The sequence below is a fragment of the Protopterus annectens genome, chromosome 12.part0 (assembly GCF_019279795.1).
Source record: "Protopterus annectens isolate FY-2018-M chromosome 12.part0, PAN1.0, whole genome shotgun sequence".
NCBI classification, from domain to species: domain Eukaryota; kingdom Metazoa; phylum Chordata; order Ceratodontiformes; family Protopteridae; genus Protopterus; species Protopterus annectens.
This window is the reverse complement of record NC_056746.1, coordinates 752,695,625-752,839,803: the sequence shown is the minus strand read 5'-3', so window position 1 is coordinate 752,839,803 and position 144,179 is coordinate 752,695,625.

Below are 144,179 nucleotides of genomic sequence, written 5' to 3'. Positions count from 1 at the left end.
TGTTGATTAATGATGTTTGTGAAACTCATTAGGGCGGAAGTAGTGCTGTAGTAGGTCCGAAATCCATGTTGGGCTTTGGACATCAGGTTGTTACCAAGGAGAAACTGCATAATTTGTGAGTGGATGCATCTTTCTAGAACTTTACACAGGGTGACAATATAACTATTGGCCTGTTATTGGACAGTTCTAATGACTTTCCCCCTTTGTGTAGAGGAATTATGTGTGATGTTTTCCGGATTGCTGGTACCTTTTGTTAAGAGATGGATCAGTTTATTGAGATGCTATTCCCAGCCAGACTGAGATATTCGGCTGATAGGTTATCAGCTGCTAGGGTTGGTGGTTTGAGGTTTTTTCAGTGTTTTTTTTTTTTTAATTGTGTCTGTTTGTACATGTTGGAAATCAAAAGTGCTGCTATCTGGGTTTTCTGTGGGAATTTCTGTGAAAGTGATGGAACAGTTATTATTTGTGAGGGCTTGTAAGGACTCTGGGGGGAATTCAGTAAAGCTTACATGGAGCTAATCTCCATGTAAGCATAGTGCCACAGCCCGAACACAGAGTTCGGATGATGTGCAATCCAGTAAACAAGGCTGGGGGTGTGCACGAGCTTCCCAGCACTATTCTGGCATGGACACGATGTAATAATGTGGTTGTGTAAGCAGAAGAAACAGCTGACATGAAAAGGGGGTGTGTCATGCTTGGTGTAAGCACATTGGCGCTCCGAGGATCCTATTGGCACTCAGCTAAGCACAGCTAAGTAAGGGGGTGTGTCTGAGGCTGCTTAGCAGTGCTTAGCTGGTTCAAGAAATGATGAGTGTCTTTGTGTCCAGGGAAGGGCCTATTCTGCTCAGCAATGTTTACACTAGCTAAAACAGTTTGTGTGCAGCACCATGGCACTTAAACACAGCAGAAATATGAAAAAAAAAGAAATAGAATAAAGGAAATGAACTACAAATCACTAATACAGACTCTGCCACTGGCAGTGGCCCATTCAAACCCTCAGTAATATAGCTGGCAGGTGGAATGTATCATAGTCAGTGAATCACACAGGCACCATCTGCAGCGCACCAGTATAAAGTATGCAAACACCTTTCAGTCTGATTTTTCCCACAAACTCTGCATCATTGGTGTACACACTTAGGAATTTTAACTGACAAAAATAATAGGGGCTGCTGCTGCTTTGCAACATCTGTATATGCTACAGACTGAGGGCACTGATGAGGATAATGCTGATAACTGGCCCAGACTGAGGAGGATAAGAGTGTTCAGACCCAGGATAACCTACCAGGGGCAACATGAGTTGGAGATACTAGAGTGCTACAGGGTGGATAGGGACATATTTCAGCAACTCACCGAGCTCTGCCGGCTTCACCTCAGACCCAGAGCCAACAGAGGAGAACCCATCCCAGTTGAAACCAAGGTATGTGTAGCCTTAACAATACTAGCTACAGGCACTTTCCTAAGACCTACTGGGGATATCATGGGGGTCTCACAGGCATCTGCATCCAGGGTACTCCACCAGTTCCTGGATGCCATGATACCACTTGCCAGTGAGCACATTTATTTCCCCAGCAACCCTGAATAGAGGACCAGCAATATGCGTCTCTTCCACCATGTGGCAGACTACTCAGAGGTAAAGGGTGCCATAGACTGCACTCACATCCACATCAAAGCACCACCCGGTGAAGATGGTAGAGTGTATGTCAACCGTAAGGTCTGTCACTCCATCAACTGCCAGGTCATGTGCAATGCCTAGGGCATTATCATGAATGTGTGTGCTGGCAAACCTGGCAGCTATCACAACTCCCACATCTGGCATGCCTTATAGCTGTACTAGGCATTTGCCAGGGGGACATCCTGTAAGGCCATCTTGTGGGGGATGCTGGCTATGCACTGGAACCATGGATGATGACACCCATCAGAAATACACACACACCCACTAAAGAATGCCATAATGAGGCACATGCACAAAGTAGGAGCATTATAGCGCATGTGTTTGGGATGCTCCAGTCATGGTCCGCTGCCTTGACATATCTGGTGGAGCCTTGCAGTACTCTCTAGGCACATGTGCACACACGTTCATAGTATGTGCCATGCTACACAATATTATCCTGTGGAAACAGCTATGGCAGGAACATCACAGGGATGGGGCACACAGCCTCTCACCATTGCCAAGATCTCCATAGGCACAGGGGGACTTGGAGGAGGAACCCCCTGAGCCTGCCCCTGTAGGCAGACGTAGGTGTGCCCAGTATGTCCTGGCCTTGGCAAAGAGACAATGCATAGCACATACACTGACACCCTAAGGACCCAGGGACTGACACTTCTCTCCGACTCGCACACACAGTAAAATGGATGCCACACACATCACACTACCTGTACCTTACCATGTATAGGCTGTGTACTGCATGCATCTGACAGAGTCAGCCCTCAAGCAGCATCCTCACAACTACCGCAGGCACAAGGTAAGTTACTTTTCTTAGCAATAGATGAATAGAGTAGTACATTTTGGTAGCATATCTCAGGTATTGCTGCATGTATGCAAGGGAATGGGGTGGTCTACCGGGATAGCAGCAGACAACTGACAGCTATGTGGGACAATGAGAATGTCTGCCCAATACTGGCTTCCACAGAGTATGCAGTAGCCCCCTAGGTGACAAAACTCACTGCAGTGTATGTGGGGGACAAATAAACTGGGGGGATCATAGGTCACATGCATTGATGTCAATGTTGGGGTCCCATACTCACCCCTCAGCATCTCCCAGCAAGTCAGCTGTAGAAAACCATAAAGAAATGTCTGGCAAAGGCCCACAAATAGGGACAATGATGAAATAGTCCTCTTACAGACTTACACAGTGATATCACAGCAGGGCTTGCAGTTGCATGAAGTCTCTGAAGGATAGGAAGTCGGAAACAAAAATGTCTGCCATTACATTCTAACCATTGGTCTTTAGTGGTATGCCAGTATTCTCCAAGACAGGCACAACACTATGCTAAATGGAATCAAAAAGTAAAGCCAACATCTGCACAGTCTGTCCAAATGTGTACAGTTGACAGGTATGCCCCCCCAACACACCCGTTTTCCAATAGAAATTCATGACATGTATGTTTGTAGGATGATAGCAGCAGAGCACACATTCTCAGGACTGTCCCAATCAACTTAATAACCTGTTGCATGTCCACAATATGCAGCAGTCAATGAGCAATGTATATGTGTGGTTCATACTGCCAGGAGGTGGGCAGCACTTACTCTTGGCTGTTGTGGCTAGGTACAGTACTGTGGTTGGCAGGGTCCATGTTCCAAGACCTGACTAACTAACTAACTAACTATGTGCTAACTATTTTGCATGCAGCTAGACCTATGGTAGGAGTTGTACACCCTGTCCAGAAGTCAATATCTGTCACTGCAGGAAAGCTGGGCAAGTCAGAGGCAGAGGGACACAATTATGGACAATACACGGCTTGGAGTTACTTACACAGTGCTAGTAGGACAGCAGGTACCTGAAAGTCAGTGTACTGCCAGGTGATGAATGGCTGCCACCTTACTGTGTCAGCACTGAAAACAAGTCACTGGCCACCATCCATACCCCTGGAATGACAGGGTATCACAGAAAGATTACAAGTATGCCTCATGTATCTCTTCTGCTTGTCCTAACATTGCATTTGCCTGCCAAAATATGTGCCAAACAAGAAAGGTTCATGTCAAAACATCAATGGCAGACAGTGGAGAAGCAGACGTCATATACATAAGAAAAACAAGCTTACACCAAACCAGTCTGCCAGCTGTCTATGTTTGGCAGAGCATTATTAACACCCTGTCCCCATGTGTGGGCCTGTGTCTGACTGTCATATATGGGCCTGTACAGATGTCAGTCTGTGACAGGTTGATAACTAGGGCCAACATGTAGTCTCATAATAACATAGCAACACAAACCATCTGAGGTATTATCATTATGGATCATCATGGATTATCATGGACCTCATTAACAGGGACATTGGCAAACTCCAAATACTTGACCACACACAGTCTGCCTTTCTCAAGGGGAGGTATGTCAGTGAACTCTGGACGACTTCCCTTAGACAACCAACAAAGTCATGGATGATGGAAAGATAGTGCACTCTGTCCACCTTGACTCAGCCAAAGCCTTACACACTATTCCCCATTTGGCCATAGTACATGAATTCTGTTAACAAGGCAGCAATCCATTTGTTACTAGATGGGTAGCAAACTGGTTCATTGATAGAACCCATATAGTCATAATAGGTGTAGCTAAGTCAAGCAGTACACCCCTAATGAGTGGCATACCCCAGGGATTGGTCTGGGGGCCTCTGGTATATGAGATATACTTCCCTGAGGTGCAGGCCAAAAACACTGGCCTATGGCTGAGCAATTTGGCAGATGACTGCAGGCTGGGAACAGTCATCAATACCCAAAGTGATGTGGACATTCTACAACAGGGTCTCACCAAAACAAATGACTGATGCTAGAATCATGGCCTCAAGTTGAATGCCTGCAGATACATCATCATGCCCTTCAGGGAGACTGACATCCCCACATATTATCACATGAACAGCAATGTCCTACATACACAATCAGTAGTGAGGCATTTGGCCATCCAGGTTGAAAGTCAACTATAGCACTGTGTCCGAGCACCATGTTGCTTCCATTGTACAGAAAGCTTCATAGATGGGCCAACACAAAAGTAAGTGTATCTCATCCAGGGACAAAGAGGCCATAAGATCCATGTATTCTAACCTTATAAGGCCAATTAATTTGTACAACACCCCCTTCGGCATGTACCTCACAAAGCACATGCAGCAGCTGGAGAGACCACAGAGGTTCCTCACTGGGAGAATCCAGGACCCCAAACATCTACCCTACACAGATAGGCTAACAACACTGTTCCTGTACTCAGTTCCATACAGACTCCCCAGAGGTGACCTCTGTCTGGCATACAAAGCAATCCAGACCCTGCATTGATGGGACTGTTGCACATCTGGAAGTCAAGGCTCACTCAATCAACCTGTAGGTGCAGCATGAACCTGGTCTGTGATATCAATAGGGTTTGTTGGTGTGACAGATACATGTCCCACAGACTGCCCCATCTGTGGAATACACTCCCTGTCCACATCAAGCCGAGTGATTCAATACCCCTTGTGAAGTGCTCCTGTATAAGTGTATGGGAAACAGAAAATACAGTCCTGTGATTTCACCTGTGTCCTTGCTATACAAGGGTTCTGGGTGCTGACATGCCTTAACATGGGCTACACCCTCATCTGTGAGAGTTATAAGGGCTTCACAGCCAATAGCCTAGTAACCTCATATCAACCTATCAACCTGCAAACAAATGTCTGTCACTGGTTCACCACATTACCCTATATTGTTCTGCCACTGACATATCTGGAAATCACAGTGCTATGTGGAATATAACACACATATAATGGACATCTCTGCTCAGTAGAATTCACTCTGTAACCATATCCTTACCTCTCAACCTCTTAGAGCAAGAAATCTGGACAAGGTCATTAATAAAAGTGAGACAAAGGCCTGTAAATAATGACAATATTTAAATATTGCTTTCACAAACGTAGAAAGTTGATGGAATAACAGGGTTTGCATTAGCATGAATTTTCTTAAGGTTATGAAGTCTGAAACTCAAATGTTCTGTCATTATTTTCTAACTTCAGTCTTTAATTATTTGCCACTAACTTGCCAGAAAACAACAATTTTATGAAAAACAGACCAAAATAATGAGACAAACATTTGGACATTCTGCAAAAAGCTGTACAGTTGAGAGATATGAGTCACACCAAGATATGACTTTTCAGTTTAGACGACTAACACACAAGCAGTATATCACTGAGGTGCTGGACTGTTTACACAGCTTCATCAGACAATCGGTTGTAGCCACATCTTTCAACTGGCTGGATTGGGCAAGAATGTCTATAGTTTGACTCATAATTTCAGTCTGTGCATCATACATCTCGTATTTCTCAGGTAAATCACTGTGATGATCTGAGGATTTCTGTCAGTAAGTAATGGCACAATACATTTCAGTGTCAAACATCATATATGTCAGAAAATATCTGCTAAAACAAACCCTGCTACACTAGCAACTTTCCACATTAATAAGAGCAATAGTTACAGTATCTCCCTATGTTTGGGCCATTGTCCCCCCCATTTTGGCAGGCTATCTCCAGATACCTTGCACTAACAGGTTGAAAGGTATGGTTGTAGCACATAAAACCCCAGACTGGAGTACATCTATCTCTGGAATGGAGCCCCACTCTTACTATAGAAGGTCATACTGAGCATGCTTCTACACTTAGAGAATTACAGCCCATGTCTAAACCCACATCAGACTATATAACTGTATTGTACATAGATGTCTTTGCATACAGACAGCTATGCACACCTTAACTGACTCTACCCACTCCCATCAGACAGAATTACTCTTATCTATCTGTAGGTGGCCCATATGTGATATATCTGCATCTGTTGCATGTGATAGACATATATATGGGCAACATATAACAATATTTCAAGCATACACACACACACACACACACACACACACACACACACACACACACAGACATGGGGAAGAGACAGACAGACAGTGACAGAGAGAGGCAGAGGGAGACACACACAGAGAGTGAGTCATAGACAGGGATACCCTGAAAGGCATAGAGTGATGGCCTGCTGTGGACAGTAGCATACCAGTTGTAAACAGTTGCATGTGCCAGCATGAAGGTGAGCTCCATTGTGTAATAGTACTGAGGTAGGGGTTGTAATATCACATCACCTGTGTGTGTGTGTGTGTGTGTGTGTGTGTGTGTGTGTGTGTGTGTGTGTGTGTGTGTGTGTGTGTGTGTAGGTTAAAGTATTATGAGGCCTTTCCCACTCAGTACACTTCCCATTGTCCTACTTTACAAGATCTGCTGATGTCAGTCACCTTAGAAGTACCTTTGGATAGCCATCAGCCCTATAAGGTCCATGATGCATGCAATAACTATGTAACACTATAGTACAAATAACTAGGTAGGCAGGGGTTCTAATCTCCATTCTGGCAAATGTGTGTGTGTGTGTGTGTGTGTGTGTGTGTGTGTGTGTGTGTGTGTGTGTGTGTGTGTGTGTGTGTGTGTGTGTGTAAGTGTTTGTAGGTTAAAGCATTTTGAGACATTTCCCACCCAGTACACTTCTCATTGCCATACTTTACAAGGGCTGCTGCTGTTATTCACCCTTAAAGTACCTTAGGACAGCCGTTAGCCCTATAAGCCCTGTGGCATGTGCAATAACTATGTAACACTGTAGTAGAAATAACCAGATAGGCAGGGATTCTAATCTCTGTTCTGACAAATGTTTGTGTGCACATTTGTAGGTCTTTCCCACCCAGTACATTTCCCATTGCCATACTTTACAAGGGCTGCTGCTGCTATTCACCCTTGAAATACCATTGGACAGCCATCAGCCCTATAAGATCTGTGGGGCATGCAATAACTATGTAATAGTATAGTACAAATAACTACATAGGCAGTGGTTCTAATCTCAGGTCTGGCAAATGTGTGTGTGTTTGTAAGTGTGTATGCTTCTAGGTTAAAGTATTTTAAGGTCTTTCTGTCCCAGTTAGCTTTCCATTGCCATACTTTATAAGGGCTGCTGATGTTATACACTCTTCAAACTTATAAGCTCCATGGCATGTGCGATAACTGCGTAGCACTGTATTACATAAAACTAGATTGGTGGGGGATCTAAACTCAATACTGGCAACTGTGATAGCATGTGTGTGTGTGTGTGTGTGTGTGTGTGTGTGTGTGTGTGTGTGTGTGTGTGTGTGTGTGTGTGTGTGTGTGTGTGTGTGTGAACCATATCCTCTGTGTGTGGTTTGGGTAAGAAACATATCCTCTGGAGGTATGGGTTACATTTTGAGGTGTGTTCCACCCAGTACGCTTCCCATTGCCCTACTTTACAACGCCCACTGATGTCATTCACCTTAGAAGCACCTGTATACACGGCTCAGCTCTGTAAGCTCTGTGGCACATGCAATAACTGTGTAATACTATAATACAAATAATTAGATAGGTAGGGGGCTCTAATCCCAATACTGACAACTATAGCAATGTGTGTTTGTGTGTGAAGCATATCCCCTGTGGCTGTTGTGTGTGCTGGTTATACTATTTTAAGGCCTGTTGACACCCTCCCCACGGCATTACTTTAAGGAGGCAGTTAATGGCATCTACCTTACATGCAATATGTTAAACTACACAGGCCATACCAGTCATCTGTACAGATGTACATGGAATATCCAGATGTTTGCAACCTATATGTAGTCTGTGTCCCCTAAGAATGGCCATTTATGAGTAATCATTGCAAAATATGTCACAGTTACCATATTGACAGACATGTCAGCATCAGACTTTGTACCTGTCTAAAACATCATGCTGATACAAAGTCTGTTACTCTATCACTTGTCCAGGTATGTAAGAGCAATATATGAGACCAGTTGCTATTTTGGGTGTTTTATCCCAACATCCATGAAGGCATTCCCAAGATTACTTGTTGTAATAGGTAGTAAGGTTTGTCCCCAGCATATAATTTCTGTGGTGTATGTAATGTGTACATAGCATTATAGTACATACAAGTGGATATGTAGGGTTAGTAATCTATTGGCAACTGTGTATGTGTTTCTGTATGTATATCCCCTGTGGCTGTCTTTACTGTGTGTATGTGATGGTTATACCATTTTCTATGCCTCTTCCACCCTTTAACTCCTCCATTGCCAACCTAGTTGCAGCTCATACACATGTCATCCACCTTACAAACACAGTTACACAGTTTCTAACACAAAGGCACTGTGATACATGCAATCATCATACCACTGTGTATTGTACATAAATAGATAGGCGAGTCATCTAATATTATAAGTGTCAACTCTGTGTGCATGTGTGTTTCAATGCATATCCCCATGCAGCAGTGTGTGTGTGTGTGTGTGTGTGTGTGTTTCAGGTGGCTCTACTATATTAAGCGTATCTGAACTCACCACTGGCAATCCTAACAGTCCCTGCAATTGTCACCCACTTGAACAGTAGTGGCAGACACTGCAACACTACATTACCTCTGTAGTATATCTGTTATGTGTCTTGCAATATCATTTGTAAAACTGGGCAGGTAGAGGTTTGGCTATCAGCAGGGGGCAGGTCATGAATGTGTGTGTGTGTGTGTGTGTGTGTGTGTGTGTGTGTGTGTGTGTGTGTGTGTGTGTGTGTGTGTGTGTGTGTGTGTGTGTATGTATGTATGTCATACCTCTCAACCACTCACAGAAAAACATCTGGTTAAAGCCATATGGGAAGCTGGGGCAAACAGCAAGCACTGAGAACACCCTTCACATATTGCTGTGCCATACATAGGAAATAGATAGCAGAACAGGTCATGCCTCTGAATGCACCTTCCAAAGTGTATGTGTTGTTACATAATAATATCCGTCATTAATCTACAATATCAGTCTTCATGATTTTCCAAAACATTGGCCAGAAAACCACAAATTTATGAAAGATGGAAATAAATTATGTTTCAGAAATCAGGACAATCTGCAGGCATATGCAGAGGTTAGAGGTATGGCCACCATCTGTACCCATACCTCCCCAAGCTCTTAGAGCGAGAAATGTTTACAAAGCCACAAATAATGGGGTGACAAAGGCCACATAATAGGGACACTTGTCAAATATTGCTCCTACAAACTTATAAAGGTTATAAAATAACAGGTTTTGCATTAGCATAACTAGCCTGAAAGGTTTGAAATCTGCAAATCATAATGTCTGCCATTATTTTTTTACATCAATCTGCAATGCTTTGACAATGATTTGCCAGAAAAACACAGGTTTATGAGAAAATGGACCAAGAATATGAGGCAAGAATATGGACATTCTGTGGAAATTTGTACAGTGGAGAGGTATGTCTGTACCACCCTGCAGGTTGCAGTCCATGTTTGGCAAGGTATAACCTGTGACAACAACTGAAACAGGGAAAAGAGATTCCCAAGACTGTAGGACAAGAAACATGTCATACAGTTCTGTATTGATTGCATAGAGCAGTTATTGCACATCAGAAGCACCTTAATGTTATGAGAAATACTGTATGCTAAGGTAATGTCACACAAATAAAGTGTCATAGTAGCAAACCAGAGGAAGTCCTGTGTGTTGCACTTGATGTGGGTATGTTACAAGTTGTGTCCCACACTCCACATTTGATAATGTCACACACACATTGTGTGTATGTATATATATATATATATATATATATATATATATATATATATATATATATATATATATATATATATATATATATATATATATATGCAATATGTAGACATGTGAAGGCCCTGTGACTACCTGGTACCCACAATACAGGTGAATCTGTTGGGGTTGAAGTAAAGGGTAGGCTTGTGAGAGACCTAGTGCCAGTACTGAATTACTTCACCATAATACACCTCCTCTGTATGTATGAGCCTGTGATACTACAGAACACTCAGGTGACATGTATGAAGGCTAGCTGGCTGTGTCAAGGGGTATGTATGCAAGGTCACACTGTCTGCCCCCAGTGTCCCTCATACACTGTTACATGCATACACACCTGGTAAACATGTACATATACAGATTTACCTTGGCTATTAAAAGGTCACTGTGTTTCCACTCTGCCATACTCTTCATTGGTAATGTCAGCAGGCCCACAGCCTGCAGACGCACAGACACCTGGAACACAAACAGAATACAGTATGTGAGACTACAGTCAGTCAGCAGTGCTAACAGTAATAATGCAACATGGTTAAAATGTGCATGCACTTTGATGTGTACCCATAACTTCTGCCAGCAGACAGCACCTTACACAGTATTACATTACTACACTGTACTATATTCACCCTGTGCATCAGACCCATATTAGGTGCCCCTGCATCAATGGTATGGATAACAGGGATGTGGCACAGGTATCATCACATGCACAGGGTGTGGTGTGGGTTTGCCAGAGGCTTAGTCTGTGCCATACAGTTGACATCATGTATGTGAGTGTCTGGAGGGGTGTTGTTCAACTGAGCTGTGCAGAGGAGCTGTGTGTGTCTGGTGGTGACCTGCCTGTGCTAGAGATGTGTGAGTGTTTGTATGCACACAGTCAAACCATGTGGTTGCCCTACACAGGGGTATGTTGGACAGCCATGGACCATACATGGCAGGATGTACAGTTCACCATCTCTGGCCATGGACATGGGAACTGGTTCTGCCAGGAGTCTCACTGGCACCACCAGGCCCAAGGCCAGATGCAGTACTACTCCTCAATGGTGACTGCTGTCTGCTGGATCTATGTCCCTGATGGGACCAGCCAGGACCACGTGCCCATGGCCTGCTCTGTTGTGGTATGGATAGCACCTTCCCTTCGGTAGTGCCAGTGGTACTGCCACTACAGGAGTGTGAATGTGCATGGCCACATGGACTCACAGCTGATCTTGTTGCTGACCTACATCCATGTGTGTGACATCCTACTCCCACCACATGCTCAAGCACAGACATTGTATGATTGAGCAATGACAATGTCCCACCCCACCATCTATCCACGACATCAGCATAATAACGTGTGGCATCACCAATGCTGTGGAAATCACCATGCATGGCAGGAAGTATTGCATTCATGGCCCTGAACACTTGTCTCATGTTGCATTCAGAACGTGCCCATGTTTCCATGATGGACCAAAACATGCATCTGGTGACACCTGCTGTGACACTTGCAACAGGGGCTTGATGGGCAGCCATCCTCCTTCAAGCACCCCTGTCATCTGTCTGTGTGAGACCTCACCTGCTCGCTGGCTATGGCTAGTGTCTACACTCACACTTGCCATAGTTACCACACTAGCATGTTCCATACCACCACCCTCTAACTGTCCATTATCTGTGGCTGCTGGGGACTGAGTGTGTGTGGGCATACTGACTTTGTGCAAGGACATTGTGGGTGAAAGTGGGATACCAACCAATGGCACAGATTCTGCCCATGATAATCCCACGTGTGCCTCACTATGACATCATCATCACTATCAGAGTCCACAAAGACACTGAAATCAGGTTGTGAGGGGAGAGACACCAACCCCCATGTTCACCTGTGAGGGGAAGACAACATATCTAAATTAATACCTGCAAAACATATCTAAATTAATACCTGCACTATAATGTTTGCTGATGCACACACACACACGCACACACACACGCACACACACGCACACACACGCACACACGCACACACACAGATATATAAAGCTGAGGTGGCACAAAGGCATTATACAGACAACACAGTATCTGAATGATGACATGCATGACACACAATCAGACCACAACGGACACACTCTAGACAGGCCCTCAACAACATGCAGTGCAGCTATGCCCACTTAATGTTGTTACTAATATACACCTCTGAGATACGTGAGGATTGGTAGTAGGTGACGAATCTTCACCTAACACACACTGCACCCGTGTACACAATATTGATGTACCCCTGTATAGCACAGTGGCAACACCTACAGAAATGCTACAGCTCCTGTGAATAGGCTCCTGTGATGACCACTGTGATGCACTGCAGTTAACCCCACCACAAGTAAACATGCACATATTGCAATATGGCACCCAAAGAAGGGAAATCCAGCCACAAAACGAATAAAAACACCAGCACCTGGTACTCAGTATAAACATCAGTTTAAATGCCCTGCAGGAAGCTGGAGTAATCAGACTAATTAGGCATCTGCAGAAAAGTGCTTACCCTGTCCTGAGGGCTGGTACTGCATAGTTGGAGCAAGCATCCCCTCTGGGAGGTGCAGTTCTGGTCACTATTGCCCACCAGTCTGCATCTGATGAAGTACTTTAAATGAAAATGTATTTGTGGAGTTTGTTAAGAAATGTTAATGTGGTTTAATTCATTGGAATAAAGCTGTTTTTATTCATTTTGTGGCTGGATTTCCCTTCTTTGGGTACCTTGGACTTTTTACTGGTGATTTTCTGGTACCTTGGTGTGCTATTTTACAGATATTGCAATATGGCTAAGAGTAATAGTTGTGTGCATGGAAAAATCCATGCCCTTAACATGCCTAGAGTACTGGTGTGCCACAACAAGACATTTCCATACTCAACGGCTTCAGGCTGCTGTTCCCCAAACAGACCAGAGGGACCTATGTAGTTGTGGGGGAGTGGTATTGTCAGCACACTCACATGTGGCATTGGTACAGGATAAATGATGCATTTCTGAACATGTACAGTACAAGCTCTGATACCACACAATTTGCTGTCATTCACTATAGATGAGCACTTGTGTGCATTACAACACCCCACCCACAAATGCAGCTTGACCTGACATATGCATCCGGATAATCCAAGGATGCTAGTATGAATGATACAGTATTGAAGTGATGTCTACTGGGGCCTTAACTGGACACTCCTTGCTTGTTGTCTGGGTACCACCCACATCCATGACATAGGTGTGTACAGTTTCCTGGAGTGCTGTGGCTGCCCCAAGATTGGTGAGGAACAGCTCTGTTGGTGTCAGTGGGTCCTGCAAAGTAGGACCCCCACCTGAGGTTGTAAGGTCCCTGCCCACAGCTGCAGCCCTTTGCCAGGCATGGTGAATAAGGTCAGTTGCCCTGTGCCTGATCTGTTCATAGGTTCGTCCATGCTGACCCAGATTGTTAACAGTAGATACTAGTTTGGTCCACAGGGTGGTCCGTTCTTGTAGTTGCTGTCTGCTTCTACCAAACAGGACTGTGTGATGCAGTCTTATGGCATTGAGTATTGCTGCAGTCTCAGCGTCAGAAAAAGCTGGTTGCCACTGTCAAGACATTCCGCCTGAAAGACATGAACAAGGAAACACATCACAGGACCTCATACATTGAACACCATTATGTACAGATTCTGCACATCCACATTTGCTAGTACTTTCCACCACTAACACCCACATCATACTCCTGCTATCTATCAGCACAGAATGTGTGTGGGTAGTTTCACCATACCGGTATTACAGCATGCATTGCATTCCTGATCCTGATGTTTCCTGTTCCCCCCAATGAGGACCATTAATGTTCAAAATCCTCCATTCATCATTTAAATAAGATGTCACATGCAGCAGCTGGGGACATCACAGAAGTTCCCTGCCAGGGCATACCAGCCCATAAGACATCTACCATACACCTACAGGCTATGACGCCAAGCCTCTACCCGGTGTCATACATAGCCCCTAAAGAGTTACCTCACTTTGGCATGCCAGGCAATCACACACTCCACATTTCTTGGACTGCTGCATGGGTGCAGGTCATGCTCCACTCTGTTAACAAACACACACACACACACACACACACACACACACACACACACACACACACACACACACACACACACACACACACACACACACACACACACACACACACACACACACATACACACAAACACACAGACAAACAATCTTCACCTGGTGAGTGACCTAGACTGATCTTGTTGGCAGCTTGGATGTGTGTCACACACAATCACCCTGCGAGGTAATGGGCACCCTGTCCTCATCAGGCAGAGTAGCTACCTACACCTTTGCAAGTGTAACATGGTCAACTGGATGACTAATGGCACATACACCCTTAGGATACCATCTGTGTCCCTTCTGGATGGGGACATCAGTTGCTGCCTTGCATACACATGGGCTAACATGTGGCCTAGGGTTATGCCTGCTCAGGGCCCACAGCCTATTAACCTGATATGATACATGGAATATCATAACTGGCTTGTCTGCTGTGATGGACTGTGTTGTATGTGTCCACACAAATCAGAGCCATCGACGACTGGATGTCCCCTATGGGCAGCGTTACAATACCATGTCTTCAAGCCTACATCCCACAAATAGGTGAGTGCTCATACAGGTGCATGTGGACATTCCTGGAACATCTGAGCTACACAATAACTGAGATCAGTGCATATATGTTGTAGGACGACCTCCTCATAGGTGTCTGACATCTTCAGCAACCAGATGTTTGTGGAATGCGTACATGTGCCTGAAAGATGTAGAACCCCTGCCAGACAAATATGTATTTCTGTACACCAGTTAAACAATACATGATGTTTATCCACGTAGTTTGTGGAATGTGTCTGTGGCATGCCAGACCCCTGGGGCATAGTGATGATACCTGGATATCTGGTACTGTATCCATCCCCATACATTGTATGCTCTGCATGTACGTACTGCTGCTGACCCAGCGCCAGAATCTACCCCCTACTACCTACTATAACTTGCTGTCCTGCTGCAGGGGTCATCAGGTATGCTAGCTATAAGTGTGAGGCAATCAGAAACAGTTGAGGAGTACACACTCACCTGGGCAGAATATCTCAGAAATGGTCTAGGAGACCTGGGCAATCTGTGAAATAACCCTGTATGACATTGTCAGACTGAGAGGGGCTCAATGACAGTACATGATGTGATATGCCATCTGCATCCACTACTACGTACTGACAGTGTGTCACCCGTGCACTGGCCCAATCATCAGGGAGCATAAATACTTGTCACTACCACCACTGAAGGATGTACACAATGGCAGTATGACAAGTGCATGCACATTAAAGTACAATTACCCTTCAAATCACACTGAGGTCACAGTCAGTGTGGGGATCATTTCTCCCTTTTTCTCTGCATCACCAATAACACTCCACACTGCCACACCTCTGAGGTTAACATTTCAGCAGAGCAGTCAATCCAAAACATCTGTCAGCATCTCTGTCCAACCAGTAAATTGGGTCCCTGGCCAAGTAGCTGACGCACAGATTTTGCTTTTTGAGTTTTGAATCACAGACACACACACACACATGCACACACGCACACACGCACACACGCACACATGCACACACACACACACACACACACACACACACACACACACACACACACACACACACACACACACACACTCCTGTTAAAGTCTGGCACAACCTTGCTACCTATGGACCCTTCAGCCCAGACTTTAAGGTAGTTCTGACTGCCACAATCCATCTCCTTAACAGGTACTGTAAGGCCCTCAACAAAGGGTGACAAATCCTACTGTGTGATGAGCCTATTAGCAAAATGGTTAGTGTGACCAAGACCAAGGCTATTGGAGTGAGATATACAGTGTCACTACATGCATATGCAAGTACCCTAAGAGCTGACTTAGTGCTATACAGACCAGACACAATGACAAGGTGTAACAATATGTGATAATAACTAATAAAGGAACAAGGGAATACTCTATCAATGTAGTAACTATATAGTTCTGCAGCAGGACTCACAGGGATTCATTTATGACAAATTTGCAGAACAGTCTGCAATACATACAAGAAACATGTAAAGTACTAGGTGCATAGGTTCATAGGCTGATACTAGGCTATTGGCCCAGATGTCCTCATAAGCCTAGCCCAGATTTTTTCCCATGTCCCTTCAAAGGCAGCACCTGCTTCCCCCTGTCCAGCTGGGACACAGGTGAGATCCTAGGGGTGTCATTTGTGTTTCCCATGCAGTCATCCAGCTTCTTCTTAATGAAGGCTTGAGCGGTACTCTGCTAGACATGGGGAGAGAGTGTATTTTACAGACAGGGTATTGTTTGTGACACAAATCTATCCCACCAACAAGTACTATTCATGTCACAGACCAGGTGAGGGCCTTGTGTGTGGGTTGTGTGAGTGGGGTTGGCTTATGGATATGCAGAAACTCCATCAAAGCTGGTTTGGGAATGGCCTTGTATGCCAGACACACATCACCTATGATCACTCTGTATGAGACTGAGTAGAGTGACAGGGCTTTCAGCCTATCTGCATAGGATAGGTGTTGCAGACCCTGGATTTTCCTGGTCAGGAATCTCTGTGGTCTCTGCAACTGCTGCATGTGGTTGGCAAGGTACATGCCAAATGAGCCATTGTACTCAGTAATCGGCCTGATAAGGGAGGCTTACAGGGATGCTATGACCTCCTGGTTCCTGGATGACATACCCTTATTTGTGAAGTGGGCCATGTAGACAGCCTTCTGTACAATGGTGCCAACGCAGTGGGAAACTGTCAGATTGCTATCAACCTTGGTGCGCAAGTCACCTCATGCCTGAGTGCATGCTCAGTACATTGTTATTACTGTCATAACTAGTGTGGATGGCATTTACCACAACAGGAATAATGATGTATTCCCTGGTGTTCAGTTTGAGGCAATGTTTCTGGCACCAATCATTAATCTGGGTAAGGGCCTCTTGGAGGATGCTTACATCACTAAGGGGATGTAAGACAGTAGCCAGCTTGCAGTCATCTGTAAACCTGGTCAGCCACAGACCACTGGCTTTGTCTTGCACCTCAGAAAAGTATATCTGTAACAGTAGAGGCCCACAGACAGATCCTTGGAGTACACCGCTCTTTAAGGGTCTACTACTAGAGGTGGCTTCCACTTCTTTGACTGAGTGGGTACTATCATTGAGCCAGTTAGCTACCCATCTGGAAACATATAGGTTGATGCCTAGCTGTGTAGGCTTATGTATTATGGCCAACTGGGGATTATTGTCAGAGGCTTTGGCTAGGTGAAGGTAGGCAGTGTGCACCATCTTCCCCTCGTCCTGCTTCAAAGAAGTTGACCAAGTTTAACAGGCCTGATCTCCCTTTGACAATAGCAAACTGTGTGTGGGCTCAAGCATTTTGAGGTTGCTGATGTCCCTGTTTATTAGGTCCTTGATTATGCCTTCCATGGTCTTGCAGATCAGGCTAGTTAGGCTGATGTGCATATAATTGGCTGGGTCAGTGAATGCCCCACCTTTGTGTAGAGGTATGACAGTGGCTGTCCTCCATGCAGATGGGATAACAATGGTGCTCAGGCTTTGGTTGACTACAGTATGTAATGAAGCTGAGAGCGCATGCCTGAGTTCATGTAGGCTGCAGCCAGAGATGTTATCAGGTCCCATGGAGACCTTCAGTTTGTTGCCTTTGAGAGGGCATTATGGACCTGCTTCCTGATGATGAAGGGAGGGGTAGATGCTGTGCATGTCCTCCTTTACTGACAGGAGGACAGGGGGTGAGGTTTCCACTTAACCTGTCTGTAGCAGGTTGGCTATATCTATGGCATATGTGTATGTGGTGTTCTTGACCACCAGTACAGAGCAGATTTGGGTGTTGCCTCTAAGACTGTAGATGTATGTGAAGAAGGCCTTGTGATTGGCCTTGGTGGATATTTCCAATTTGCACTCAATGTTAGTCTTAGAGTAATTCACCTGTGACCTTATTTGCTTGCTCAGACAAAGGTGAGATTGCTTCCAATTTGGCACCTGCTCCTTCTTGGCTGTGTACAGCCAATATTTCCACCTAGTGTGGAGTTTGTGTATTGCTTCTGTCCACCACAGAGGTTTACTGTACCTTGGAGGAGATTATTTTGTTCAGTCAGGTATTGCTGAGTCCATACAGCTATGTAGGTGCTCATATAGATGCTTGGTGTAGGCTTGAACACAAAGTCATGACACAGTTAAACACTTTTCCAATTTCAACCTAGGATATTTAATGTGCACATACCCTGTATAGTTCTCTTACATTTGTAAGGCAAGCATATGTATCATAGTAGCATTCACAAGTGACATATGAATATTTACAACATCCCAGGTAGCTGGCCTGGCAGTGTCACAGTCATCATTGTACAACAGACACTTCAGCAGTAGTCATATGTGAGCTGACCTTTGCTGGGGTGACTCAAGGGCCAGAGCTGTGATCTATGTAACTGCAGACAGAGACAGCATGGATGGCCATAGTTTCTGGACAGCAATATGTCAGTCCAGCAAGTCTTGTTGAGACCTATTGCTTAATTTCCTTTTTCCCATTACTGCATCCCCTTTCTGCATTCCATTACATGCTTAATTGTTTGACATACCTGTTATACTGCTGTAGTGTTTTCTCAGAGTAATCCAGAAGTCTTGCTTCTAGTATTTGCAGTCTGTCTTTGCATAGAAAGTCTCAAACCTGTTTTGCATAGGCAGCAGCCTCCCTTTTGTAGGTAATGCTCAAGAGCAGGTGATGGCCTGTGAATCAATTGGTGTCTCCCACTTGCTAATTGCATCCAGAACAGCTGTGTTGTCTTTCCATTAACCAGTTGGCATGGCAACACAGTGCTATAATTAAGTCCTTCATGTGGGCCTTGCCCCTTTTCCTTGCCTGTGAGGAGGACATTATGGAGGTGCGAGAGCTACAGCATCACAGAGGGCAGGTGGAATTACTGTCCACTGTTTGGATTGATGTGCTATGTCTACAGTTTTGCATGCTGTGTCTGCATATCTGTCAACCTCTTAGCACAAGAAATGTGAAGAAATACCAACAAAATGGGGGACACAGTTCCAGAATTAGGGACAGATTGTAAGTATTACTGTTATACGGTTTAAACTTTCTATATTAACAGGGTTTGTCTGGACACGCATTTTCTGTGTGATTTGACATCTGACACTGATATGCATATGATATATCTCTCAACTGTCCAGATTTTCGCAGAATGTCCAGAGGTTTTCCTCTTATGTTTAAGCTATTCTTCATACAATTGCTCTTTTTGGCTAATCACTAGGATGATGTGAGGATTGAAGTCACTAAATAATGATAAATAAAACAATGAAAACTAAAAATACCGTACCAGGAAGGATGAATGTGTGACTGCTGACACAGTAGAAACAAGTCACAATAAGTAAAAATATAAGTGCAGTCCACAAACTTGGCAAGAAATAAATAATGACTGTCATAAAATGTAAAAAAAAACACGTTTAATTAGATACGGTAAGCGCTTTCACTAAATAGCTTCATCAGACCATGAAACAAATTGGTAACAAAACATTTAAAAGTATCCACAAAGATGGACAAAATACACAAAGATGGCCGGAATCCACCCATGAGGCCTCTTGTGGCTAGTATGGGATGAGTCACACAGCCTTTTTTCTTTATATGTAGAGAAACAACTTAGACCTATATTTGATAGGAACGTTTTCATTCTTAGGGACACCAAACATTTCGTAATAGATTTGTATCAGTATAGTAATTCTGAGACATTTGATTTTGATTCTTACTTTGTCACACTGGATGTACAGTCCCTGTTTACTATAATACCCACTGATGTAGGGGTAACATCATTACAGAAATATCTGCATACACATAGTGAATTGAGCAATGAAGAAATTGACCTCATTAGCTTGTTCCTGGAAACCATCCTAGAGAATAATGGCTTTACTTTCGATAGTGATATCTTCTTATAGCGTGATGGCATAGCTATGGGCACCTCATGTGCCAATAGCTACACCAACACGTTCATGGCCCTATGGGAAGAGGATGTACTATTCAAAATGGATCTATTTGTTAGATTCATAAAGTTTTATCGATGCTTTGTCGATGACATTTTTCTGACTTGGAAAGGCCTAGGCAAATACCTCTATGATTTTCTATCAGTACTAAATGAGAGATTTAGCTATGTGAAGTTCACTATTAACTATTTGCAGCTGTGGATAGAGTACCTAGATGTGTTTGTGGAGAGGCTTGGTAATGGAATGATTAATACGGGTGAATATAGGAAGAAATGCTATAGGAATATCTTGCTACATAGAAGTAGTATGCACTCAGGGTACATCTTTAAGAATATTATCAGAGGGCAAGGTATGAGAGTGTCCAGATTAAATGCTTCAGATGATGGCTTTCAAAATGAAATATCTAATTTGAGGACATGCTGTCCAATAGAGGTTACACTCAATTTGAGCTAGACAGCAGCTTAGCAGGTCTTAATGAGTTAAGAATAGATAGGGCTAAACCCTATTTTTCACCATGTACAGTTACAGGTAGATTGTACACAGAAACAACACAACTGAATCAGCTGAAAATACCCATGCATTTTACCACTGATGTTAAACCCATCTCAGACATCATTAGGAAAAATTGGAGGGTTCTTATGACAGACCCACATGTTAGGAGCATTATTGGGGATGAACCGGTCTTTAAGTTCAAGAATAAGTGTAATCTTAAGAGGATACTCTGTCACAGCAATGGAACTATGAGATGTTTAGATGGTGAGTTGTGTACACATCCTTGTGGTAGCTGCAATTTCTGCGAATATATAAACACTACTGGTGTTTTTGTACATCCAGAGTCTGGTTGGAGGTTTGAATTTAGGATCCGTGCCAACTGTCAGACATCCTATGTAGTTTATTTAGCATTGTGTATGGCTTGCCAACGTTCTATATAGGAAAGACTAATCGGACACTCTGGGAAAGAATGAGGGAACATCTTTATACATTAGAATCAAATACAACAAAAATGCCTTATGCATTATGCATGTGAACACTGCAGGAAATGAACATCATTTTAAGTTCATGGTTGTAGAGGAGGCAACTCCAACAGTACGTGATCAGGACATTAGGAATGTCACAAATAGTAAGGAAGTTAGGTGGATCCTAAGTCTGAGAGCTGATAGAGGGAATGGCCTTAATGAGAGGGCCTCTATAAAACCTGTTTTGAAACAAAGGAAGTTATCTGTAGCCATATAATAACAGGTGCTATAGCTTTCCATTAGCTTATGAATACTTTTTTAGTGTATGTCTACTGGTTGTGTTTGATCATTTGTTTAGTTTAGGGTATGTTTGTTTAGTACATTAGATATTATTCATATGTATATGGTTCTCCATACGTGTACACAGATTTATTCATATTTTCAACTTGTCTACTGGAATGTACTATCCTATTTACTGTATATTGAGTATTGGATATGTTGCCCCTTCCAGTCTCATAGAGCCCGTCTGCTGCTATTTGCAATATGGTTCTATGGTTATATGAATACCAATGTTACTGTTACACTCTAGGTTATGTGACCAATTATCCTGTATTATATGGATAGAATGGAATGTTGAATAGTTACTTGGTTGTTATCTTATACACCTTATATATAGGTCTGCTGTGTTGTCTTGTACTCTGAATATATATTTTTTATTTTTTTTGTTTACTGTATGTGTTGGAAATGGTATACAGGAATGCCCATGGAGCATAGGGGCATAAGTTTTACATCATAATGTTAGCTCGTGACTGTTTTATTATTTTGAATATCTCAAATGAGCGTTGTGGGCTGAAGCATTATTTAGAGTTATTTTAACTCAGTTTTATATTTTCCCATCATTTATCTCCAGAATTAGATTTACACAGATGTGCTTTTGCACACTATGCCCTTTTTTTTTGCTAATGATGCATATATACATGGATTTAAAGGAAAATTTATTATTTTTTATAGTGTCTGTTAAGATGCTTTAAGATCTGTATACACTGTACAGTGTTTAATGGGGCCAAGAGGTTGAGCCTTGGGTTTAGCTTGCAGTATCGTGTTATCACGGGACTGTCATATTATTTTGAATGTTTCAAATAAGCATGATGGGTTGAGACAATAATAAGTATTGTTTTAACTCAGGGATATATATATATATATATATATATATATATATATATATATATATATATATATATATTAATTTAGGTGAAGTATTAATAACATATAGATGCTTTTTTTGCACTTTATGGTTTACTTATTTGCTATAGATGCATACATACATGAATCCTAAGGAAGATTGATGCTCCTTTAAAGTGCTCAGTAGGATGCACTAGGCTCTGGGGCCATGGGGTTGAAGCATTTATGCTTCCATTAGGTCAGAATGGTATATATTTTTTATCAGAATGTGAGATATATATTATTAGATAATGCCAATTACTCAGTATTTACCTCGATTGTACTAACAGAGTTGAATAAACTTTCCCTAGAAGTGACATATGTACTGAATACCACATTTACTGTCTATTTTTAATTGCCTGTATTTGAAGGAGGTATCAACAGATATAAGGCTTGTGCTTTAGATGCGAGTAGGACATGTTTTTAACTTATTTTAAGTATTAGTAATACATAGATGCATTATTGCACCTTAGGGTTTTTTTCCTTGCAGAGTGTGAGGTATATATCAAGCACTGCGCATGGTCCACTCTAGCTAGTTGTATTTTTGTATCAGATAATAACATTTACCCAGTACGTAGCTTGATTGTACTAAAGAGTAGAATAAGCTCTGCTTGAAAGTGACATACATACTGTATACTATATTTATTGTTCACTTTTAATTGCCCGCATTTGAAGCATATGCGTGGCTCGTGCTTTAGATGTGAACAGGATATGTATCCTTGTTTTTGAATGAGCTCTGATTCTTCTGTTATACGTGAATTCATGACAGAATATTTATAATGTTTAATTGGAAAGAAAACCAGTGTTTATTTTGCTGTTGGACTTACATTTTTATATTATGGGCCCTTATTGTTTGTGCCTGATACAAGATGTTTATTGTGTTTATCCACTAGGTGTTTTGAAACATTGTATCATGCTCAGATAGGATGTGATGTTAGAATTTGGAGCAATCTGATTGGCTGCTTCATACTTTTAAATGTTTTGTTACCAGTTTGTTTCATGGTCTGATGAAGCTATTTAGTGAAAGCGCTTACCATATCTAATTAAATGTTATTTTTTACATTTTATGACAGTTGTTGTTTATTTCTTGCCAAGCTTGTGAACTGCACTTATATTTTTACTTATTGTGACTTGTCACTAAATAATGACATGGATTTGTATTTCAGACTTCATATCCTTCAGAAAATTTATGTTTTAAACAAACCATCACTCTAGCTACTTTTTCACTTTATAACACCAATATTTAAAACATGTCCCAATTTTTGTGCCTTTGTCCCCCAAGTATGTCAGGTTTTGTCCAGATTTCTTGCACTAAGAGGTTGAGAGGTATGGTATATCATTATTTAGTGACGTCACTCTTGAGATCATCCCAGTGATTTAGCAGAATCCCAGGAATGTTATGAGGAAGAGGCCATAAATATGGGCCCAAACCCTGGACATTCTGTGGAAATCTGTACAGTTGAGAGTTATGTATGTCTAGCCATTGTTAACAGACTTTCAAGTTTGTGTAGCAGTGTAGTGTGTAAATATTTGTTGGGCTGAGTAGGGAGAGGGGCAGATGTGAGTGTCATAGATGCTTTTCTGTCTGACTGTGCATTCTGCTACAGTTGCTGGTGGTTTATCTAGCTGTATATGTTTGTAGCGGCAGACTGAAACATGGCCCTTAAAACCTCAGGATTCAAAATACACTGTGATGTGGGACAGTATATATATATATATATATATATATATATATATATATATATATATATATAGGAGTAGTGTGTGACTGGCAATCAAGATATGCTTGTTAAAACAGTTGTTATACTGTTGAGATCAGTTGGCTTACTGGTATGTTGCTTTGACTGTAGTGCAAATGGTTCTGGGAAGCCACATTCTCACATATGTCTGTTTTGACCTACAGTTACATCCCTGTAGTACATGATATATCTGCAAATGCATCAGCAATTCCCCAGAGCTGATTAGGTGTAGTGTTGTGATCCTCTGACTGTAGTTCAGAAGGTGCTGGATGAAATGCTTGGCAGCTCAGTGTTTTTTCTCTAATGTTACATGACTACACTCATACCTCTCAACTATCCAGATTTTCATAGAATGTCCAGATGTTTGACTCATATCTTTGGTTTGTTCCCCATAACTGTTGTGGATGCCTGACAAATCACTAGGAATGGTGTGAGGACTGAAGTCATTAAATAATGAGAAGCATTTGGGTGTCAGACTTGACATATTTCAGAAGATATCTGTTAAAACAAACCGTGTTACTGTAGCAACTTTCTAAGCTTATAAAATCAATAATTAAAATATGTCCCTATTTCTGGGCATTTGTCCCCCCAATTTGTCAGGCTTTGTCCAGATCTCTTGCACTAAGAGGTATATATATATATATATATATATATATATATATATATATATATATATATATATATATAATGCTAATTAGTAACAGAAAATGTCTCTTACCTTTCCTATGCCTGTAGAACTCAGTCTCTCTACATAACTGATTGCCTCTCAGCTTCTCTCAGCTCTGACCCACTCCGTTCGCCTTACGGGCTCACTCTGCTCCCCTACCCTACCCTACCCCCAATTCCCACACACCCCCAGGGGTCCTAAACTTATACTTCCCTAACCACACCCTCTCTCTCCTTCAACCAATCCCATACTTCACCTTATCCCACACACTATAGCCACACCCCTACCGTCTAACAATCACTCACAATAAACCACTCCTCAGAGTACCTTGCCATATCCTCCTACTCTTATCCAATACATATTAGTGCTCTCCTCTCTTCACTTCCTTTATCTCTTTATCTTCTTTTCCTCTACTTTCCACTCCCTAACTTATCACTCCCCCTTTTTTTATAATCCTTTTAAGATGCCTCTGACTAATCTAAACAATCTAACACTCGCAGTTATACTCTCAACTGTCCTCACTTCAACCTACCTTCTTACCTCCATTGAAAAACTGCACTATTTTCATCACAACCACTCTCTAAAACAAACAGCAATTTACACACATATACCCTCTAATAGACATACTAACATAACTTCCATTCCCAGTTACCTACTACCTAAATACCATAGACTCTCCCACATTAAATACAATTTACCCTCAATAAATAAAGTGAAAATTCAAACTAACCTTAGGTATAATTCAGTAACAAAACTAAATAATCCCTCCTTAAAAGAAGGTGACATCCACCCCAGTGTTGGCCCAAACCAACCCCACTATCCAAACAACCCACCCTAATCTCAATAACTCTATCCTAATAGGACATCTTAATATCCAAAGCACTAATAATAAAGTAGCCCACCTCCATGCCCTCCTAGATACTCACTCTTTTGATATCCTCTGCCTTACTGAAACTTGGTTGAAACCAGAAACTAAAGACAATGAAATCATTCCCCAAGACTACAATATAGTCAGACAAGACTGAACAAAACGCAAAGGTGGTGGAGTAGCACTTTTATTTAAAGATGGACTTCATATCTCCACCCTACCATCTAATCCAACCCAGAATAATAATGCAGAAGTCCTTATTACCAAACTTCAAATCAACACAAAAAAATCTTTATACATTATCTGCATCTACATACCACCCGGAAATAATATCACTACAATAGTGGCTATTCTAAGCTGGGTGTCTTCCGCATACCCCCAAGAAACAATAATACTAAGCGACTTTAATATTGATTGGAAAGGTGTTAGTGCTGAAAATCCTATCTCTCATATTAACCTCCATGGCTTTAGCCAAACCATAACCTCTACAACCAGAATTAACAAACCTAATAAGAAAGAGAGCACCTTAGACTGGATACTCATAAATAAACAGAAACAATCTTATAAGGTAGGAACTCTGCCAGATGATGTTAGTGATAATTTTTTGACCTACATCATAAGAGAAAAAAAGGATCTTCCCAACCTCCCCACCTCTAGGAAAGCATGCTCTACCAAACACTTTAACTCAGAATTATTTCAAGCTGAGCTTAAAGCCTGCAACTGGAACTCTTTAAAAACCCTTCCACTTGAAGAGGCTGTAAAGTATCTTAACTCCAAATTCTTATCTATACTGGATAAGCATGCTCCTAAACGGTCCATTAGAATGAAGTCTAACCCAGCCCCATGGCTTACTAATGAAACTAGACATCAAATTTTGCTTAGGAACAAAGTGTGGGCTAAGTGGAGAGCTAACAGAAATATCTCTGATCATCTACATTTCAGGCAGCTCAGAAACAGTACAAAAAAGGCAATACTTAAAGATAAAAAAACTACTACTGTAAACTCCAACAAACTCACCAAAATAATCCTCAGACGTTCTGGTCTAGCATTAATAAGCTCCTTTCCCCAGGTAACTCCCGAACACCCACCCCACTTGATGCAGATCCAAATACCCCTATCAAACTGCAAATACCTTTAACTCTTTCTTCACTCAGACCATACAATCTCTAGCTAGTCAACTTATTCCAGATAACTCAAGCCTTCCCACCATCTCACCAGACTCTCTACCTAAATTCAAACTGCAACCCATCTCTACTACTCTCATCTATAAATTTATTAAAAAACTCAAGCCTTGCGCTCCTTCTGCTGACCAGCTACCTTCCCAATATCTCCAAAAAGCAGCCAAAGTAATTGCCTATCCTATATCCATCCTTATAAATAGGACAATCTAAGAAGGAACCATTCCAGATATTTGGAAAATCTCCCACATTATCCCCTTACATAAAGGTGGGAACTCAAATGACTACTCTAACTATTGGCCAGTTGCTCTCTTATCACCCTTAGCAAAAATTATGGAAAAAAGCATTCACCAACTTCTACATCATCTTTCTCAACATAACATAATAGCAAACTGTCAACATGGCTTTAGGCCAACACATAGTAGTGACTGCACTTCTATCCTTTACATATACCATCAATAGAAACCATAATAAAAACATCCTCTCATCTGAACTCTTTATTGACCTCTCTAAAGCTTTCGACATGATAAACCACACCCTCTTAATCAATATTCTTGAATCTCTTTCCTTTGACTTTCAGGCTGTTAAATGGTTCAGATCCTACCTCAGCAACAGGCAACAAGCAGTTCTCTGGGAAAATCAAATTTCATCCTTTTTGACAGCCACCATAGGAGTCCCTCAGGACTCCATTCTTGGACCACTTCTTTTCTCATTATTTATCAATGATCTCCATGTAGCAATTCCTCAAGCTACCTGCATTCAATATGCAGATGATTCCACACTAATATGCTCAGCAACCTCTCCATCTGAACTATATTCTCTCACTCAAAATGTTTTCAACACTGTAGAAACATGGTTTACAAAATGCTGCCACCTTCTTAATGCCAAAAAAACAAAACGTCTTCTCTTTACCCCCACTACCAAGTCCTCCCGCATAGATTTCTCAATCTCTTCAAATAATGGCACTATTATTTTCCCAGACTCTATCACTAAACTGTTAGTAATAACCATTGACAATAACCTCACATTTGATTACCATATAAATAACACCATTAAAACAGTCAACAGAAAAACAGGCTCCTTATATAGAATAAAACCTTTCCTAACCCCAGCAGCTAGAACCAAGATTGCTCACTCCCATCTAATCCCGACTCTTCTGTACGCTTCACCTATTTTTACCAAGCTAAAGAAAACTAACCTTAACAAACTAGCAACTTCCTATAATAACATTGCCAGATTCACTACTGGCAATCCTTTTAGAACCCACCACTGTTTTAATCTTAGGCAACTAGACTGGTTGGAATTCCAAAACCATCTGATAATACCCCAACTCACGATTGCCCACAAGATATTTTACCAACCCAATAACACCCCTATACTCTCCAAGCTCTTAATCCCCTATAAAAATCTGAATTCCTTACGTTCTTTTAGCAAACTCTTCACTAGCATAACGAAGTCTAATAATATGACTGGTGACTCTCTGTTTAATAACACAGCAGGAAAAAACTGGAACCCGCTACCCAATGAACTAACTCTGATCACATCTTTGCTACTCTTTAAACAAAAACTTAAAAAACACCTCCAAATGCACTGGTTATGCCCTTGTAGTAACCCTGACTAACCACCGTCTTCACCTCTGTTTCTTCCTCTTCCAACCAAACTTCCAAACATTTTAATGCTTAGTCATGTAAGTAAGACTGACACTGTTTAAACTCTAATTAACTTACTGCCAAATCTTTCCACCTGATGTGAATACTTGCACATGATTCTTACTGTGCTACATTTGTTTTTGCTTACTTAAGTGTAAATATTTTTAATGTTGCTTTTCTCAAGTGTTAATATCTTTAGTATGTAATAATTACTTGTTGTATGTTTCTCTATTTTTTTATTAATCCTTTATTTACCATGTAACAATATTTCATACTTTTTATATCTGTTTGGAGCTTTTCTCCCCTGGCCTCTACTGAAAATGGAAATATATCCAGCTAGACTAGCCCGGTTAACAAATGTTAAATAAAATAAATAAATATATATATATATATATATATATATATATATAGTTATGGTTTCACTTCAGAATCCTGAAATATCACAATCCTGAACTTCATAATCCGGAACCCAAAATCCTGAAAATGCAAAATCCTGAATCACAGAATACTGAAAATATACAGGACACAAAGAATGACAATATTCCAGTACAAGAACACAGAGAAACGCATATAAGACAAAGGATAGCACTTTTCACCAAGTATGGGCAGGGGGCCAAACCCCATGCACTCCCCCCATGTGGGGGGCTGTGCCCCCCACACCCCCTGCTAATTAAATATATCAACTCCAAGATTGCAATCCACAGAAAAAATGGCAAACATACCATCACATGTGTTAATAACTGCCTGTTGTAACCTTAGTAACATTCCCTTTTAACTTGCTATACTACAACATAACTCACGATAGTGTAGTGAAGTGCAGTCTTGGAGTTGATATATTGAAGTAGCAGGGGAAGTGGGGAGCCCAAATTATATTTGGTGGAATGTAATCTGGTTTAAGTTCTCTATAGTCAGTATATGTATCCTGTGTGTTTTCAGTCTTTTGGGATTCAGGATTTTGAGTTTTCAGGATTTTGGGCTTCCAGATTATGAAGTTTTCTGAAATTCAGGATTGTGATATTTCAGGATTCTGAAGTGAAACCATGGTTTATATATATATATATATATATATATATATATATATATATATATATATATATATATATATATATATAGTTTATCATCATATGGTCGAGCACACAGTGCTTGAACCTGTATACGTGCAAATTATTTTAGTGAATCATGGCATGCCGAACAGTCGGAATGTCACAAAAACACCGAAATCGACATTTCCGACTGCTCTACATCCAAAAATGAGTGTTAACATAGGTCAAAAAGGGGACGGGATTTTGAGATTCGAAACAACTGCATTCTCAATTGTGGGATGTTGCCGCACTCCTTTCAGTCATATGCGCTTGACCGTCCACCGGTCAACCATATGATGGTAAACCTATATATATATATATATATATATATATATATATATATATATATATATATATATATATATATATATATATATATATATATATATATATATATATCAATGTGTGTGTGTGCGTGTATATAACATTACTAATTCCACAAGTTTTTTCCCTAATGTTGGATGACCATCCCAAATGATATATTTATGAAGCATTACTAATTCTCACAGCTCATGTGGAGTAGTGGTATCGGCTGTGACTGTAATGCATGATATGTTTGTAAAAGCACTGCAAATTCTCACAGCTCATATGGTGTAGCAGTATGTTGCTCGGACTATAATGCACAAGGTCCTGGGTTTGAGATCTGCCAGCACTGGTTATTTTGTTGCTGAACAGAACAGAGGCTGATTGAGATAGTGATTAAAGCAGTTGTAAGCATTTTTAAGTGGGTTTTGTGACGCAAAGTGATGCCAATGGTGCTTAGTCCTGCTTGGCTTTGCTTAGCACTGCTTATCCCCGCTTAAACCCGTGGTAATTTCAAAAAATGAAAAGAAAAAAGGTGATAGGAAAGTGGTGAAATGGGGGCAAGCAGGGAGTAAAAAATTAGGAAAAGCAGCTAAGGATGTGCAGGATGGGTGTAGGAAAAGATCAAAATTCTACATTTCTTCTGCAACAACAGCTGTGAATGATGTGGGAAATTTGGAATTTACAGTCTCACACCCCACAGGAAGGGGTGTTGGCAACATACATTTGTAGAGTAATTTGAGGGTAGATTGAGTTACATCACTGTACATGGGGGTGAAATGTAGAGCTATGTATGGGGCAATGATTTTTTTGCAAGACAGATGCCCTTTTTTTAAGGGGAGAGTGGGATGTTGGAAAAGGGCTGTAGGTATAATTGGGAAGGTAGGATGGGGACAATAGGTTGCATTTCCAGACACACAAGACAGCAGACAGGGTTGGTATATGACACATGAGGGGAGTAAACACCTTGGATGGGGAGGGTGGTTGGGAATCAGAGGCCCATGAGCCCCCAAATGGATACAGTGGGACTGAGCTCCCCACCCATGGGCAGTCACCACTGCACCTTTATGGCCACAAAGGTGGCTGTGCTGGGGGCTGGACAACAGGAGCAGGCTGTCCCTTGAGGTGTGACAATCTGCGCTCGATCTGGCTCAGCCATCCATCCAGCTCTGAGTGGATGACACTGTGCACCATACCCCGGAACGTCTTGCGAGTGAATGGTTCCTCTCCGTGCCTGCACTCGGGGGAGATGGGCCCCTTCCCCTGAGCGATTCCACCCTAGGGTGGTGCAAGACCAGCAGAGGGTGCAGTTCTGGGTTAGGTTCCAGATGTGCTGGGGCCCAGTGCCATGGCCAGATGAGGCATGACAGGTGGATCTGCCGGGATTGGCCTTCGCAAACGTGCTATATTGTTGAGGTTTTACAAAATGTATCAGTTAGTCATGAGCAAAACATTTCAAAATTAGTTATAACAGCATGCATGGGTGTTCCAATTAATGCAGAACAGTGGAATTTACACAATTGCATAGCAAACAAAACACATGCATATAAGGAATAACAGTCAGAATTTTAACAGCATGCCAGTTAAATGTGTGGCAACAGGCCACCAACAATGGTAATTAAACAAGGTTTGTTAATATGTAAACAATTAAATATATGAACAATAATAAAACACAAGTCCTGACATTAGATTTTTAGAACAACATAGCTGTAGTATTTGGGTAATTATTGATGCATGCAGATAATGGGTGGGGGTAAAGAAAAAAAGTCCAGTAACAACTGCATAGGCTTCTATTTTTCACAACAGTACTGCTCAATACTCTACAGGTCTGCCCTCACTTTACATCTGCCTGTGGCCCATAGCTTCTGTAGCACATACATAACTGTTAGACTGTCAAGCTGATATGGTATGGGGCAAAGTGTGAGTACTCTGGGTACATGACTGGAGGGGACTCATACATGTCAGAGTTACATATATGACTAGCAAGGTGTAGCCTGCACTGATATGTTAGTGTGCTACAGGCATTCTTCAACTAGATTCATTTCTGTGTCCAAAGTTATTGGTAACAGTGATCAGTAGCTGTGACAAAGTGGCACTTGAGACACATGTATCGGGAAGACTGCATGGTGTATGTACCTATCCTGCTGTCTTTTGCAGGCATGGGGTTGGACACTGGAACATCTGGACACAATGTTTATTAGAATACCCATCATACAGCTACTACAATAATTTCTTTACCTGTAAAACCTATGGAGAAAATATCTGTTAACACTACCTGACTATTAGTACACATATTCAGTATTACTTGTCTGTAAATATTCACACATCTTAGTACCACTCCCTGGATTCAAACCATGGTCTGAGTGTGCAAAAATGAACAGATCTAGTTCTCAAAACACTGAGTTACTGGGGAACTGCTGTCAATTGCTTGACTGATTTCTACCTAATACTCACTTGGTTAGACAGTCTGACCTTGTAATCTAAATGGAGTGTCACCAAAGACTGTAGTGACAGTTGAACATACTTGCCTGGCAGATACTTATTGTACTGTGTATTAATCCTTTGAAAGCAGGTGTACACATTTAACCCCTAGTAGATGTGAATATGTGTGATCTGTACAGAGTATAGCAGGATGCTGGGTTGCATACCCGACCCGTATACATTTGGACATCATATATTTGCTGTCTCCACCTATTACACTCTCATACTTGCCTGCATCAGCATACCCACATTCAGGACTACATCAATCTGAAATGCAATGGTTAACACAAGGCAATGATGCAGAGGACACACTGTAATCCATTACACATTACTAATCAAGTTTCAGATGTTAGTGCAGGACATATTTCGTATTTCATTTATATTGTGTTTTACACATTCTACTTCTTCAACAGCAAACCACATTAAACACAACAGTTTGTGTTGTAAATCTTTGAGTAGCATGACATTTACAGCTGATATTCTACATTCAGTATTGAGTACTACTGCATATCCTGTAGATCATTATTGGTCTGACAACCTTTTTATTTATTCAGTACACTCAGAACACACTATACCTACTGGCAGTAAACAATGTACTCCTTATTTAGTACACTATATACTGCAAGATAAATCTGTACTCACCAGACTCTCATCACAACCTCACCAATCTGTCAGCATGGGCCTCAAGATTGCTAGCTCTCTCTCCTCTGCAGCTGTAGGGAAAAAATATTAAGCATAGATGTCTATCACATACTCAGGATACATTTTGGTACTGATATGAGTGAGATACTTACTCACTACTGGGGCATCCCAATCTCATGCTTCTTGGATCCATTGGGCCAACAGCACCCCCCCTTCCTGTGCTTTAGGTCTGAATAATGATGCCATACCTGCTCACCAGTTAAGGGGATTCTAGTAGCACTGGTGAGATCACATGTCAGACAGTCCCAGGCCTCCACTTTGTACTGTGAGCCCTGATACTGGCCCTGCAACAGTTTATGGTCATGGTTTTTAACAAGGAGCCCAGCCATGAACCTAGACTCCAAGATGCCCCAGCACTGTGCCTGAAAGCGCATTCCCTCTCCAAAACCAGACATAGTTCTTGCAGAGATCAAACTACAACAGGTTTTGACTGTATTCCTGCATGTGCAGTTTAAATAAGGCAATATTCCCTCCCTTTACCATCATTGGACCATTTTTGAAAATGCTGAGCACAGCTCAGTGGTGTGCAAACCCACTAAGAATGGTTGAGCATTGCTTAAAGGGTAAAATGCTGAGCAGTGTTTAGTGGTGTGCAAATCCACTCAGCTGGGCTGAATACTACTTAGAATGAGACTTCTAAGCAAAGCTCATACTGGCTAAGCAGAGCTAAGCACTGCTAGGCATTGATCAGTTTTTATTTTAAAAATATTTCAGAATTGCAAATTAATTAATCATTATTGACATATTATCATGTGTATATACTTTACATGACGTCCCCCTATGTGCTTTCATTACATTACCTTGGGTTGTGACTATACTGTATGGGACACTTGTGTTTACATGGGTGATTTCACGTTATATCCACTGACACTTCAATTTTGGGCCAGCTACACTACCAAGGTTAACAAATATCAATTACTACATCATTTAAAAAAAAATAACAATGCTTTCCCATGTAAAAAGATGGGCCTGTCTTGGTACTCGAACCGTGAACTGCTGTATGCAAAGCCAGAACTCTAACCACTAGACTATCTTGCTGTTAAGGATTTTAGGTATACATTTGTATTTAGCTCCTATGAGATGTTTACGTAATGCTGTGCAAAGCGCCATGACACGCAAACGTGCTCAGCTACTCTTAAACTTCACTTATCATGGGAAAAAAATTTACTGCAAACACTTTAATTGCATATATTAATACTAATGTTGATTCGTATGTGGTAGTGCATTACCTGTCATTCTATCAAGTTTTTAAGTCTGTATGTGCAATATGATTTAGATTTGCCCTATTTTGGGACCTTTGTTCCATGTTTATTTCATGGCTTTATCCAGATTTTTTGGTGGAAGAGGTTGAGGTATGTGTTGAGGTATGTGCATACCTCTCAACTGTCCAGATTTTCACAGACTGTCCAGATGTTTGGCTCTATTTTTATCTGTTCCTCATAACATTTGTGGTTTTCTGCAAATCAATGGGATGATCTCAGGACTGAAGTCACTAAATAATGGCATACATTTGAGTTTCAGACTTCTAATCCTTCAGAAAATGTATGTTAAACCAAACCCTGTTACTCTATCAACTTTCTAAGTTTATAAGAGCTGTACTTAAAATATGTCCCTATTTTTGGACCTTTGTCCCCCCATTATGTTGTCCTTTGTCTGTGTATCTGAGGACACACTTGTACTGTAAAGTGCTGTATGGCCCTTTGTCAATGCAGGGGGTGAGTTACAGTTCCTGTCACACACTTCCTGCATTGCTTCCCATTGACAATCCTGCTTCCAGTGTCCATGGACACTGAAAGCATTGTAAAGTGCCATACAACACTTTGAGAGTGCAGGGGGCATGCTACAGATCTTCAAGCACTAATGCGACATGCCCCCTGCACTCATTCAGTGTTCATGTCCACCGATCCGTCTCAGTAGCACACCTTAATTAATATGAGAGGCCCACTACTGAGAAGGGTATGCGGATATGAACATCATTCACTCCATGTAGGAATAACACTATTCCTACACAGAGTTAATTAAATCCTGGGGTGAGTGAAATACTTATTAAACTGCATAGCTATAGAGCCTGAGTTGTTAGTGGTTATAGGGGTGGGGTATTGGTGTTTCCAGATTGTGGGATTTTATTAATAGGGAACCAAAACTTCTAAGAGTTGTTTTGATGTTTAGTTTCAATGTGTTGGTAGTGATTAATCTTGTTCTGTTTGATTGTTTTTTTAGCTAAGTTCTTGGTATGCCTGTTTAGTCACTTGTGGTTTGCTTTTTTGCCACATATTATAGGTTCATAGGTTGGTACTTGGCTATCTGTCCGAAGGCATATATTAGCCCAGCCACGTTGTACGGTATTCATCACCCCTTTAGTAGTTCAAAAGACCCTTGTACTAGCAGCTAGTATCATTGGCCCCTATCTAGTAGTGCTGTTAGTGTTATCCCTGGTGTGAACTTTCTGTTACCCATCCACTCATCAAGGTTCCTCTTGAAGAGTGATAGTAAGGGGCTCTGTCTTATGTAGATCGGGACCCTGTTCCATAGTAAGGGATGTCTCTGCGAAGGGAATCTATCCCTTCAGCATGTTCTATTCATTGCTGTGTTGAGGTTTATATCCCTAGAGTGTGTAGCTCGAGTAGATTTGGTTTTGCTAAGATGGAGCATGATTCTGGGTTGGACATGGCTCTGTACGTTAGACAGAGATTGCCTCTGAGAAAGCGGTATACAACAGAGAACAGTCTTAGCTTTTTCAATCGTGCTGCATAGGGCAACTGTTTGAGGCCAGTAATCCTCTTGGTTAGGTACCTCTGTGGTCTCTTCAGCTGTTGGAGATGTGCATTGTACTCAATAATGGGTCTGATGAGGGAAGAGTAGAGGGGCACTATTACATCCTTAGATCTTGATGCAAACCCTTTCGTGATCAGATGGGTCACATGGAAGGATTTTCTAACCACTTTGGCAACATGGTTATCAAAGGAAAGCTGACTATCTACTTGGGTCCCTAGATCCCTTATTTCTTCTTCAGATTTCAGGGGATTACCTCCTATGTTGTAGTTTGTGGGTGCTCTGTTTTTTCCAAAGGGGATTACTATGCATTTTTTTGCATTTAGCTTGAGACCATGGCTTTGACACCATGTATCAGTTTCATTTAGGCCCTTCTGGAGGATCTCCATGTCGGCCGGAGACTCTATTATAGCACCCAGTTTGCAGTCATCCGCAAACTTAGTCAGCCACAGCCCTTCCGTGCTTGCCTATACTTCTGAGAAGTATATGCCAAACAGGAGGGGCCCCAGGACAGAGCCCTGAGGCACACCACTTGTTACTGGTCTGGATACGGACATAGATCCCGCTACTCTTACTTTATGGAATCTGTCTGAGAGCCAGTTTGCGATCCAAGCGTTATCTCTTGTTCTCTCTTTTAATACTGATCTGGTTTGTATTGCTAACCATGGGGAATAGTTGGCTTTTATTCTTATTGTTCTTAGGAAAGCTAGTCTATTCAGAATGTTCAGGAACGTTAAGTTGAAGTATTCTTTAGTTTCCTCTGGGGGGATGTTTCAGTGGTACACAATTAGAGTTTAAGGGTGGATATGAATTTCTGAGAGTTAAGTTTTTTTTTCTCCTAATTTCATGATAGCTGGTGAGTTTTCCAGGATTTATTCATTGCCTAAGTAAAAAAGTTGGAAGATGATCACTGAGACTATCTAGAAGACATCAGCATGTAAAGACAGAGGAGGTCTGTCTGTTAATATCCAATCAAGGATGGATTTCCTATTTGGTGTTTTATCAATTCTAGTGGGGGCTTGTATGATTTGCGTGAAGCCATGGAGGTTTATATGATTTGAAGGGTTTTGTGAGTTGCAGGTATTCCAATCTATGCTGAAGTCCCCCCTAATAATTGTTTCCTGTGGAAGAGAGTTTGAGGAGCAGTAGAGGCTGTGTTCTAGGATGGAGATGTTGTTACTTTGAGGTATATAGGTTCCAACTGTGTTTATGTATTTTTTGGAGCTGATTTTAAGTTTTGTAAAGATTACTTCTGCATTATTGATTCAGGAGTATTCTGTTGTAGGATCTCTAGAATAGGGTTACTTTTAAATAGAATGCTATTTCCCCTCCTTTTTTGCCCTTTCTATCTACCCTGTACATATTGTAACCTGGAAGTAGAATTTCATTATTACTAATTTCTGATTTTAACCAGGTTTCATTAATCAGAGTGATATCAGGAGAGTAGTGGGTGAGAATGGTGTGAAGTTGTATTTTGTTAATGATCCTTCTAATATTCAAATTTAATAATAGGAGGTCATATCCTTTGTGAGAGAGGGATAGTAAACTATGGTTGCCATATTGGGGTGTTTGTTGGAATGGGTTGGTGTTGGGGCCATGATTTTGATGGATTTCTCTGCAAAGGGTTAGCTGTGAGGTGATGTGTGATATGGTCTTGAGGAGTTTTACTATGATTGTGTTATATTTCAGTGAGACATTGGGATTGTTTTGTTGTGGTATTATAGTATAGCTAATCTGATCAATATAAGTCATTCTGCAGATTGAGGGTGATATTTTAATATTTAAAGGTTTTTGTCTGTGGTAGATAGGGAAATTGTGTATTATAGGTGTTGATGACCCATTGAGACTGAATAGGTTAAAGGTTCATAGCTTCATAGGTGTGTACTAGGCTAATGGCCCTGGAGCCTTTACAAGCCTAGCCCATAGAAGTGCCCTGGCATTGTGCCACCCAACATTAGTTCCCAGTGATTCTATCAAGTAGAGCCACTTGAGGGATCCCCATGGTGAACTTTCTATTTCCCATCCACTCAGCAAGATTTCTCATGAAGAGGGCCAGTGAGGTGCTCTGCTTGACCTGTATGGGAAGTCTATTCCAGCATGGGCAGTCTCTGGGTTATGAACCTGTCCCTCCAGCATGTTCTATTCATTGTGGTAATGGGGTTGAGGTTTCCTGAGCGTGTGGTGTGGTGGGATTAGGATTTCTTTTGATGAAGCATTTCTAACAGAGCTGAGTCAGACATGGCTTTGTAAGTCAAGCAGAGATCATGGCTTAGTAGATAATATGAGATAGAGAATAGCTGGGTTTTTTTGAGTCTGCCCATGTAGGACATGCATTTAAGGCCTAGGATCCTCTTTGTGAGGTACTTTTCTGGCCTTTCCAGCTGTTGCATGTGTCTAGTGAGGTACATGCCAAATGGGGCCTCATACGTGATGACTGGCCTAATGAGGGAAGACTAGAGAGAAGTGATGACCTCTTTCTTCCTGGATGCAAAACCCTTAGTAATGAGATGTGCCACATAGAAGGACTTTCTGACCATAGTGGCAATGCGGTGGTCGAAAGAGAGGTTGCTGTCAACCTGTGTCTCCAGATCTCTTATAATGCCTTCAGTGTCCAGTGGGCTCCCATCGATGTGGTAATTAGTGGGAACTGAGTTTTTCCCAAAGAGAATGATGATACATTTTTTGGCATTAAGCTTAAGGTGCGATTTAATACTATTGTTAGAAGTATTATTGCAGTAACATGGATGGGTATCATATTGATTTATTTTAATGTTAGTGAATGTAATGATTTTTTTGTAAATGTATTACTATATTGTAATAATTTGGAGAGTTATATTTGTTATACGTATTGCTATCTTGTTATAAGGGGAGACTAGTATTATGTAAAAGTGATGTAATTTTGTTTTTTAGCTGGGTTGGTTAATAGGGTTTTTGGGTGTGGCTAGTTTAAAATAAATTTAGGCATAGTGGTGGAGGGTGGGAAATGGGGGTAGTGTAGGAGAGTGGAGTGAGCCCTATCACAGTGAGGACAAACAGAGCTGGCAGAGCCAGACAGTGGCATGCACTAAAAGAAAAATTATCAGCTATCCAGGTTTCTTTTAACCCAGTTAACTCGTTTTTCAATTCAGAAGCACTTTATTTAAAAAATAAAGATTATTTCACTTGCTGGTGATTTGAGCCTTTTATTAACAAAAAGTTAAAGTAATTACTGCTTAGCCAGAGTTTATTAGAGTATACACAGCTACTATATCCTTTTACAGCAGGTGGATTACATGAGTGTGATATTTCATATGTGCTACTTGTATTTAGGGCTAACTATAGGTTTATTAGGTTAGATAGAGGTCAGGAAAACTTGTTTGAGTTGCTGACCAAGGCAATGTGCTCACCAGATGCACTTTAAGCCTTTTAGAGATTTCTCTAGTTTAGTTAAAATAAAAATAATTAGCAGCTGACCTACACAATTTTCAGGTGGTTCTCCTTCTTGCCCGAGTACCTGTGAGGTCACAGGTGCTTGTTTGGAGTATCTGGCCAGAATTAATGTGTTTCAGGGTAGGTTAAGTGATTCACAGGTGATTGAAATAAAAATGATGAAAGTAACAACAGCATTAGAGAGATACCAAGGTTCTTTCCAGTACACAGCACACATCATGCAGTTCTTGACTATATTCACATTCCTTTCATTTTTTGGCGCAATTGAATATTATTTAAGAGATCTTTGACAGATAGTTCACATTTTCCATGGGTAAGATAATGTTTTGACTTGTTTGAACCTTCTATCCATTGTTTTAGTGTCTAATGGCAGAATACCCATGTGTGATTGATTAACAGAAAATTTAAAGGTTACACTAAGGATAAGTAACTGCAGTTAGGCAGGTGTTTGATGTGTTAATTTTGTGGCTTAATGTTTTGGTGCTGGGTCATTGTACACATTAACTATATTCTGATATTTTTTGAGTTTTGACCTGCTATTTTTTATAGCTGATATTCCTGCCTTCCTGAATTTCCACCTGTAGGGTTAGAGACTTTTTTTTCCGTTTTTGATCTCAGTAAGCAGGCAATGAAAAGCATCCAGTTTGCCACCTATAAAGAACATTAAGTATGGCTTAGATTAAATACACTGCTATAGAACAAGACTGTCTCACTATTAAATGGGCAGAAACATCCCTACACTATTATTTACTGGGCTGTAGCTTTACTTTAGTAACTATGTCAATCTGCAGTGGTTGACAAGCAACAGGATATAAACACCATAGTGTGTAAATGTTTTGATGTGCTGTACATACATCATATATTATTATAAAAAACATGGTGGTGGTGCAGATAACATACTATACTTTGGTAGTAAAAAACATAGTAACATAGTATAATATAAATCACCAGGAAAAATGCTGCCTCTTTACAAAGAGAGACTTCGAGGCCAGGAGTGGAAACTTTTGGTGGACTGTGGCCAGAACTTGTAACAATATCAGGAGACTCAGTGAAAGTGTAGTGGATCTTCTGAAGGAGAACCAGGAGCCCAACTATGGATTGATTCAAGGAGGACAAACGGGATAACTATATTTATACAATTCTTCCTCTAAAACATGCACGCTGATTGGCCAGCCCAACCAGTGTGTCCGTTGTAAATCCCTCAATATACTAACGGAAAAAGGTCCGGTCGCCCGGACTTTTTCCATTAGTATAAAACACTGTCTCGCTATGTTAAAAGAGTTTAACATAGCGACACAGGTTTAAAAAAAGCAACGTAAATCTCCGTTGCTTTTTTTAAAGCTGTCTCACTATGTTAAACTCCGTTAACATAGCGACACAGTGTGTAAAAAGCAACTTTTTTTAAACATGTCTCGCTATGTTAAATGGGTTTAACATAGCGAGACAGCTTTAAAATAAGTAACGGAGATCTCCGTTGCTTATTTTAAAGCTGTCTCGCTATGTTAAACCCATTTAACATAGCGAAACAGTAAAAAGCAACGGAGATCTTGCGTTCTCCATTGCTTTTGCCCACAGCTCTGATGTACTGCATAGGCATGCGCAGTACATCAGAACTGATGCGGAATACCAGACAGCTGCGGAAGGGCAGCAAAGAGGCATTATACAATGCCATTATTTAAGAAAAGTAATTATTTCTTTTCTTAAATAATGTCATTATATAGCAATAACCCACTTCTGGGTGTGGGTAATGCGAGATTTAACCACGGTTGTCTTTGTTTGGTCTGACCAAACCACGCCAACCATGGTTAAGTCCCGCATTACCCACACCCAGGCGTGGGTTATTGCTATAGTATTTGAGGACTACATGATAACATGACCACAGCTGCAAGACAAAACTTGTAAATTGCAAGGAATCTTGTGTTTCATTGAGAGACTTTAAAGTGTACTAATAAACACAGAACAGAGTTGTAATCAACCAGAATTAAGTTAAGCAAAAGTCTGCTTCTTTGCTTTTGAGTTGACAATGAAATTTACTTTAATTCTTTCTCTGTAAAAATGCTCTTGAACTTAAGTAGCTGTTTTCAGTTTATTACACTTGCTGCATAATATACTCATATAACTCTAGATTTATGCTTAATAGCTGTGTCATGCTTACAAATATATTGAAATTTAACCAATAAAATCATACCCTCTCAGCCAGCACCATGACATTGAAGAATAAAGCCCTGACTATGGCCAAGGAGGCCTGGGTTTGATTAGTGGCTTTTGCATCAGAGCCACTGGTAGGAGAAAATGGGCTTGCAAATCCCAGGGGATGGGATGGGACAGATGTGTACCCAGGGGGGGCACACAAGTGGTATGTTTTCTGTGGTTGAGACCAGGGAAACTACTGCATAGTGCTTTTGCTGAAGGGCAGTGTGGGGTGCTACTATCATCTCTTTGTAGAAGTGAGGGGCACTTCAGCATAGGCAACTTATTGCATGTCCCATCCAGAAGAATTGCTGTGCTGGGCATATGCAAGGGATGGAGTTAAAAATAGAAAAACTCATGGCAACAATATGGCACTATCCCAGAAAGGCACAATCTCCTCACTGGCCTCAATCCATATTGAAGAAAGTCTGAGGGCATAAGAAGTCATAAGTAGACTCAGCGAATGAGTTCAGGCACTGAAGTAACTGAAGTTCAGCTGCATGGAGAAAAATTAGGGCAAAAAAAATGCTCCCTGAATCCAGCAATTTGAGGATATATTTTATAAACCATAGTATTACAATTAAAGGAAAACTCCACCCTCTCCTACAGTTTAACTCAATCCTTTGCTTTCTTTTCTCCCTAGAGTATGATTCTAGTATTGTATAGATACCAGAAACCTTCTTGTATTTTTTAAAACTTTTATTTCCTTGCATTGGAATCAAAGGAGGGGAACGCGCACCTACTTTTTTTTAAAGCTTAACTTCTCACATACTTTGCAGAGGAATTCATCTCCCCTTGCATGACATATCATAGACACAGTTAAATCTGTAGTTTACCTTGTCAGGTGCTGCTGTCAATCCTGCTAATGTCAGGAACACAGCAGTTAATAAAAAATAAATAAAAATAAAAGACAGAAAGCTGTGTAACTGTTTTTCCATTGTTTTTATTACAGACAGGAGGATAACTCAATGCTCCCCTTTCATATCAAAACAAAGCAATTAGATCAGTCAGGGTTTTAAAGGCAGTTGTCACCTCTTCTGACAAATTTACGTAAGCAGCAACACAGTATTGAAATGCTAAGCTTTAAATGGTGGTTATTTATAATAGTTTATATGTTAAGATAACTTAAATATAGTATCAAAGACTTATGTAACATTTAGAGAAAAGTCAGAAAATATTTTTTATAGTAAACTATCAGCACATTTACCCATTTACCATTTTAAGACCCCCCCCCCCAACACACATACACAGGACTGAACTACAGAAAGAGAGACAAGTGGCAACCCTATCAACTAGGTGCACTGATACTGTTCATAAAAGGATATTTTATGCTTTTTGTGACATTCTTCCAGAGGGGGATGCATATCTGGTGCAGGCAGATTCCCACTGAGCATTTTGTAGTCCACAAAGGAAATATGACGACTGATGGCAACCATAGTATACAGCTGAATTTATTTTAACTTATATTAACTATGTGCTGTTGCATTAAAAACATTAAAAACACTAAGAAAAGGAAATCAGAAGTACTTAACTGTGTTTAAATGCAGACACACACACACACACACACACACACACACACACACACACACACACACACACACACACATAGTATTCTACATGCTACATATATTTCACGCAGGTATATATATATATATACATATATATATATATATATATATATATATATATATATATATATATATATATATATATATATATATATATATATATATATATATATATATATATATATATACACACACACACATATATATATATATATATATATATATATATATATATATATATATATATGTGCACACCACACAACGGGATCTACAGGAAGATAAAGGAAGTGAACCCAGGAAATAGCAGCAGTGTGCACATTGGAGTACACCATTTGCATGGCGCGCCCCCGGGATGAATCAGAAGGGCAATGGGAAGGGAAAGCAGCAGTAGGAAGTTAATTAAGGGGTACTAGGTTCACTGCCAGGTGAAACATATCGGAACCAGCCAATTACACAGGCAGCAGACCAGCCCAGCCCAGAATGCCACTATAAACTATGCAAATACCTACCCCTTCAGTTTTTCTCACCCCCTACACCACCGGTGTAAACAAGCTTGGAACTTTTAACACTCACAACAGCAAAATGTTAGGAGCTGCAATAGCTATCATACAACTTGTGGAAGAGGCTGAGGGTGGTGAGGATGGGAATGCTGCTGACCAACCCACAGTAAGGAGATGGAGAAGAGTATACAGACCCAGGATAACCTACCAAGGGCTACATGAGCTGGAGATAGTGGAGCACTATAGGGTGGAAAGGGACCTTCTACAGCAGATTGTTGAGCTGTGCTGGCCACGCCTGACACACAGAACTAACAGAGAGGAATCCATCCCAGTGGAAATGAAGGTATGTGTAGGCCTAAGAATGCTAGCTACAGGTACCTTCTAAAGGTCAACTGGGGATATGATGGGGATCTCACAGGCATCAGCATCCAGGGTACTCCATCAGTTCCTGGATGCCATGGCAGCACATGTCGGTGAGCATGTATATTTCCCCCTCACCCATGAGTCATTGGCCAGCAGTATGCATCCCTTCCAGCAAATGGGGGAATACCCTGAGGTAGTGGGTGCAATAGACTGCATGCACATATGCTTCAAAGCACCATCCGGTGAGCAGGGTAGGGTCTACATCAACCACAAGGGCTTCCACTCCATCAACTGTCAGTTCATGTGTGATGCCCGGGGCATAATACTGAAAGTGTGTGCTGGCTGCCCTGGAAGTTATCACGATTCCGACATCTGGCATCTGACGCAGCTGTACCAGAAATTTGCCAATGGGGACATCCCTCACGGTCACCTAGTGGGGGATGCTGGATACACACTGGAGCCGTGACTGATGACACCCATTAGAAGCACACACACACCCAAGCAAGAACTTCATAATGAGGCACACGCACAAACAAAAATCATAATAGAGCATGTGTTTGGGATGCTCACGTCATGGTTCCGGTGCCTGGACACATCCAGTGGAGCCTTGCAGTACTCACCAACTATGTGTACCCAAATCATCCTTGTATGTGCCATGCTACACAATATAATCCTGCAGAAACAGCTGCAGCAGGAGCAGTAAAAGGCAGAGCCACATAGCCCCCCACCAGTGCCAAAGCCTGCACAGGCATGGAGAAGGAACAACTTCAGCCTGCCCCAGTAGGTAGAAGGAGGCATGCGCAGTATGTCCTGGCCCTGGCAAAGAGGCAATGCATAGCACATACACTGCATGGGAGGGACCCAGGGAATAGCACCTCTCTCTGACTCTTACATACAGTAAAAGGGTCTCACACATGCCAGTAAGGAGGGGGGGGGTCATATATCCAACAACAGTCAGAACCAGCAGGACAGGTGTAGACAAACACAAACAAATGCCGTACTATGGCCTCTGAATGAGGGGTATGGGTAACCCTCACCCAGGCCTATATAGACAGACTACAGCAGGCCAGGTAGTGGCATGTCAGTTGTGACAGCTAGGAAGTCAGAAACTAATATGTATGAAATCAAAAGATAAGAATGGTAGTACACTGGTATGGTGTAGCCAGCATGACAGTTAAGACTACTGACTGAAATGGACTACAGGACATACCAGTACAGTCCTAGCAAATGTGCACAACTGTCAGGTGTGCCCCTCCACCCCACATAGAAATATAGTAACAGTCAGGTGCACCCTCCCACTCCTATGTAGAAACATAGAAATAGTCAGGTGTACCCCCCGCTATGCAGACATGTTGCAACAGTCAATGCCAAATGATCGGTGGATACCCTGCAGACACAGCATGCTACCTGTCAGTGTACAACACAAAGATCAGCTGTGCAGTACAAACCATCGGACATGCTCCACACATGCAAAACAGATGGCCTTACTGGGTATGCTCACACACACAGAGAAATTAAGGCAATGTCAGCCATCAACATACTGAAAGGTCATACTGGGCATGCTCACACAAACACATGAAGGCCATGTATGCAAACACCACCAGTGGACCAGACACATCTAGCAGTCACAATTGTTACTGCAGACACATGCCAGTATGCACCACTCATGCCTTGCACACACAGTGGATGGGAATACAGACATATATGTAAGGACAGCACACCATAATAATCCAAAGGTATATGGATATAGATGTGTGGAAGAGGGTGACTGTGACAAGGAGCCATCCACACCTGTCCCACTGAGCACACAGTCAAAGGACCCCAAACACATCAGGTGCAGATGTTACACACTGCAGTTACAAGCGACCAGTACCTGTCAGCACCACAGACTATGTGGTCCACGTGCCAGCTGCGCAACATGGCTGTACAAGGACATAGTCAGCTAGTTGCCCTATACATGCACCTGTGACATATGACCCTGTGTGTGGCTGCCTGTGGTGTGTCACCCCTACATGAATAGTGTATGGGCCATGCACACACTGGCCACCCCATAGAGGTACCTTGACAAGCCTGCTGAGGTTATCCAATGTGAAATACACCTTTGCAAGTGTTGTAGGCCAGTAATCTCTGTGACGCATCCCATGATTGTGTACTGCTGTAGTGTGATAGACTAGTTAGGTAGGAGTTCTAACCCCAGACATGGCAACTGTGTGTGTGAGTGTGTGTCACTGTTCATGTGTGTGTCGGTCTCTCACTGACTGTGTGGAGAACAATGCCTTTTAGGCTACTCACACCCCTTACTATTCACTTACCCAACTTTGGCAAGGCTGCTGATGTCACCCACCTAGAAATACACCCCTGGGAAAGCTGTAGCCCAGTAATCTCTGTAGCACATGCTCTAACTGCATACTGCTGTAGTGTAATAATGTAGTTAGATAGGTGGTCAAACTCCAGACGTGGCAACTGTGCATGTGTGAGTCTGTGTGTGCGTATGTGTGCATGTCTGTCTGACACTGACTGTGTAGAGAGCAATGCTTTTTAGGCTACTCACACCCCTTACAAGTCAAATACCCACCTTTTGCAAGGCTGCTGATGTCACACAACTTGAAATACACCTCTTGGATGATTGTAGCCCAGTAATCTCCATAGCACATCCCGTAACATCATATGGCCAAAGTGTCATTAAGACATTAGTTGGAAGTTATAGCTGCTGACTGTGTGTGTATGCATGCATGTCTGACTGTGTAGAGAGCAATGCTTTTAGACTGTTCACACCCCTAACATTTCACATACCCAACTTTGGCAAGGGTGCTGATGTCACCCGCCTAGAAATACTCCCCTGGCAAAGCTGTAGCCCAGTAATCTCTGTAGCATATGCTGTAATCGCATACTGCTGTAATGTGTTAATGTAGTTAGGTAGGCGGTCAAACCCCAGAAGTGGCAACTGTGTGTGTATGAGTCTGTGTGTGCGTGTCTATCTGACACTGACTTTGTAGAGAGCAATGCCTTTTGAGCTACTCACACCCCTTACAAATCAAATATCCACCTTTGGCAAGGCTGCTTATGTCATGCAACTTGAAATACTCCTCTGGGATGATTGTAGCCCAGTAATCTCCATAGCATGTCCCAAAACATCGTATGGTCATAGTGTCAATAAGGAGTTAGTTGGGAGTTTTAGCCCCCGACCTGCCGACTGTGTGTGTATGTGTGCATGTCTGACTGTGTAGAGAGCAATGCTTTTAGGTTACTCACACCTCTTACATTTCACATACCCAACTTTGGCAAGGCTGCTGATGTCACCCACCTAAAAATACACCCCTGGGGAGGCTGTAGCCCAGTAAACTCTGTAGCGCATCCTGTAACTGCGTACTGCTGTAGTGTGATAAACTAGTTAGGTAGGAGTTCCAACCCCAAACCTGGTAACTACATGTGTGAGTGTGTACCTGTGTTTGCATGTCTGACTGTGTAGAAACAATTCTTTTTAGGATACTCACACCCCTTACATGTCAAATACTCACCTTATCAAGCTGCCGATGTCATTCACCTAGAAATACACCTCTGGGAAGGTTGTAGACCAGTAATCACCGGAGTACATCCTGTAACTGCATACTGCTGTATTGTGAATTAGAAGCATGGTTAGGTTCCATCCCCACACATGGCAGTTCCGGATGAATTGTGTGTATCACTGTCTGTGTAGGAAGCAATGCATTTTAGGCTAGTCTCTCGCAGTCATTTCAGATGCCCTACTTTGGCAATCCTGCTGATGTCAGTCAGTGTGAAATATACTTTTGAGCAAGGACTACTCCAGTAATATTTGTGGCATGTACTATAACTGTGTAGTGCTGTAGTGTAATACACCAGTTAGGTAGGGGTTCTACTCCCAAACATGACAGGTGTGCATGTGGGTGTGAGTGTGTGTTGTAACCAGCATCCTGTGTAGAGGTGGTTGTGATTGTGTGAAACCTGTGGCCAATGTGGAGCAGGTTTTGCATATTTCTTATATGGTGGCCATACTATATATCACAATTTCCACTGTACAGGGATAACACATGTGATATGGTTGAGAGGCCAGTGTGCAGAACCATACATGGACATGTGACATCAAGGCCAGGCAATCACAGTTAGCAACCCCAGTATTACCCAGAGCACACTCTCACCCAATTTGTCATACACACACACATGCCTAGGTAACAGCCAATATGTGGGTAGTACACTGCATATTGGCCACTGATAGTAACTATGGAGTGACAGCAGTGAGCCACAGAGGGCATAACACCCAGTCCAACAGCCCACTATGCACATATGTGCAGACTGTGCACCTCCCCCATGTTGCCCAGTGGACACCTGCACCACCTGTCGTGCCATCACATGTGACCCACAATGGACATACCATGCCTGACAACATGCCCACATGGACAGATGCCACTGACACCAAGGAATGTTGATAGCATGCACTCCATGTAGGTGCAGGGTAAAGCTGCTGGCCATTACCAGCTCCCACCACAGGCAGGCAGGACTGGCACATTTGATGATAATCTGTGTTCACAACATGGGCTGGATATCCCAGGTACAGTTCCACATGTCACTGTACATGCATGTGGGAGGTGTGCACATCCCAGATGCCGTCCATGTCATGGATGAAGGAACACAGATATGGCAAGTGATGCACAGCATTGCCCACACATAGTAGTCACTCAGGTGACCAGATGGGGGACACAATACCTGCATGTGTGCGCAAATGCAGACACTACATCCCTGAGCCACAATGCAAACCATCGTCATGTGGCCTGATGCCAAGGTACACCCCCTTGGACAGCCATCTGGTGCAGTCGAACACCACACACCTGTGCAGACATGCACCCATGTATGTCAATATTGGCACCCTGTGTGTTTGTGTGTTGAATGCTGCAGATGTTCACATCCACACTCCCTACAACCCCCATAGGCATACTGCAGCATGCTATATAACAACACTGACCACAAACCACCGACTGTAATAAAGTGACAATCAGGAAAAACAAATGTTTTTATTCTCTAGCGCTTCGGTGTTTCCACCTTCAAGGAATATCAAACAGTAAAATTACAAACCAAACTTGCCTATATAATACATTCAATTAACAACACATGCCTACTAATTACACTTTAAAGCAAACACTTCCAATTTAATTCATTGTTAAGACCATTAGGTATCATTGTTTTATATTTTAAAATAAAGATGCTTTCTTTATATAATAATTTTTGTTTTAATACATTTTCATCCATACTTAAACATTTTACACTTTCTAAAACAGTACCCTGTAACAGGGACCCATTACTATTATGAAACATCCTAAAATGAGCAGCAATTATTTTATCCTCTCTAATATTTTTAACATCTCTCATATGCTCCATGAATCTAACACGAAATTCTCTTTTAGTGTCCCCTGTGTAATAAAGTTCACATGGACATTTCAATGCATATATTACCCCTCTACTTCTACATGTGTATGTATCTCTAGGCTCGAATTTAACCCCATTTATATTTTTAAATGTGTTGACTATATTGTTACAAATACTGCATCTATTGCACCATATTGTACCTCGACTCAAGATAGTTCTTGGTATAGCTATTCTTGGCATGGAAAATTTACCATGTACCACCATATCCTTTAAATTTCTACCCCTTTTGTAGGAGAAGAATGGTTTTCAAGGAAGAATATTCACCAAAACTTTATCTCCCAACAAGTATTTCCAATAATACTCTATTAAAGTTTTAATTTCATCACTTTTTATATTATATACTGTTACATAATAAATGGCATCTCCCATCTCCTTATTCTCCTCAAAAAAACTACTGTCCTGGTATTTATTCCTTCTTTTATTTATATATACATCCCCTTCCATATTTAACTTTCTCATTATTTTAATATAAGCCTTTTCTAAATTATCTGGGTCATAGCCCCTATACAAATACATTTGGCTGGTTCTTTCCATCTCTTTCAATAATTCATTCTTATCACTACATAACCTTGAAACACGTATTAATTCACCATATGATAAAGCTTCTAACACATGGGGAGGGTGACAACTGACAACTAGTGGCATGTAGATATTGGTTGCCATCCACAAATTTCCTATGGATATTGGACGAAATACTCCCATCTTCCATGCCCTCCAAAACAAGGTCAAGATACACAACTTTGTTCCCTTTTTGTGGCCCATCAAAAGCAAGACCAAAGGGATTCCTATGCATATCTGTTATAAAGTTCTCTACCTCTTCTTCACCCCCCTCACATATAAAAATCAAATCATCAATAAACCGAAAATAAAAATCCACATGTTTTTTCATAAAATCCAAATTAAATAAAAACTTTTTCTCAAAAAAAGACATAAACAAGTTCGCATACATGGGGGCAAAGGCTGCCCCCATCACTGTACCTTGTTTCTGTCTATATATTGTATTATCAAAATAAAAATAATTATTTTTTAAACAGAACTCAACCATATTGATGACAAAATGAGATAAAGGACCATCACCCATAGAGAATTTGTGGTTTATACTGCAGCATGCTGTCTGATGTCAGACAACTTCCCATACCCTTCCCCCGTACAGCCCCATATGAGCTGTGTGGTGCATGGGATACCTGCACAGTGATGTGATGTGACAATCCCACAATCGATGAGTTGTACACCTGGCCCTGCCACATGTGTCAGTATGTGTGTTTGTCCTTGTGAGAGTGTGACTGTGTTGACGCTGGCACCTATTCATGCCGACAGGTGCGTGCATGTCACCTACCATACAGCTACTGTATCCCTGTTGCAGATGTCATTCACCATCACATATATGTTCTCAGTGCTCCACAACAGGTAACCCATGTGGCACATCCAATAATTGCAGTGAACTGTGCTAGCACTACATAGTTGTCAGGGGTTTGATACCCTGTGCTGCTAGGTGTGTGACACAAACATGCTTCAGTTTTACCCTCCCACTCCTCCCTGACAAGTATTTGCCTCTGTCTCTGCCCCCCACCCCCTCTCAGGTGGATGTGGAGACCTACACCTGCTTTGCTTAGACAGCAGCATGTGTAATGTAAGTAATGCTCATGATCAGCTGATGGCCTCTGCATGAATTGCAGCCCTCCCCTAGCTGATTGCATGTGAAACAGCTGTGGTAACATTCCCATAGCCAATTGTATGGAAACACACTACAATACCTAGGAACATCATGGTAGTGTTGGCTCTTTCCACCCACTGTGAGCAGGAACTCGATCTGTCGTGTGACAAACAGAATCTCAGATGGATTGTGGTGTACCTATAACAACATACACTGTGGAAACAGAGCAACAAACAGGAGGTGGATGTGCCTGACCTGACTACAGACTGTAAGTGCCGCTATACTGCATTTGGAGTAATGTTGCTTTCACAGTGTTTGTGTGGATGTGGCTGTTGTACATGTCTCAATACCTGCCATGTCAGTTCCATGTTTATGCGGAAATCACCATCTGCAGGGTCATCTGCAACCTGGGCAGTGTTGTGACCATGGTTGCATGTGTCACCCACAGAGCACCTAGCTGTCAACTGCTGAAGGTAGTGTGAGGATTGCAGTCAGTAGATGGAGAAAGCTGTGGTAGTCACAGACATCATATCCCTCAAAGGACATATGTTGCAACAACCCTGTAACAACAGTAAATTAATGTGGTTATCACAGCAACATGTCAATATTGGCCTTGTGTATGTGCTCACAGCCACACCTCTGTCAACCTTTTTACATATGTCATGCATGAAGTGGTGCATTTGTGCTGTACACCATACTTTGTGGCATCATATCTGAGAACAAGCCACTGATATATCTGACTGCTACACATGTTATGTACAGTAGGGGTTACATTAGATGACATTACCTGCACATTCTGTGGATGTTCATACAGTACTGAGGTCTGTGTACCTATGGTGAATGTTGACAGTGTGTATAGTGCTGATATGTACCTTAGCCTGTGTACAGACTGTGGTAGATGACATTGTTCTAGTTCCCCTACTATCAGGTGTTGCATGCTGCCCAAATGTATGGTACTGTAGTGGCGTACATGTTTCTAGGGCCATAAACACACATGTCCCATGCCACAGACAGCCACCAGACCAAACTGTGTAGCAGGCCGGTATATGTAGGGTCGGTCTGTGAGTGGCATATATGAGGATGATGTCGAACACATAGTCCATATACTGTAATACCATGCTAGCTAACTATATGTGGATGTGGCTGTGTTCACATATGTTATGGATATGCATTGTCACACAGGTGTATCTTACCCTGTGCTGTGACATGCCTGTTGAGCCTGCTTTATATGCAGGTACATGTGCATTCCCCCTTGGGAAGTGTAGGCCAGTGTTGAGCCAGTCTGCCTGCAACCTGCACAGTGCATTGTGACATGCCTATCAGCTGAGTGCACCTACCCAGTGGGATGTCATGTGCAGATACTAGCCAGATGTCCCACTGCTGGACCTCTCCTAACAGTCATGTATGTCAGACAGGGCAGTGGGATGCAGTGCAGATGTATGTCAATACCTATTGTGTAGTTTGTGGCCATGGCACCCCTGTACCAGCAGTCATACCATTACAGGCCAAGCAGGAGTGTGTGAATGCATGACCTATGGTGAGCATCATATACTGGTCGTTATGTGTCATACCCATCTATGTGGTCATCCACATCCATATTGTCAGGCGTGGTACACATGTGTAGCACTAAGGGCTTATGTGTATACCTCTGGACTGTACAGACTGTGTCAGACCCTCCACACATATTGGCCAATATCTCTGCTGCAGTCCACAACAGCATTACGTGCTAGCAGTGGTGCTGTACATTGATGTCCTTTGGATGTTGTTCAGTAACCAATGGCACACATGTTATAAGCAGATGTGACCTCCCACACACACCATGTCTGTGAAGACAATCCCAATGGTAGTACCAACAGTCTACTAGTATACATACCTGAAATCCCCTGCAACTACGACATTGGTAACATATGGGCTGGGGTTGACCTACACTTCATGTCCAGGACACATGGTGGGAATATATGTACATATACATACCCAGATAGCCAAATATATGATTACACATGTGTACTACACCCGATTAACACTGTCATGGCAAACACCCACTATAGATTCCCACATCATGTGTGCATGGTCCCATTACATCTCCTTTGTGATGGGCATCCATTCTGTGTGTGGGCAGCAGTGCTACTGACAGCATATAGCAATACCCCATACAGGATAACCAGCACACTCAGGGCAGCCAAATATTTGTAGGAGGATCAGGAAGTACAGACAGACTGCGAGTGAAGTTTTGTTATGCTTTGTACAGTACTGGTGTTACAGGGTGTGGGTGTACACACTAGTTTGCCATGGAATGCAGTCTATCTGCATAGCACACAATTGTAGGTCTACTCTCATGCCGGCTGGAGCTGTGCCAATCATGTCTTGTCTGTCCACCACACAGGTCTTTTGTCAGATAATACACTGGCAGTATGTGTGTTGCATGTTACTGGTACATGGCTACATCCATGACCATCTCTACCATCACTTCCCTGACTAAAGGTATGTTACAGACTATTCCGTAACACCTGCACCTTGCATAGTGTATGTCAATAGTTGTCATCATATGTGCCTGTATTCCAGCTGCTGTCCATCACCTACATACCAAGCTTTGCACATATGTCATGATGTCGGTGGTTGATCCATAGTTTGCTGGGAGTATAACACACTGCCATGTCTGCCATCAATCCACTGCCATTGTAACCCCCATACATATGGTGGGGCTGGGGCCATATATGTGTGGGTGTCACCTACACAATACATGTGTGCCGTCATGCACTGCAGAACCCAGTGCATGTAACAGTGGTATATGGCCTGTATTATTGAGTCTGGCGGGAGCACCAGAAATGACCTAGTCTGCTACAAAATGTGGGGGTATCAGGGCTGAGCTGCCTTAAGGTATCAGGCTGTACAGTACCATATACTTCACCTATATACACATTACTGACATGGCTCTGGGTACTGCAGGACTACTGCCCCCGCCATACAAACTGTTCTGTGTGTTGGTGTGCTCGTGATGGTGTCAGTTATGCCATGTTATGTAGCAGTTACAATCCATGTGGTCATATGACGTCTATGCCACCTACTGTGTTTGTACAGTGTGTAGATAGAGGATGCTGAACTACACACCTGGAGTACATATTGTTGATTATTAGGTATCCTGTGGCCCAGTGTGTCTTTCCTATTGTACAATGTGAATGGCTTGGCCTGGACGGCAACGGCTGTGAATCTTTCCAGCCTACTGTATGACTGTAACTGGTCCACTGTAGCATCACTCTGTTGATATAGTTGTCAGTGTCTGAACAGCTATATGGCATGGCATGTAGAACTGTAATAGTACACAATGAAAGGTTCCCATGTCTGGAAACCTGTGGGTGTTGTTTTACCTATGACTACTCTGTGGGTGTATGTTACAGGCAACGATTGTCATTTTTATGGGTGGCACATACAGTGTCCAGTCATTCAGGGGTCAACTGTAGGCATAGTGGCTGTTCCATATTGTCTGCACCTACCACTTATGTATCATACTGTACATATGGCGGAGTGTATATGTGTAGTCACATGTATATGTACACATATATAGATATATGCAGTGACAGAGACCTGGTTCAAAGCTCCAGAGAGCACCCCTGCATTACCAGGCTATAATTCATACCACACCTTTTGGCCACCTAACCCAGAACGAAGTACTAAAGGTGGAGGCGTGTCCATATTCATTAAGGATATCCACACCACCAGGCTAGTTGCACAGCATAATGCATCCGAGATTATCCAAGTGCAACTAACTCTGGGCAAGACCGCAGTCCAAATTGTAGCTTGCTACAGACCCCCACCATGCCCCAGGATTCCAACTCCTTATTTCTTGATACACTGGAAAGTATTAGGGTACAACCTAACACCCTAATAATGGGCAATTTCAACTACCCCACCATTAACTGGGAAAACTATTCATGTATCAACTCTTTTGCTCAATGTTTTCTGGAATTCATAAATTCCAATGCCTTGGATCAACTTCTTCACACCCCCACCAGGGGCTGCAATATCCTAGACCTGATCATTACCAACATGGGCAACCGGTGTTCCACACCAGAGGTCAATTCCTCATTAGTCAGATCCGACTACAAGCTAATCACCCTAGACATCCACATCCCAGCCCCCACCCCCAATTAGGGAAACCACCGTAAAAAACTTCTCCAAAGCCAACTTCACACTTCTTAAGACAAATCTGGCAAACTTCATGACACCCATGCAGAAGGACAATATAGGTACGACTGCTGAATACTACACAAATGCACTTTATAAGCACTTACATGAGTGCATGGATCATGCTATCCCTAATAGAACCAAGATGCTATCCTCCAAAAAAAAGGAAGCCAATCTGGTGGTCCTCTGCCTTAAACAAACTCTACAACAGAAGAAAGAAACTGTTGCAAAAAAGAGTAAAAATCCCACGACTGGAGGAATTCCCTGGTCAACCTCAGTAAGAAGCTGAGATCCCTCATAAAAACCTCCTAAGCTAGTTACGAAAACAAAATTGCCACTGACTCTAAAGACAACCACAAAGCATTCTATAGCTATGTCAAGAATCTCAATGGCAACACTCAGATCTGCTCTGAGTTACAGCAGAATGGCACTAAATATACAGAACCAACTGATTTATTATTTATTTGTTTTACATTTGTTGACCGGGTAGTCCAGCTGGATATATGTCCATTTTCAGTGAAGGCCCGGGGAGAAAAGCTCCACAAAATACAGCAACATAGAAGGTCATGACAAATACATTAACAGTAGAATTTGGTACATAAGAAGTTTTTTTTTTTAAATATTACAAGCCTAAGATTATATATTTTATATTTCAGTAGGGAAATAAATATTTTTCTAAGAAACAGATGAACATGACTAAGACAATTGCATTAGAAATGGTGTATTACAAATCTTTATAACATATTACAAGCCTAGGATTTTATATTATGTATTCTATTAGGGAAAGAAAACTTAATATAAGACTTAACTAGATATAACTATTAGTTTATATTAAATAGGTACTAAGGTCACATATAAACTTAAGAAAGAAAAACACTAGAGATAAATGGATAGAGTATAGAAGATCAACATACAAGGATGCATTTATAGTGTTCTTTATCACCGAAGTGGTGATCATATATGAAGGTGGTTGACCATTCCACAATATATACATATTTACATGTGAAAAAAATCTTAAGAAAGGTTAAGCTCACTAGTAATTAGTGAGTAAACACAAGACCATGATCTTGAGAGGCTAGGAATCGTGGGAGTCTAGTTAATGGTCTGGTGCTTAGTCTGGGTTGATACAGGGGCATAGCCAGTGTGATTTAAGGTAGGGTTTGAGCTTGCTTTTGAATAAGCTGGCAGAGGATATTGAGGTTAGCTGGCTTGGGAGGATGTTCCAGGCTTTACTTACTGTATTGGAGAACAAGGTGTCATCAGCTGAATTGTTGGATTTTGATATTTGTACAAGTAGTTTATTAGATGAGCGTAAGGTATTGAGATTGTTATAGGGGATGACTAGGGAAGTAAGTACGGGTGTATTTTGAGGTAAATGCAGGATCATATGGGCTACTATTAGTTGATTAAAAAGTATTAGATTTGGCAACTCTAACCATCCTAGCTGATTCAGGTTGATACAGTGATGAATTCTATAGGAGGACCCAGCTGCAAATCTGGCAGTATTGTTGTAGGAGGATGAAAGTTTACTCAGATTACTTCTACACATTTTGGTATAGACAGGGGATATTGCCAACATCCTGGCAGATAGGTTCAGTGCTAACTTTACCCCCCTCTCACCCTCTCCTAACGATGTGGACATACTACAAAAGGGCCTCACTGAGACAGATGCCTGGTGTCAAAGCCATGGCCTGAAGCTCAATGCCACAAAGTTTATTGTGATCCAATTTGGTAAAAACTCTGTACCCATGAACTACCACATAGCTGGTAGTCTACTTAATGCCAAAAATGTGATAAAAGACTTTGGGACACAGGTGGACAGTAGTCTCTCCTTTGATAATCACATCGCCACAGTGGTCAGGAAATCCTTCTTCATGGCTCACCTCATCAGAAAAGGTTTCTCATCCAGAAAAAAAGAGGTCATTGTTCCCCTCTACTCATCACTCATTAGACCCATTATAGAGTACAATGCACCTTTTGGTATGTACCTCACAAGACATCTACAACAACTGGAAAGGGCACAGAAATACCTCACACAGTGGATTACTGGCCTCAAACAGATGTCCTATGCAGAACATCTCAAAAAACTCCAGCTTTACTCCATCGCATATCGCTTACTCAGAGGTGATCTCTGCCTAACATACAAAGCTATGTCAAACCCAGAGCTGTTGAACATGCTCCACTTAAAGAAATCCCAATCCCTCTGAGCTACACACTCTAGGGACCTAAACCTTGTCACCATAATAAACAGAACATGCTGGAGGGATTCCTGTCCCAGAGACTTCCCATACTCTGGAACAGGCTTCCTATCTATGTCAAACAGAGCTCCTCATTAGCATTCTTCAAGAAATATCTTGATGATTGGATGGGAGATAGGAAATTCACCCCGGGATCACTTCTGTGGCTCTGCTCGACAGGGGCACAGGAAAATAATTTTCTTGGGTGGCAAAAGCCAGGGTACATTTTTGGCTATGCTTATATAGGCCCTAGGGTCAATAGCCTAGTACCTGCCTATGAACCTATATATATATATGTATATATATATATATATATATATATATATATATATATATATATATATATATATAAATATGTATACCTGTATCTGCATATCTGTGTCTATGCATCTGAAGCCAGGTAATGTTGATGACCCATGGGACCCAGACTGTACTGCATGTTATGTTACCAATACCAGCCTGACATCATACAGGTGGGATGTAGTACAAGTAACATCATGTCCCCATGTTGCCACTGGCCCTGGTTATGGGATCTCCAACATTTGGTAGTGTATTGCAGGGTGGACATGTTTGACTGTGGGATGCCTATTTGTACAACTCGTATAGTGTGTGGTGCCTCTCAACCCCAGTAACGTAACATGTAGTCTGTTACACTCCTCTCCCTAACAGCTTCATGTGCCTTGCAGTACCAGCACAACAGTGTTGTACCAGTGGGTCGGTAGGCATGGGAATCCCATTGAGGTCTGCCACATGTGTGTATGTGTGCATATCTGTAGGGTACACCATTCCAAGTCCACATACTCCTATTACGATACACATTTCCCCACAGTAGTAGGAATATTGTTGTTGTTGCCCATAGGTGTGGCAATGCAATGCAACACCCTACTATGCCCGTGGCATGTGCATCACATGTATATCCCTGTGGTACCACTATTGTAATATGCAATGGGTTGTTTTTGCATCATGGCCAATGTATAATAGTGGGTATGTCAGAGTATCAAGATGGGTTCTAGAGTGTACAATATCCAGTGGGAGATGTGGGTGCTGTGTACTCTGTTTTTACACCATGGTACACCTGATATATGGCTCGCATATCGCTCTCAGGTGGCCAATGTCACAGACATCCATACAGGTAACAGATAACAGGATACAGCCCAGTTACACATGTGCTGTGTGCTGCCTACCTGTAACACATTGGACACATGGACTAGTTAGTTAGCAACTATACAACCAGGACTCTAAGATGTGTGTCTACCTATTATGTGTCAGTCAATGTGTATATGATGGTATGACACACTATGTATTCTCCATATACAAACATTACACCCCCCATTACCCTATTGTACATGTCTGTGGATGGTCTGCATGTAGCACATCACCTTGTACACACCTCACCCTACAGATGGTGTCATCTGTGCAATGACAGCCACACAGTTCAGTAGCACTACATACCTGGGTTGGGATCTAGACACAGTGCCGCCAAGTAAGGATATGTGTGTATGTGGATGGGTTGACATAAGGGTGCAGATTATACCTGCACTAGCAGGCCACCATTCAAGTTTGCACGGTCAATAACTGTTATACATACCTGTGACATGTGTGCAACTGTACACCACATATGTCATGGCCATGGTGTCACCACACTGACATACCCTTGTGGAATATGACTATGGACCATCCTCTTGCTGACACATGTATGCTTACAGCACAAACAGATGACAGTATGGGGATATCAATTGGTGTTAACGGCTGAGATGTGTCATAGCTGCATGGCTACACTACCTGATATGTATGTAGTACACATTATCCCTGACTACATTCTACACTGCAGTACATTGCAGCACTCCATTACAGTCACCATGTGCATCAGAACCATTTTAGCCTGTCCCTACATCGATGCTATGGCTGTCAGGGATGTGGCACAGGTATCATCATTACCCCTGACTACATTCTACACTGCAGTACATTGTGGCACTCTATCACAGTCACTGTGTGCATCAGAATCATGTTAGCCTGTCCCTGCATTAATGTTACGGATGACAGGGATATGGCACAAGTATCATCATATGTACAGGGTGTGTGAAAGTCATCTTAGCTGCATGGCTACACTACCTGAAATGTATGCAGTATACATTATCCCTGACTGCATTCTACACTGCAGTACATTGCAGCACTCTGTCACAGTCATTGTGTACATCAGAACCATGTTAGCCTGTCCCTGCATCGATGTTATAGATGACAGGATTGTGGCACAGGTATCATCATATGCACAGGGTGTGTGAAAGTCATCTTAGCTGCATGGCTACACTACCTGACATGTATGCAGTACACATTACCCCTAACTACATTCTACACTTCAGTACATTGTGGCCCTCCATTACAGTCACTGTGTGCATCAGAATCATGTTAGCCTGTCCCTGCATCGATGTTATGGATGACAGGGATGTGGCACAGGTATCACCATATGCACAGGGTGTGTTGCAGGTGTGCCAGAGGCCAAGGGTGGTCCAAACATGTGTCCCCATGTGTGTGAGTGAGGGGTGTGGTTCCTTGATTGGGGCATGGTGATGTGGTATATGTTGGTATGGGGTCACCATGTGGCTGCCCTGTACAGATGATGTTGGACAGCTGCAGACCATACCTGGCAGGGTGTGAAGTTCACTGGCTCCGGCCACAGACATGCTGACTGTTCCTGCCAGGGGATCCATGGGCACATGCAGGTACAGACCTTGAGGTGCTACTCTCCCCTGATGATGACATATGTCCACTGGAACCATGTCCCCACCCGGGACTGGCCAGGGCCACATGCACAAGGCCTGCTGTGGTGCGGTGTGGTGTGGACAGCAGCCCATGTGGTGTTCTGGGGGTGGTACTGCCACTACAGGAGCGGCTGTGCATCTTGGCACATCCATGGTGACCACCAGCTGCTGGTGTCTCTGACCTATGTCCACATCATCGGTGTCGGTAGGGACACCTACCTCAGTTTGCATGCAGGAGAGGTCATGACCCACCTTGCCACCTGTGGGGGAAACAAATACACACATTAAGACTTGTACATCATTGCATAACAGTACACACACTCACACACACACACACACACACACACACACACACACACACACTAATACTGACAGCCACCTTACTACCTCACTTTCCCTGAGTTTACAGACAGTCCCACAGTCAGTTACATATGTTCCCCATCCTGCATTGCACTTGCTAATATACACGCATCACTACAGCCCATTAACATATCATTCCTCTCCATGCCTACACATGTGGTTACAACACCTGACCTGTTACTACATCATCTTCCTGACTTGGGTGTAGTAGGTTGTGCATGGCCTCACTGCTGTCACCATGTATTACCCTGAGTATGGGCAGTAATGGTGTATGAGGCCCTTATATGGTTGGAGCTGTTACATTCACTACATATGTCACACACCAGAGCTTCATACTACAGTCTTGCTCAGTCCATGCCACATCTGCTACACAAGCGACCCATCGTGTGGACAGCAATACTACCTGGATACACTCACTGATGTGCTGTGGTAATTCCCCATTGCATTTGTAGTGCTGTATATGTGGGTAGCTGGTTACCTATCTGCTGATGGACATATGATGTGTATACCTGCTATGTACTGCACCTCCCAATGCATGCTCCATGCTACAGACCTTGTTATGCTATCAGCTGTCCTGTGTTCAAATACCTGACAAGTTGTCCTGGTGTCCCATGTGTCATTGCATTTACAGCACAATCCCAAGGGGAAGTACCACCATGTGGTTAATCCCACTATCACCTGTGCATACATGGACACACAATCACACACACACACACACACACACACACACACACACACACACACACACCACACTCCTACATGTGGATTTGCACATTTGTACACACAGTCCTCCCATTACCCTTCTGTCAACATGTATTACATATGGAGCTCAACAGCATGCAGCGCAACTATAGTGACATCAGGCTAGCAGCAGTATACATGTGTGTGTGAGGCATGGGCTTTGCTGCTAGGGGATGGCCCTTCCTCATGTTAACAATGCACCCATGTACAAAGTGTTACTGTGGACCTGTTCCGCAACCTGCCTTGTACTGTGCACCATACCTCGCAGGTGTAGAAACCATTGATGCATCTGTAGTACTGTGTCGGTTATGTCAGCTCCAATGCTCACAGCCCCTATGTGTTGTAGCAACACATACCTGAGATGATATTTGAACAGCTATCAGTTGTGGATGCCTGATGTCTGTGTTACAGATCACAACATCAGCAGTGCATGTATTACCAGTACATGACTATTACACTGACAACTATGGCTGTGAGGGTTGCCCTACACATGTCCCTGACCTCTGCATGGTTGCAAGGTCTACTCATTTGCACATCCCTTGGAGTGCACACACTGCTGTCATGAGTGCTGTGGGGTCAGGGTTGCATCTGCAACATTTACTTCACTTGATTGTGTGCAGCTGCAGCCATGGTGATATTGAGTCACACATGTCCCTACTGTAGGCCATGTGTCCTGCCACACTTCACATCCCTGTGGACACATTGCACATTGTCAGGATGTTAGTTAATTTGCATGTGTCTGTTGTACTCTTCCTATACCCCAGCATGGTCTCTACTGTGATGCAGTGCATTTCACAGCAACAAAACATGAATGTGTACAGCATGCAGTATGGGTAAGTGTGTTAGACTTGTGCATGGGACATCCCATAGCTATTACATGCCCAGTTTATCATCATGCATGAACATGAACCATACTCACTGGCAATGGGCTGTTGTCATGGTGATATCCTGGAGGGACCTACATAGGAGTGTGATGTCAGTGGCCACAGCTATGGCATTCATAAAAGGTGAGTTCAGCATTACGTTACATCAACAATAGAATTACACAATATTGCAGCTTATGTACAACTGTTTATTACTACTACACAGCAGCAGACTATGTATATGACATCACACTTTTGCATGATGTACCTGTACAGATGCAGATGCATACACAGAAGTGGGGTACTGATGTGCCCTGGGGCCTTACCTGCATGCTCCTCTGCTGGTGTGTCATTGGCACCCACCTCCAAGATGTGCCCTGCTAGGTGTTTGATACTGCAGGTGGACAGGTGCCACAAGGCTGCTGAGAAGATCCTCCACACAGGTGAGGGGTGGATGGGTGGGTTGCTCCCCCCTGTTGTGAGGTGGTCCCCCCTTATGGCAGCTACACGCTGACATACATGGCGAAGCAGGTCAGTGCAATGATGCCGGACCTGCTCATAGTTGCGGTTATGCAGTCCCACATCATTGACCCTGTGGACTAGCTCGTTCCAGACAAACAGCAGTACATAGTGCTGTACCAGGTGGTTGATAATGATCGCTGTTTCAGCAGCACTGTATGCGGGAAGACGATTATGCGACATGTTTCCTGGAAGACATAAGGATGGAAACAGGTCTGAGCCACCCATACAGCAGGGTTACCATAGCTCTTAATACACATATTTGTCTCCCCCCACCATATCAGCTACAACAAACCATTCACAGACTGCAATTGCTATGTCAGCTGCTTACCTGCCATTGGGACATATGTTGTATTGTACCAATCTTTGTGCTATGTGTATGTGCCACACTTTGCACTATATGTTTGTAGACATGCTCCCTCTGGGGACATTTATCTTTGCTGGCCTGTTACAGACTATTTCACCTACATGCCATTGTCAGTGCCACTATATATATGTGCATAAATATACATCTATGTACATATATGTGTAGATACATGTTGTACATTGCTGATATACCTAGGTCTATATGAGTGTATGTGTATCTGTACACATACACATCACATTCTGTATTACACATATATGTGGAGTGCAAACAGACATCTGGTCCGCATTCTGTAATTATCTTTCATTCACAGCTGCACTGTTCTTCCTTGCTGCAACACAGACAGGTGCCACATGTGAACACAGACTAACATTACGGTGGTAAATATGGTGTGAGAATGCTGGTACTCCTATTACACACCTATGGCATTTGTGCATGCTACATTACACATTAACATGACTGTCCTGCAAGTGGTGTGCTCTGACACCCATGTGTCTATCATGACGGCAGTACATCCACCACCAGCTATTGTCCACACTAACATAACATATACAGATATTATGGCTGACATCTGTGTCATTCATTGCTGATCTGCACAGTTGGCAGGTATGTCCCACTGCTTACAGGGAGAGACAGTATTGTCCAGAGTTGTTCAGCGAGACATCATTACAGAGACAACTACAGATGGCACATATCAAACATTCTACATCATATATCCTATTAATCTATACCACATACTACATTAAATTACATACAGTTATGTTTTACATACCTTTTATTGTTTGAACGGGAGTGACGTCTTCCCGGTTGTGGCTTGTAGGTATTTGTTTCTCACTGTGTGAGTTTCATTTTATAAATCTTTTTTTTTTCTCTCTCTCTCTCTCTCTCTCACTCTATCTCTCGCTCCCTCTCCAGTAGAGCGAATGAGCTGGTTTGAATAGATTTCAGCATGGTTTTTGTAGGTGATGCACATGCTCAGGTGATGGGCTCTGCACCAATCAGTGTGCAACAGTTGCTGACAGTGTGCAGCCTGCTGTGTAGTGATTCAGTTAACCATTGTCATGGCAACCCAGTACTATAAACGGCTTACTCATGTGAGTGTTGACCCTTCAGCTTTCCATTATGGAGAACATCCTTCCTGTATGTGGGCAGCAGTGTTACAGAAGGCAGGTTGCAGTACCTATTACAGTGGGGTTTGCAGACACAGGACAACTACACAATCTTAAGAAGTTCCAGACCTACAGACAGAGTGAGTAGTGTTGTTATGTGAATTGTATATTGCTGGTCTTGCAGTGTTTGCATGTACATAGTAGTTTAGAATGGAATGCAGTCTGTCTGCATAGCTCTCAACAGTGGGCCTATCCGCATGATGGCCAGTGGATTGTATGTTTGCTTTTGCCTGTGCACCACACAGGTCTTGTCCTAGATATATCCCAGGCAATCTGTCTGTTGCCTACTATCAGTATATGGCTACTTTCAGTTGTGTTCCTGATGTGTTATTCCTGCATAAGGGTATGTTGCGATGAATCCTGTAACGCCAGCAATTTGCAGGCTGTGTAACACAATATTAGGAGTATGGCCCTGTGTTCCTACCTCTGTCCTCCACATATATGGCTGGCTTTGTCCTGCTGTGATACGGTTAGGGGTTGTTCGGTATTGGCCTATCATTATTTACTGCTAGCATTCCTGCTATCATCCCAGTCATATCATGGACTCCCATGAAATTTGTTGATCAGGGTCCATACACGTGACAGATACATAGACATTATCATAGGTTATAAATATCCCCCTAGGCCTTGACTACAGGGTGTAACTGGCGGCTGCTGAACTACATCTGTTATTGTTTCTTGTTACCTAGCTTGACGGCAAATCCTTTGTCTACAGTTGTACGAACTGACGGGCTTGGCCTGGACAGCATAGTATGCTATATATCCACACTGTCTGCATCTACTTTTCTGTGTGGGCCTTGCATTCCTCACTGATTAAATAAGTCCAGATCTATGTGCTACAGGTACTGGCATACATTATTGTAAAATACACCATTAAAGGTTGTCTGTGTATACACACCTGTGCATCTCATGTCCTTTGAATAGTGAGTGGGTCTATGTGTAATGCAGTACTCCTGTTCAAGTGTAAATGTCATTTAGTAGGTTATACAGCAAAACAATGTTGATATATCGATTTCACATGGAAAATAGAATGTGCTGCAGTGCAACTCGAACCGGGAATGCATGCGCATTAGGCAGATGCTCTGCCCACTACACTATTGCAGTTCTGCTTAATTTGCATAGTTCTACTTTAATGTCATACCCATGTTTCCTTTCCCTGACCCCTGAGCTCCACATACACACCATTCATCCATTCTCCATTTGCTAGCCCTGCCATACCACACCTCCACACATTTCCTTCTCTGCATGTCCCGGTACTCCTCCATTTTACTGTCTCGATGCAACCTTCTGCAGGCTCTTCATCCGTTTAGTCCACATACATTTGAGCCTTCCCTTGATCCTCCTCTGATACTGGTGGAAACATCATTGTGACCCACAAACTCTGGTGTGTACCACCAGGGACAGACCTGTTGTTGTGTCACAAGTAGACTTTGCTGGTCTACACTGTTTCTCCCACTGGTAGCATCCTGACAGGGTTTTCTGATGCAGCAGCTTGCTCACACACCAGACCAGCCTCATCTCCCACTTCTGCAGATGAAACACTACCCAATGGCATGCCCCGTTTTCCATTCCTCTCTTCAGTATTATACAAGACTACTGTTCTCACAGTATGCGTGGACAGGCACTATTCATTGATACTCATAGACTGCTCGGAATACTGTGACTGAGCACTGTGCACATGTTTGCAGGTATTAATGTACATACTTACATACATTTCCTATACTGTTACTGAATGTGCCGGATTATATGTGTGTGATAACAGCGGCTGATTGTATATCTGTCATGCATTTGTGGTAACTCACTTGGACTATAGTGTGCAGGGGGGGGCCTGGGAGTGCTGATCATGTTGCTAATGACCACAATGAGGGCTGTGGGCTACAGCATGCCTAAGGCACTGCGGGGGAAGTGTAGGCAGGTATGTGCTGGTGTGCGTGAGGCTCAGACTTGCTGACCTCCAGTTACGGTGTCTTACACTGGGTTGGCCTCCAAATTGCTTAACCGGTGTGGGCATTGCATACTGCTGCCCAAACAGACATACTCCCACTTGCTGCTGCATACCCCCATGCTACTTCATGTACATGTCGGTATTATACATGCTTAAGTCAGGTGTACATGTCAGGTATGACTGTTCACGAAGGTCAGTGTAAGGTGAAGTGGGATTCCAATTTAACAATTCTGGATAGGTTACACTCAGGTATTCAGGTTAGGTTTAGTTATGCCATACCTGTGTTGTAGAGTAGATGTGAATAGTGAAGGTGTAGGCGGTTAGGTGGAGCGGGGGACATTTTAGCTGTATAGTAGGCTGTTCGACTGATTGGTGGGGGAGCAGTAGTGCAGGCTTGCAGGGTGTTGGGATATGTATGTGAGGCAGGTCAGGAGGTGTCAGTATCAGTAGTTGGTGTAGGGGTATGGAGTGTGAGTTGGGGGGTGGTGGACTTCGCCAGGTGGTGAGCAGGTGGTGATCCAAATGTGCTTGGGTTTTCCCTTCATGTGTTATTTACATGTGTAGTCTGGGATAGCTGCAGTAATACAACTGGGTTGGGGGTTCCAGATTCTGCCAATATAGTTGTGTGGATGGTGTCACCTACTTGTGACTATGAACATTACTATGAATGAAACAGGAATCAATAAGTAAGTGGTGTTACTGGGCCACACAGAGGGGCTGATAATAGGGGACATGTCCAAGGATGTGCAGGACAGCTGATGGGAAGGTCCACAGCTGGCCATTTCTTCTACAGTGCCAGCTGTGTGTATTCCCTGCATTTGGGGGTAGGTCTGGACACTCACACCCTTGGGTTCGGGTGAGGACAGCAATAATACCTTGTGATGCCAATTAGTTTGGCTTACATGCCTTGCCTACAGTGGAGTGTTGTGACCATGTGTTCTTTGGTGTCATTTATTCAGTTTGCAACAACACATCTGGTGATTCCACCCTTTGCCCTGTGAACTAGACATTGCTGCTTTGGGACTCATACCGTGAGTGGCTGCTCGTTAGGTGTTGGGTCTGCCCGATGCACACTACTGCTTACATCCCTGGGGCGGTCCACATAGAACCGCTCCAGCCAACACCCGCACACCTAGGCCCATAATTACATACCCATAGTTCCCCACCCGCACCTCCTCTTTGGCACTCTTCCTTACTCCAGGTGCAGGTTGGGTCTGGCCACACCAGTATTCACTGCCCACTCCAAACTTCTTGGGACCCATCATGTATGTTGTTTTGCCCCGTGGATCATCAGGATTCACCAACCTTGTAGTCCAAGAACATGCGTACCCTGCCATTGGGCATCCGTGTAATGCCTGGAAACCCAAATATCCACAGAATTTTTGGGTTGTCCCACAAGGGTCATTCTTGTCTTTGTTTCAAGATTAGACTTGGCGGGTCTCTCCCACTGGTAATATCCTGCCTGTAGTCTGGGAAGCAGTGGTTTGTTTGCTTTTATTGTGTGTTTGTATGTTTCACCTGTCTAGCTGGAGGGGGGGGGGGGTTGATGCTACATGTTACACGTTTGTTGATTGGGCCCCTCACCCCCATTGGCATGGCCTGTGAACATATGTAATTCTTAACTGCTGTATCATATCCTAGCTATATATATGTGTGTATATTTACACAAACACACACACACACACACACACACACACACACACACACACACACACACACACATATAAACATATACACACACACACACACATATATATATATATATATATATATATATATATATATATATATATATATATATATATATATATATATATATATATATATATATATATATATATATGTCTGTCTATGTATGTATACATTTGTACTACAGAGAGGGGGAGGTATATCTCCATGTAGTTATGGGTATATATATATATATATATATATATATATATATATATGCACACACACACACATACCTCTACATATTTAGCTACATATCCTGTAATGTTGCCTGTTATTGCTGGGTACCGTGTTTTGTGTGCATACTGGCCTACCTTGTGTGCCACGTATGCTTTGCAATACCTACAACTAAATCTGTTAGTGTACACAGAGTCACACGTGAAATCTATTGTTAGTACCAGGAATACATAGGGCTGCCACCTTTTCAAATGCCCAAAGTGGGACACTTTTTGTACAAACATCAGATTTTGCAAGGCAAAACATACCCACGACCAGTACAAAGGACAGAACTTCACTTTTTTGCCTAAATAAATGCTTATTCTTGTAGCATTTTAGTTGCTTATTCTGTTTCTTATAACATTTAGGTGTTTCAGAAACAGAATAACTGTTTTATGCAACTATTACATAAAATATAGGAAATATGTTTGTCTTAATATCTCAGGACATTTACTATTTTTTCAATTTTTATGCAGGACACAACTGCCCAAAGAGGGACTGTCCTTTGCAAAGTGGGACAGGTGGTAACCCTACATTCATCCCATGTGGGACAACCCAAACATTGGGTATTCAACCTTCGCCTACACCCAGGGTTACATAGGTACCCCTGGCTATGTGCATGGACTACGGCGTTTGCCACACCTAGGATACTTGGGTCGGGACATCATATGGGATGGGTACTGAGGGGGGTGGGGGATGGGGGCAATGTGTGGTGGTGTGATAGCTCCGGGATGGTAACCAGGGTAGGGATGGTGGCTGCATGTGTGCTGCAGGTGGGGGGAAGCAGAACTGTGGGTTATGCATGCATGTGTTGTGGATGGCCTGGTTTGGATGGGCCTGTACTGCTCGGCCCGCTTAGTGGGTGGAGGAGAGGGGTATGTGATGTCGACATGTGAAACATAACAGAGGGCTAATTTAATTCCCTAATTCAATGACAGATGTACAATACAATGAGCTTGGTAGTGTATTGCAGGGTGGATGTGTTTTGCCTGGGCAGGAGGTATGCAAATTCATACATGACGTATATTGCTTGGGGCCTCTCAGGCCCATTGATGGTGCATGTCGACATAGATGTTTCTGTTCATCTACCATTGGTATCTACAGATGTCTGGCCATATATACCTCTGTGGGTATATATATTTGCTTACATATTTCTAACTACATCCGTATATACCTACGGAGACATATATCTGTGTACATATATGTCACTTGTGTATATGTGGACATATAGATGTTGACATATATATGTGTTATTGTCGGCATTTGCATGTATATCTGTTCATATATTTGTATATATATGTATATATCTCTGGATATTTATATATATATATATATATATATAAGTTCATTTGATCGACAAGCATTGCCCCTTCCCCAATGTTGGTTGATATATATAGGGGGGGGGCCACAGCCTCCCCACATTGTGGGGGGTGAAGCCCCCCACCTAAAATGCTTGTCGATCAAATGAACTGTCGACCAAATAAACTGTCGATTATATGAACTGTCGACCAAGTCAGGTAGATCCATATATGTATATAATATATATATATATATATATATATATATATATATATATAAATATCCAGAGATATATACATATATACATATATATATATATGTGACTACATCTATAGATATGTTGTTTCCATTTAGATAGTGATATATTTGCCCACACACACCCATCTAGCTATATGTATACATTCTCTGTACTGTTGCATGACTGGGCTGGGGTTATGTTTCTGACAACATACGATTTCTGCTTATCTGGCATGGCTTAGTGGTAAATCATTTTGTGTATGGTGTGCATGGTCCTGGGTTCAGAACTTGCAGAAGCTGTTTGTTTTGTTGCTGGGCAGAACACCAGCCGTTGGATACAGTGTGCTTATGGCATTTTCAAGCAGTTGTAAGTGGGTTTGCGCACAGTTTAGTACTGCTGATGTCCAGTCACAGTGTCTTACACCCAGTTAGCTTCTCCTTTGCTTAATCTGTGTCAGCAGTGCTTAACCCCATGCAAACGCACTTGCACATGCTTACTAGTGCTTACATATGCTTACTACTGCTTATCTGTGCTTACGCCTGCTTACTGCTGGTTTATTCATTATGATACTGACTATTCACATGTGCATTTCCTGTAGTATTCCTGTTCATAAAAGTTATGTTATTTAGTGAGTTTTACATTAAAGATATTGCTTATACCATTCTTTGCCATTTAAAATAAACTGTGCTGTGCTGGTACTTGAACTGGGAATGCCTGCTCGTTAGGTGAACGCTCTGCCCACTACACTATTAATGACATGCTTCATTTGCATATATCATCCTTTTTATCCTCTTCAGCCTTTTGGGCTGCTTTCACTGTGGCTGAGCAATGGGCACTCCCACGCACCTACGGTTAGCTGTACTCGGAGCTTTAGACAATAATATGGAGGTTTCTTCTTTTCATCTTTATGTCTTGTTGCTGTTGTATGCACGGAGGACTGTTGGTGGGGACAGGTGGACACCTATGAGTGGCCCCGCTCATTTATTTCCACTTTCTGCTGTTCTAATTTGCAGGGGCATGTTTATTCTGAGTGGTCTGCTCTCAGACATGCCCCCTGCATTTGTACATGCTCCGTGTATGCCTAGAAGATTGGGCAGCGTGCCTACATTAATATACATGGCATGCTGGCGTCCTGCTCCTAAGCAGTCGCTTCTGTGCAGGACTACACTAGTCCTGCATGGAAGGTTAGTGAATCCTGGGGGATGTCTGCATCACTTCCAGTATATAATTTGTATATTGTCAGGAGTCATTACTGGACTATAATTTTTAAGGGTGGTTTGCAGGTTGACTGTAAAGGATGAGTATCATTTTGACTATTGCTAACTAGTTTGGTGCATGTTTGGGATGCACAAATAAATAATTCTTACTCTAGGCTAAATCTTTGTATAAAGATGTTAATATTTTTAGCCAAACTTTAGGTACTGTGTTATACCTTCAGCTCGAAGTTAGGTGTTGTGTCTGAGTCTGGGATTTTCACTTTGGAGCTTTTTTTAATTTTGCCTCAATTTCTCTGGCCATTACTGCATTTCATATCCTCTACATTAGAACACCTTACTCTTTCTTTTAATTCTTCTATCCATTCTGTGTTTTAGTTATGTCCAACAAGGTCTTCATAATACTTTCTCCAAAATGTGTCTATTCTTCTGTTATTGGTGGCATTTCTATTCCTTTTAATTTGTTTCCCAGTTCCCCACAAAACTTTTCAGGGTCATCAATGAATTGTTTATTATGTACTTTTCTTTTATATTTATCTACATATCTTCCAAGTTTTTCTGCTTGTGCTGATATTTTAGTCTATTATTGGCAAAAGTGTATGATAAATCTTGGTCTGTTTTAATATTGTGCATTGCTTGTACCACATCTAGCTTTCTAGGTATTTTTTGATGATCTGCTTCCTTTTTTTATATTCTTCTAATAATCATACTTCTTATCTTAAACTACTTTACAGTTTTCTCCATTCCATGTTTCCATGGTGACATTCTTCTTGCTAGCTTCCTTTCCTTTATTATTCTACATTTTTATGGTAACACTTTATCCATTATTAGTTTAGCTGCACAGCAATATATTCGATTTATATCTGTTATATTGTATGAATTTCTCTTAATATTCCTAATTACTGTATTCATCTGTTTTATTAATCTTCTAACACTTTAACACTTTGGGGTTTTGTAACTTTCTGTAGTCCGGTTCTTTCATCTATCTTAATATGTTTCACTTCTATTAAATCAAGATGGTCTTCCATCAAATCATTTTCTGCTGGACTGAGAGCACCTTCTTTGCTCTTTGTTTCCTGTGAGTATTTGACAGAAAGTTCTAGAACATCTTCCAGTGACATATTCTCTTCAGACCCACCATTCTTCTTCTGCTGCTCCTTCATATCAGAACCCATTGGCCCATCACTTCACATCACTACCTGCATGAAGGGTGCCACTGTTTACTGATCCCTCCTTTTCTGTGGAACTTCAATTGGACTTTTACACTGGTCTCCTACACAAGGATGCAGGGAATCACCATGTGGGAAATCATCAGATGCCTGCTGCTCCACCTGTTGCTCCTTAATCTAGGGACCCGTTGTTCTGTCATGCTGTGATATTGCATGTGTTGGATTCTACACACTAAGTCCTTTACTTCACAGGTAACTTCAGTTTCTATTAATTTACCTACTATCTTACTGATACTTTTCTTTTACATTCCTCCTTTGTTTTCTTATTTTTTGTATTTTGAAATGTTCCATATCCAGGTATCTTTGCCTATATTTCTCTTCAAATAACTTTGGAGCTGCTTTTTATTAATTAAGTTAGCTTTTTCCTTTGCATGCCTTTTTTCTTCCTATGTTTCTTGTTTTCTACCTTTCCAAAATCTCAGGGGTTTGTTCTTTATATTTTTGCACTTCCTCTGTCTCTTCTTTTTCTAGATGGCCCAAAGTTTCTTTGTCCGTGTAATTTTTTTATGGCTCTGTTGCATCAATGAATTATTTTTTTTAACTGAAGCTTTTGACAGCTTTTCATGTGCAAATATTTTTTATTTCTTCTACTTTCCCTCTTAATCTTTCTGAAGATATCCTATCTGGAAATTCTGGGCTTCTTGTGTAATAGTAACAATACATAATTTCTTACTTATCAATAGTCCACTTTGTTATCTTTATGGATCTTGTTTTGACCTTTCAGTTTTTGTGATTTTTGTGTACTATTATTTCATTCTACCACATGGGGAACATCCACCCCCTGACCTTGGCCTTACCCTGTTGTAAGAATGTTTTCATGTCATAAGGATTCTACACTGCTTTTCCACCCAGTCCTGGCACCAGTGCATATACCAGGATTAGGCACTTTTTATCCTGGGAACTGTGCCCCAGCTGTCTTTTTTTTAAAACTTGCCACTCCATGACATATGACATAAAACTACAGTCAACATATCAGTGTAATCTTGGTGAGATTTTGTGAAACAGTGTCCTGCTCATGAAGGTATTCACCAAGACTTGCGGAAGAATTCAGTTCCAGCAATTCTACTCTCCTTTTCTTGCTGATTTCATCATTTGTCCATTTATGTCCCAATATAATTCTGTAAGGAGAGAAAGATGTCAGTTACAGCAACTGCTGTGACTTCATATTTCTTCAGACAGTTCCACAGGAGAGCTTCCATGGCCACTGAATACTGGCTTACAGAGTGCAGACACTCTGAAAGTCATAGAAAATGATGTGTGTTGTGTTCTACGCTCACAGATCCTTTCTGCTACTCACATCCACGTGCCACAGATGTTAAGTAGCTGCTAGAAGGACTTTATCATTAAATGTGAAAGTTGTTTCTGTTTCTGCTAAGCCCCATAAGCCACATTACTAGTAAATATGGTATATGAACAAGTATCTCACTCATTTAAAAATCCTCATAAAATAACAAAGTTTTTCAATAACCTCTGAGTCTTTCACAGGATAGCTGTCTATGCTGTCTGGTATACCAGCCTAAGTATATATATATATATATATATATATATATATATATATATATATATATATATATATATCTAAAACATCTGTAATTATTTTTTATTGTTGAGAACATTCTCCTTCCAGTGCACTGCATATTATACAGTTTACCATTTTGGTTGTTTTGACAGAATTTATGTATTATATTTATACCCAAAGAAATAGGATCCCCCCCATGTCCTCCATGTAATAATTATTCCTGCTGTCAGCCCTCACCTCTCATGAAAGTTTGACAAATGCAATACAGCATCTGTTCACCAAAAGAAATCAGTCATACCATTCTAAATAGTATAATTTTTTCAGTGCCTTTCTGGTTTGAAACTGAGCAACTTGAAATGCAGTTTCCATCTCTTCCTGAATCCAAACATCATGCAGTGGTTCCCTTGCATCTTCAACATCACCGTGATTTCCATGTCCTTATTAACTAGCTAGCTATTCTTATGCTCTGCATCCCTCTTCTTCCTTCTTTTACAAGTCCTTCTTAAGAAATACTGTCATAAACTCTCTAAATAATTGTTTTTGTCGTAAGGTAACGGTAAAAAAGCTGTCATCCTATATGTCAGATTTATTCGTAACTGTTTGTTAGACATGGCCTGACATTATTTTTGCAAATCTGTCACTTGGTTCAGAAGTAGAACAGTCCAAGGCAGATTATATTCTGAATAAAGAAAGGCATTTTTATATGTTGGACAAAATGAATTAGACCATGAGAATTAATTTGTCCAATGCTTTTAGGGATATGTTGTGAAGCCAGTTTAGAAATACCTCAGCTGTTAATTTTCTATGCAACCACACACGTAAACTGTTGTTTAACAATAATCTAAGACTTGGTGTGGGTAATGCAGGATTTACCCATGACTGATATGGTTTAATCATGAAGGCAAAGCCTGAGTGATTATACAAAGCCAAATGTGTGTAAATCCTGTATTATCCACACCGAGTCATGGAATATTGCTTATACAATGACATAATTTAGGGGAAAGAGTCATAATAATGTCATTGTATAAAAGGAGTTTAGTGTTCTAGTAGTGTGGGACATTCAAGGCATGCACTGCACATGCTATAAGGCTGCACATATTGCATAGTACATTAAGAGTTCAATAACGCCCCGCCACCTGCCCAAGACAAATCATAGCCCTCAACTGTCCATGATTTTTCCTCATATGTTGCCTTGTCCCTCTAAAATCTTTTTTTTTTTTTTTTGATTTTCTGCTTCAAGGCTAAGGATAACAGCAAATCAGTAATGCCACATTAATTAGAGTTTCACACTTTTTTAAAGAAAATGTATGCAGATGTAGACTTTGTTACTCTATTAAGTTAATGAGGATAATAGTGCAGGAAAGCTTTTTTTTTAAGGTTGAAGCATAGAAATACAAATTTCCACCCTTCTGTTTAGTGCTTGACATTTCCTCCAGTTTACAAAGAAAAGGTCAGGACAAAAGTGACAATTTCTTTATAGTTACAGATGCTTGGACTTCAATTTGCTTTCTCTGCTATGCAGAGATAAAAGGATGGGCAGCTGTAGCTATTTGTTTTAAAAAAGTTACAGCTGCCCGAGATCTGGTTTGCTCTTTCTGAGCTGAGGATAGGCCTATGGCAACTTTAGTTGCCCAGAGTGATGTTGCTGTTGACCAGACCTTTTCCTGTTGTAATTGGTCAATTTACCAAGTGGACACTGATTGGTCTGTCCATTTTTGAACATTAAATAGAAATGATTGCATAACTGCTATTATAGTTTTAAAAGTATGTCACACCTAAAATGGGCTTCAGGGCTCTTTAGTGAAACTATTAATTTAGTTGAGCACTAACTTTAACAGCTGGAAACTGATATGGAGTTTAAGTAGAAGAAAAGTATTACTTCAATGTCTGATTTTAATTTTCCTTCAGACAAATGTTGTTATCAGAAGTTATTAGCAAATAATTTCACAGCAATCAGCTTAAAATGTGATGACATTTGCATTTCTCCTTTCTCCTACTGCTTCATTACAATCTTCCCAAGGAGCCAGATAAGAAACTGAGAGACAGGGTGTAACAAAGTTAAATGAGATTTTTTGCACATCATCGTTTTGCTGTTTATATTTTTAAGGTTTATGTGAGCTATCAGTTTAGAAAGTATATAGTAATAGATAAAAAAAGTATACATCAAATTGCCACATATACTAGATACATTTTCATCAGTACAGGAATGTGTAAAAATAAAAGATAATTTAAAGCATGCAGATAAATAATTTCAAGCACTTCCATATAAGGTTAGCTTTGCTTTGTTATGGCCTAAGGCCTCCTTTTTATCAAACATTTTCAAATTGCATAAAATGAAACCTGTTCACGGCATGTAAGCTAATTTGATGCATCAGGAAGAGCCTGTAGGTTGTGCAACAGAATTGCAAATGAAATAAATTAATATTTTCACCTTTTTAATGTACTTCAGAAATGAGTACTGTACTGCTCATTAAGCAAGCAAAAACAGGTCCAAGGTCTGGCTTGCCTGGGGCAGAATTGTAGCAATCTAAACTATATTGCACAACTGGTCTGAGTATTGCAGCACTAGAATTTCTTGTAATATTTTCAGTAAGTATTGGTGGAAATATAGAAGCATATTTTGGCTGCATGCTTCATAGCAATTGATTGCGGCCCTACATCTAATGGAATTAGAGCCTGCATGCTCTGTACATGGGCTAGGTTACTGAACTGTAGCACAAGTAAAGCCTGAACAGGAGGTGCCCAAGGCAGAAATGCTAATATGTGTCCTAGGTCATCATAGGTCACTGAACAGAAAATAGCAATGAAAATGAAAATCCATTATTAGATTTTTTTGGCTAGTGGTTCAGTGTATTTGCAAAACAGTAAGATAGCAAAACATCATGCTGGAAAAGAATAGGCTTCCAATAAATTTAGCTTTTTTTTTGTAAAATGACCAAAAAATATATATAAATATATAAATATATATATATATATATATATATATATATATATATATTTTTTTTTTTTAAATATTCAACATTTTTGTCATCTCAGTGCTGTTTTACATGTACTTATGTCAATTACTAAATCAAAATATTCTATATAATTGTCATACATTTTCTTTCTGACAGGCTAGAGTTATGATTCTTCTGTATGAAAGTTTTCTGTACATGGCAGCCATTCACATTTAGCAGTCTAACTGTTCATAGATTAAAGTTTGTTAATCTAGTTTAATGCCTAGTGTATCTTTTTCTTCTTTCGGCTGCTCCCTTTAGGGGTCGCCACAGCAGATCATCTGTTTCCATGTCTTCCTGCTCTCTGCATTTTGCTCTGTCACACCATCCACCTGCATGTCCTCTCTCACCACATCCATAAACCTTATCTTAGGCCTTCCTCTTTTCCTGTTACATGGTAGCTTCATCTTTAGCATCTTTTTCCAAATATACTCTGCATCCCTCCTCAGCACATGTCCAAACCAATGTAATTGTGCCTCTCTGGCTTTGTCTACAAACCTTCCAACCTGGGTTGATCCTCTAATATACTTATTCCTAATCCTGTGCACCATCTTCACACCCAGTGCAAATCTTAACATCTTTAACTCTGCCACGTCCAGATCTGACTCCTGCCTTTTTGTCAATGCCACTGTCTCCAACCCATATAACATAGCTGGTCTCACTACCCTCTTGTAGACCTTCTCTTTCACTCTTAATGGTACTCATCTGTCACAAATCACTCCTGACACTCCTCTCCACCCACTCCATCCTGCCTGTACTCTCTTCTTCACCTCTCTTCCACACTCACCATGCCTAGTGTATCACAAAAATAAAAAAGGAAATATTCTTCTAGGCTAAAGAGTTACAGAATCTTGCTCAGAATGTTTGGTACTCCATCATAACACAGGTAAAGGCAAATGAGAGAGCAGTCTATCATAACAGTTATATCACATGCAAGTCCAGACATTAGCACTACCAAGCTACCTGTAAATGAGGACATAGACACCATCCTAAAGCCTTACTCTGGAAATGCGCACAAGTAGAACAGATGTAGAAGCAGTGACAGGTCAGGATAGTGATGGAGCAGAAGAATAGAGTATTAGCAGTTTCCCTCTCCTTAGTTTGGGAAGGTGTCCATACTTTAAGATAACTGAGTTAAAAAAATATTACCCAACATTAGGTCATGACAACACTTGTTTGCCACGAAATCAAATCACTGTGAACCCAGATATACAGCCAACAAAAGCAGGAATGCACAACATTTATGCATACCTGTACTTTTATTATTTGTTAATTAGTAAGTGAGCCTGACTGCAAGTTATTTTCAGCCTGATGCAGACAGCAAAGGCATGAATAAGAATCTGCATATTTGCTTTAGCATAACCTGTCAATCAGCATGCTTTTGAGAGGAGAAAGGAATCCGCTCTACCAAACGATAACCCACATAGAGGTGAGAACATGCACACTCTACACAAAGATGACCAGATGTCAGTACTGAACCTCAAAATCTGTGGATCTATAAGGCAAAGAGCTTGCCATATGCTAAGTAAAATTAGGTCATGAAGTGCAACATCCAAAAAAGACATAAATGCTACTTTAACTGAAAGCCCTTCTTGTTTTCACTGTCATGTAGTATTTGTATGAATGGTGTAGTAAAATAAACCATTATCAATATGCTTGCATGTTATTCATTTTAGATTTGATTTGCGGATATTTTTTAACCCATTTTTTTTTTTTTTTGCTCAGTTCATGGCCTCGGTGCATGTAACTTTTACCTCAGATTTTTTCCAGGAACATATCAGTCACCTTTTTGACCTGCCTGTTTTCATCAGTTTTCTCTGCAAACGCTGGTTTCCCCTGACATTCCTAACACATGCAATAGGTGAACTCTAAACTGGCCATAGGTATCAATGTGTGTGTGTGTGTGTGTGTGTGTGTGTGTGTGTGTGTGTGTGTGTGTGTGTGGTATAGAAGAATGACCATGGTAGGACTAGTAACTTCATGGTATAAATGTTGGCTCTAGGTGATGACCATGATTTACCTTTAAAATGTTGCAAAACGTGTGTGACTCTTGATATACCTGAATCATAAGGTTGGAAACTGCACTTTTGAATCCTTAAAACACCGAATATGCTACCCAAAGAAATTTGACATGTCGAATTTCTTCAAAACACCTGTCATTTCTTGATGTCTCAATACCGTTATGCAGGGGGGCAAGTCCCCATGGACCCGCCACACCCCCTGCTAATTTTATATGCTAACTCCAAGATCGCACTACAGTGAAGGAAGGGGTACATATTCCGATCTCCACCGTATTGCAATCTCCACTCAGAATGCCGAATTCACATAAGCGAATGCACACTGACATTCACTCATTTGTGAGTCCAGCAATTCATAGTTCATTAATAAGAACACTTGCAAGCATCCTTTCACACATCTGGCCATCGCAGATGTGCACTTCAACATTTTAAAGGTAAACCGATGGTCACTGTTAATGTGACACCCTGACCCATGTACTAAATGGGATTAGTGGGGGGTTGATGGTGATGCAGATATCGTTTCAAACCTTTTAAAGAATGGCAGACCATTCCCTTATAAACATTGGAAGGTCCTGCCTCATTAATCAGCTGCAGGGCACTTTCCCAGTATTCCAGGTACAGTGTTATCAAGGTAGGTGATAAGGTTAGCAGTGTCATCCTGGGCAGTGTAAACCATGATTACTGCATCACAACTGGTCTGTAACACATCCTGATGTAGAACAAACACAGCATACCCCACAATATGATGAAACTATTCCCACTGCTACTTCCCAGACACTGCACATCTTTTCATGTGCCTTTTGTGTAAACATTTTGAGTGTCTTCTGGCTATGTCGAAAGGCTGGAATTCAGATCTGACTTTCCTAAAATTCCAGCGTCACATGAGGTTTGTACAATAAATAACTCCTCACCAATTATCAGCTCAGCCAAGAGCTCTGAGCTGCCAGAGAATGAAGAATTTGATTGGTGTTGTTGTCAACATTGCACATCATCATTATATTATAGAAATAAGAAGGAAAACAAGTCACAACTGCAGTGCACTTTCCATTACTAGAACAAGGCTGCTACATGCTATACATGATGAGTCTTGTCACAACCAAGGCAGGTGCAGAATAAAATGATAATCGTATCAGGTGCAGCAATCCCTAATAAAGGAGCTGAGCTGCAAAAATAATGTAAAACCTTTTAAAATTGGTATGTTTCCATTTCACCTTCAAGAGGGAACAAAGGCACATTCCTTTGATTATGACTGTTTACTTGGGCAATTGTTTGGAGTATCTTGGAAATGTCTTGGAATAGTTTCTTTTCTCTGAGGTATAGCAATCTCTGATTTAGTATATATATAAAAATTAAGGGTGCAGGTGGGCTTGCTCCCCTGCAAAAAAGAAATTTTAGAAGAAGAGAGACAGTCAGTATTCACACTTCTCCTGCATTTTTAATCTTTTTTTTTTGGTTGTTTGTTTGTTGGCCTTCTGTATTTTTAAGTGCCAACATCTCTCTGGTTAGTCATTTACTTGCAATTATCAAATGGCAATGTACTACACTGTGTTTAAAAACCTGGAGCATTCAGTTCATTTGTAGTTATACTTTCTTACTTAATATGTAGCCAAGAGTGCATAAGAACCTGTATATAAGGAAAATGTTTTAATGCCTGGGAAGTACACAAAAGCAGCTCTCAGATTAATGTAGTGCTCCTAGCCAGTTGCATTCTGTGTATGAAGACAGTGTATATACCATGTATTTGCATATATATATATATATATATATATATATATATATATATATATATATATAAAGCTCAAACAATTTTTTACATACACATATACTACATCTTTGGTTTATAAAGTGGTTATTTAGTTTAACTCCATATAAAACACACATTCAAGCATTTTAACTTTCTGTACATGCTAATACATTGATAAATCCATATTGCTGATGTCTGGAATAATGCCAGGGTAAGTGAAATGCAGAAATCCCATCAGGTTACAAACTCTGGGTAATTTACAGGGAGGGGGCATGAAGGAGGTTGCTGCACTCCTGAGAGTGTCATTCTTTGTGTGAGATGTTAAATAATGACCCCATCTGCTTGAGTTAGTGGTAGCTCAGGTGGATGTAAAAGATCTCATGACACCGCTTAAAATAGTATGTGAAATTCTCTGATGCCCAAGATAAATTTCCCCCACTACTATTAATACACATCGTCTCCTCTTAAAAGAAGCTAGTAGTCTAGTGGCAATAACCCGCCAGCAAAGGATAAATAAAATAAATAAAAAGTTACTTCTAGCAATGCTCCACTTACAATGATACTGCCACAGTTGCAGACAATGTTTGTGCGATTCAGTTCATTTGTAGTTATACTTTCTTACTTAATACTTAGCCAAGAGTCCATAAGAACCTGTATATAAGGAAAACTTTTTAATGCCTGGGAAGTACACAAAAGCAGCTCTCAGATTACTGTAGTGCTCCTAGTCAGTTGCATTCTCTGTATGAAGACAGTGTATATACCATGTATTTGCATATATTTAAAAAAGTCATCATAGACAAAAACAGAAACAAAACAGTTTATTTATGTATTCATTTGACATTTGTTTACAGGGTTTGTTGAATTTTTCACAAGCCTTTCATCACCATCAGTGACACTACTATGTGGAACAGGCATACCTCTCAGCTGTCCTTGAATTTTGGCTCAAACTGCTGTTCTTTCCCTTTTAATCTATCCAGAAGTGCTGACTGTGGGAGAAAAAGAGGTGCAGCATTACATTTGATAAACAGTTAGATCTGCAGACTTCTTTTATTCCAGAAAATGCATCTTAATTCCCATTCTTGTATTCATTATTAGTTGATATTTTAACAAATGCTCATGATCGTGTCTGATTCTGTGCGTAAGGAGTTAACAAATATAGGTGCAGCCTTTGTACCAGCAGTCATTTTACTTTTCAACTAATGAATATTGTAAAGGTGATGAAATAACTGAAAGTGGCCAGTTAACAGTATCATACCTCTCAACTGTCCCTGAGTTTCAGGGATATCTCTGATTTTGACTCAAAATTTTAGTTCTGGCCCTCATAATCCTGCCTTAAACTCTTGGCAGTAGGACAAAAGGTGATGAATTACATGGGCTATGCAATGATAGTAATGTGATGCATAGACTTATTTTACTTCAGAACATGTATATTAATTCCTATTCTCTTATTCAGTAACTTTCTAAGTTTGCAACAGTAACACTTAAATACAGCTACAAATCCAATGGTTACCTGTAGGGGCTGTGGGAGCCAGTCACAACTTGGATTATAAGTATCACTGTGGAACCCCCTTTTCTTTTCGCAATTCTAGTTACCAGTGTCATGTTAGCTTCCATGGTGAAGCAAAGGTATTCTTGTTGATTTTACTAGCATGCTTGTGTTCATTCAGCCACATGGTCACAATCGAGGTTATTTGCACCATTTTGCATTAATTTGTTTCCTGAGAAGTTCACAGTCAAAGTGTGTTTCATGCACATAATGCTAAGTATGGCACCTTTTCATTGAGTTGAAGTGGTATGTAAAGGGATGCTGTGTGTTTGTCTCCTGTGAGAATGAGTGGCTGGTGCAGATGGTGGATTTTCTGTAGTGGCAAGTGTTGCTACTATGAGCATGCTTCTCAGCTGAAACCTGTTGTAAGTTTGGTAATGTTATGGGGGTTATGTTGGGTAAAGCCTCCCCTTTAACATGAATGCTGCCACAGGTTCTGTAATCTGTGGTATTGGCAGAAGTATGGAATGGTTTAAGTTTTCTTTACCCTGATTGTTTCTCCTTCCATCTCCAATATGTGGAACAAATGGGATAAAGGTGGCATGCTTACTAATGGCTCACTAACAACTTTAACTAGGAAGCTTATAGGATGGTTAAAATGTGATAATTGTATTTATAGAATAAGCCTGTTAATGAACTAATATGATTCAGTTGTATTTACCACTGATATAAGTTAAATTGTTAAAACAGAATGTGTGACAGAGTTTTTCAATGTGGAACTTCGAGGAACATGTACTTTTATGACCCCAATTGAGGAACGTTACTCAAAATGAGGTACACTGGAGGGGAATGGGTATGTTATGGAGGAATTTTACTCTTTGTTTTAAGCATCTTGATTTTAATTGTTGGGTACATGTTGCTGTTAGAGCCGCTTGTAGAGCAAAGCAGCACATGGGAGAAGCTGCTGAGGTCGCACTCTGTAACAGATGAATATGGAGTTTTTATTTAAATTTGTAATTTGTGTAAGAGTGATTGCACAGTGTTATCCTTGTAGTGTTTGTTTATAGAAATGCTTCCAAGACTGTTTTACAAAATAAGTTAACTTGGCCCATACAGTGCGGTATTTGATTTTGTATGGAAATCACGAGGTAACCGAAGTATTCTGATATTTAAATTACCCCTCATCCACAGTGTTTAGTCATAACATACTCAAGTGGTAGCTCAATTTATGTTCTGCTTTTTAATGCAGTCATTTAAAAACATAGATTCAGTTACTACTGCTTGTGTCATAAAACCATTTTTGCTGCAGTACTTTCCTTTGATAGCTGCAAAAGGATTTGCTGAGGGATATGGTGGTGCCAGGTAATTGAGGACAGGGGATGTGGGGCATGGTAGTAGATGTGCAGTTGATGAACAAGGCAGGCCCTTGGCAGCACCTAATGTAGTCATTAAGACATTGTAGTTTATGTATGTGGAGAGGATTTACAGTTTTCCTTTATTTTGCAGGAGAGGGAAGCACTAAGTGGGCATCAGTCAGTGGCCTGATGGAAGTGGACTTGAAAGGTGATGATGCTGTGGTGGATTGTTCTGGCTGCTGGAGTGGCGTGCAATGTGGTCACATGTAATGCTGCTTTATTAGGTACTCATTTAGGCATGTTAGAATTGATGTGGTTGGGGAGTAGTGTGGGGACAGGTGAGGATGAGGTACATCGGGGAAGGGTGAAGCAGGCTTGGGGTTTGTTTATAGGAAGTTTGGGGTTGACAAAGGGGGGTGTGGAGTGACAGCAGCATGAGGTTGGGTCAGACTTTGTAGACATGGTAGTGGGGTTTAAGTTTTATTGGGCAAGGCTGTGCTGATGGGTTGCTTGGTGGCCCATGCTGGTTTGAGAGTTAGCACTGTTGGTGAAATCCAAGTACAATGGTGGATTAAGGATGTTTTGGAGCTCTTTGGGTTGCTGAATTTTGCATGTTGGGCAGTTCGCCTGGGTTGCTTAGTGGGTTCATGGCCCCGTTTTTATCAAACATCATTAAGTGACGGTTAATAAGTCGGTGTGTGTTGATTAGGCATTGTGGTAGGTTTGTATTTAGTAGCTTAATGACATGGTGTTTTGGCAGGCAGATTGCATTGTTCAAGGGGATTTGCAATTGTTTACAGATGCAGCAGCAAATATGGGGATGTGGGGCATATTTTGGTGGGAATGGTTTTTGGCTCACTGTCTGGCAGGATAGAAGAACATTTGGAGAAGGGATGTTAACTGTTTGGAGTTAGTTTCAGTTTGGCTGGCATCGAAGGCTAGCAGGAGAAGTTGTGGGGAAAAGGGTTAACTTTCATTTGGACAACAGGGCAGTGGTGCAAGCCCCTGATGTTGACAGGTGAGGTGTGTCAGGTTAGCTTGGAATGATCAAGTGTGTGGTACACAAATTCTGGGCAGCTTTTAATAGGAAGGTGTATGGTAAGGCATTGCAAGACTTTATTTTAATTGTGTGTTGCAGCTGCTTGGAGAGGAAGGAGTTTGGTGGGAAGGATTGTTGTTGAAATATTGGAATCAGGCCTGGGAACAAGGTAAGTTTTTCAGTCTGTCAAGGTGGATTTAGCTGCGATTAGTGTAGTTGCACAGATGGCAGGGTTATGTGACTGAGGTCGTATGTTGAAGGACTGGGGTAGGTTGATAGTGTGAAGATTACCAAACAATTGCCATTGACAAGACAGGTTTGAAGGTTTTGTTGCATGGATTCAGACAGATTCATTGGACTATACTTGTTGTAATGTTCATTTTATGGATGCATTCTGGATTTCTTATGGTGTCAGATTTCTTTTGGTTGCTAGTTTGGTAGGATTTTCAGTTTTCTTTCTCCATGCATATTTCCTTGAATAGATCTAAATAGATCACTGGAAATGGCAGGCAGTTAGCATTGGGAAAGGACAGAAAGGAGTGATTGTGTCTGGGGGGAGGAGCAGTTAGCACTGGGAAAGGACAGGAAGGAGTGATTGTGTCTGGGGGGGGCAGTTAGCATTGGGAAAGGACAGGAAGGAGTGACTGTGTCAGGGGGGCAGTTAGCATTGGGAAAGGACAGGAAGGAGTGATTGTGTCTGGGGGGGTTGAGTTTAGAGGTTGCTGTGGTTCTCGTACTGGAAGTTCTCTGGACTTTGTTTTGTTCTGTAAGGGATATTGTGGTGGTGTGTGATCTGTTTGGGTATATCAGGAAGAGAGCTTTTCAGTGTGTTGGTGTTCCAGGAGAGAGGTTTTACATTTATTCTTTGTGCATTTGAAGGTTATCGGATTTAGTGAGCGAAGGCATATTGATTGAAGTCATTAACATGGTGGGTTGTTGGTCATCAAGTGCTTTCTTGTACTGTAACAGGAAAATGGGTAAGGTGACTGGCTTATTATTGAAGCACTTTTCAAGGAAAGCAAATCTCATTTTGGTTGTGCTCGTATCCATTGGGTGGATCAAGGGACTGCAATAGGCCAAATGGCCCACAATTGGATTTTCACTGTTTCAAGTGGCATTGAGATCCTTAGTGTTCTGGTAGTACATTTGGCAGCTAATGATCTGGGCATAATTCTGAAGCTACAGTTGGTAGTTAGGATAAGTGAAGATTTTTCTGTTTTAAAGAGGTTATACCCAGGTATGTGGATTGTGTGGTCAGAGGTAGCACCATGGTTATTTTGGCTTTAGATAGGACACATTGGTTTGCTAATTTATGGCTAGTTAAGCAATTGGTTGCTTTGCAATGGCAATGGGATATTGATGTCAGGTATCAATTTTGGTTCAGAGAGGCTGGAGGACACCTGAATGATTTTGATTTGGACCTCACTAGTATACACTTAAGTTTGTTTGGAGGCTTTGCTGAAGTTTTTTACTGTGAATGAGGGGGAGCAGCCTGTGTCAGGCTGGTTGGTATAGAAGAGGTGCAGGCTTGTCCATGTTCTGTTCCCCTTCTGGTGCTGGATGTTTAATTCAATGAGTTGGAGAATGAAAGTGAGCGGTGAGACACCGCTTGTTAAGTAAAGTAAGTTAGCAGAGGTGAGGATGCTGCTTCATAAGTAATAATAAGCAAGTGGAGGTGAGGGTGCTGTTTATTTGATTAGGGTGAGTGAGGTCATGCTACCATCCCTAGTTAATGCTTCATATGGATGTCCATATTGTGATCATTACAGAGGTGAGGATGCTGCTTATTTGGTTAGGATGAGTGACGTTACACTGCCCTAGTTAATGGTTCATATGGATGTTCATGCTGTGATAAATAAATTAAAGTATTATTCAATAGAGTTATGTTTATGGAAGTTTAATAAAGGTCATTAAATGGCATTTGGCATGGTGTACTTATTGAAGGGGACTGAGACAAATGCCTTTATTATACATGTGATAATATGTACTGCTTTACTCATGCCCAAAGTCACAACAAACAGCTCTGTCCTGTATATTTAGTTACTTTAACCACCAGAAAAAGGAGGCTGTGTGATATATTTTTATACATATAGCCTAAACATTGCCTGTCTCAGTGGCTTCAGGCTTGTGCCCAGAAGACTCCAATCAATTATATGCAGATTAACTCAACCTGCAAATTAAAAACAATATTTTATATGTAGATTTAGCCATTATATTGCATTCTGCTCATGTGTCCACATTAAATAACCCCTTTGCCAATAATCCACTACTTCTGTGAACAAAATCCTTGTTGGCATTCACTTTCTTATTTATTTATTTAATATTTGTTTACTGGGAACGTCTGACTGGGATATAGTGCATTTTCAGTGAAGGCCTGGAGAAAAATGCTCCGAACACATGTCTTTGGAAATGTGGGGAGGAAACCCATCCAAATACAGAGAAGACATGAAGACTCTGCACAGAAGGCACCCCAGCCGTGAGTTGAACCAGAAAACCTCTTGCTGTGAGATGATAATGCTAACTGCTGCACCACTGTGCTGCAGTTAGCTTCACTATTTCTAAACAGATCGCCTTTGCCTTTAGATAGTATTCATGGACAGCATTTTTTTGTCTTTTGTAAGTTTCTGACTTGATTTCACAAAAATTAGTGTTCTGTTGCTGTGCCTTTTTCCATTCAAAACACATTTCTTCTCTTATTGAAGTATTCCAAGCTATAAATATTCCAGAAGAAATTGGGACTCAGTTTTAATTAGAATAAGACTAAAATACTACCTGTTAATTATAATATTAATAAAATTACATAAAAACATTGAGAAAGACGGTAAAATCACTTACTTATGGATAATATTGGCTGATAATATTAAAGATGTAACAGCCCTTAATTATAATAATAACTTCAATTCCATAAAACAAACTCTTAATAACTGGGATATTTTTTCAGTATGAAAGAGAGAGTCTACTTAATTAAAATGATTATACTTCCTAAACTTCTATATATAATATAATCTTTATCATTCCCACTCCAAAAAGAAAGAAGATATCTATATATATATATATATATATATATATATATATATATATATATATATATAATTCTTTGTTTCTGAGATTTTTATGGTTTCCTAATAAGCCTAGATTGGCTTTAAGCCATCACATTAGAGATTAGACATTGGGTGGTATTGGTCTTCCAGATTTAGAATTATATTGCTTATCCTAAATTGTTAAGACTATAATTTCTGGTTAAATAACAATTATAATGCCAAATGGAAAGATATTCAGGGAGGTATTTGGTGCAAATTCAACAATTTAACAAACTCATATCATACTAAAATAGACACTAATAAATTTCATTAGTTAGTAAATGACTATTTTATAGAAAATAAAAATAAGCCAGTTAACTCTTCTTATATTAATACAATAATAACCTCCTTTAAAAATGTCATTTTCAGGAACCCTGAATATACAGCATGGATTTTTCTTTGTATTTCCAATTGCCTGTACTCAAAATAGTATTGATACATTTAATTTAACATCAATGACTACATTTAAAGACAAAAACCTGTTATAGTGGTATCAATTAATAGACAATGGGAAGTTACAAAATTTTGACCATATCATTAATAAGTTTGAGTTAAGCTAAGACATGTCATAGGATCATAGGAGGTTACTAGACTATTGACCTAGAGTCATATTAAGCCTAGCCTTTTTATCCCATTATAATATGGTTAGAAATTCAAAATTGTAGACTAATAGTTGAACATAATTTTAATCTAATGCAACCAGTAGTTAAAAATTCTTTCCTCACATTCATTAACTTACTTATTATTCTAATTCTAATGCCCCAGAGATTTGAAATGGACTTCTATCTCAAATATATAAGGTACTTAAGAAATCAACAGTATGTCACAGAGAAAGCTATTGAGATTATTTTAGACTTGTTAATAATAACTCCCCAATGAAGATGATAATAAACTACTACTCCAATCTTCAAAATAAATTATATCATCACTAAGATGGAGGCTATTCTCTTGGAAATTTTTAGACAGAACCTTTATCACAACTCGTAAAGATGAATTGATATATAATAAAGACATAGGATGCTGGATGATGTAAACTAAATGTTAAACCTGACTGGCAGCATATATTTTATGACTGTATAAAACTTAAAACATATTGGGATAATATGAATTATCTTTTACACTCTATTTTCAATGATAAATCTATGCTGACCAAATCTCTTATTATATTTAATACACCTATTACCGCTTGTGTCATGAAAATAAAATACCCTATTTTATGGAGTATCTTAACATTAGCAAGAAAAGTCATCACTAAGAACTGAAAAAATCAGACACTCCTACTATGAAGAAATTTGTACACTTGGCAACTGAAGTTTGTCAACTTGAATTTATCATGATCAAGACAAGAACATCTGAAATCCCATCTTCATGTAATATATGGTTGAAATTCAAAGAACTGCTGGATAAACAGACTTTAATAATTAACTCACAAGTACTCATCACATTTCTTTTTCTGTTTAAAAAACTTTGTTTTATAGTAGACACCATTGTAAATAGTTATTTTTGTTGTTGATTATTGTTCTTTTAGATATGTATATTTGTTTTATAATATTTTTATTATCATATATTAATGTTTTGTCGCTAAAATTTTCAGTAAAAGCAACTGAGAAAAAAACACATTCTGACAAATGATTAGTGCCTCCACATTACATACAGACATATTTTTTGGAATTACATTGCCCTTTTTCATGCCTATGTTTATACCATTTGTACTGGTTGTGGTTCCTGTCTGACCTTTTATTACCGAGCTCCATCTTGTTTAACTTGCTTGATTTCTGTGACTGCTATTTCATTGTTTCTACATTTTATGAACTTTGCTTTCACTTTATTTTCACACACAAATTAAATTTTCCACATCAGTTTCATTTCTGTAATGCTTTTTAATTTTCACTTCAAATAATATGCTTGTACAACATATATCTATGTTTTTCCAGTATTATCTTCTCTCAATACTGGCCGTGGTGGTGCAGCGGTTAGCGTTGTCATCTCACAGCAAGAGGTTCTCGTTCTCCCGTTAGATTCTCTGCTGGAGTGCCTTCTGTGTTGAGTCTGCATGTCCTCCCAGTGGTCAAGTGATGTAAAAGACATGCAGGTAGGTGCGTGCATGAATGAGTGTGCCTTCCTTGAAGGTTGGGCGTCAGGCTGGCAACTTGGCACCATAAAAATCCACTGCTAATCATTAGTGGACCGGAGTTCCGCTGTGGCGACCCCTAACCAGGAAAAGCCAAAAGACAAAGAAGAAGCTTCTCTCAATAGTGTAGCCATCTTAATTGTTCATTTGTTTTACATCAGACTATTCTGTCTTTTTTTACTGAATTCTGTGTTTTACTTCAGAGAAATAAGTATCATTCTCCTGGACCCCTTCCTTTTTTGGAATTAAATAAACACCCCACATGAAGTAAATTCCACTTTGACTCACAATATGTCTGCAACTTAATGCTTAATACCAACAGTTTGTCTTTCTCCCTTATTGAAAGAGAAAGTATTCAACTCATCACAGCCTCATGACGTCTCCAGGCATTTCTGCAGTTACCTCCTACTGCGCCTCTAGGCATCAAATATTGCTTGTTCATATTTGCATTAATAATTCCAAAACCATGTTACATACGAGGTATTAGAATATTTTATCTTTAACCATACATGATGGTAAACACAGTTATATTGATATGTGACCTCTGCCAATGAGTATTTGTTAGAACTGTAAGGCAATAACTTCATTTTTTTACAAGCTCAAGCCACACTCACTGGGAGTTAAAGGTACACACTCAAAACAGCTTACTGGAGGGAATGAGTTAATAGGTGCCCATTTTTAAAACAACAGATCCTCATCCAGGCAGCCACTGGGATTACATTTTCCATGTGTGTGTGTGTGTGTGTGTGTGTGTGTGTGTGTGTGTGTGTGTGTTTGTGATCCCCTGGTAACATTTCATCTGTGCAATCCCACAATGGAACTGCATGACATCTGCATTGTTTCATGTACTTGTCCTAATTCAGCTGCTGTGATATGTGCAGTCTATTGAGGATGGACAGCTCAAACCCATGAAATGCATCTCCTGTCACCATTAGCAGCCTGTCACACAGTGGATAGGGATGCATCCCCACCCCCAAGGATGAGCAAATTGGTACTGACATCTCACACATTCTCCATTTAATATTTCACTGTTCTATGAATTAAGTCTCAGGACCTATTTTAGGCCTTCAAAGAGACTTGCTCTTGTTAATCTATAATTGAATACCCACTCACATATGCAATCATTAAGTCCAGCTTTTTAAAAGAAACAAGAGAGTTAATACTTCTCAGGTATAGCAGGAGTAAATTCCACCATCTTCCTGCTATATTGTATAACATGGTTGTAAGGAAAGAGGATTTGGGACAAGAGACCTCCGCCACGATTTTTGCATTTCTGGTTTTAATGGGAGAGCCAGAAAAAGAAATCCCAAGAGAAGTACCAATAAGTTATTGTGCATACTCTTGTGAATTAGAATGATGTCCCCCCAGATTGGTTTGTAAATAATAGTCTATAATTTTTTAAGTATTTCCATATAGTCCAGATACAGACTGAATACCAATGTTCAGTCAGTGTTCTGATTATAGACTTGTATATTGGAAGCAACACCTCAGCTTTCCTGTTGCAATTAACATTAACATAAGTTTTAACCCCAGATAACATTTTCTGATGATTTCAGTAGATGGGCTGGAAAGTGAAGTCCATGTCAAATCATTAGCCTCAAGTCCCTTACCAACTGCACATCTTCCAGAATTATATTATTGATTGAATCTGGATAACATGCATTTTGGCCACCAGAAAGAACATTTTTTGATTTACTAGGATTGAAAGTAATTCCACAAGACATAGTCCAGTTATCTAGCTTACTTAGTATGTTGTGTAGATTTGTTGATCATCCACATTGGGAACCATTGCCCTGATTTTTATATCATCTCCAAATTTACTATGCCAACCTCCCCTACTAATTGAGAACCAGACATGAAAACAGAAAACAGTATAGAACTCAAGACATGCAGAGATGTTGATGTACTCTAAATAGCAGCTTCTGATTTTAATTTGCACTTTCTGTTACTTAGTCACTTCTGATTTCATCTCCCTATATAACCTTTACCTTATAAATAGCAAAAAGCCTCAACATTCCAAAAGGAGGAACAGTATCAAATAGCCTTGACAAGTTCAGGCAACCTGCATACACAGCAAGGCCCAATTCAATTGCCTTCAAACTTTAAAGAAAGAAAATTAAAAGGTAAGTGAAGCAGATCTGGTTCTCTCTGAAGCTATACTAATAAAGGTCTATGACAAGACAAATTTTTTTTCAATTGATAGTTTTTAATTATTGAGTTAAAAAAATTAGCTATAGTATTAATAAGGTTTATTGGGCTGTCATTATCATGCATAGTGTCTTTTCAAAATGGACATAACAGTAACATTCCTCCATAAGTCTGGAACAAAGTAATAATTTATTTAATGATTGCTTTTACAAGTAGCACAAGCACTCAGAAATGCTATCAACAATATTTGTCACAAAGTATCCATTTAGTCAATTAGTGCCCACATCTGTGGTGGGTTTAGCGACTGCCAGCACCTTCTGTATGGTAGTTAATGTAATTTATGGGTAAGGATCTTTATCTTCAAATAGAAGATTTTTACTAAGAAAACTGTCTGATCTCATAATCACTGGAAATTACTCTTGAAACCGTTTACATACATGATTTATCTTTGCTACAGGACAGTAATTTACAGCTATATTTAGGCCTTTATTGTTCCATTTTCTAAACTGTTTCACATGCTTAAAGACAGCTGTTTTATTATCCATACTGTGGAGTATAAGATTTTTCTCATACTCACTACAACTTCTTCATACAAGTTTCCAGCATTCCCCTCTAATGTTTTGATACTTGTTTAAATTCATCACAATGAGACTATGTTTATACATGCTCCATAGGATATTTTCCTCTTTTCCTAAGTTTTTCTAAACTCCTTGTCCACCACTGAAGTCTAGACTTGTTCTTTCTGAAATAAAGAGTAGTAACATGATTATCTATGAGTTCATTTGTATAGATGTAGAAAAGACTCCAGTAACCAAAGCTCTGTAAATGTTTTATCCCTTGTATGCATTTCCATTCCTTTAGGGTTGCATTTATATTACAGTAATCAGCTCTATAAAATGTCCTCTGTACCTTACACTGTGTAGTAGGCTTAATATAAGACGTAGGCTGCTAGCTCAACTCTAGCTATCTAGATCAGCGTCAGGACTTTAAGCCTCTATTTTAGAAGACAACAACTACAAAACTTTAATGGCTGTCTTGTTCTATATACACATTGACCTCTTCCTTCCCCATTAATATGAAATACTCTCGTGCTTTATTGGCAACACATATGCATCATATTTGGTTACTTCATTTTGAAATGATGTACAAAAATCCACTTGCACTTTTCACTCATGGTTCTTATTTATTTATGCTTATTTAATTATTACATTTGTTTGCTGAGATTGTCCGAATGGACCATGCAAGACCCTTTTTCATAACAAGCCCAGGATGTAAAGCTCCAAAACAACCAAAAAAACATTTAACTGGTACATCATAGTTAAGCTTACATGATATTTAGGCAAAGGGGTTATATACAGACATACACACAAACAAAAACACTCACATCTTTCATAATAAACACTTCTTACAATGAGTTCAAAATATTACAATACAAATTAGTCAAGAAATGTCAAATGCAGTTTTCAATATATGAGGGTTCCAAAGTAGCCAAAATTTAATAGGTTTCAAACTACTATAGTGCTTTGACCATTACGAAGGTGGATGGGTTAGATGTCTTTGTGGAGGAAGTGGACATGAGAGTTTAAGGAGAGGAAGATGCAATAAGAGAAGATTAGTGATGATAAGAAGGAGAGAGGAATATGTAAGCAAACATGTAAATAGAATAGTAGTTAGTCAGCCTCAATGTACAGAGCATTGACATAATCTAGCATTTAAGGGATGCGCATGGAGGTTTCCTTTAAAACTAAACTAATTGTCTATTTCCCTGAGTGGGCTGAGTAAGGTATTCTATATTTTGGAGATATAAATGGAGTAGATAGCATCCCCGATGAGTTTTTTAATTTAAATTGTTGAGACAGAAATTTATCTTTAGAGTGGAGACATCTGCTAGGGTTATACCACCACAGATTTTATGAGGAACACACCAAAAATATGAGGCAAAAATAAGGACATTCTGCGAAAATCTGGACAGTTAACAACTATGAGGAACATATGTTTTGCCACCTTATTGCTTGAATGTGATTACTTGGGGAGCTGTTGAACCATGATAATGTTATAGGAGATATTCTATTTTCTGCTAGTGTTTGAATCAGATTTTGGGTTTGGAACAGTATTAAATGCCTTGGAGAAGTCTTAACTTTTTATGACTTACATTTACTATCACCTAATATGGCCCCAGATATGGGTTGGTCTTTCACTGGGTTCTTACAAGTTATCTTACTAAGATTCCATAGATACCTGTAATAACTGTTACTGTGAATCACTATTTCCATATACCAGTATGGCTTAATAACAATAAGGCAAATAAGATAAAAAATAAGGTATTCACTTTTTAGCTTTCCTTGTAAGAGATCAACTGGGATGATGTCACCCTTAAAACTGATAGTGTACATACTGTATTCAGGTAAGCCTATCCCCATCGGAGAAGGGTGTTTAGGGGCTATAGGGATAATATCTGTCATGGAACACAGTACTTATTCAGGGGCTAGGTATAAACAGGTGCACACTTCTGAGAACATGCATGCCTGGTAAAGACAAATCAAAGAAATAGGCTAACTATGCAAAACTGGAGTATCTGATGGGTGGTGCAGCAGTTAGCATTGTCACCTTACAAAAAGAGACTCTCCTATTTGATTTTTAGCTGGGGTGTCTTTTGTGTGGAGTCTCCATGCCCTCCCTGCATTCGCATGGGTTTCCTCTGGGTGGTCTACTTTCCTCCTGCATTCAAAAGACATATGTCTGTAGCCTTTCTCCCCAGGCCTCCACTGAAAATGAGCTCTGTCCCAGTCAAACTTTCCTGCTAAACAAATGTTAAATAAATAAGAAAATAAATAAAATGTGATATGGAAACAGACTGAATACCTATCTACCTCCAATGTGGTTTGAATCAAATGTGCACCCTGAATGCAATGAACATGGAGAGGGTAACAGTTTGCTTCTACTATATTATAGTTAGTGAAACTATGTCCACTCAAACTTCTGTATAAGACTCACAGTAGATTATTACTTTATTTTCTTATTTTTGTCAGTTTTGTTTATTTTGTATTTATTACTGAGTTAACATCAAGTGTTAAAAGTCAAGCCTTGTATTATAAGACATGTTAAGTACAAAACATATCCTCAGTGATCCAGATTATATGACACAGTTTGCGCATAAGAATAGAAGTAAAGGTGTTAGATATAATAGCATCCCCATACCAGCAGCAGGAGCAGAGCAGGCTAGCCAAACTAAGTACAGGGTGCACCAGCAGCATAAAACTGTGTCTATTTCAATAACTGCTTTTACAGTTACCACAAATTACCACATAGTTGGCAATCCATTAAGTACAGAAGAAGTAATTAGGGACCTGGGGACCCAAGTTGATAGTAATCTCTCATTTGACAACCACGTGGCCAAAGTGGTTAGAAAAACATTTTATATAGCCCACCTAATCATGAAGGGATTCACATCTAGATCAGGGGAGGTCATCGTGCCTCTTTACTCATCCCTCATCAGACCCATAATTGAGTACAATGCCCCTTTTGGGATGTACCTTACCAGACACCTGCAGCAACTGGAAAGACCCCAAAAGTACCTCACCAAGAGGATCAAAAGGCTCAAACAGATGCCATATGCTGCCCGGTTAAAGAAACTCCAGCTCTACTCAGTGGCATACCACCTGTTCAGAGGCAATCTGTGCCTGACGTATAAAGCCATGTCCAACCCAGAATTAATGGACATGCTGCACCTCAGAAAATCCAAATCCCATCGAGCTACATGCTCGAGAGACTTGAACCTCAGCACCGAAATAAATAGGACATGCTGGAGGGACAGATTCATAACCCAGAGGCTCCCTTCACTCTGGAATAAAATCCCAGTCCAGGTTAGGCAGAGTCCCTCATTGACTCTCTTCAAGAGGAATCTTGATGAGTGGATGGGAGATCGTAGGTTTACCCCGGGTATCACTTCTGTGTCACTGTTAGACAGAAGCACAGTATACTAACCTCAAAAAAGGGCATAGCAAAATTAATTTAAAATGGGTGGCGAAAGCCAAACACATTCTGGCTAGGCTTATAAATGCCCTAGGGCAGATAGTCTAGTATGAACCTATGAACCTATGAACAAGCAAACACACTGGCAAAAAATAAAGGAACCTCTCTCAATAAAATTCCATATCTCATAAATCTTTCTCATCTTCCATCACCAATGTGTCAAAGTATCTTTCCCATGATAAACATGGAAGTTATGGCCCCTACCATGGTTTTCTAAAAAGGTATGTTCCACAAGAATGTGAAAATTTAAGTTATTATGAAAGACTAAAATACCTAAACTTTTATAAGTGTCTCATATATATCTAAGAGGAGGTCTTATTCAGGTATATAGGGCATTTAGAGACAACTATCTCTGGGAATGGTTGGGGTTATCAAAAAGTACTAGAGAATCATCAGACACCCTATGTAGAAAATTCAAAATGGAGAGATGAGGGCTGTGAATGGAGAGATGATAAGTCAGCAAGCAAGGGGTAGTATTCCTGAAATCAAATTCATCCTCATGCCTTGGTGAGTACCTTCACGAGGTGGACCCTGTTTTTCACAAAATCTCACCAAGTCAACACTGATATATAGACTGTATAGCATATATTATGGACAGAAGTAGGTTAAAAATAAAAAAGAGAGCTGGACGGACAACACCCAGGATAAAAAAGAGCCCAATCTTGGTAGGCACATTGGTGCCAGGATTGGAAAAGTTGACAGTGTAGAATCCTAAAAAATATGGAAACATTCCTACAATGGGACCAGGCCATGCCCATAGGGAGGATGCCCCTCCCTGTTGCAGAAGGAAGTAGTAGTCCACAAAAATCACAAAAACTAATAGGCAAAGAAGAGCCATAAAGACGATAGCGTGGACTATTGATAAGAAATAAATGATGTATTGTTACTATTATGCAAAAAGCCCAGAATTTCCAGACACAAAATATACAAAGTGATTAAGGGAGAAACTAGAAGAAAGAAAAATACTTCCACAGGAAAAACTATCAGAAGTTTCAAATGAAAATGTGTGTTCATTAATACAACAGATTTTTGAAAAACAGTATATAGATTAAGAAATTTTGATCTGTTTGGAAAAAGAAGCATCTGAGGAACTGTGAAAATATAAACAAAACCTAGAGATATTTGAAAAGTATAAAAAAGAAATATGGACATGGGAAAGAAAGAGAGATTTGATATGATGCAATAGTTATGCAAATGAGAAAGCCAAATTAATCAATATAAAAAAGGCAGCCCCAAAGATATTCGAAGAGAAATACAGACAAAGGCATCCAGATATGGAAAATTTCACAATAAAAAAAGAATATCACAAAGAGGAAATGCAGAAAACAGGATTAATAAAGTAGAAGTTAAAAAAATAGAAGCTGAAGTTATGGAGTGCATGCAAAATGAAGGATTTGGTGTAGAAGGTTCATCACAGCATGATGGAGTGAGTCCCCAAAGTAAGGAGAAGCAGGAAGATCAGGAGACATCTTAAGAAGAAATATGGACATGAGAAAGAAAAAGAGATTTAATATGGTGTAATATTTATGGAAAGGAGAAAGCAAAACTAAACAATACAAAAAGAGCAGCACCAAAGATATTTGAAGAGCAATACAGGCAAAATAATGTGGACATGGAAAACTTTACGATACAAAAAAATAAGAAGACAAAGAGGAAAAGCAAAAAAGGAGATTGTAATCGAGAAGTTAAAGAAATAGAAATTGAGGTTATGGAGTACCTGTGAAGTAAAGGATTCAGTGTAGAAAATCTAATTCAGAAAACACCACAGCAGGATAGAGCAATGGATAGCTAAATTAAGGGGAAACCAGTGGAACAGGAAGCAATTGGTCAGGTGCCATATGAATATAGTTTGGAGTCTTCCACAGGAAATCAGTATAAATGTTTACTTGAAGCTAAACAGCAAGGGAAGGAACAGGAAACTGTGGAAACTTTAATGCAGTCAATGTTGAGGAGTGATAGGCCAGTGAATTTCCATATGACAGAGCAATGAATGGCACAGGATGAAATTGAAGAGAATTTGCCACAGGAAGATGCTATAGAATCTTTTATAGAATGCCCACGGGAAATGGAAAACAAGGGATGTGCTCTCAGTTTGGAAGAAAATGAGCTAAGAGAAGAGTTGATTGATTTAATAGACATAGATAGATATATTAAGATCAATGAAAGAAATAGACTGCAGAAGGTAAAAAAAAAAAAGTCAGACGTCTGATAAAACAAATGAACACAGTAATTAGGACTGTTCATAGAGATCCATGAGATATAACAGAAGTAAACAGGATATATTACTGTGCAGCTAAATTAATAACCGATACCATTCTACCGCAAGAACACAGGGTAGTAAGGAAAAGGAAGGGGAGAAATCAAACACCATCATGGAAGCATCGAATAGAGAAAACTATAAAGCAATTAAGAGAAGAAGTGTCACTGTTAGAAGACTATAGAAGAGGAAGTGGATCAACAAAAATATTAAGAAAGATAGATGTGATAAAAGCAATGTGCAGTATTAGAACAGAGAAGTATCTTTCAAGCACTATCACAAATAACAAACTAAAAATTTCAGCACAGGTGGAAAAACTTAAAAGATACACAGATAAATATAAAGGAAAAATACAAAATAAGCAATTTATTGATGACCCAAAAAGGTTTTATACAGAACTGGGAAACAAGGTAAAAGGAATTGAAAGGCCGCCAAAAAAGAAGAAATAGATTAATTTTGTAGAAGTATCTATGAAGATCCTGTGGAACATAACAAAGATGCTAAATGGATAGAAGAAGTAAAAGAAAGAATAAGAATTTTAAAGATACAGAATATGAAATGGGATGAAGTAACAGCCAAAGAGATTGAACCAAAGTCAAGAAAAGCATCTAATTGGAAAACCCCAGGCCCAGATGCAGTAGCTAACTTTTGGTTAAAAGCATTAACATCTTTACATGAAGATTTAGCTGTGAGTAAGAACTATTTATATGCACAACCTGAACAGACACCAACCTGGCTCTTCTTCTTCTTCTTCTTTCGGCTGCTCCCGTTAGGGGCCGCCACAGCGGATCATCTGTTTCTATTTCTTCCTGTTCTCTGCATCTTGCTCTATCACACAAAAAACCTGCATGTCCTCTCTCACCACATTCATAAACCTTATCTTAGGCCTTCCTCTTTTCCTGTTACCTGGCAGCTTCATTCTTAGCATCTTTTTCCCAATATACTCTGCATCCCTCCTCAGCACATGTCCAAACCAATGTAATCTTGCCTCTCTGGCTTTGTCTCCAAACCTTCCAACCTGGGCTGACCCTCTAATATACTTATTCCTAATCCTGTCCATCCTCATCACACCTAGTGCAAATCTTAACATCTTCAACTCTGCCACGTCAAGCTCTGACTCCTGCCTTTTTGTCAAAGCCACTGTCTCCAACCCATATAACATAGCTGGTCTCACTACCCTCTTGTAGACCTTCCCTTTCACTCTTACCGGTACTCGTCTGTGACAAATCACTCCTGACACTATTCTCCACCCACTCCATCCTGACTGTACTCTCTTCTTCACCTCTCTTCCACACTCACTATTACTCTGAACTGTTAATCCCAAGTACTTAAACTCATCCACCTTCACCATCTCTACTCCCTGCATCCTCACCATTCCTCTATCCTCCTTCTCATTCACACACATATATTCTGTCTTAGTCTTGCTGACCTTCATTCCTCTTCTCCTAGGGCATATCTCCATCTCTCCAGGGTCTGCTCCACCTGTTCCCTACTCTCACTGCAGATCACAATGTCATATGCAAACATCATAGTCCACAGGGACTCCTATCTGATCTTGTCTGTCAACCTGTCCATCACCATTGAAAATAAGAAAGGGCTCAGAGCTGATACTTGATGTAATTCCACCTCCACCTTAAATGCATCCATCACTCCCACCACAGACCTCACCGCTGTCACACTACCCTCGTACATATCTTGTACCACTCTTACATACTTCTCTGACACTCCTGACTTCCTCATACAATACCACAAGTCCTCTCTAGGCACCCTGTCATATGCTTTCTCTAAGTCCACAAAGATACAGTGCAACTCATTCTGACCTTCTCTGTACTTCTCCATCAACACTCTCAGCATCTGTAGTGCTCTTTCCTGGCATGAAATCATACTGCTGATCACTAATAATCACCTCCCGTCCTAACCTAGCTTCCACTACTCTTTCCCATAATTTCATGCTGTGACTGATCAATTTAATCCCTCTGTAGTTACTACAGCTTTGCACATCACACTTATTCTTAAAAATTGGTACCAAAACACATTTTCTCCATTCCTCAGCATTCCTCTCACTTTCCAAGATAGTTAAAAACTCCACTGCCATTTCATTTAAATACCTCCATGCTTCCATGTCATCTGGACCAACAGCATTTCCATTCTTCATCCTCTTCATAGCTGTCCTTACTTCCTGCTTGCTAATCCATTTCCCTTCCTGATTCACTATCACCACATCATCCAGCCTTCTCTCTCTCATTCTCTTCATTCATCAGCCCATCAAAGTGCTCTTTCCATCTACTCAACACACTCTCCTCGCTTGTGAGTATGTTTCCCTCACTATCCTTTATCACCTTTACCTTCTGCACATCTTTCCTAGCTCAATCCCTCTGTCAGGCCAATTGGTACAGGTCCTTTTCTCCCTCCTTAGTGTCCAGCCTTTCATACAACTCTTCATACACCTTATCCTTAGCCTTCACCACCTCTCTCTTTGCCATGCACCTCATCTCCTTATACTCCTGTCTACTTTCTTCATCTCTCTGACAATCCCACTTCTTCTTCACCAACTTCTTTCTCTATATACTGTCCTGTTCTTCCTCATTCCACCACCAGGTCTCCTTGTCCTTCCTCTTTCCAGATATTACATGAAGCACCTTTCTAGCCATCTCCCTTACTGGCTCTACTGTAGTTACCCAGCTATTTGGTAACTCTTCAGTGCCACCCAGTGCCTGTCTTAACTCTTCCCTGAACTCCACCTCACAATTACCCTTTTTCAATTTCCACCATTTGATCCTTGGTACTGCCCTCGCACTCCTCCTTCTCTTCTTGATCATCAGTGTCATCCTACCAACCACCAGCCTATGCTGCCTAACTACACTTTCGCCAGCCATCACTTTAAAGTCTCCAATCTCCTTCAGACTGGCCCTTCTACATAAGATATAATCCACCTGTATGCATCTTCCTCCACTCTTGTATGTCACCCTATGCTCCCCCCTCTTGTTAAAAAATTGTATTCACCACAGCCATGTCCATCCTTTTCACAAAATCCACTACCATCTGACCTTCTCCATTCCTTTGCTTAACACCATACCTACCCATCACTTTCTCATCCCCTCTGTTCCCTTCACCAACATGCCCATTGAAATCTGCTCCAATCGCCACTCTCTCACCCTTAGGTACAGTCATCACCACTTCATCCAACTCACTCCAAAATTTTTCTTTCTCATCCATCACACACCCAACTTGTGGAGCATATGCACTAACAACATTCATGATTACATCATCAATTTCCAGCTTCATAAACATCACTCTATCCGACACTCTTTTCACCTCCAAAACACTCTTAGCATACTGTTCCTTCAGGATAACACCTATGCCATTTCTCCTCCCATCCACACCATGATAAAACAATTTGAACCTGCCTCCAATACACTTAGCCTTGCACCCCTTCCATCTGGTCTCTTGCACACAGAATATGCCAACCTTCCTTCTGTCCATCATATCAGCTAGCTCTCTTCGTATACCAGTCATACTGCCAACATTCAAAGTTCTGACCCTCACTACCAAAGTCCTAGCCTTTATCTGCCTTCGGGCATGCCTTCCCCCTCTTCTCCTCCTTTGGCCAACAGTAGCTTAATTTTCACCAGCACCCTGTTGGCCAACAGTACTGGTGGCAGTCGTTGTTAACCCGGGCCTTGACCGATCTGGTATGTATATCTGTACTGTTGAGCGCATGTATGATTTGGCAAAATTTTACACTGGATGCCCTTCCTGATGTAACCCTCTTCATTTATCTGGGCTTGGGACCAGCACAAAGAAATGCACTGCTTGTGCATCCCCAGTGGCTGGGTCAAACACCAACCTGGCTGACAACAGGAAAAACAATGCTCCTACTTAAGAGTGAATCTGCAAGCTACCTAACAAATTATAGACCAATAACTTGCCTTCTGATGACATATAAACTATACATGGAAATTGATGCTGACAGAGTTTATAGTCATTTAGAAGAAAACTCAGTTATGGCAGTAGAACAAAAGGGCAATAAAAGAAAGTTATATGGAAAAAAAGATCATTTGTTGTTAAACAAAGTCATAGTGGAGAACTGTAAAAAAGGGGAAGAATCTAAGTATGACATGGATTGACTACAAAAAAGCATTTGATAGCATCCCTCATTCATGGATAAAAGTGCTTAAAATGTATAAGATACATCCTACACTGATCGACTGCATTACAGTGACCATGAAACAGTGGCAGACCACTTTGCAATTAAGCCATGATAAAGGACAAATTATTATTCCAGGGATAAAAATTCAAAGGGGGATATTCCAGGGTGACTCTTTGTCACCACTGCTATTCTGCCTTGCCCTTAACCCATTAAGCTGTCTACATAACAGCTTAGGCCATGGCTATAATTTGGCTCCTAGAAAACAACAAAGTGTAAAGACTTCTCATCTTCTCTTTGTCAATGATTTAAAACTGTATAGCTCATCAGATGCAGAACTAAAAGCACAACTGCAAGTTGTCAAAACTTTTTCAGATGATAAAAGAATGTCATTTGGTCTTAATAAATGTACAAAAGCAACCTTTAAAGCAGGAAAACTGCAGCACCAGGAAAACATCAGTTTGGGACAAGAGTGTGATATAAAAGAACTTGAGCAAGAAAGAGTGTATAAATATTTGGGAACTGATGAAGGCTCAACAATAAAACACAAATAAATGCAAATAAAACTTTGTAAGGAATATTTCTTGGTCAAACCTTTGCTAGTACTACTGTTTATATAATCCCTGGCAGAACATAATGTTCCAATTATTGCTGTACATGTTATGCTTTATTTTTTAAAAAAGAAACAAATATGATGTGCTCTGCATTGCCATTTACTTAAATTTGCTAGCTGTATTATCTGCCTGTACTTGCTTTATTGTGCTATTTACTGCCTGTTATATTTTTCTGATTGTTATTTAGGTATCATAGTTAACCCCCCACCCTTTTATCAGGCTGGGGTACCGTGGTAAAGTTGGAATTTGTAAAGTGATTGAGCTCTTAATCCTGCATCTCATCTTACCTAACTTGCTCTTTCTAAAAGCTGTACCTTTGATGCCATCTACCTCTCTTCACTCATCACTCTCTTCTACATTTCCCCTTCTTCTATAACTCTTCTTCTTTGAGCTCTTTATCTACCTACATTATTCACTGCTATGTCTATCCCTTGAGCTCTGTATTTATCTACTAACTGTATATCTCCTATTCATCCCCTACTGAATATTCCCCCTTACTCCTTCCTCTCTTCACCTGCAAATTTTCACCATTTATTGAACCTAACCTAGACTGTCTCTGCTCTCATTTTACAGTTCCTCACACCAGAAGCTCACTTCAGAAGCTCCCTCCCCTCATCAAACCAACGTCGGAACTTCTCCTGCATCACCTCTGAAAACTCCCTGGAGCTTGCCAGCTACATTGAGAAGTCGAACTGCTGTGAAGACTGCCCTAAAGTAATTTGTTGAATGTAGGTAGCCTTAAGCTTCTACTGTCTTTGTACTACCAACTCTGTAACCCATTTACTTTTGTCTACCCTTACTTGTAAGTGACTCAGCAGCCTACCGCAGGCCACACGAATCATACTCTCTCCCCCCTAGTCACCTCTATCCTAGATACTTTCACAGTGAAAGTTGTAGGTGACCTACTGACCTTGCCACCTGCCTTCTTCTTTCTCACCACTAGGTGGCAGCATCTACTTACCAAATGCTGGTGCATCTTTAATACTACCCTGGCTTATCTTCCATTAAACTGACTACTTAACTTAAGAGACTGTATTTTCTCTGTCTACAATCTGGGTTTTCACCCCTGTACAACATCAACTTATCTACCTAAAACATCTTTTCATCCCTATAAATTACTTGTCCTTATCACATTCATCCATACCAATTACCCCTTCTTATCTGGTTCCATCTCTACTTTACCTGCTTACCTCTCTATATCTTCAGCAGTGGCTGATACTTTTTTGCTGCTCATCTTTCTTCTTTTGTTCTTCCCGCTCCATTTCCCCTGCTCCGGTCCCCTACCCTACCCCCAATTTCCACCCACCCCCACTACATCTAGCTTTATACCCACTTATCCACTCCTACTTCCTCTCAAACTACTAAATCCCACCCCTGCCCCTTCCTATCCTAGCCCACTTACACTACACACCCACATCACATATCTCCCGCCTCCTTACTCAAGCCCACTACATTGCTTATCAAAACCCCAATATGTTTGAAAAGTACTCATCCCTCTTCATTCAACTATTTCTTCTTCTGAACTTTACCTACATTTACTATCTTACCCAACCTAATCTCATCACCCACTCTCCTCACTTACACACCACCTATCCTCTCCACACAGTACAATCCAACTTTCATAACCAAATGTCTCCTGAACTATATCCCCTCAACAACAGCCTATGTTTTCAATACAAACTAATCCCTCCTTATAAAACCTCAACACCCACTCTACCCCCCATATCACTCACTAATCTTTCAACTTACTCCTCTCAAACAAAACAATCCAAATACCTCTACTACTTAACTCAACTTTTAACTTCCATACTTTTATCTGGCGATAAAGGCCCAAACCCCTCCCCCTCAATATCTAAATCCATCCTACTTGCATCTCTTAATGCACAAAGCTTAGCTAACAAAATTCCAAATCTACATGCCTGGCTACTCCATAACAAACCAGACATCCTAGCCATTTCTGAAACCTGGCTAAAAACTCATATAAAAGATGCAGAGATAGTACCACCTAATTACTCTATCATCAGAGCAGACAGAATCCACAAAAAGGGTGGTGGAGTAGCTCTACTCTACTCATCCTCCCTATGCTTAATACCCTATAATAAAGCCATTCCCAAGTTCGCTAATGCAGAATTAATACTACCTCATCTTCAGCTAAACAAACACAAATTTATATACATAGCCTCTCTCTACATTCCCCCTAGAGACAACGTCCCAATACTCGAAGAGATACTCTCTTGGCTATCAACTAATATCTGCAACAAAACTATAATCATGGGAGACACCAATATTAATTGGTCCTCCATTCAGTCTCCTACTCACCCCCTCAACATCAACCTATACAACTACTCTCAACTCATCAACTCCATAACTAGGACATCCAAAGACTTCTTAAGCAGCAACATCTTAGACTGGATTCTAGTCTCCCACCCCCACAACTATCCTGACAGTGGAACACTCCCTGACTCTCTCAGCGGCCATCTTCCCATCTTTGCTAGACGTCTTCCTTCTCCCTTACATGTCACTCATAATTACATAACTACCAGATGCCATAAAAACTTTAACCCAGAAGCTTTCTCTGACACCCTTAAATAACTTAACTGGTACCCCTTAAAAACTCTACCACTAGAAAATGCAATAACTCACTTTAATACTACCTTCCTAAACATTCTAAATAATCACGCTCCCTTAATAACCAGATGAGTAAAAAGGAAAGCTACCCCCTGGTTAACAAAAAACACATTAGCCACCATGCGACTTAGAGATAAATCCTGGACACAATACCAGAAAAACAAATCTACATCTAACCTCAATGAATATAAAACTATCCGTAACTCAGTTAAAAAACTTATCTCATCAGATCGTCAAAACTACTTCATCCAACTTCAAAACAACCATAAATCCAACCCACAACAGTTCTGGAGAAGTATAACTACCCTCTTAAAACCTGGTACTACAGAAAATCCAAACCCTTCCCCAAATGTACAAGACACAGATCTTGCTACCCAATTCAATTCTTTCTTCATAGACTCTATTTCCAAACTAACCTCTTCTTTTTCAAATAACAATCCACCTTCTTCCTCCACTTCTCCCAAACCACCTCCCCCTCCAACATGTTCCTCTCACTCCCCACCCTCTCAACCCCCACCATTTTCAATTAAACCTATTCCTACTTCTACTATAAAAAACTCCTGCAGAAATTAAAACCATGCACCAATGCCCCTGATAACATTCCCTCATACTACCTCAGCATAGCTGCTGAAGCTATTGCCCTCCCTATCAGCATCCTAATCAACCGCTCTATCCAAGAAAGTTCAGTTCCTCAAATCTGGAAAAAAGCTTACATCCTTCCTCTGCATAAAGGAGGAAACAATACTAATATTGCCAACTTCCATCCCATCGCCATCCTCTCTCCCATTTCTAAAGTCCTAGAAAAATGCATCCACCTTCAACTCCTTCCCCATCTCTTAGACAACAGCCTATTAACCCCTACCCAACACGGATTCAGACCACATCATAGCACTATGACTGCCCTTCTATCTTTCCTCGAAACTGTGAACAAAGCTACAGATTCTGGCTTCACTGTTTCTACCATCCTTCTCGATCTCTCTAAGGCCTTTGATACTATCTCTCATAACTTACTTCTTACTAAGCTATCTAACCTAAACCTCTCACCCTCTTCCCTCAACTGGTTAACCAGATATCTTTCTAATAGGCAACAAGCTGTCAAATGGCAAAAAGTCACCTCCTCCTTCCTTAACACCCCAACAGGTGTCCCACAAGGTTCTATATTGGACCCTCTCCTCTTTAACATTTTCATTAATGCCTTTTCCCACTCTATCCCTCTTGCTAACATTATTCAATATGCTGACGATTCCACAATCATCTGTGCTGCCTCTTCCATCCCAACTCTTTTAAAGCTCACTCAAGATGCCTTCTCCACCACGGAAATGTGGATGAAAGACAACCATCTAGCACTCAATGCTGCTAAAACTAAACTTATGATATTTACCCCCTCTAAAACTAACAACTTAGATCGTAATTTATTTTCCATCACCAACCAAAATAATATATCTCTTGAGCTGGTATCTGAAACAAAACTACTAGCAGTCCAAATAGATGACAAGCTTAAATTCAACTCCCATCTACTACTAAACATAAAAAAAAACACCAAAAACTTTGCATGCTCTACCGACACAATTGGTTCCTCACCTCAACTACTAAGCTGACTCTCTCTACTACATTTCTCTTACCCTCCCTTCTGTATGGAGCACCTCTTCTAACAAACCTATAATCATCTCTCAAAACCAAACTATCCTCTTGTTACAATAAAATAGCCAGATTCGCCACTAGCAACAAAGCATCAACCCATCACTGTGAACTTCTCCACAAACTCAACTGGCTAGAGCTACCCAACTACCTCTCTTACACTCAGCTCACCTATGCTCATAAACTCATCTTCCAGCCATCCCTCTGTCCCGCACTCTCTACTACCTTTAAAATGCACCACACTCAAAGATGTCTAAGATCAAACAATCAAAACCTTATAGAAGTTTACAGACCCCTCCACACTCCAGGACAAAACCTCCTGTCCTTCTCATTAGCACGTATATGGAACTTCCCCCCCTCCACCCGTACCATTTCTTGCCTCCCATCCTTTAAAAAATCACTCCACTCTCATCTAACTTCCATATGGGAATGCTCCTGCTCCCATCCCTCATAACCCACTCTTTACTTTTTCTCTTCCTTCTCTCAAACCCCAGGTAGCAAACTCATGCTTGCTTCCAGTATGCAACTCCTTACAAGTATCTAGCAACTCCTTATCCTACTGCATCTAACTACCTCTCCTCAGTCAAAAAAAATGCTGCCATTATTACCTTTGATTGTAACACTCTTGTTCTGTCTTATTATCAGAAATTGTACAATGTTAACCTCACTAATCCTCTTGCAATCTATGTGTGTATCCTAATCTTTATGTAATCTATATTTGGAGCTTTTCTCCCCAGGACTCCATTGAAAACAGGTTCTTCTGGCCCAATGGACTATCCTGGTTAAACAACTGCAAATAAATAAAAAATAAAATAAAAATAAATTTCAGAAGACTTAAATTAATCCTGAAAACAGCACTGACATCTAGGAACAAAATCCAGCTATAAACCAATTTGCTCTTCCTGTCCTAATTTACAGTTTTAGAGTGATTGACTGGCCTCAAAACATGGTGGACAGATTAGATAGAAAAACAAGAAGGATCCTTCATGCTCACCAAATGATTTATAAAAATCAGTGCATACCAAGATTATATATTCCCTGTTCTGAAGGCGGGATTGGCCTCCTTGAAATTGATTACATGTATAGATCTGCAATTGTGGGACTCCACACATATCTGCTGACCTCACAAGATACAAACATAGTGAAAGTTTTGAAAATTGTGGAGAATAAAACTAAGATGACTTCTCTGCTTAATCTAGCAGAAGCATATTGTGTCAAGCAGGAATGGAAATCAAACCAGAAGTAGATAAAAACCAGGCAGCAACTGAATGTGCCAAAAAACAAAACAAAAAAAAGAATATAAGGTGACGGGCCAGATGAGAAGGCAAAATGCATAAATATAGTTGCAAGTTTAGAAAACTTCTGGAAGAACCTCATGTTGATCAGGAACGAGCGCATGAATGGTTAAGGAGAGGTTGGTGGCACAAGAGAGTGGGCTACGTACACATGGCTTACAAAGTCCATTGAACATGTCAGATAAACAGACAAATGTAGGTTTTGTAAAACAGAATTAGAAACTGTTGCTCATCTCATTGCTGGCTGTGACATATTAATGTCAGAAGGACTGTATACTGAAAGGCATAATAATGTGACAAGACTGTTGCACTGGGGATTGTGCAAACATTATGGTACTGAAGCGGCTGAAAAACATTGGAAATATGAGCCAGAAAGCATCATAGAAAATGAGGAAGTCTATATCATGTGAGATCATCCATTACCAACAGTTCAAAAGACAGATGCTAGGAAACCAGATATAATTGTCCAGGAAAAGAAGACAAAAGTAGCATTGATCATTGAAATTGCCACACCCAGTGACTTCAGTGTCCTGCGTACAGAGAGAGAGAGAGAGAGAGAGAGAGAGACACAAAGTCACAAAATATCAGGATTTGCAGGCAGAAACACGAGCAATGTGGAAGAAAGATACTCAGATAGTTCCAAAAGTAGTAGGAGCAACGAGCCTTATAAAAAAAGAGTCTACAATCATATTTAGATATGTTACCAATACATGTAACTTTATATGGATTGCAGAAGGTGTCGTTACTGGGCACATTGCGGGTGCGGTGAAGAGCACTACTGGCTGACATCAAAGATTGAAACAATACTAATTTCATGAACTTTAATCATACTTTGACTTAAAAATAGGGTTTATTCCTATCACAGTATTAGAAACCCAAAAGATTTGGAGAAATTTTTAAAAAATTCTATAGGAATGAGAAGCGTACTACTTGGTTCTCTGAGAGAGCAGCTGATGCATGTGACAGACTACCAAATTACATTAAAGCAGATACTAGTTTAGATGATTTTAAGAACAGCCTGGATACTTATTATGAGAACAAGTGTTTTGGGATATTGTCAGGCTAGAATGGCATTAATGTCCGTTCTTGAAATATTTTTATGTATGTATGTATGTATGTATATATGCAACATGTACATCTGTTTTGGATCTGTCCAAGAGCTTTGAAACCTTGTTATTATAATCCCACATACCTATATAGTCTTTATCTAATGGGTCTATCTCTCTTCTCCCATCTCTATATAAATTCCTGTGAAGTCTGTTTCCATTCAGATAATCACTCACTTTAATGGTTTTGGTTATGAACAATCTGGTCTTTTCACAACATCTTCACAGCATGTTTTACTCTTTTACTTTGCTAGTATAACATAAAAGAATGCTGACCACTGTATAATTAAGCATCACCATTAACTGTATACTTTTACACTCTCTTTCCTCTATCTCCCCACTTAATATGAGTGTTCCATATGCTACAGCGCAGTTACCCTCATACTTATGAATCTGAATTGTCTCACCAACCTTAAGCGTCACAGACTGTCATGGCAACTTATCACCTAGTACTTTCCTGGAGTACTGTGAAAGGACTCCTTACTGACATTCATTTCTGGGTTTTTATTTATTATTATAGATATTTACACATATAAGTGACTAAAACCAAATGAATGCTAGTTGTTACTGCCACCAAGCTGTCATTTTTTTCTACCCATTAGACTGTAGCATTCTTCCTATGCGTGGTATGCTGTACACTGAAACTTTCAGACATATCACCCCTTGAGATACGGTGGAACCAGACCCACACTTTCTCCTATCAGTTAGATATTCTTTGCAAAAAAAATCTACTTATTTGAAAACAATTCAATCAATACAGTAATAAACACTGGAAACAACAGTCTAAATAATAATTGATGTAGAAAATAGGCAAATGTCCACTGGACAATAAACCAACACAGCAAAAAGGATCAGGGACCAGCAAGAATGAATGAATGAATGAATGAATGTATAGCAGCTGAAAAAAAACTAAGAAGATTGTTGAAACAAGTCACATAGAATGTACATGGGAAAAACAATTCTAAACTCCTATAATAACTCCAAACATCCCAAAATGATGATTATAGTCAAAAAACTAGCATGCAGCATTTCATTAACTATCAAACACAGCACAGTATTATAAAATTATAATGTGAGGTCACATGCAAGAGCACACAAGAACTTATCCAAACTATAGGACAGCTATGCGCATTCATAGTATCTGCCCAGCCAGTGAAGAATATCTGATAACTCATGACCAGGACAATAAGAAGGTGTTTTAATACATTGAAAAGGGCAGGGATAGTAAAGTATTTTAACATCAAAATAAGATTCTCTGGGAAATAGAAGAAATTGCAACATTCTTTACAAACTTTTGTGAAACTATTTACAGTGACACTGAAATTATTACACAATTAAAGAGTCATCATTCTTTAACTTTTAATATTGCCAAATAAACAAGTGGACTCAGGAACAGGCAAACGATCCAGTATTCCAAATAAAACTTCTATTTATTAAGAACAAATGAACATGAGCACTTTTACAGTTAAACTGCTTTGTCAGATGTGATACACTGCTCAAATGAAATCAATTAAATAAATAATGCTCTGCCTAACTAACAAATCACGTCAGACAAAATTTAAAAACACACTCCACATAAAAATACAGTTTAAACATAAATTAAAATACACATATATAAATTCAACTATAATAAATATATATATGTTTTCATTTACTACGTAAAAATAAATAAAGAGTGAGGACCTTATTATGAACATAAATATACACTTTACCTAAACAGAGATTTAGCTTTTAGCATAGGTTTTAAGGGAACTTTATCATTTAAACCATGTCCAAAATCACCCCTCAACTTAATGATCCATTTTGCCTCTAGCTGATCTGTAAGGTTCCTGATGTCCCCTCCTCGAATATTCTTATACACTACCAATAGCACTAAATTTAAAACTATGTGTACCATCTGTCTCAACATCATATCTAGCTGCAACATTGACACTACTGCATTTACTGACATGATATGTGTGTTCTTTTATCCCATCTCTTAAGGCTCTATCTGTTTAAACTACATAAAATTTGCCACATATTGAACAGCAAGCTAAATACGCTGTGTGCAGACTCATATGTAGCATAAACGTTAAAGGTAAAAGTCTTATCTTGGTCTGGATGTATAACAATACCTGAAATATCTATATACTTTCAGGCTAAACATTTACCACACAGTACAGTTGTTTTAATATTTTTTAAACTAGCATTGCTTTTATGATAGCAAAGTTGCCTTTTTAAAGACCTCATGTTCTTGAACAAAAACTTAGGTTGAGAATCCACTATTTCTTTGATTTCTTCATCTGTAGTCAGTACATGCCAATACTTTTTAATGACATATGTAGACAAATTAACATTATTGGAATAAAATAAGGGTACTTTTAGTGTCCCCACTTTCCTGCCCATATTCCCTTCATTGTTGGAAGCACACTTCTCTGAAAAATATGGTTTAGCCTTACTGGTTCTTCACTGTCTAACCTCTTCTATAGCTTTAGCAACTTCATGTTTTTCATAACCTCTATCAGCAAACATTTATAGAAGGTCATTTGTTTGATCTAGAAAATTCTTATCATGCACATTCAGTCTAGATGTCCTAAAAACCTGGTTCTTAACCATATTTTTAAAAACATAGGATGGATGCATATTTTCACAAAATAACAAATGGTTACAATGACAGCAATCTAGTTGTTATACATCCTGTACTCTCAATTACAGCCTTTACATCTAAAAAAGTAATGCTTTCATTTGAGATCACTGAAGAAAAACATAAAAATGTTGTGGTTGTGGTGATGTATTCCTCAAAGCTATGAAACTCTTCCAAAGAACCATCCCATAAAAGGAATGCATCATCCACAAACCTACAATAGAACAAAACATGCTTTTCATATGCACCTTTTAAAATATAATCTTGTTCCCACACAGCCATAATAGCATTGTCGTAGCTATTTGCACATGATGTGCCCATAGCTATGCCATTTTTCAGCCAATAAAAAGCATCCCTAAAAACAAGCACATTGTTCTCTAAAATACATTTCAAAAGAACACAAAACATCTCAATCTTGTACTCAGTGTAATTTGCATATGTACTCAAAAACTGTTTAAAACTACAAATACCAACATCATTTGGTGTTAACATAAACAAAGATATCATGTCAAGATTAACAAAAAACACACTCCTTTGCAGCTGATAATCTTGACTAAAAATAACTAAATCACTCAAAAAGTGTTGAGTGTCTTTCATAATATATACATTTAGATTTAATATGGGTCTAAGGACCTTTTCTATGTAAATCGACAAAGGCTCCATACACCAATTTCATCCAGCACCAATCGGACACAATGGAGGATGAACAGAGTTTTATATAATTTTGGTAGACCCTGTATGACAAGTATTAAAGGACATTGAACAATAAAATAATCAAACATAGATTTATCAATGACTTTCCTGCCTAAAAGACTTTTCAACATGTATGTGATATTACTAATCATAAGATCAGTAATCCTTCTCTTATGAATTTTAACATAATAGTCATTATTAGCCAACATGGTTCTCATTTCAGAGTCATATCATTCAGTGTCAAATACAACAATAGGTCCACCCTTGTCAGCAGGTCTTATAATAATATAAACGCTGCAATGCTTTAACCTTGTCCCTTGTTAAATTAGAGCGTCTAACATACTTTTTCTTAGAATCATTCATCCTGTATAGTTCCTCTGTGTATAACTTTTCAAAATCATTCACAAAAGGACTTAAAACTGGAACATATACACCTGGTTTTCTAAAAGAACAAAAATTTTCAGCCACTGTATTAGTCTTATAGTTCATTTTTAATATAAGGTTCCTAGTAAATGTCTTTATACCTAAAATTACATCCACAAAATCCGAAGTTTGAGTAGGTATAAATACAGCATTTTCTGTAGTATTAGCTGATAAGATGATAAATTCCAAATTAAGTCATTCTGCTGGTTCTTATTACCTGCTTTATACTCAGCGTGCCTGCAAGATCCCCTTCCAGTTTTCTTTTTGTCCTGGATCAACTCTGGGAGCGTTGATTCTTGACTGATGCTGTTTGATAATTTATATCAACAAAGATGTCATTTTAAACATGCTAAAGAAGCTTACTAGCACTAAACAAGTTGTCAAGATAAAATCTTTAACAAAGATTTGAAATTGCTCAGAAAAAAAATCTTATTACTTCTTTCTGATATTTAACTCATCCTAAGAAACAGTTCAGATAATGCAAGATTAGAAATTTTCCATAGTGAGACTTATATCTAAGGACAAAGGTGCATGTGGTTACATTATTGAATTTACACCCATTATCCTGCAGTTAAACACTGGGAAAATAATGGAGTCCCTAGTACTAACAATCATACTTATAGAATTAGAGACATTAAGTATATATAGTATCATTTAAGCAAGTGTGTACAAAGGACAGCTCCATTGCTACTTGCAATTATTTAATTATGGTGATGTCATTACAGCAACTGAATACAAATACAAACTTAATTGTTCTTTAATGTCCTCACATCAGCATTTAACAAGGTGTCTTAGAAATTGTGGGACCTGTGTTATATCAATTTAGCTGCACCTTTGTTAATCCAGATTAAGGAATGATAGACAGGAAGTGACTAATACATGATGTCTTCCATAGCAGGGATATGAGATATGGAGAAGGGGTGGCCAAGGGTGTATTTTGGAACCTTATCCATTTAGCCTATAGGTCTAACAGCAGCATATCATCAGACAATTGTTTTATACTCATGACTTAATGAAAATATATCTCTAGTAAAACAATCAGCTGAAACTACAATTATCTTTACCTGAACTGAATATATGGGCAAAATATAATAACATGAAAAAACAAAAGACTTTTTACCAATCATAAAGTGAATATAAAATTGTGAGAAATACATAAAACAGTCAAGGTTATTAAAAACTTAAGGACATGGGTTGATAATAAATTCTGTTTATTTGTTAGTAAGATACACCCTTGGATTCAATAAACTCCATGCAGGAATAGTGCTATTTCTGCATGGAGTGGTTCATGTCCGTGTAGCCACAGCAGCATGCCTTGCATATTCATGAAGGTGCGCTGCTGTTTAAGCTAGATGGACACAAACCGTGAACAAGTGCAGGGGGCATGTTCAAGAAATGCACGGGCATTGAACACGTCCCCTGCACTCAGAAAGTGAAGTATGGCACTTTCTAATCATGATCTGGCATAATATTAAAGAATTTCTCTAATATTATGCCAGTATTTCAGTGTCTGCGGATACTGAAATGAAATAAATGATCATTTCAGTGTCCACAAACACTGAAATACATACGGCAGCAGGAAAGCAATGCAGAGGGTGTGTGACAGGTACTACAAAACACCCCCCTGCATTGTAAAAGTGCTGTACGACACCTCACAACCTGCTAAAGCAGGAAATGTGTGCAAAGACAAAAATAATGGGGGCTAAAGCCCTGAAAAGTGACACATCATACATATTGCCCTCACAAACTTAGAAAGTTGATAGAAAACAGGTCACGCATTAGCATGAATTACTGAAGGATAGAAGTCTGAAAGCAAATGTATGCCAATATTCCCTGACAGCAATCCATGTGGACAAAAGCACAAATAATGGGGGGGAAACACTAAAAATACCGACACTTCTGAAATATTTCCCTCACGCACTTAGAAAGGTGATAGAAAACACGATATGTATTAGCATGAATCTCTGAAGGATAGAAGCCTTACAGCCAAAGGTATGCCATTATTTCCTCACTGCAGTCCTCAATGACTTGTCAGAATACCACAATACTCACTATATAACATAATAATATAATATAATAATAATAATATATTTTTTCTAGGCTAAGGAATGTTTAAGCATAGCTAAGCAGGTGTGCACGTTTTGGCCCTCCATTTACCATAGCTTAAACATCCCACAGGAGATAAATACGAATATACAGCTAAAACTTCCAAGCTGAGATAGTGTAGTGGTTAGAGTCCTGGCTTTACATGCAGGTGATCATGGTTCAAGTACCAAGACAGGTAAGTTATTTTTTATATCGGAAAGCAGTGTTAATTTTTTTTTTTATTTAAATTATGTATTAACTGTTTTTTGTCAACCAGGGTAGTGTATCTGGTGTAAAATGTAAGTGTGAGTGCATATAACATGTGAAACCACCCATGTATACACAAGTGTCCCATACAATATAGTCACACCCCTTGCCAGTGTATGGAAAGCACATAGAGGGATGTCATGTAAAGTAAATGATATACACTTAATAAATAAAATCAGTATTCTGATATAGTTAAAAAATTAAAAGTGAGCAATGGTTAGCAATGCTCAGCTATGCTTCACAGGTGTAACCATTGCTAAGAAGTGAATGCTAAGCAGCAGGTAGCTCAGCTAAGTGGATTTGCACACTGTTAAACAGTGCTCAACAACTTCTCCTTTAAGCAGTGTTAAAACCAGCATAGCAGGTTTGCGCACTGCTTAGCAGAGCTTAACCTTTTCAAAATGGTCCAATGACAGCAAAGGGTGGGAATATCACACTATTTAAACAACGCAGGTGAGAATACAGCCATAATCTGTTATAGTCCATCTGTGCAGATCCAATGGCTGGCATAAGAGAGGGCTCTAAATACAAAGCAGAGGCCTGGGACTATCTCGCATGTGACCTCATCAGTGCTATTGGCATCCTCCAGACTGGTGAGCACCACTATGCTGACCTGAAGTGTAGGAAGAGGACACTCTTGGACCAGTGGATCAAAGATGGACTGGACTGGAATGTTCCAATAGTGTGTAAGTATCACTATCAAGTAGTTTGTAGCAAATACTAACCTGAGAATGTGAAAGACAGATATGCATACTGTGTTTTTTCTCCCCTTCAGCTGCAGCAGAGAGGGCTGTGAACATTGAAGCCCATGGTGACAGACTGCTGAAGCTGTGCTGGCAGGCTGGTGAGTACAAATCTGTTTTGCAGTATATTGTTAAAATAGCTGAAAAGGAGTACATTGCTTACTGCTAGTAGGTATACCGTTACTGTGTGAAGTGAATAAATAAAAAAGTTTGACTGACAAATATTGACGTACAATAAAGGCCCTTACAAAAAACTGTTGTGTTTATTCTGGTATGTTGTTTTAGACATATATAGAATGTATACAGGTTCTTTACAGCAAATATGGCTGTGACAGCATACTTTAACTGAGGTTCATCTGTGCTCCACAAAAATAATAAATTCACGAACTTGCAAACTAGTAATGCAAACTTTTTTTTCCATAAAGTGCTTTTCGTCTGGCTGGATAGCTAGACTTCTTCAGATGCAATTAAATATTCAAAACACAATATATAACATGAACATCAGTCAGCTGATCCGCCCTGCTAATTAGAACAGCTGATCAACACCAACCAATGCATATACATCCCCTCCCAGCCTAAGCCAAAATGCCTTAAACACACGTACTGTGAATTATATATACTTCTAGATTAATTAAAACCTAACATATTTATTAATTTAAATCATAATTTATATATCTATAAATATTCTAAAAACATTCGAAAAAATTGTAAAATACTTAATATACTATATGAAAAGCATAGAAGTCAGAAACCATACCTACAAATGAGTTTCTGACTTTAATTATGCAAATACTCCAAAAAACATGTAATTTAAACAGACTAAAACAGTTAAACTAATGATGAAAAACTCATACATCACTCCTACTGGGACAACTCTATTTAGTAAAATAATATAATATAATATGCATAACATGTAAAATTCATAAAAAGTTTGCTATGTAGAATAATATACATTTCTGCCCTAAAAGGTTTTTAAAAAACTGCTTTAAAAATATATAGCTGTGATTATCTTAAAAGACTTTTCAGTTTTAAAATACATTTGATAGAATACATCTCATTAAGACCTGGATAGAGACATGTTTTTATAAATTCCCAATTCTTTTGTATTATGTTTACAAAATCGTAGCTATCCATATAAAATGTGAGAATAAGACTACATGGGTCCACAGGTTTGCTAGGTAGCTCATCCAATAAAGTGCTCTCTTGGTAATAACACTATCTAAACCTATGTTAGAGGGTTTAGGGACTAAAATAGGTCTATAAGTACCTAAAATTCTCTTTTTTATTACTGCTTGACTTATTTCATCCAATAATACATCCGGATAGCTCCTCTTTTTAAACATTTCTACTAGTTTATTACATTCATCCAAAAAGTCCTGTTCATCTGAGACCATTTGGGCCACCCTTACTAACTGTCCTTTTACTACGGAACGTTTTTGAAATGAATGGTGGCAACTACTATAATGAAGGAATGTGTTGGAATAAGTTTCCTTTCTAAATATACTTGCTTTCCAACATTTGTTTATCCTGTCCTTTCTTAAATCTGTATTGAGGTAAGATATTCTGTCACTGTTAAAACACTGTGTAAATTTAAAAAAATCAGTAGTGTTATTCAACTGATTAACCAAGGACAAGGCTTAATTTTCATTTCCTTTGAATAAAATAAATATATCATTCAGGAAGTGAGTATAAAAACTAATCTGTTCCATAATGTGGGTCACTCCAAAAATGTGTTCTTCCTGTTCCAAAAATGCCATAACTAGGTTGGCAACATTGCTACCACAGGGGGAGCTCATAACCTCTATCTTTTGTAAAAAGTATCTGTTGTTGAAAGTAATAAAGTTGTTGGACAAAACAATGTCCAACAACTCTTCTATTCGTTTTACTTCGCTTTGGGAGGCCCCATCCTGTGTAGCAGTAAGCCTACCCATTCTATACCTTCATTGTGTGGGATGGAAGAATATAAGTCCCTCACATCAATTGTAAGGAAAATAAAATCATCCCTGTATTCTAAGTTATTCAAGTTGGCCAAAAAGGTCCAGGAATCCTTACAAATTTGACTTTGTTGGGTTACGTCTTTTTTAAGCATACGGTCAATAAGTTTTGAGCAAGCATAAGTAATGCTGGCTCTAGCATCCACTAATGGTTTCATAGGGGGGTTAGTGATAGACTTGTGAATCTTTGGAACTCCAAAGAATAGTAGGTATTCTTAGTGCTGGTGTGTCAAGAAAAGTAGTAATTCCTACATCTATCCTTGCTTCAATAAACAACTCATCAAAAATAGAACGAATTCTAGCATAAGCTATGTTTAGCTCATTTTTAGATACTTCAGTGTATGTTTCACTTGCTAAAATTTCTTCCATTTTCTTAATATATTCATCCAAGTTTAGTATCACTAACCCACCCCTTTGTCCGGTTTCATTGTTCTCACTCGGGCTTGCTGAAGCACAGATAAAGCTTCCTTTTCTTCTCTAGTTATGTTGAATTTCAAAGTACAACTTTTTATTGTTATTTTTGTTTGAAGTTACTTGGTTAAAAAAATCTAATATACGCACTTTTTCATACAAAGCTATAGTAGGTTGTAATTGAGGGCAGAAAGTACTAGATACATAAAATGGTGTGACTGTGTGTTGCCCCTCACCAAACAAAACTTTAAAATTAAGTTTTCTTGTAAACAGTTTAAAATCTGTAATTAATTCTGCTATGTTAGTTTTTACTGTGGGGACAAAATTAAGTCCTTTTGTTAGCAAATCAGCCAGCACCAAATCCACTTTAAATTCAAAATAATTAAAAATATTAAAGTCACCTTGCATGTTACACACTACTGTGTGTTTTAATCCATTTAGTTCTGAAGTCTGACGTTCCAGTCCTTCACTCTCTGTTGATTCTGATGTGAACTATAGTAAACTTTCAGGGATGCCTGCCTCAGGTTGTAGCCTGAGGCAGGATGCTGAAAATTTTCTCCATTGTTTGGACCATGCTGTTGGTCCACATAGTTAGTCCTCCTTCTATAAGCGTATCCATTGTTTGTGTTGTTATTGCTAGTGTTATTATTAGAAGCATTGCTCTTCTTTTTAGTGGATACATATGTCCAACCTTCCTCACTCCGATCTGATCCTTGAACAGGTAGAGCCGTTTGGTTCACACCTACTGCTGCAGTAACTTCCTGAATGCCCAAATTTTTCTGTATACCAGATTGTGACAATGGTGGTACAGGTTAGGCAAAACCTCTTGCATATGCTTCTCTGTCCCGGTTTAATTTTTTAAGCTTTGTGCTTTTTAGCTTCTCTATATGCTGGTCAATACTCGTGAATGACCTTTCATAGTCGTATTTGTATCTATGAAAGTCACCATCTTTCTTAATTTCTTCATCTATAACACAAGCTTCATGTAGTAAACCATCCACCATGATTTGGTAATGTTTGCTAATTAACCCTAAAAGTTCAATTCCATGATTGTTAAACATTTTAATCAAGTCTTTGTGAAAGTCTGAACTGCCTATAAGGCCAGTGGGGTATTGCCAAACACGGAGACCCTTAGGTACTATACCCTCACTGACACATTCTTTAAAATAGGCAAGTTCTAACTGAAGTTTTTTATATTTAAGCAATTTTGCATCCAACTGCTTTAGTTTGTCAGTGATATTCTCTGTTTGCATGTTTTCTGCGGCCGAATCACCCAAAGTTCCACTAGTAGAAGTTTGCTGTAATGACGGTAACCATTCTAACCAGGAGTTCAAACTAGTGGGTGGGGATTCCATAAGTCGCAACGGTTCTTGTACTAAAATATTATCACGGTGAATATCATTAAAATTCCCCGAAGGTGTAGCATGAATAGTTAAATTTAGAAGAGGGTCCACACTTACTGTAGGCAGTTGGCTAAGCGAATTGGGCTGTGAGGCAGGTGTACTTCCAGGTAGTGGTAATGGTGGCTTCTCAGATAATGAGTCAACTCTAGCAGTTAAAACATCTATCTGCTTAGACAGCTTCAAGACTAGAAAAGTCAAAATTGTAATTTCCTCCCATGCTCCCACGTACATTTGCATGTCTCTATCCAGGTCTTAATGAGATGTATTCTATCAAATGTATTTTAAAACTGAAAAGTCTTTTAAGATAATCACATCTATATATTTTTAAAGCAGTTTTTTAAAAACCTTTTAGGGCAGAAATGTATATTATTCTACATAGCAAACTTTTTATGAATTTTACATGTTATGCATATTATATTATATTATTTTACTAAATAGAGTTGTCCCAGTAGGAGCGATGTATGAGTTTTGCATCATTAGTTTAACTGTTTTAGTTTGTTTAAATTACATGATTTTTGGTGTATGTACATAATTAAAGTCAGAAACTCATGTATAGGTATGGTTTCTGACTTCTATACTTTTCATATAGTATATTAAGTATTTTGCACGTTTTTAGAATATTTATAGATATATAAATTATTATTTAAATTAATAAATATGTTAGTAGGTTTTAATTAATTTATCTAGAAGTAGATATAATTCACGGTATGTGCATTTAAGGTATTTTGGCTTAGGCTGTGACGGTATGTATATGCATTGGTTGATGCTGATCAGCTGTTCTAATTAGTAGGGTGGATCAGCTGACTGATGTTCATGTTATATACTGTGTTTTGAATATTTAATTGCATCTGAAGAATTCTAGCTATCCAGCCAGATGAAAAGCACTTTATGGAATAAAAAGTTTGCATTACTAGCTTGCAAGTTCATGGATTTATTCTTTTTGTGGAGCATTAGTCGGTTTGTTGCTGCTGTTTTTTTCCTGGTTTGTCTTTGAAATGGATGAGTCTGCGAATGTTTTGCCTACTGCACCAGCAGTAATATAGTCAAATTTACTTGACAACACATTTCTGTTGTCCCTACCCCTGTATCTGTGGTTTGAGTGTCCAAATTCACCTCCAAATTTTGTACAAATGCACAGCTGTTGCTGTATAAGAAATGGACAGCTATGGACCTTCCCTACATATGTCCTGCACATCCCTAGCTATCTTTCCTGTTTTTCCCTCTGCGTGCCCTTTTTCACCACTTTCCTATCACCCCTTTTTCTTTTCTTTTAAAGAAATTAGCACAGGTGTAAGCGTGAGTAAGTGAGTTTGCACGATGCTAAGTGAAGCCAACACAGATTAAGGAGCTCTATGGTTAACCATGTGTTGGCTTCACTTAGTGTCATGCAAACCAGCGCAAACCTGCTTAAAACTGCTTTAATCACTCTGTCTCCATCAGCCACTGTTCTGCCTAGCAACAAAATAATCAACACTGCCAAGTTTCAAACCTAGGGCCCTGTACACCATAGTCAGAACAATGTAACCCTACACCGTTTGAGGAGGAGGGACTTTTAATGCTTTTACAAACATATCACACAGTACAGTCATTCAACAGTAGAGAAAAGATTCTGTAGAATCAGTCAGGTTTTGTACATATACATATACACATGTATATATGTATGGAGATGTATATATATATATATATATATATATATATATATATATATATATATATTTATAGTGATATACCTATAATATATATATATATATATATATATATATATATATATATATATAGTTTCACTTCAGAATGTCGAATTACTGAAAACTCGAACTTCATATGGTCGAGACCATATGATCGAGTTTTCAGAAACTCAAAATTCCGAACTGAAATAAAAAAAAGTCAAACACATCATTTGTGCAAGGGGGAAATCCCCCCTGCACCCCTCACACCGCACACACCCCCTACTTAAATATACCAACTCCGAGATTGCTCTACAGTGGGGTAAAGGGAAATCTCCTGTTCTGCACTGTATGCAGAAGCACAGAATGGGAGATTTCCCATTGCCTCGCTATAGTGCGATGGGGGAGATGGTATATTGAAGTAGGGAGGGTACAAGGTGGCATGCCCCCCTGCAAAAAAAACTTATATTAAACTAAATGTAAGTCTTTTTTTAACACTTCAAAATTCTGAGTTTCTGAAAACTCGATCATATGGACTCAACCATATGAAGTTGGGGTTTTCAGTAACACGACATTCTAAAGTGAAACGATATATATATATATATATATATATATATATATATATATATATATATATATATATTTTAATTTTACATTTGTTGACCGAGCTAGTCTAATTGGATATATGTCCATTTTCAGTAGAGGCCCGGGGAGATAAGCTCCAAGACAGAAATTAGAAAACAAATAACAGCAACAGTCATATATACAATGCATATTACAGGTTAACACAAAATATTTGGCAAGGACAAAAATCATAACGGTGCAAAATGCAGGTACAATACAACATATAGGTACAATGCCTAATAATGACAAAAATAAAAAAGAAGGCAGGTTAATTGTATTTAATACAGAATTCCCTCAATAATAAGTATCCACAAAGGTTGGAAATAGTGTAATTTTAGAGGGAGATGGTATTTACAGTCAATAAGGAAGGTATAACAGTTCATGAGTAGTATGGGGTATGCAGAGCCACATCTGTAGCAATAGAGGACTAGTCAGGTTTAGTACAGGGGCATAACCAGTGTGTTCTGAGAAAAAGTTTCAGTCTGTTTTTGAAGCGTGATAAAGAGTGAAGTGAGGAAAGGTCACTGGGGAGAAAATTCCAGGACTTTCCAACCGCATTGGAGAAGAGAGAGTCCCCAGCCTTGTTGTTAGGTTTAGAGGTGTGTACAAAAAGCTTGTGTGATGACTGTAAGGACTTCAGATTTTTATAGGGGATGATGAGGATAGATAGAATAGAAGTATTGAAAGGTTTATAAAGGGTGTTATGGGCAATGGTTAGTTGGTGGAATTTAATCAGGTTTTGTAGTTCAAGCCATCCTAGCTGCTTTATATTAATGCAATGGTGGGTTCTAAATGGGTTGCCTGTAGCAAATCTGGCAATGTTATTGTAGGATATTTCCTATTTGCTGAGGTTATTTTTGGACAGCTTAGTAAAAATGGGTGAGGCATAGAGGCGTGTAGAGATTAGATGAGTGTGAGCTATAGTTGTTTTGGCTGTAGGTGAAAGGAAGGGTTTAATCCTATAGAGAGAGACAAGTTTTTTGTTGACAGTTTTTATAGTATTGATATGGATGTTAAAGCTCAGATTGTTGTCATTGGTGATACCCAGTAGTTTGGTGGTTGGGTCTGGTGATGTAATGGTACCATTGGTCAATGTAACTGAGAAATCAAAAGGAGAGGATTTGTGAGTAGGATTGAAGAGGAGGAGTTTAGTTTTTTTGTGGTTCAAGAGAAGGCAATGCTGTGTCAGCCATTGTTCAGCTGTGTTAAATACCTTCTAGGTGAGAGAGTGAAGTTCAGAAATGGATGTGGCTGAGCATATCAGTGTGGAGTCATCAGCATATTGTATGCATGTGGCTTGGGGGATGGCTAGATGAAGGTCATTAATATATATAGAGTAAAGGAGAGGTCCTAGGATGGACCCTTGAGAGACAGCAAGGGTAACGGGCAGGAGGGTAGATAGAGTCTTGTGCCATAGTACAGCCTGTTGTCTTTTATCTAGGTAGGACTGGAACAATTTTATGGAAGATGCATCTAATGACAGGGATTTGAGTATGTTGATGAGAATCTGGTGATTTACCATGTCAAATGCTTTAGACAGGTCAATGCAAAGTGCAGAGGAAAGATTATAAAGGTTGCGTTTTTGTTAATGCAATCAGTAAAGGAAAGGAGGGCAGTGGTAGTGGTGGTGTGAAGGTCTGAAACCATGTTGACAGCTGGAAAGTAAGTTATTTTGGGTTAAGTGGTCAAGTAATTGCCTATGGATGCATTTCTCCATGATCTTTGCCAAATGAGAAAGAAGGGCAATGGTGCAGTAGTTAGTTCAGTGGAGTGTCCTCCTTTATGGAGAGGGATAATATGGGAGACTTTCCATAAGCTAGGGACAGATAATGAAGCAGTTATAAAAAACAGTCAGCAGGACTGACTCAGAAGATAACTTAGAAAAGTCAGACATGGGTAAAGGACAGTGAGAATTGAGCCTAGAAAAGGTGGATGTAGACAGTAGAAGTAAGGGGTAAAGTGAGAGGACTAAATAGCAATTCAGGGACAACAGGAGAAATTAAGGTAAGTGCCTGTGCATAAGAGATAAGAAGGAGATTATGGCTGGGATGAGGGTCACACCGAGTGGACAGGTCTAATATTGCAGGCTGATATGAGTGGGAGTTGGAGTAAAAAAGGAAAAGTGGGTGCTAGACAAAAGGGGTTTCTAAAGAGTATGGGGGAGAGAGGGTGTGAAGGTACAGAAGAGGGGGGGTAGAGGCTGCTGGCTGTCCTAGCTCAGGACTTGCTTTAACACCTGTAGTAGTGGTACAATAGTAGAAAGTCTTTCTGGCAGGAGTTATTCAACAGACATACTTTACTGGTGTCCTTGAGAGAGGAATTGTAGGGTAGTTATGCAGTGAGGTGAACCGCTGATATTGGGAGAGGGCCCTTTGGATTCCTTCAGACTAGTGCTGGAAGCACAAGATGAGCAGGGTAATTTACTGGTGTCCTTGAGAGAGGGATTGTAGGGTAGTTATGTAGTGAGGTGAACCGTTGATATTTGGAGAGGGTCCTTTAGATTCCTACAGACTAGTGCTGGAAGCACAAAATGAGCAGGATGATTTACTGGTGTCCTTGAGAGAGGGATTGTAGGGTAGTTATGTAGTGAGGTGAACCGTTGATATTTGGAGAGGGTCCTTTAAATTCCTTCAGACTAGTGCTGGAAGCACAAGATGAGCAGGGTAATTTACTGGTGTCCTTGAGAGAGGGATTGTAGGGTAGTTATGCATTGAGGTGAACCATTGATATTTGGAGAGGGTCCTTTAATTCCTACAGACTAGTGCTGGAAGCACAAGATGAGCAGGGTAATTTACTGGTGTCCTTGAGAGAGGGATTGTCGGGTAGTTATGCAGTGAAGTGAACCGTTGATATTTGGAGAAGGTCCTTTAAATTCCTACAGACTAGTGCTGGAAGCACAAAATGAGCAGGGTGATTTACTGGTGTCCTTGAGAGAGGGATTGTAGGGTAGTTATGCAGTGAGATGAACCTCTGATATTTGGAGAGGGCCCTTTGGATTCCTTCAGACTAGTGCTGGAAGCACAAGATGAGCAGGGTAATTTACTGGTGTCCTAGAGAGAGGGATTGTAGGGTAGTTATGCAGTGAGATGAACCTCTGATATTTGGAGAGGGCCCTTTGGATTCCTTCAGACTAGTGCTGGAAGCACAAGATGAGCAGGGTAATTTACTGGTGTCCTAGAGAGAGGGATTGTAGGGTAGTTATGCAGTGAGGTGAACCGTTGATATTGGGAGAGGGTCCTTTAGATTCCTATAGACTAGTGCTGGAAGCACAAGATGAGCAGGGTAATTTACTGGTGTCAGCAACCAACAGCAGCAAACAGGAATAAGAACAAACCAAATAAAGCAGGATGCAGGATAAAATTTATTCCGGTACCTCGGCCCAACAGCCTTCAAAGGAATAAAATACATACCTCCAGGTATATACACACTGGTACTACCAACAATCAATTAAACACAATTAAATACAATTGAAGGAAATTAGGACAAATCACAAAATTAAAGAGACACACACAATTTTTGAAATCTCTATAGACTAAATAACAGTAAATTACTATAGAAATAATTATTAAATATTTAAGTTTATTTCTAAATTCAAACCTCGAGGTTTCAATGTACCATATTTTAAAATGAATCTGCTTTCTAGATTCAATAAACTTTTTAGATAATTACCTCCAAAAGAAGCATTAGGTTTTGCCAAGGCACTAAAAAATAGTGAATCCACAGACCCTTTATGTGCATTCTGAAAATGTTCAAATATTGGACTACTAGTTCTAACATTACGTACATCACCAATATGTTCTAATATACGTTTTTTCAGTTGTCGTTTTGTCTGACCTATGTAATATTTGGGCACAATACAGTCACAACCAATAATGTAAACTACACCACAGGAGCTGCAGTTAAATTTGTTTTCAACATAATATTTAACCCCATTTATAACACTACCCGATAAGTTCTTCACCCTCTTACATATCTTACATTTTCCACATTGAAACATGCCTAATTGTTTATCAGAATTTGGCAAAATTACATCACTCAAGAGATATCTGGGTTTCAACATTTCCTTAAGATTAGGATATCTGCCATATGAAAAAGAGACATATTTAGGAAAAAGATACCCAATCTCTTCATTATTACAAACTAAAGGCCACAAAAAATTAACAATATCAAACAAAATATCCGAAAATAAAGAAAATTTTGTGACAAAAAATATCCTATCATCCTTATCAATCTCATTATGAGTAACATTGATGTTAGATGCCTTAATAGTATGATGCTTCTGAGTAGAATCAAATTTTGCACGATTTTTCCTAAGAGAAGCTTCAGAATAACCTCTATTTAATAGCCTTTCACAAACTAAGTCAAATTCCAAACTTAGAAGACTATGTTCAGAAGTGTGTTCATAAATTCGTTTAAATTCTCCATAAGGGAGTGCCTCAATTAAGTGCATAGGATGTGCACTTGATGCATGAAGAAAATTGTTAGAAGCTATCTCCTTCCGAAATGGTTTAAATTGGACAATCCCCTGTTTGTCCACATATAACAGAATATCCAAAAAATGAATTTTCTGTTTATTAGTACTATATGTGAATTCTAAACCAAATTTATTTTTATGTAGATCTACCACAAACTTATCAAAATCTGAAACATCCCCTTTACAAATGAAAATTAAATCATCTATAAATCTAAAATAAGAAACAACATTATTCTGAAAAAATGTCATAGAATACAAAAAATTAATTTCAAAAATTGACATAAACAGAATAGCGTAAGATGGAGCAAAACTTGCTCCCATTGCAGTGCCATCTATTTGAAGAAAAAACTTGTTATCAAATACAAAATAGTTGTGACTGAGAGCAAATTCTAAGAGAGAAATCACAAATGATGTACGTGGACCTTCTCCTAAAATTTTCATTATAGCCTCCAAACCCAATCTATTGCTGATGTTCGTATATAATGATTTTACGTCTACCGTAGCCCAATATAAATTAGAGTCCCATTTAAAGTTTCTAATTATCTCATAATATTGATTTGTATTAACAATGTGAGAAACAACATATTTTAAATGTTGCTTTAATACACTATCCAAAAAGATCCCCACAAACTCCAAATAACCACCACAGCAAGACACAATAGGTCGGCCTGGAGGGTCAGAAACATTTTTATGTATCTTAGGTATAGTGTAAAAAATGGGATCCCTAGGGTTGGCCACAAATAAACGTTTTACATCTTTATTGTTCAAAAAGCCCAACCTTTCACCTCTTTCAAGAATCTCTAGCAACGAAGCATATACTCAATAATAGGATTACTAGGCAATTCCACATATACTTGATCATTGCATAACAAGTCATAACTCATTTTTAAATAGTGACATTTATTCATAACTACCCATTTGCCCCCTTTGTCTGCAATACAAAAGGCATATTTTTTTGCTGCTTCTTTCATATTCTTCAAAGCATTCCATTCAGATTTACTTAGATTAAATGAAAAATAATGCTTCAAAAAATTAGCATATTCGCTTTCCGCCTTTTTGCATAGGACATTCTCAAATGTCTAGAATCTAGAAAGCAGATTCATTTTAAAATATGGTACATTGAAACCTCGAGGTTTGAATTTAGAAATAAACTTAAATATTTAATAATTATTTCTATAGTAATTTACTGTTATTTAGTCTATAGAGATTTCAAAAATTGTGTGTGTCTCTTTAATTTTGTGATTTGTCCTAATTTCCTTCAATTGTATTTAATTGTGTTTAATTGATTGTTGGTAGTACCAGTGTGTATATATACTGCACCTGGAGGTATGTATTTTATTCCTTTGAAGGCTGTTGGGCCGAGGTACCGGAATAAATTTTATCCTGCATCCTGCTTTATTTGGTTTGTTCTTAATTTACTGGTGTCCTTAAGAGTGGGATTGTAGGGTAGTTATGCAGTGAAGTGAACCATTGCTATTTGGAGAGTGTCCTTTAAATTCCTTCAGACTGGTGCTGGAAGCAGAAGATGAGCAGGGTAATTTACTGGTGTCCTAGAGAGAGGGATTGTAGGGTAGTTATGCAGTGAGGTGAACCGCTGATATTGGGAGAGGGCCCTTTGGATTCCTTCAGACTAGTGCTGGAAGCACAAGATGAGCAGGGTAATTTACTGGTGCCTTTGAGAGAGGGATTGTAGGGTAGTTATGCAGTGAGGTGAACCATGATATTTGGAGAGGGTCCTTTAGATTCCTACAGACTACTGCTGGAAGCACAAGATGAGCAGGGTAATTTACTGGTGTCCTTGAGAGAGGGATTGTAGGGTAGTTATGCAGTGAGGTGAACCATTGATATTTGGAGAGGGTCCTTTAAATTCCTTCAGACTAGTGCTGGAAGCACAAGATGAGCAGGGCAATTTACTGGTGTCCTTGAGAGAGGGATTGTAGGGTAGTTATGCAGTGAGATGAACCTCTGATATTTGGAGAGGGTCCTTTAATTCCTACAGACTAGTGCTGGAAGCACAAGATGAGCAGGGTAATTTACTGGTGTCCTTGAGAGAGGGATTGTAGGGTAGTTATGCAGTGAGATGAACCTCTGATATTTGGAGAGGGTCCTTTAATTCCTACAGACTAGTGCTGTAAGCACAAGATGAGCAGGGTAATTTACTGGTGTCCTTGAGAGAGGGATTGTAGGGTAGTTATGCAGTGAGGTATACCATTGATATTTGAAGAGGGCCCTTTAATTCCTTCAGACTAGTGCTGGAAGCATAAGATGAGCAGGGTGATTTACTGGTGTCCTTGAGAGAGGGATTGTAGGGTAGTTATGCAGTGAGGTGAACCATTGATATTGGGAGAGGGTCCTTTAGATTCCTACAGACTAGTGCTGGAAGCACAAGATGAGCAGGGTGATTTACTGTTGCCCTTGAGAGGGGGATTATTGGGTAGTTATGCAATGAAGTGAACCATTGATATTTGAAGAGGGTCCTTTAGATTCCTACAGACTAGTGCTGGAAGCACAAGATGAGCAGTGTAACACAGGGGTTAGACACTGGGAGAGGAGCAGACAGCAGCCAGGGCTTATCCTGATTCCTATGTATAAATTCCTAAACTATATATATATATATATATATATATATATATATATATATATATATATATATATGGGTCTACCTGACAACGTCGACAGCTTAGAACGCGACAATGAGAACACTGACACCAGAAGATCGACAAGTGAGAAGACCGACGCTGAGAACACCGACATGGGAAAAGGCTGTGTAAGTATGCGGTAGTGACGGACGTTAGGGTGTGAGTAAGATAAGTGTGCGATATTGACGGTCTGTAGGGATAGGCGTGGGTTAAGTGAGTTAGGGTTTGGGTGCGGGTTAGGTAAGTGTGCGGTAGTGATAGTCTTTGGGTTAGGGGCGGGTTAAGTGAGTTAGGGTTAGGATGCGGGTTAGGTGACTGTGCGATAGTGACAGTCTTTGGGTTAGGGGTGGGTTAAGTGAGTTAGGGTTAGGGCGCGGGTTAGGTAAGTGTGCGGTAGTGATAGTCTTTGGGTTAGGGGCGGGTTAAGTGAGTTAGGGTTAGTGCGACAGTTAGGTGAGTGTGCGATAGTGACGGACCTTAGGGTTAGGGTTTGGGTTAAGGTTGTAGATAGTTGTGTATGTGAGGTTTAGTGTGGGTTTGTAAGGATTTTGGTGTGCTCGTGTTGTGTGTGTGCTTTTTGGACAGGGGATTTGTTTTGTTTGTTCATTGTCGGTATTATGGTGTGTCGGGCATGTGAGGTTTTGTGTTTGTGAACTGTCGGTTATGTGGTGTCGGTGATTTCATTGTCGGTGTTGTGATGTGTCGGTGTTGTCAGGTAGACCCATAAATATATATATATATATATATATATATATATATATATATATATATATATATATATATATATATATATATATATATCTATGCTCATAACGTGTAGTGGAGTCATACCTCAGAAATATACCTCTCAAACTCTTAGTGCATGAAATCTGGCCAAAGGCTGTCAAAATGAGGGGACATTGGGCCAAAACAAGGGACATATTTTAAATATTGCTTTTATAAATGTAGAATGTTGCCAGAGTAACAGGGTTTGTTTAGGCATGCATGTTCTGAAGGATGTGAGTTCTGAAACTAAAATGTATGCCATCATTTATTCACAGAAATCCTCAGATCATCACAGTGATTTACCAGATAAATAAAAATAATGAATCTGTGGAGCAGACCAGAAATATGAGCAATAAACCTAGACATTCTGAAACAATCTGGCCATTCAAAAGGTATGCTCAGAACCCCTTAGTGCAACAAATCTGAACCAAGCCTGACAAAGTGGGGGGGAGCCATGAAAATAGGGACATATCTGAAATACTGTAGAAGATAAGCCGACACAGTTGCTGCAGTAACACCCTCTTGTCTGTTTCAACATATATTGACTGAAATAGCACTAGTCCAACACTCAGTTATTTCTCACTAGTTAGTGACTTAAATCCTCACATCATCCCATTGATGGGTCAAAAATACACAACACTTATGGGGGCCAGGCAACAGTACATCCTACAAATATCTTGATATAACATCACATTAGGGAAATACACTGAGCTACTAAGCCAGTCACCAAGCACCATCCAAACTACAGTCAGACTGACACAACACTAACTTAAATCCGCTACCCATGTATTTGCAAATATATCAGGCACTACAGGGATGTAACAGCACTGAAAAACAGCCACCAATGTGAAAGTGCATACCCACAACCAATTTCACCACAATCACAGTGATATACCAGTAAGCCAAATGAACAGTAGAGTATAAGGACTGTGTGAACAAAAACATCATGTTTGCCACTCATATACTACCCCTACATATACTGGCCCAATTTTCAGTGTAGTATGACTCCTAACCATGGTATTGAACATGTCTCCATCTGCCCCTACAAACATATACAGCTGACAGATCACCAGAAACTGGAGCAGCATGCACAGTCAGATAGAAAAGGAGCCATAACACTTACATCTACCCCCCAACATAGGCCAAATAACATTTACACACTACACTGCTACACAATCCTGACAGTTTGTCAACAATCGCCAGAAATACACAGACCTCTCAACTGTACAGAGTCCCACAGAATGTCCAGCCTTTTTCCTCATAATAAGGCCCCTTCCACATAACATCTGGCAGAATACTGGGATGATATCAGGAATGAAGGCACTAAGTAATGATATACCATACCTATCAACCTCTTACTGCATGACATCTGGACAAAACCTGACATACTTGAGAGACAGAGGCCCAAAAACATGGGCATATTTGAAATATTGCTGTTATAAACTGCGAAAGTTGCTGGTGTAACAGGATTTGTTGTAACATATCTTTTCTGAGGGACATGAAGTCAGAAACACAAATGTATGTTACCATTTACTGGCTGAAATCCCCAGAGTATGCTACTGATTTTCCAAAGGCATAAAATGTCTGAGGAGCACACCAAACATAAGAGTCCAAACTCTGGCCATTCTGAGAATAGCCCTACAGTTGAGAGATATGTCAACCACATAACACTGTCAGACTTAAAATCAATCAAAAAAGCCATGTCCACACAAACCCTGTTAAACTAGCATTAATCCAACTGTATAACAGCAATACTTACATTCTGTCTCTATGTCTGGAACATTCTCCCCTATTTTGTTGGGCTGCCTCCACAGCTTTCATTGTAAGAGGTATTTCCAACTACCCTCTGTGATGCTGTTGTCCACACACCTCCATGAAGTCCTCCTCACAGGCAAGGGAAATGGGCAACACCCACATGATGTACTCAATTATAGGAGTGTGTTGCCATGCCACTGGCTATAGGAATAACAACACAGCTGTTCTGTATGCAATTACCAAGTGTGGGACACCAATTGGTGCACAGGCCATCAGCTGCTCATGAGTATTACCTACAAAAGGCAAGCTGCTGCCTATGCAATCTTGGAGAGACAGACAGATAAACAAACAAACAAACCAACAAACCAACCAACAGAAATCAGAATCAAACCAACTACACTTGGGAAAAAAACGTATGTCAAACAAGTAAGCATGTAATGGAATGCAGTAGGGGGTATGTAATAATGGGAAATAGGAAGTTCAACAAATATGTCTTAACAAGACTTTTTGTACTGATATATTGCTGATTAGAGCGTATGGCCATAGCATCTGGGTCTGTCTGCAGTGATACAGATCACAGCTCATGCCCCTGAGTCACCCCAGGAAAGGATGGCTCACATATGACTACTACTGGAGTGAGTGTTGAACAATACTGACTGACAATGCTAGGTTAGCTACTGGGCTGTCATAGATATCCATATGTTACCTGTAAATACAACTATGATATATGTTTGTCTCAGAAATGTGAGAGACCTGTACAGGGTATTTGCATAGTAAGCTACTGTTGCAGATGTGTGTTAAACTGCATGTGATATACTGAGCTCATACCATTCAAGTGTCCAGTGTTATGTATACTGACCATATGTGTGCCTCATATTTGTAGGCATTTACTCATAGAGTTGTGTTATGTCTGGCAAATCACTGGCATATCTGTGAAGACTGACATTACAACATCTCCCTCTTTTTCGTTTGGCTGTTCCCATTAGGGGTTGCCACACTGGATCATCTGTTTCCATTTCTTCCTGTCCTCTGCATCTTGCTCTGTCACACCAACCACCTGCATGTCCTCTCTCACCACATCCAGAAACCTTATCTTAGGCCTTCCTCTTTTCCTATTACCTGGCAGCGTCATCCTTACCATCCTTTTCCCAATATACTCAGCATTCCTCCTCAGCACATCCAAACCAATGTAATCTCACCTCGTTGGCTTTGTCTCCAAACTGTCCAACCTGGGCTGACCCGCTAATATACATATTCCTAATCCTGTCCACCCTCGTCACATCCAGTGCAAATCTTAACATCTTTAACTCTGCCATGTTCAGCTCTGACTCCTTTTTGTCAGTGCTACTGTCTCCAACCCATATAACATAGCTGGTCTCACTACCCTCTTGTAGACCTTCCCTTTCACTCTTAATGGTACTCATCTGTCACAAATCACTCCTGACACTCTTCTCCAGCCTCTCCATCCTGCCTGTACTCTCTTCTTCACCTTTCCTCCACAGTCGTCATTACTCTGAACTGTTGATCCCAAGTATTTAAACTAATCCACCTTCACAAACTGTACTCCCTGCAACCTCACCATTCCTCTATCTCTCCTCTCAGTCACACATATATATTCTGTCTTAGTCCTGCTGACTTTCATTCCTGTCCTCTCTAGAGCATATCTTCACCTCTCCAGGGTCTCTTCAACCTGTTCCTTACTCTCACTACAGATCAAAATGTCATCTCCAAACATCATGGTCAACAGGGACTCCTGTCTGATCTTGTCTGTCAACCTATCCATCACCATAAGGGCTCAGAGCTGATCCCTGATGTATTCCCACCTACACCTTAAATGGATCCATCACTCCCACCTCAGACCTCACTGCTGTCACACTACCCTTGTGCATATCCTGTACCACTCTTACATACTTCTCTGCTGCTCCTGACTTCCTCCTACAATACCACAACTCCTCTCCAGGCACCCTGTCATATGCTTTCTCTAAGCCGAAAAAGACACAATACAACTCCTTCTGACCTTCTCTGTACTTCTCCATTAACACTCTCAGAGCAAACATCACATCTGTAGTGCTCTTTCCTGGCATGAGACCATACTGCTGAACACTAATCATCACCTCCCTTCTTAACCTAGCTTCCACTACTCTTTCCCATAACTTCATGTTGTGACTGATCAGTGCTATCCCTCTGTAGTTACTACAGCTCTGCACATCACCCTCATTCTTAAAGTCGGTACCCAAACACTTTTTCTCCACTCCTCACACATCCTCTCACTTTCCAAGATTTTATTAAACAATCTGATTAAAAACTCCACTGTCATTTCTCCTAAACACCTCCATACTTCCACAGGTATGTCATCCGGACCAATTGCCTTTCCCTTCTTTATCCTCTTCATAGCTATCCTTACTTCCTCCTTGCTAATCTGTTGCACTTCCTGATTCACCATACCCACATCATTCAACCTTCTCTCTCTCATTCTCTTCATTCCTCAGCCCCTCAAAGTACTCTTTCCATCTGCTCAACACACTCTCCTTGCTTGTGAGTATGCTTCCCTCATTATCCTTTCTCGCCCTTATCTGCTGCACATTTTTCCTAGCTTGGTCCCTCTGTCTAGCCAATCAGTACAGGTCCTTTTCTCCATCCTTAGTGTCCAACCTTTCATACAACTCTTCAAATGCCTCATCCTTAGCCTTCACCACCTCTCTCTTTGCCATGCACCTCATCTCTTTATACTTCTGTCTACTTTCTTCATCTCTCTGACAATCCCACTTCTTCTTCCCCAACCTCTTTCTCTGTATATGCTCCTGTGCTTCCTCATTCTACCACCAGGTCTCCTTGTCCTCCTTCCTCTGTCCAGATGTCACACCAAGCACCTTTCTAGCTGTCTCCCTTAGTAGCTCTGCTGTAGTTACCCAGATATTAGGTAACTCTTCACTGCCACACAGTGCCTGTCTTAACACTTCCCCGAACTCAACCTCGCAATCACCCTTTTTCAGTTTCCGACATTTGATCCTTGGTGTTGCCCTCACACTCCTCCTCCTCTTTTTGATCACCAACATCATCCCACAGACCAGCATTCTATGCTGCCTAACTATGCTTTGTCCTGTCGCCACTTTACAGTCTCCACTGTCCTTCAAACTGGCCCACCTGCATAGGATATAATCCACCAGTGTGCATCTTCCTCCACTCTTGTATGTCACCCTATCCTCCTCCCGCTTGTTAAAATATATGTTCACCACAACCATGTCCATCCTTTTTGCAAAATCCACTACTATCTCACCTTCTGCATTCCTTTGTTTAACACCATACCTACCCATCACTTCCTCAACCCCTCTATTCCCTTCACCAACATGCCCATTGACATCTGCTACAATCACCATTCTCTCACCCTGAGGTACAGTCATTACCACTTCATCCAACTCACTCTAAGACTTTTCTTTCTCATCCATCACACACCCAACTTGCACAGCATATGCACTAACAACATTCATCATTACAGCATTAATATCTAGCTTCATAGACATCACTCTGCCTGACACTCTTTTCACCTCCAAAAACACTCTTGGCCTACTTTTCCTTCAGGATAACCCCTACACCATTTCTACTCTCATCCACACCATGATAGAACAATTTGGATCCACCTCTGATACACCTAGCCTTACCCTCCTTCCATCTGGTCTCTTGCACACACAATATATCAACTTTCCTTCTGTCCATCATATCAGCTAGCTCTGTCTCTATACCAGTCATACTGACAGCATTAAAAGTTCCACCCTCACTACCACACTCCTAGCCTTTCTCCTCTCTTCCTGTCATATGAGTGTCAGATATCCTCTAGGGTATGTCTCTGAATGCAAAGGCTACTTTGCTATCAAATGACTTGTGTGTTACAGCAATATTAAGAAACTGTCACTAATTTTGGCCCATCACCCCCTCATGTATGCGTGGCATCCTCCAGATGTCCCGCTCTAACAGGTTGAGAGGAATGACTGAGCAGCAAGAGTGTAAATACAGTGTGCCATACTGACATAGAACAGAAATGTATATCAGGTATTACCTGTGCACATGTATGTATGAGTAAGTGTACCTGGCTGCATCATAACAACAGACATGGGATGCAAAACATCAGGTAAATAAGCTCTACATGTTGTACATGTGTGTAATTTTAGTTTCTGTGCATCCAACAGCATTAGATTTCTACAGCGACTGGTTGTTGCATTGCCCTGACACAGACATGGGCACTAGAATAAGCATGATTATCACTTTGAAACTGGAGAGAGATGTCCAGCTGTGTTATGACCTTGTGTCCATGCCTACTACAAACAGCTGTATGACCACCTACATAGCTGTATGGACTCAGCAATTCCTTACTTGTAAAACCTGCCTCCACCAAGGTAGAGCAATTCCCTTTGCTGCACAGCAGCAATATGGAAACCACATAATTGGTCACTATATTGGCTGTACAGGGCAAACTAGGAGCAGGCACCACCTTGGCAGCAAGTCAACCTTTGTCTGAATGAGCATATAAGGTCACAGGTGGATTACTGTAAGGCTAACTATGAGTACAAATTGAACACATCCACCAAGGGTAGTCACATATATCTGCAATCTCAGAGGCAACAACCCAACCCACCCTGTAATGGTGGTCAATCACACCACATACACACACAAGATAGCTATAGCCAACCTGCTGCAGACAGGTTTGGGGCAAACATCACCCCCCGGCACACCATCAGTATAGGTGGATATGCACAGCACCCACACCCCTTCCTCATCATCAGGGAACAGGTGCATACTGCCTAATCAAAGTCAACAAAAGCAAGCCTCCATGGGACCTGATAACATTCCTGTCTGCATCCTATATGAACTCAGGCATATGCCTCCAGCTCCATTACACACTGTATGCAAGCAAAGCCTGAGCACCACTGACATCCCATCTGCAAGGAATATGGCCACTGACATCCCTCTACACAAATGTGAATGATTAATGGTGGTTATGCAATGTACTGGCCCACAATGGGGGAACATGACACATCAGGACCAGGAGTGCAATGCAGGTTCATACTGTGTTGATAGATGACAGGGGTATGATGTGGTAGTAAGTGGTGGCTAAGGATAATCAATGTTGATGCGCTGGCTCTGTAAATAACTTTGAGCAATGTCTGAGGTCCAGTGATGTGTTTCCCTGTTTATGTTTTCCAGGTAACATGCAGCGGCAGCCAGCATATACTGCAGCCGAAAATGCAGCCATCACCAATGCCATAATCCAGCAACATGGGGTGATGTTTGCCCATAGCCAACAAAATCTGCGGGAGTGGACTGCCCTGTGGGATGACCTCATCCACAGAGTTAACACCTTGGGCCACCATGGCCGCACATATGATCAGGTCAGGCATCGGGCAACTGACCTGATACGTCATGCCAGGCAAAGGGCTGCTCTGTGGCCAGGGACCGTGCTGCTATAGGTGGGGATCCAGCCACACAGGCCTAACTTATGGCAACAGAGGAGCTCCTTGCCAACCTTGGGGCAGCCCCCACACAACAGCCAACACAAGAAACACAAGTCATGGAGGTGGGTGGCACCCAGGCAACAGGCAAGATGCGTCCAGGTAAATCCGCAGTGCACATCAATATAATCATGTAGCAGTCATACTGCCTTCTATAGAGTATCTAGATGCATGTGTCAGTTCAAACTGCATTTGTGAGTGGGGTTTAGTAATTTATTTATTTTATTTATTTAACATTTGTTTACCAGGAAAGTCCAACTGGACACAGGTCCTTTTTCAGCAGAGGCCTGGGAGAAAAGCTCCATGAGTAACAGTAAATTTTCATGCACACATAAAGAGCAGATGGCTTTGTGCTAATGTAATTTTGGCCATTGTTGTCAGGAACCTTTTGTGCCTATATAGACTTCCAAGTTTCTTATGGACTTTTTTTATAGTTAGGGAGACATGCAAGTCAAATTTTAGGGTATTGTCTATTTCCACTCTAAGAAGCTTTGTATGGGTTGTTGGGGAGATCACACTATTGTATTTGGCTATTATGTTAAATGTTGGGCATGAGACAGATTTCTTGTTAGTTTGGAAGAGTAATAATTTAGTTTTGTTTGGGTTCAGGATTAGATGGGTATTGGCTAACCATGTTTCAACAGAAGTGAAAGATTCCTGTGTTTGTGAATGAAGAGTTGATAGAGAAGTGTCAGCACAGATAAGTGTTAAATCATCTGGATACTGTATTATAGAACCATGTGGAGTAGCTGTGTGTAGATTATAAGTAAAAATGGAGAAAAGGAGAGGGTCCAAGCTAGTTCCTTGGGGGACACCAACAGATAAAGGAAGGCATGGAGATAGGTCACCCTACCATAGAACATATTGTTGACGGCCAGATAAATACTTATGAAACCATGCTGTGGCAGATGGTGAGAAGGATAGTTCACTTAGTACATCTATTAGTTTGGAATGGGAGACCATATCAAAAGCTTTTGATAAGTCTAGAAAGATGACAGATACAAAGTTGTTATTTCTGTGATGGTTTACAGTATTAGTGAAGGATAAGAGAGCTGTAGTTGCACTATGTGATGAGCGAAACCCATGCTGAGTGTTTGCAAGAAGGTTATTTGTTAGTAGAAATGTCATGACTTGGAGATGAATACACCTTTCAAGTAGCTTAGAAAGAGGTGAAAGAATAGCAATTGGCCAATAGTTTGTCAGTTTTGTGGAAGGTTTCCCTTTATGAAGTGGGATTACATGGGAAATTTTCCACAGTTGAGGGACCTTTTTTTCATGAATGGATCTGTTTATAACGATTGATACTAGGAAGGCTATAGATTCAGCTGCAATTTTGAGGTATTCACTGGGTAAGTTATCTATGGCAAGTGTAGAAGGTTTATTTTCTGTAGTATTTTTTATACTGGCTGTAGGAACTGGGGAGAAAGAGAATGAGGCATGTCTAGTTGTAGACTTGGCTGGTTTGGTATCAGGAGTAGGAGTTTGCTGTTTGGAAAGGGCAATTATAGATTCTGTAAAATGTTTGTTAAAAATAGTAGCTATGCTATCAGAATTGTTCTGGATGCTTGGCATTGGTGTAGTAGATCCTGGTTGAAGGATTGAGTTTATAGCTGGCCAGAATTTTTGAGGGCGTTTTTGATGTGTCAAGCGCACATCTATAGTGAAGGACAGCAAATTGTGTACAACTAGAGCTTGTTCTGTACATGTGCAGAAAAGTAGCATTCATCTTGTACCAATACCAAATGTGAGTCTGCTGACAATACCTCTCCCCCACAACTACATAGGTCTCTCTAGTCTGGAAATGGGATAGCAGCCTGAAGCCGGCGAGTATGTAATTTTCCTGTTGTGGCTTACCAGTAGCCCAGTCATGTTAAGGTCATGCATTTGACCATGCACACAACTGTTACTCAGCCATATTGTGATATCTGCATGTTCACTTGTGGTGGGGTTAACTGTATTGCATCACAGTGATCATCACAGGGGCCTATTTGCAGGAGATGTCACATATCTATAGCATACCTCACAACCTGTCATTGCAAGGAATCTGGAAACAGACTGAGAAATTTTAATGTGAATGACATCAGCAGACCATGCAAAGTAGGGTGATGGGAAGGGTACAGGGAGGTACACAACTCAAAATAGTATAACCTACACACAATATGATTCTCAACCCAAACACACACATACTTGCTTGCCAGTATTGAGGTTAGGACCCCTGCCTGTCTAGTTATTTTTACTATAGTGTTACACAGTTATCACTCATGCTACAGAGCTTACTGTGCTGATGACTTGCCAAAGGTGCTGATAAGGGGAATAACATCAGCAGGACTGATAAAGTAGGGCACTGGGTGGGAAACTTATCAAAATACTTCTTCCTACAAACATACACACTTACACACACACATTTGCTGGATCTGAGAGTAGAACCCCTGCCTGTCTAGATATTTGCACTATAGTATTATGCAGTTATCGCATGTGCTACAAAGCTTACTAGGCTGATGACTGGCCAAAGGTGCTGATAAGGGGAATGACATCAGCAGAAATGATAAAGTAGGGCACTGGGTGGGAAATGTATCAAAATATTTTTTTATTTATTTATTTATTTTATTTATTTTACATTTGTTGATTGGGCTAGTCTAACTGGATATATATTCATTTACAGTAGAGGCCCGGGGAGAAAAGCTCCAAAGACAAATACAATTATTAAACAATGAGATAAGGTTACTAAAGGGACCATAAAGATGAACATATCAGATAGTTCAGCACATCAACAGTCCTTAACAAAAAATAGCACTTACAATTTTATACACAATACAGGACAAGTTCTTGATAAGAGGAATTCATAAATGTTTTCCTGGTTTACTTTTCTTACAAGGTAAGCAATTAGGAACATAAAAGTTAGTAGAGAATAGGGTTATGAGGATATTAGTATAAGAGTAGTAGCTTAGTCTGGGTTACTGCATGGGCATAGCCAGTGTGTTCTAAGGAATATTTTAAGTTTTTGTTTGAAGAGGGGTAAGGAAGGAAGAGAAGTAAGTTCAGTAGGGAGCAGGTTCCAGCTTTCACCAGTTGTGTTTGAGATCAGAGAGTTACCTGCCATATTGCTAGACCTACGTATGCTAACAAGTAGGTTGTTTGATGAGCGTAAGGTATTTAGATTTTTGTTGGGGGTTATGAGGTTTGTGAGTATAGGGGTATTATTAGTCTGGTTGAGGATTTTATGGGCAATAGTAAGTTTGTTAAACTGAATCTGATTTTGTAGTTCCAGCCATCCTAGCTGTTTTAGATTCTGGCAATGATGGGATCTGAAAAGATTACCAGTTACAAATCTGGCAATGTTATTATAGGAGCTAGCTAGTTTCAGGAGATTATTCTTTGTCAGATTAGTGTATATAGGGGAGGCGTACAGAAGTGTGGAGACAAGATGGATGTGGGCAATAGTAGTTCTTGCTATAGGAGTAAGGAAAGGTTTGATCCTATACAGGGATATCATTTTTCTGTAAACTGTTTTTATTGTGCTATTAATGTGGGTGTCAAAGGTAAGATTATTGTCAATGGTAATGCCTAGGAGTTTGGTAGTAGAGTCAGGGGATATGAGAGTACCATTATTAGAAGTCACAGAAAAATCTACTGGCAGGATCTTATGGGTAGAAGTAAAGAGCAGGAGCTTAGTTGTTTTGGGATTCAGGAGGAGACAACATTTTAAGAACCATGAATCTACTATGTTAAATACATTCTATGTTAGGGATTGCAATTCAGGTGATGATTTAGCTGTGCAGATTAGTGTGGAATCATCTGCATATTGTATACAGGTAGCTAAAGGAATAAGAGAGGACCTAAAATAGAGCCTTGGGGGACACCCAGTGTCACTAGCAGGTGGGATGATAGATTATTCTGCCAGAGAGCAACCTGCTGCCTATTGCCAAGGTAAGAGGTGAAACATTTTACCACCAATGTGTCAAGAAAGAGTGATTTGAGGATATTTATAAGCAATGTATGGTTTACCATATCGAAAGCTTTTGAAAGATCAATAAATAGAGCTGAGGAAAGAAGATTGTTGTTGCGGTTTCTGTTAATTGTATCTGTGAAGGATAACAGGGCAGTAGTGGTACTATGGAATGGCCTAAAGCCATGTTGGCTAGTATTTTGTGTTGGATTAAGTGGTGTAAAAGCTGATGATGAATGCAAGTTTCCATTATTTTAGATAAGGGGGATAGTAGGGCTATGGGCCGATAGTTAGAATATTCATTTGAATTACCACCTTTGTGTAGGGGGATAATGTGTGAGATTTTCCAGATGGCAGGGATAGTTCCCTCACTAATGGTTCAGTTTATCAGGATGGATATAGGATAAGCTACAGCTTTAGCTGCTTTTTGCAGGTATTCAGCTGGGATTTGGTCAGCAGGAGTACAAGGCTTAAGTTTTTGAATGAGTTTGTAAATGAAATTAGTTGAGATGGGTTGCAGAAGGAATTTAGGAAGAGATCTAGTTGTTGGGGTAGGAAGACGAGCTGTCTGGGGATAGCTGACTGGCTAGTGTTTGGATGGCTTCTGTAAAGAAGGTTTTGAAGGCATTAGCAGTTTGGTTGGGAGTCTCATGATTTGCACCTGTTGGGTTGGTGTACTAGAATGACCTGGGTGTAGGAGTCTATCGATACTAGCCCAGAATTTTTGAGGACTGTTTTGCTGTGTTTGCTGCATTTTACAGTAAAAGTTTCTTTTGTCTAAGAGTATTGCTTTTTTGGTCATATTTCTCATCTGCCTAAATACTAGCAGATCTGATGAGGTTTTGGTAGTTTGCCATTTGGTCCAGGTTTTAGTTCTGCTCAGGATTTTCTGCCATGTTTCTTGGGAGTGCCAGGGAGCTGGTTTTGACCTTGTTCTGATGGTAAGCTTGGGTGCATGCTGGTCAAGAATATCTAAGAACCTGGAGTTAAAGTATTTGATAGCTTCTTCAAGTGGTAGGGTTTTTAGGGGAGACCAATTGCAAGTGCTAAGTTCACTCTGGAATAGCCCTTGGTTGAAATGCTTGTTGGACCGTATAGTTCTATATGATGCTGGGTGAGAGATGTCAATTTTTTGCCTGATTATGTAGGTCAAAGAGTGGTCACTAACATCATCAGGGAGAATACCAACTTTGTAGGTTTGGTGGTACTTATTCATGAGAATCCAATCCAGAGTCCTTTCTTTATTGTTGGGTTTGTTAGTTCTTGTGGGGGAGGTGATGGTCTGGGAGAATCCATGAAGGTTAATATGAGAAGTGGGGTGCTCAGTATTAATGCACTTCCAGTCAATATTGAAGTCACCTAGGATAATAGTTTTGATGAAATCCAGCAAAGAATATCCTCTAGTGAACTAATATTATTTCGAGGAGGCAAATAGACACATATGATATATATGGACTTAGTAGAGTTCAGCTGAATTTTGGAAATAAGGACTTCAGCATTAGTGTCCTTAGGTGGGTTGTAGGGTAAGGAGTTAACTTGGAGTCCATCCTAGAAGAGATTGCTACTCCCCCTCCCTTTCTTTTATTATGATCTAATCTTATAATATTATATCCTGGTGGCATAATTTCATTATCTGGAGTTCCAGGTTTTAACCAAGTTTCTGTCAAACATAGAATATCAAAAGAATGTATGTCCAGGAGAGAATGGAGTTGGGGAATTTTGTTATCAACATTTTGGATATTGAGATGTTCTATTAGGAGGGAATTGGGGTGTTCATTCAGGGTACGTGTGATGGAAGGATTGGTAGTAAGAAGATCAGTAGGCATGACATTCACGAAGCCTGGATTAGGATGGATATCTCCATTTTCTAAGGTTTGCTTTTTTAGTATAAGTAAGGAATAATGTAGGTTACTAAATAAATGTCGAGTTTTGTTTTGGTTAGTGGATTATTATATTTAATATGAGCCAATCTATGGTACTTTGCAGGTAGATAGCTAGGTGTTGATATTATATTTATGTTGTCATGGGAGAAAGTGAGGGTTTGTGTGGCTGTTTGTTTGGTTGGGTGGGGTAACTGAGAGAAATGTAGGGGTTTGAAGAAGGTTAATAGATAGGCTGATGTTATAAAAGATAACAGTGAGGCAATGAGTAGTATTTTAGTTAGTGAAGAGGTGGTTTGTTTGGGCATGGTTATATAATTTGAAAAAGGTACTAAGGTAGTTGGTAGTAGCAGAGGATAGGATAGAGAGGTATGAGTGGGAGATAGATACTAAGAAATGTGACCTACGGTAGGTTAAGTGGAGAGAAGGGTGTGGTGTTAATTATATAGGGTGGTGTAATTAATTGGTGTTTCAGTTGAGGAGGTGGGAGTGGCTAGGAAGTATAAGACTAGGACCCATGGGGTTGGGTGGGAATTGGGGGTAGGGTAGGAGAGCGGAGTGAGTCCAAAGGGCGAACAGAGCAGGAAGAGACAAGTGAAGGGCTAAAGGTCTACAGAGACAATCAGTGAAATGCAGGCTGCTGAAGATAAGCAAGGATTTGATAAGTGATGGGAGTAGAAACTCAGTAATAGATAGTAGTAATAAAACTTCGTAGCTATAGGGAAAGGAGGAGGTTAGAGTAGGATAGAATGAAGAGCGGAATAGGGAAAAAATGCAGTTAGGTAGAAGCAAAAAAGGGGGGTAGACATGGGAGTGAAGAAAAGGTAGATAGTGGTGCCACCTAGTGGGCAAGGATAAGTTTGCAATAGATCCTTAAGAATGTGTGGGTACAGAGGAGGGTG